At 39.4% G+C, this 135,445-nt stretch overlaps 4 protein-coding genes across 12 annotated transcripts; 3 read left to right on the top strand and 1 right to left on the bottom strand.

Annotated features, from left to right (window-relative positions):
* Positions 1–41,579: 41,579 nt before the first annotated feature.
* On the bottom strand, positions 41,580–52,952 carry ids (iduronate 2-sulfatase). The gene is made up of 9 exons (XM_017692142.2): positions 52,756–52,952; positions 52,505–52,641; positions 51,333–51,510; positions 51,045–51,133; positions 49,888–50,082; positions 49,405–49,575; positions 48,617–48,743; positions 47,010–47,183; positions 41,580–43,759 (listed from the first exon to the last, which is right to left on the bottom strand). The coding sequence occupies exons 1-9, from the start codon at positions 52,826–52,828 to the stop codon at positions 43,239–43,241; spliced, it is 1,665 nt and encodes a 554-aa protein (XP_017547631.1). The 5' UTR covers positions 52,829–52,952; the 3' UTR covers positions 41,580–43,238.
* Positions 52,953–54,134: 1,182 nt separating this feature from the next.
* LOC108424161 (lysozyme g-like) lies at positions 54,135–56,159 on the top strand. Its single transcript, XM_017691979.2, has 5 exons — positions 54,135–54,240; positions 54,419–54,535; positions 54,614–54,810; positions 55,620–55,758; positions 55,938–56,159. Exons 1-5 carry the CDS (start codon positions 54,237–54,239, stop codon positions 56,069–56,071), a joined length of 591 nt encoding a protein of 196 aa, XP_017547468.1. The 5' UTR covers positions 54,135–54,236; the 3' UTR covers positions 56,072–56,159.
* Positions 56,160–57,234: 1,075 nt separating this feature from the next.
* Positions 57,235–67,282, top strand: LOC108424160 (lysozyme g-like). The gene is made up of 6 exons (XM_017691978.2): positions 57,235–57,370; positions 61,293–61,428; positions 61,927–62,010; positions 64,198–64,394; positions 64,902–65,040; positions 66,949–67,282. Exons 2-6 carry the CDS (start codon positions 61,425–61,427, stop codon positions 67,080–67,082), a joined length of 558 nt encoding a protein of 185 aa, XP_017547467.1. The 5' UTR covers positions 57,235–57,370; positions 61,293–61,424; the 3' UTR covers positions 67,083–67,282.
* A 4,319-nt stretch (positions 67,283–71,601) lies between these two features.
* Positions 71,602–133,238, top strand: zgc:66433 (uncharacterized protein LOC321250 homolog). 9 transcript variants are annotated; one of them, XM_037540607.1, is made up of 14 exons: positions 82,149–82,483; positions 87,234–87,290; positions 96,636–96,718; positions 104,760–104,928; positions 107,711–107,843; positions 109,750–109,908; positions 115,021–115,086; positions 124,939–125,097; positions 126,911–127,022; positions 127,315–127,706; positions 128,505–129,900; positions 130,851–130,963; positions 131,572–131,659; positions 132,346–133,238. In XM_037540607.1, the coding sequence occupies exons 2-14, from the start codon at positions 87,241–87,243 to the stop codon at positions 132,510–132,512; spliced, it is 3,087 nt and encodes a 1,028-aa protein (XP_037396504.1). In that variant the 5' UTR covers positions 82,149–82,483; positions 87,234–87,240; the 3' UTR covers positions 132,513–133,238. The 9 variants fall into 9 exon arrangements, with proteins under 9 accessions (XP_017547629.1, XP_017547630.1, XP_037396504.1 ...); XM_017692140.2 differs by lacking the exons at positions 82,149–82,483; positions 87,234–87,290 and adding an exon at positions 71,602–71,714; XM_017692141.2 differs by lacking the exons at positions 82,149–82,483; positions 87,234–87,290 and adding an exon at positions 71,605–71,714 and having other exon boundaries at positions 96,639–96,718.
* The last annotated feature ends 2,207 nt before the right edge of the window (positions 133,239–135,445 follow it).

Raw genomic sequence — 135,445 nt, 5'->3', positions numbered from 1 at the left:
TGAAAAAGAGGAAAAGAAAAAAGAGAAACAAAAAGAAGCAAAAATAAAAGACAAAGACAAACAGTAAAAGGTAAATAATGGCTGTGGTGGACAGTAACTAAGTAAATGTAATTCATTACTCTACTTAAGTATTTTTTGTGCATCTGTACTGAAGTTTCTCCATTGTGGGCGACTTTTTCCTTTCACTCCACTACATTTCAGAGTCTAATATTTTACTTTTTCCTCCTACATTTTGAGAAATCTGTCGCTCCTTTTGGTTTCTGTGTGTATAAAAACATAACATGTCAAACCGAAAGAAGCGCAAAGCCAGAGCACCAATCAGGGCCCAGCGGTCACTTTGTTTAGAGCTGGTTTTGACCTGTTGGTCATACCGACCCAGTGCAGCACGCGGTTCAACGTCAGCGCAGCAGCGTAAAACTTTGGGAGAGTCTGTTCAACATAAATGATGAACTAACCTAACTTTGTGTAAATAGAGCTCAATATAGAAATATGTCCACATATGCAGTCGAGACTGATGCGGCTTTTTTCTGAATTTCTACAAACACCATTTCATTTTATAGTAAATTAGTTTGGGCTGGTTTATGTTTATGAACAGACGCCTACAGATCAACATAGTAAAGGAGCTCATCTGTGATCCTGAGTTTAAAGCCAGTTTTTATTCAACTTAAACTTGGAACTAAGTTGTGAATAAATCTGAAACTGAAACTTTGCTTGTGTGTAAAAAGTGATTTCAGAGCCACTCGGTTCTCCCTGATGGAAACTGTTTACCTTCAGTGTTTTGTGCTTCTGATCATTTTAATAGACGTCAGCGTCACTAATTAATGACGTTCTATTAAAAGACTGGTTTACCAAGAGAGACGCTGTGAGTCTTGTTATAAAAATGATAACAGGACATCAGAGTCATAATGACTACTTTCAGTACTTTCACTTTTGGCATATAAGTACATTTGAAGGCAAATACTTTTGTACTTTTACTCTACTCTACTTTTACTGCAGTAATATTTTACCTTGGGTGTCTCTACTTTGAGACCTGACCTTTTGCTGCTTTTATAATGTGGACGTTAAGTTCTACACAAAGCTTTCACATAAACATTTAAGTATTTCAAGCCAAATCAGGGCACTGATTTGTCAAAAAGGGCACTACCATTTCTGAGACAAGAGGCAGGGGCTCACGTGTAAGCACCCCCACACCACGTGGTCATGTTGTTCAGGGTCAAAGAGATTAGCGGACACTCTAATTCTAAACTGGTAGGGGTTCAAATGTGCAGAGTGATGAAGTGTGAAAAATCAATTCTGTGAACTGCTTGAAAGTCAGTCACTACAGTCACACTTTGAACACTGGATACTTTTAAATCTACCGTGTACCGTTTAGCTGCCAGATACTGACAGGAAAATACATCAAATGTCACAAAGGAGAACTGCAGGGCAAACTTAGAAAAAAGATAGAAACCTTGTTTCTCCTCTTTGTCCATTTTATCAGCTCCACTTACTATATCGGTGAACTCTGTAGTTCTACAGTTACAGACTGTAGTCCATCTGTTTCTCTGTTACTTTGTTACCCCCTTTTACCCTGTTCTTCAGTGGTCAGGACCCCCATGGACCCTCACAGAGCAGGTACTATTTGGGTGGTGGATCATTCTCAGCACTGCAATAACACTGAGGTGGTTAACCTAAGTGCCGCTGGACTTTTTAAACACTGTCTCACTGTCCACTCTATTAGACACTCCTACCTTGTCAGTCCACCTTGTAGATGTAAAGTCAGAGACGATAGCTCATCTGCTGCTGCACAGTTTGTGTTGGTCTTCCTCTAGTCCTTCATCAGTGGTCACAGGATGCTGCCCACAGGACACTGTTGGCTGGATATTTTTGGTTGGTGGACTGTTCTCAGTCCAGTAGTGACACTAAGGTGTTTAAAAACTCCACTGCTGTGTCTGATCTACTCATACAAGCAGAACATACAGTAACACACCACCACCACATCAGTGTTACTGCACCCAAATAGAACCTGCTCTGTGAGGGTCCATGGGGGTCCTGACCAATGAAGAACAGGGTAAAAGAGGGCTAACAAAGTATCAGTGAAACAGATGGACTACAGTCTGTAACTGTAGAACTACAAAGTGCACCTATATAGTAATGTATGTATGTATGTATGTATATATATATATATATATATATATATGTATATATATCACTAATGTAAACCTCGTATTTCCAGATTGTTAACTTTACCTGAGAAGGAAAAAAATACTTTACTTTTAATGTAAGTCAATGGAACCAAATTTTTTTTCAATAAATTTTCAGTTGTTTTCCAATTATGTCAAAAATTGCAGAACAAAAGTAATTTTAGATACAAGGTTTATATATCGTTCCAGACCCACAGCTCTGAGTGGTCTTCTCACAGTGGAAGGATGGACAGAAACATCTGTGGATGTTTTCAGATCTGAAGCAGCTGGATTTTTTCCTCTCTCTCAAAGATGAAAGTGCTGTTACTTTAAGTGCTGTTTATCTGATGAGAAATTTTTGGTGCCTACCAGACCTTGCAGGTGGTTGTTAGGAGTCCTTTTGTCTCTGTATCTTTGTTTATTTAATAATTAATAATTATAATTATAGAAACTTCTGTGTTTTTTTTTTAGCTTTCTCTTTCCTTATGCATATGGATTATCTTATATCTAATCTCTGTCTGACCATCCCTGCAAACGCATTCAGATATATAAAACAGGTGGTGGGAGTGTGTGTGAGTGTGTGTTTGTGGGAAGCCACAGCACATGGCCCACCGTCAGAATGTCTGTCAGAATACAAACGGCCCGCACCATAGATCAGGCCTCCGCGGCAGGCCGGCTTTAGGACGTGACTATCGCCTGGCGTTTATTACGCTGTGCACTTGACAAAGAGCAGCTTTCTCCCCTGGAATCCACTGCTGCCTCGTTCTGCACTCCGTGTTGTGCTTCCCCAAGGTTATAATAAGAATTTATTTTCTCTCCCCCTCAGCTGGCAGACTCAGGGAAGCAGATGATGTATGAGCCATCGCGTGTTATTTATTTGCCAAACTCTTCCAGATGTGGAGCCATCATTTATCTACTGACAAATCAAACCCTGTGACCAGCCTCTGCTGTGACCCTGACCAGGGCAGAGCAAGGCTGCTGGTGGGAATATACTCACACACACACACACACACACACACACACACACACACACACACACACACACACAAAACAAGCTCTCACCGACCCTATCACAACAAGGCGGAGCAGCAAAGACCTAGAGAGGATACAAACTTCTCTGCTTTGTCCTCAACAAGAACAGTCTTTAGCTATAGAGCTACATCAGACACAAATACACAATACACAGTCATATAGAGTGAGCTCTTCACTTCACTCACTCTTCACACATACTCCACTGTATGAGAAAGTTTGAACACCGGTCACACTACACGTTTTATTGAAATTTAACCCCTTTCTGCAGGTTTCCTAGTGGCCAGTCCACTGGTGCAATGGAAATTGACTGATTCTGTGTTCTTATTAATATGACCCCAAAAAATAACTTGATTCAAAATATAGTAAAATTGTAGTAAAAGGGTAACAGAAATATTTTTTAAAAATTCAAATATAAATAAAACTATTCCAATTCAACCAAGAATGAAAAAAGAAATGTTTTTGTTATCTTAACCTTATCTAGGCATATATATATATATATATATATATATATATATATATATATATATATATATATATATACTGGCAAACACACAGAAATTTTACTGTAAAATGTGTACTCTGCAGAACAACATTAACAAAACTTAATTTGGCCAGTGGTACACAAACCTTTACATAAGTATATACTCTTACTTTTTGTAAGATTGGAAAACGTCAAACTTAAAGGAGGACTCAAGTATTTTGTTGCATTTGTAGCATTTGGTCAATTACTAAAGACAACTTTCTCTATTTGTAGTAAACAGTATATAGAAACCCTGTCTACCTAAAAGTTCCTTATTATGAAAGATGATGGACAGATGCTAAAACATCTTCAGACTGGATCTTTTTTTTAAACTTAATCTTTGTTGGTTTCCACATGTTAGCTAGTGCTGTGTCTTGACTATCTTAATAGTTCCGTAACCAACATGTGAATATACATTCAGGCACTGGAGACCCAGATACAGCCATGTGTCACAGTGTTCAGTACAATTTGGCCATTAAAAGTTTCCGTTGGTTGCTGGTGGTGACCAATAGCCAGTGGCGTTGATTTCACAGCGTAACAGATTCAAGTGTTTTAACTGCTTTTCTGGTACTGATTCCAGAAACATCTGATGGTTTCCTAATGGGATCTAAGGATATCCTACAGAAAATATTGATCTATACTGAGATCCGGTTTTAATTTGTATCTATGGTCTTTTTTCAGCAGGACAGTGTTATATTAGCATCAAGCTAACAAAGGTTCACATAAATCACAGTCTACTGATGACTGAATAGACATTCAGCTGATGTTAGCTATTAGCCTGTTAGCAGGGCAGCTGATTTTACTGGCATATTTTAACGAAATGAAGGAATAATATGCAGTACTTGTGATATATAGTCTGGTATAGATTGTTTTATATGTAGTTGGTAGTTATGGACAAACATTAACATGTGCAAAAGAAAACAGACAAGTGAGGTAACATGCAGGATCCTCCTGTCATTTCAAACGTTTGCAAAGTCGTGCTGCAGATGTCACACTGTTTCCTGTCAGGGACCATAGTGACCAGTCCTCCAAGACACGTGAACTGCCAGCACCTCTCTTTATATTGCCATATATATGAACAACTCACTATTGGAGGAAACAGGTAACTGCTAATTCTGCTACCTCAGACAGCAGATGCCCATGTTGGCTACCATCACGCTGAGTACTGAGGAAAGGGTGGGCCAACTTACCCACCCAGTCAGATCAAGGCCAGTTATGCTCTCTTGGACTCCAGCCCATGGACTGTTATGGCACTGAATTCACAATGTTCCCAAATTAGTTGAAACTGCAGCCCCAAGTATTCAGATCATATATACTTACAAGGATTATGTTATGATCTGTTAAGACCCAAGGCATTAACTGAGATAGTAATAAACTAAATATGTACAAAATCATAAATCATATGGTATTTTTTATTGGGAGGAGTCTGTTGCAAAACCCTAGCTCCTAAATGTCAACTTGTGAAAACCATACTTAATATACACATTTTTTGTAATATTTAACATGTTTTAAAGTGAAGCAGAATGATTTAGATTCATCATGGGTTTATTTTAAAAATAAAACCATAGAGTTTTAGTCCATAAGCAGAGCCTTAAGCATAAGCCACGTCCCTGTATTTTAGAGCAGGAAGTGAGGCTGCATCCCTGACCCTCATGGCCACATGGTGAGCACTTAGATCCCATTATTTTAAAGTAAATGTGTCCCATTTAGACATTCTCTCAATCACACTCTAAAACACACATATTTTCTGCAAATAAAAGTTTTTTTGTTTGTTTGTTTTAATGAAAAACGTTATGGTGTTTTGTTTATACCTGTTCAATGCTGTGATTGCTGGTCATGTATTGGCCAGCGTTTTACAGAGTTCTGCTCAAAATTAGCTGAAATATTGACTATCAAAACATTTGGTAAAGTTTTGTTAGTGTTTCGATTGTTTTGTTAGTGACAAAATGGGATGTTCAATCATTTATTTTTCCATTATATCATAATTAATGTATAGTTTTGTTCAGAGCAAAAGGATTTTAGTCCAAAGTCCAAGTCAGTTCAAAGTCTGAAATGAGTTTGGTTGAATGATCCAGATACATAATCGCCACACAAAAACAATTTATTACATAAACACTTTTCAAAAGTAAGCAAGCTGAAAGAGACAACACAACAGTGTCTATATATTCATGTGGAATTCATGTGCATTACTTTATCCAGTGCAGCTAGTTTGATATCTTAAGCCCAAAGTCAGCACTATCCGAGAGGAGAAGACGTAAAGATCACGTCTGGCTCGAGTTAGGTGGCTTTTACTGCTTGGTGAACCCCTTGACGTCTCAGGTGTTGATATTCATATAATATGCCAGGCCTCACTTTTCTCTCTGTTTACATAGGGACAGAAGGGATGTCCACAGGGCTATCAGTGCAGGGAGACAGTGTATTCATCTTTCTGCCACTCCCTCCAATTTACCTCAGTCAGCATTATCACTGCAGCGTATTAGAATGCCCACTGACTGAGTCTCTGGCGGCCGTGTTTGTGCTGATGGGGCAGGTGGAAGAGAGGGCAGTGTGAGGAGCTTACAGTGACCCCTGAGGGCTGCACTCTCCAGCACAGTACAGTAGTACTTTTCCATGTTGCCTGAAAAATTAAATGTTTGGGGACTTTACAAAATGTTTTTGTTTTTAATGTAGCATACACTATATGTTTAAAAGTATTCGGACACCTGACCATCCCACCTATATGAGCTTGTTGGACGTCCCTTCCAAAACCATGGGCATTAATATGGAGTTGCCCCTGCTCCTCCCGTACTGGGAAGCGTTCTAAAAGATTTTGGAGTGTGTCTGCAGGAATTTGTGCTCATTCAGTTGAAGGGCAAAGGAGCATTTGCGAGGTCGGACACTGATGTTGGATCAGAAGGTCTGACTCACAATTGACGTTCCAGTTCATCCCAAATACGATCAGTGGGGTTAGGCTCTGGTGGCCGCTGCAGTTCATCTGCTCCAAACTCATCAAACCACATCTTTATGAAGCTCGTTTGGGGCACAGTGAAGCTGGAACAGTAAAGAGCCTTACACAAAGTTGGAAGCATATAATTGTCCAAAATGTCTTTGAATGCTGTAGCATTAACATCACCCTTCACTGGAACTAAGGGGCCAAAACTGTTAATAACAGCCTCAGACTATTATCCCTCATCCACCAAACTTACTCTTGGCACCATGCATTCCAATATGTAGCGTTCTCCTGGCATTAGATTCATCCAGAAAATGTTTCCACTATTCCAGAGTCCAGTGGGTTTATGCTTTACACCACTCCTGCTGACGCTGGGCATTGTGCTTAGTGATCTTAGGCTTATGGCTCTGTTTGTCTCATGCAAGCACTCCAAGTTCATTGAGGAGCTCATCTCTGTAACCTGTAATTATTTTATCATTTAGATCCCAAAGGAAGCTGAGATCGGTGTAAAATTTGAGGCCGTCATGAAAGGAAAAAGTTAATCTAGCCATGTATATCATAGTAAAAACAGCCTAACAAAGAAAAAAAAAACATTCGCTAGCAGAAATGGTAATAGCTTTGAGAAACTCTTGTCCCAGCTTGTTGTCATGACAAAATGAGAAACTACCAACCTTGCATGAAGTCAATCAAGAGGATCTTCTTTTAAACTATCAAATAAACCATCTTGTTTTATTTTCTTGTCCACTGATCCAGTGAAACCAATCATTTGAAATGATGTAATATGGTATGATTATGCGATACGTTATCTCCATTTTGATTAGATGTTTCATAAAACTGGCTTCATGAAGCTGAGATGCTTTCAACTGTTGTGGCTGAGTTTCAAACAAGTTGCCTTAAATTATGCAATTTAGCTTCATGCATGTTTCAAGCAACTTACATTGCATGAAACTTTCACTTGCAAAGCCAGCCTTAGGATTGAATAATCATTTAATATATGCTTTTAACAACAGTTTGCAAAAGAAATCTCTAAAATCATTATTTAGGCAAAATGTGCTCTTCATATCAAGACCAGTCTAATGAACATAAAGCGCAATGGGGCAAAGAGTGTCCAAAGCAAAGTAAATAGTGGTTTTCTGCTAGGAAGACATTTCCAGGCAGTTTTTTCATAATTAATAAGTAACACCAAGCAAACTCAAACATCAAAAGAAGGAAAGTAATGGGCAGTGCAGGAAAAACTCTACATTTTCCTCTCCTAGCTTAACAGAATTTTTTCCTCAGCATGCTATGTTTAGTTGCCTCAATGCCCTATCAGCTGTAGACCTTTCAGCAGGTGTGGCAAAGTGAAACTCTTGTGCTTGGCCTGCTGATGTTATCTCTTCTTTTCTAAAGGAGGCTGTTGAGATTTCTGCTGTTGATACTCTCTCAATTCTTAACTCCTCTTTTCTTTGATGAATGGTTCAGTTCCATCATGTTTCAAACACATCCAGGCATCCAGCTTATGCCTGTGGCTGTGTCATTCATAAACAGAACATTTCTTTTCAGTTTTACGACACCTGGTTGGACTGTTAATGAAGGAATGCAAGTTAAGTGCTCTGTGTTGTCTAGAAGCCAGCACAATATGTCCTACAGCTTGGAGGAGATATTCATTAGGGTATTCATTATTGGTGCTGAATGTGAGTAGTGGGTACCTAACAAAAAAAATGGTGCTGTGCAGTTTATTTAATTTCCAGTTAAAACAACTATTAAGCAGATATTATTTAGAGTCAGGGAATAAGCAAAAAAAAAGCATGCATCAAAAATGTACACAGAAGCCTAAAAATATAACTATAATATCATAGTGTCAGCATAGAGTAAGACACATTGGCAGCCCTGATTACATCATGAGAAGTGCTCTTTATTAAATACCAGAGCAGAAAGGTACATACAAAACACAGAACTCGCAGGAGAGATCACCAATATCCAGAGCATTCACCCTCATGGGTGACCAACCCCCAACTCATAACACCCTCAACCCCAGATACAGAGCAACACAATAAAAACGTACATATACCTTTAAATTAATAAACAGCAACATAAACAAGTCCCTTTTTAGGAGGGTGTGCATCAACCATGAGCCTCCGCACATGGCCACTCAGTGCCAGCCAGTGCCAGCCAGTGCCAGCCAGTAGCAGGTCACTACAATATCAGTTATTTGCCTTTATTATAGCTTTTATTCTTTCAGTTTTTCCAAAGAAATCTGCAGGAATATTTTTCCACACTTTCAAAGTTCAGTCTTAGAAGTGGGTTGCATTTTCTGTTTCCCATGATCCAACCCAAACAAACTTTGAGAATAAATAAATGAGGCCCAGACTCTGACTTTTGCACAGTACTGCATGTATCAAATAGCAGCACACCACAGCCCCAAGTATGTCTCTGAACACAGAAACTCAAAACCCCATGGGAAAACAGTCTTTTTAGTGATATTTCATCCTAGCTTAGAACTTGAGACATCATGTAGCATGAAAGTGACACAAACTTTCCACTGACAACTGAGGAATGTAGTCTAAACCAGGTCATTTTATCATTTAATGACCTTGAAAGAGTGATACAAGCTTTTATTTCCTCATGGTTAAATTATTATGTCTCTGCAAAATTGTACTAAAATTGTAGCATGAGGTCTTGTGTTACTCCAGTTTTAGCATGCCTTCATTGACCTGCTGTAATTTTCAGAGTTGAGCTTAAAATTTCATTATTGGCTGCATAATCTTGTACCACATAGCAGTTCTTCTAGATTTCTATTCCAGTAATGGGTCTCTGAGGCCCTTACAGAGAAGACTACTCTGACCTAATAGAAAATAAAAAACTACAGGGGACAGCTTTTACCATGAAGATCCACTCTCTCTCCCATACGTTCCTTCCTTTCTATGCATAAGAGGCTTTGTGTTTGTTTATCTGATGGTATATTGCTTTTGCTAGTGCATATTGAGTCTGAAAAGGGGGGGAGGCAACATTAAGACACTGTGGCTTACAGCAACGATTCAAATGTACAACCGAGTCAATAAAGCATGCTTACAATTATCAAAGTGATATGCTTTAAACGTCAATATTAAAAAACAAAAACTATGTTATATTGATCTTGTTGCCTATAAAATTACTTTTTTTCTTTCCTTTGCCTGTACATTTTTCTCTGATAATACTAATAGTATCTTTCTCTGACAATACTAATAGTAGTAGTGGCAGTATTGCAGTAGCACTAGTAATAATGGCAGTAGAAAAAGTACTAGTACTGGTAATAATAGTAGTAGTAATAGTGGCAATAATAGTAGTAATAGGCACAGTATTAATAATAATAATGGTAATTGTAATAGCAGTAATAGTAGTATTGGCAGTAGTTGTAGCAATAGGGACAGTAATAGTAGTAGTAGTAGTAGTAGTAGAGATTGCAGTAGTAATATTAATAGTGGTAGTGGTAGTTTTGGGAGTAGAATTAATAATGGCAGTAGTAATTGTAATAATAGTAGTAGTAGTTAATGTAATTGTAGTGGCAATAATAGTAATAATATGGACAGTAGTAGAAGTAGTAGTAGTAGCTGAAGTAGTCGTGGAAGTATGTTGTAGTAATAGTAGTAATAATAATGGCAGTAATAATAGCAATAATGGTAATTGTAGTACCATTAGTAGTAGTGGCAGTAACAGCACTAGTAGTAATAATAGCAGTAGTAATAGTAATAGTTGTAGTAATGGCAGTGATAGTAGTAATAGGGATAGTAGTAGAAGTAGAAGTGGGAGTAGTAGTTGAAGTAGCAGTATTAGTAATAATAGGGACAGTAATAGTAGTATTAGTTGTAGTGGCAATAAATGTAGTAATGGTGAAGAGTAGTAGTAGTGTTGGCAGTAATAGTAGTACTAGGGAGTGCTATTAGTAATAGTGGTAGTAGTAATGGTAGTAAAAGAAGGAATAGGGACAGTAGTAGTAGTGGCAGCAGTAGTAGTAGTAATAATTGTAGCAGTAATAGTAATAGTGGTAGTAGTTGTAGTAGTGATGGCAGTAACAGTAGTAATAGGGAAAGTGGTAGTAATAGTGATAGATGTTGGAGTAGTAGTAGTAGTTTTAGTAGTGGCAGTAACAGTAGTAGTAGTAGTAGTAGTGGTAGCAGTAATAAGAACAGCATTGAGTGAGCATACCTCAATATTGTTAACTAAGGAGTAGTTATCTGCTGCGATCAGCTGAGTAATTAGAGATAATCAAATCATATTGATATAATCCTGCATGTTTCTACCCGCAGTAGCACATTTCTGGCTCTTTCTAGCCACTGATATCTCTCATGTAGAGATGCAGAGAAAGGATTGTGAGGCTGTGTTCCTCTTAGTGATGGACAGTCCACATTTGAGAGTAAGCATAATTCAGACAGAGAGAGCTGCGAGTGATACGCCACTGCATACATGAAAGGCACAATGATAAACTGCTCTTGAACTCGTGGGGTCAAATGCCAAGAGAGGTCAGGACAGAGGAGGAGAGAGTGAGAGAGAGACAGAGGATTATTCTGAACATCTGAACATGTTTAAACCCTCTTTTCCAGCCAAAGTTCTCACTAATGCCCTTCAGGACAGCACTGAAAACCAGCTTCATCAATACATCCGTTACTGTGAGTCAAACTGAATTATTTTGATCGAAGGTAGGAGCAAGAATTGCACTTAAAGGTGATACAGTGTATTACAGAAAAAAGCAAAGGACAAGTGAAAGAAAAAGCTCTAAAATGGTGACAGATGAGGAAGGTTGAGTGTGTGTTGTCCAGAAATATGTTTGGAGGGTTGTGTGGAGCTGTAACACTGCCCCCATCTGGTCACTGCATAGTCTTGCGCCTCTCTTGGGAAATAAGGTGGCCTCACCTGCAGTCAGTGAAGCGAATGATTGAGCGTGCTGAAAAAATCAGTTGCATCACCAGATAGCTCAGTGCACAAGTTTATTTTCTATCAATTCACAAATTCAGTGGATCTCAAGCTTTTTTTTCGGAGATATACACATAACCACAGAGCACCAGAGCACACAAGGTTAGAGCTCCCTTGGTGTGCACTGAAGTCTGTAAATAATCGGACAATGACACAGTTTTTGTTGTTTTGGCTCTGTATTCCAACACACTGGATTTAAAATGAGGCTCCACCATAAGATCAAGCCATTGATAAGCCTGAAAAATAGAACAATGAATCTACAATTTGCTGAAAAACACACAAAAAGCCTGTAGATTTCTAGGACAAGATCTCATGGACAGCTCAACCTAAATATATAGCACCTTACAGCAGTACTGCAATACTTCTGATATAACTTTGGAGATTTTCAGGGCCAAAAAGTGGCAGGTTCTTGACAGTCTGAGTCAATCACCAGAACTCGAACCAACTAAAGATGAGACTGACGGCAAAAAGTTCCAGAAGCAAGCAGGAACAGACAATAGCTGCATTTCAGGCTTAGCAGAACATCAGCAGAGAAGCACTAAAGTATTAAACAATTAAAAAAAGTAGTGATATCTGAATACTGAATACTCTGTCCTAATTTTCTTTCTTCAAATGAGAAAATGCATTGTTATTTTGAGACATAAGTCCATATTTAAAGGGAATAAGTCATTATTTCAAGACTGTAAGCCAATATGTTCAAATAATAAGCGATTATTAGGAGATACATGACATACCGCTGCCAGAAACAGAGAAGGGAATGTGCTTCTATAGTAATATGTTCCAATGAATATATTCAGAATACATATTAATAAGGCAGATGGGAAAACTCTGCTGGGGTACTTCATTTAATTTATACTGTTTCTACATGTGAATAACTGGCAATATGTTTATTGTAATTATTTAAGCTTGTTGCCACATCTGATTAATACACACAATATATCACAACCGTTACTGTAATGACACTTTTCACTAGGCACTTTACACTGTAATATTGCTGCAACCCAGAGTCTACAGATGAGTCTATAGAGTTATACATGTCTATAATCTGTGCTTTTAGTTTCCCTTATACCACTCAATGCTCTATCTATCTATCTATCTATCTATCTATCTATCTATCTATCTATCTATCTATCTATCTATCTATCTAACTATTTATCTATCTATCTATCTATCTATCTATCTATCTATCTAACTATTTATCTATCTATCTATCTATCTATCTATCTATCTATCTATCTAGACTGAACTGCAGAAATAGCCACATTTTCGTGTAGGTTTTGACCTGCTTCTTCTGTAGTTCTTCTAACGTTTTTTTTTGCTTTTCCTTCTGCTTTAGTCATAATTTCACAGAAGTAACAAAAATACCTGTACTTGGGTGCAGGCTACTCTACTCATCTCTGTCCACTGTACAAAAGAGCCCACCTATAGTGAGAATTGTGTTTTCAGTTATGGGTAGTAGATCTACTAATGCTCAAATATGACTGACTACAGGGAGCTACAGGGAGTTCATTTCTGTTTAATGACTCAAAATGTGCTGCCAAAACAAGTTGACATTTTAATCATATTAGACCTCAAAGAAATGCAGGAAATTGCTGTTAGCCACATCTCGTTACACCACAGATTTTCTGGGAAATCAGGCAGCTCGTGCCCAATAGTCAAAAATTAACAAAAAAACTCTCAAAGAAAGTTACAAAAAAATGCTCGGTGCACTCAAAAGACTGACTACCAACAGGGACACAGGTTATCAAAGGATATCATGAGATGTACAAAGGCCTTCTTCAGCACCCGGTTTTGTAAAGCGCACTCATATCCAGGCCAAAACAGCATCGAGACACTTGGCCCTCTTCTCTGATGTGAGCAGGAAAAGAAAACACGCAAATAGTTTCTGACACCCCGGCAAGCGAGGCCCATAATGCACTTGGATGAAATGTTTTTTTGTACTAAAAACACAAACAAAGCAGCTGTAGCACTCACGGCCAAACTCAATATTTTTCTTCGGCAAACGGGAGTGCTGAGATCAAATGTAACCCCGGAGTAGCGGCAGCTCCCATCAGAAGAAAACAGCCATTTTTCTTTTAATTTGCTGAAAGAGCCAGGAGCTCAAGGTCTCGTTTGCGCCAGCGAGGGGAAAAAATGAATCGGAGGTCACTGACTGAGAAACTCATTGGGAAAGTGAACCTATTTCTTTCCGTTTATTTATTTATTTAGCATCTTGAAGCCGAACAAATTTTTTGGAGGGAGGAATTTCAGCCTGCAGCCTCCTGGTATTACAACCAGAAATCAATTACCAACAAACGCTCATGCTTTTGTTGTTAGCTGCAAAGTAAGGTTCCAGGAGGCTCTGAGCTCACTCCTACAGACAGCAACACAAATACAGGCAGTTTTTTCTCCTCTACATAAATGCTTTCCAGAAGATAAAGTACTTTTTCCTGGATGGAGAGGTGTTCCACTGGAGGCTGGCAACAGGCCCAGCTGCCAGAGCTATCGGAGAACGTGGAACAGTCTAAGATCATTTAAGCAGAAGGAGGAAAGCTGGACATCTTCGGATTTGCCAAAGGATTGTTGTTCTAATGTACTGTCCTACATTTGCCTTCAGTGGACTTTGATACACTTTTAATAACCTGTTGATATTTATCTGTAAACATGTAGATATTGCAGTCATTTGTTCAAGAGCTTTACAAAGAGTAAACTAACATGACCTTCAAACACATTCATCAGTGGTGGACAGTACTTTACCCTCCACTGCACAATGTTGCCTCAGAGTAACAAACCAATTTTCCTCACTTTACAGTGACATGATACATGTGGACCTTCAACAGTGAAGGTAAGAGATTAAATAAACGAATACAATGCTTCTATACAGTACCTGTATCTCTTGGTTGATCTATTTCTGGCATAGTGCAGTGGATAACAGACATTTCTGCACCAGACAAGTTCCCTCAGAAGAATTTTTTCATTTTTTATCATGCATGCAATATTCATGATTAGTAGAGTATTCTAGTCGACTTTTTCATGTAGCAGTTAGCATGCAGTATGTTTTAGAAGTGTTATTATTTTTGTTTGGATTATTGCCAGTTCTGAGGATTTGAAAATGACTTTAGTAGTTTTGCAGTTTTGCATGGTTTTAATTAATTAATTAATTAAGGAAGTAATTAGTCATGTAAGTAGTTAAATAAGTAATTTTAAGTAATTAGTCATTTTAAATACTTTTTAGTGTGTGAGTAATCAAAACATAACTTCACATTGTTGCTGTGAAGCATGATTTCTAAATGTTATTTAGTAATTTTAATAGTTTTGTTTTGCTATCTTTCCACTGTTACACAATGTTGTACAATGCAACATATCAGAATCAGAATCAGAATCAGAATCAGATTCCTTTATTGATCCCAGAGGGAAACTGCAGATTGAACTCACTCACCAAGACACAGGTTCTTCTTATACAGGCCAACAGTTCTGAGAGCCAGGGAGCCTATATATATATGTGTGTGTGTGTGTGTGTGTGTGTGTGTGTGTGTGTGTGTGTGTGTGTGTGTATGTGTGTTTGTGTGTTTGTGTGTGTGTGACTACAGGCCAAATCATTAACTATGGAGTTTGGGAGTGAATGTGTCCCAGTCATGTGGTAGCCAGTAGCACAAGAAACATTGCAGGTGTGGCTGGATGAATGGATTCCCCTAATCACCAGCAAATTCTGGGAGCAAATGTGACACAGTCAGCTAAAAAGATATTGGTTCATAGATGTTCAGTTGCGCCAAAAGTGCTGCTAACCTTCAGCAACAGCCTGTGGTCCTTTTAATTGTCCTCCTTAGGAGTTTGTAAAGTAAACTGCGAGTTGTATTGGATAGGCAGCAGTAAATCGGCGTCAGTGTTTGTCAGGGTGCGATAAACGTCCTCCAGGGGACCTGATTTGTCAGTAAGTGTCCCGTGGTGAGTAACGCGCCCCGCCTCGGTCGTGTGTCTCCACTCCAAACACTCCTGCGATGACAACAGCGTTGTTGGGAGTATTAAGCTGTCACTCAGCCAGTCCCTTGTGGAGCCACATGAAAGCGAGACTGACGGAATTATACCCCTTCAGCTCCCACGGAGACTGCCACAGACAAAATCATCATGTAGTTGGCGAAGAGTGCGCCCAAGAGTTATGATTAATTCATCGTCAACCTACATGTGCGCTGTACAGCACAACAATCTAATAGGACGTTTCGGCGCGCTATTCAGCGGAGATCCATCCGGCACCACACTGCGGGTGTTAAATCAGTCTATTGGCATTTAATCATTATACAAGAGTGGCATCTGTCTTTCTAAGCATTTAATGGAATAAATGTAGGAGTAAACTGCCTGCAGAGTTGGATCACTTGCTTGCTTCCCCCAAAGTCAGACTTGTCATCATCCTGTCTGTCTTCTTCCCACCAATTCCTCGGCAGCATATCCAGCCCTGTAGCATGAGATACATCAGCTAGCTTCAGCCTAGCTTCTCAGCACTGCCTGGAAAATTACACTGACAGATTCCACCTTAGGTCTCTGCCTCATCCTCAAATCAAATTTGAGGCCTTTACTGTTACTCAGTATATATTTCACAAGCATTACATGTTAATCAAGAAGTCTTTGCCTATAAATGTATAATAAAGCGGCCTTCATCACTGTGATTATGAGTGGATGATGCATGTGATAGGACTGTTATTTCTGCTCTGACACACCTGTTCTGTCCTTTAAGACTGAGATATGCACTGGAATGCATTGAATTCTGCAAGGACATCTATACCCAGCTCCCTTTCACTGAAGACTCCAGTGGTATGCATCTCATTGAACAGTTGAATAAGGCTTGAATAGCTGGAGTGAATCCAGAGTTATGGAATAAATAAAATGAATAATTGTTAAACATACTCTCTTGAACTGAAGCTAAAGCAAGTAGAGGGCTCCAAATGCCCAGAAAATGTTTCATCGTTTCATTAAAGGTACAATGGTGAGTATTTCCTGAACATATTAAAGTCAATCAAAATTGGCCTTTTTTACCTCGTTTGTGCATGGCCATATTAATTATAATTTATCATACCTTATCATTTAAAAGACAAACTCTTGTTTTCCTGCAACCTTTGATCAAAGAACACTGACTTTTGCCTGCCTTCAAACATAGTGACTACAGTGAGATTCACTCGAAAGAGGCCCAGAATCCTGTTCTTCAGTGGTCAGGACCCCCATGGACCCTCACAGAGCAGGTACTATTTGGGTGGTGGATCATTCTCAGCACTGCAGTAAAACTGACGTGGTGGTGGTGTGTTAGTGTGTTGCGCTGGTCTAAGTGGATCAGACACAGCAGTGCTGCTGGAGTTTTTAAACACCTCAGTGTCACTGCTGGACTGATAGTCCACCAACCAAAAGTATCCATTCAATAGCGTCCTGTGGGCAGCATCCTGTGACCACTGATGAAGGACTAGAGGATGATTAGCTCATTCTGGACATCAAGAGATGAGCTATCGTCTCTGGCTTTACATCTACAGAGTGGACCAACGTAGGAGTGTCTAATAGAGTGGCCAGTGAGTGGACATAGTGTTTAAAAACTCCAGCAGCGCTGCTGTGCTTGAACCACTCATACCAGCACAACACACACTAACACACCACCACCATATCAGTGTTACTGCAGTGCTGAGAATGATCCATCATCCAAATAGTACCTGCTCTGTGAGGGTCCATGGGGGTCCTGACCACTGAAGAACAGGGTAAAAGGGGGCTAACAAAGTATCAGAGAAACAGATGGACTACAGTCTGTAACTGTAGAACTACAAAGTGCACCTATATAGTAAGTGGAGCTGATAAAATGGACAAAGAGGAAAAACAAGGACATTGGTCATAATGTTATGCCTGACCTAAACAGAAAACAATCATTATTCTTTGTGTATGCTTGTGTACTGCTCTGCATTTAGTACTGTATGTGTAGCACCAAAATAAATAGTTTCAGTACCATTGAGTCTGATTATGTAAGCGTTCTTGGCTTTACAAGTCATGTGGGAAACTTCCAGAATTTCTTATGAACAACTCAATTTCTCCAAGACATTTGATGTTCGTTTAGTTTTTAATAAAGGCTGTAAGAAAATCTTGGACACCAGCACTGGTGTTAAGAAATGTTCACAACTTTCTTTGCATTCTCCACCAGCCTTTAAGCCCTGTTATCACTTTGACAAAGCAGACAGTAATCCACTACCAGTCCATTCATCCATCCACCGCTCCTCTCAGCAGGCAGCTCTCAGGAGGAGAAGCCCAAGAGCCGCACATGCCATTTTCACACAGTTCGACACAGTCTGGCCGTACTTCAGCCTCGAGAGACGGCGTCTGGCTACTGTTGTTTTGGGAGGTCCAATGACGAGGCAGCATAATGGAAACAAATGAAGGGCCACGCGCACTTCGACAAATCCATATTTCTCTCTGGCCCGTTCCCTGTGGAACACCGGCTCCCTTGATGTGTCTAATCAATCTTGGCCAAGCTGTAGACATCATCAGTGCCAATCGGGCCGCTGACATAATTGCCGCACCATTCATGATTGCCTGTATGCAAACATTGCTGACAATGTAGGACATCCTTTGGATTTTACATCATCATATGATCATTGTTCGCTCTAAATGTTGAGTACCCTGAGATATTATTATGTTTAATAATTGCTTATAAAATGTGTTCTACTGATATTAACATCTGATTGGCCGCTGATTGGCTGCTATCAAAGCTATTTGGTATGCATACACATCTTTGACGCTTCACAACAATTCAATTCTACATCAATATAACTAATCACTAAAAATAATTGTGCTGTAAATGTAATGATCTTTGACCGTTATACTGCCTGAATGGACCACTGCACTGATCGATGAAGAAGGAACCTGGTTTTGTTTAAACTGAGGGGCAGACAACTTATCAACAACAGGGCAAAGATAGCAGGCTACAAATGCTAAAAGACAGGCTAAAGTGCTCCTATTTAGCATTGGGCTTTGAATTAAAGTACTTACTGGTTGATTCACTGTAAAAATATAACACAAAGTGAATTATATGTTATCTGAATGTCTTACACTCTTCAAATATCAATGTTTTTGGTTAAATCTGCCTTTGGGCTGGAGGTTACTGGACCAGCCTTGCGACCAGAAGGTCATTGGTTTGATTCCCTGAGCTGACACTACATGACTGAGGTGCCTTTGAGCAAGACACCCATCCCCTAACTGCTTCCCAAATGCTGCAGATATTTAGAATTAGAATTTAGAACCATTTGTCTCTGTGTTTGCACACTGTGAAATTAGACCTCTGCATTTAACCCATCTGTGCAGTGAAACACCCACATACATGCACACTAGTGAACACACACACTAGGGGGCAGTGAGCACACTAGCCCAGAGCAGTGGGCAGCCCTATCCACGGCTGTGGGGGTTAGATGCCTTGCTGATGGGCACTTCAGTCACAGACTTGTCAGTCGAGGGGATCGATCCAGCAACCTTCTGGTCACAGGGCTGGTTCCCTAACCTCCAGCCCACGACTGCTCCAGGCAATTGTGCTCACTGCCCCCTAGTGTGTGTGTCTTCACTAGTGTGTATGTGGTGTTTCACTGCATGGATGAGTTAGATTTCAGAGGGGAAATTTCCCCATTGTGGGACTAATCACTTAATCTTACTCTTAAGTATTATCTTAAGTATTAAACCCAGTGGGGAAATGAATGTGTTAGCTTGATGCTAACACAAGACAAAAAAACAGCAATAGTGTTGCAGCAGTAACTTGTTGAGGAAAAACTATTTATAAGGTGAAAGTTACTGTATTAAATGTGGCTATACTGTAATATTTCTATTATAAATGGAGTAATAAGTGATGTTTTTGAGTAAAAAAAACAAAACTAAGTGCTGATTTGTATCAGGGTGATATCTGAAAACAGTATCAGAATCGATGCATCCCTAATAAATAGAAGTACACAACTGTGTTGTGTTGATTAGTGTACACATTTAAATCAACTAAATTCAATGCACCACTTTCTTAAGTGTGGCTAAGCTGGCCAGTCAACCAGTCATGTGCACAAAAGCTTCTCCTCTGAGCAAAGAGGTGACCACAACAACGCTGTGTGGGATCATCTAAAGAGATGTGGTACAAGGCTTTATACACATCAAAGGACATCTATTCTGGTACTGAAACCCCCAGACTGGTCATGCTGCCATGCAACAAGACAGCATCCACATTTGAAAATAGCTATATGAGTAGAACATTAAAAGTGAGAAAATACATTTTTAAAGTATTCATTTGCATCTTAAAAGTATTTTTTTTTATCTATAGATGAAAGTCACAAATAAAACAACACCTCAGGAACAGCCAAGGTTAATTAGCACTGCGTGCTAATCAACTACAAAGAAATCACACTCTTTTTCAGGTCACTGTATCTTTCAGTCTGCACCTCTTTCGTCCTTAAACAATGCAAAATAGAGAGGCTCAAAGTGCTGCAGGAAAAAAAACAGCAAAGCTTTCTAGTGGGTTGCCATGGCAACGCCGTGCACCTTCTGTCTCTAGTTTAGCAAGAGTGGAGTCGAAGTCAATATTCAGTGCCTCAAAAAAAGACCCCATCTGACCCCATCTGACCCCATCTCTCTCTCTCTCTCTCTCTCTCTCTCTCTCTCTCTCTCTCTCTCTCACACACACACACACACACACACACTCTGTGTCTCTCAGGATTCATAGTATCTACATTTATGACAGGCTCCTATCCAAATGAACAGTACATTTTACAGACTTATTATCTGTAATTTTTTAAATTAAGTTGGCTTGAAAAATGTTTCAAATTTTTCTACAGTCAAAAATTTGCAATGCTACGTCTCCTACAGATTTCAAGCTACAACCACAAAACTATGCAATAGACTATACTCAAATAGGTTTTTGTGCTTTTTTCAAATTATTCAATTTATAATGTTTGTACAATGTTCACTCAAACATGTCTTGTTTCATAAGAATGAATAGATCTTGAAATGGCCGTAAATGCCATAAATGGAGTCATTACACTTATATCATTCTTATACCGTTACCTCTTATTCCACCACAGTCAGTATACACTTTGTAGTCAAATGTTTTTTGGGCACTCCTCTAATGTCACCATCATACGAACATACGAGCATCTCCTGGAATACCATAACAAAGGCCCAAGACCTTAGCACCCACCTGGGATAGTATTGCAATGGCCTAGCAACACTTTAGCAACCTCCTAGGAAACCATAGCAATGGCCTAGCAACTAACAACTAATAATCATGATGCAAAGCCCTAACAAAAAGCTGAAATACCATAGCAACCTCATAGCAACACCATAGTAAGTACATGAAATCACTATATAAACCCAATTAATACAATTATTAGTGTTCTCCAAGTGCACCATGTGCATCAAGATATTTAAATCATGTATGCAGCTGCATCAGCGTTCTTTAAGTACTAATGATATTCACAATAAAAAAGCATATTGCAGGGACCTGAAAAGTTGCTTTAAACAGTTTGTGACAAAACATATGTTTAAAAATGTCTATCATTAAATTGCTTTAGTTATTAAGGGAGTGCCTAAAAAGTGCATAACATATTTCCCATGTATTTAAGAGAAGAGAAGAATCTCATCAAATCATTTGTAGTACAGAGAGTAGGTTTCTATAGGCTGACTACATATCCAAGTTAAGGGGAGGCACATCCTTCACGCCACAAGTGATTTGATGCAAATTTGCCTTCTCTTATCTACAAACAGAAAAAATGTAGACAGTCACTTAATGACTGACGAATCAGAGATCTGCATTTTCAAACCAATATATAAAGAAGGACATTTTTATGAAAATATAGTCACCACTTCTCAACCAGTCAGATTGTGCTGTTGAACTTAAAGGTGTGACATGATGTGTCATAATGTAACATTAGATCGTCATGTTACTCTCCCTAATGTATGACACACTGATAACTACACAAAAGCATAAATAAAATTCAGTCAAACAAGGCCTTTGTTGCTGTTTTTGCTACACACTGTGCTTTTGTCCAGTTTCATAGATAACTGTGTCAGAAACCACATAAGCAAGTCTATTTGAGATTACTAAACAACTTTGTGTGATATAATGTGGACGATGTCTGACGGACGAAGAGCAAAATTGTATAAAATTGATTTAAAGTCTCTTTTTAAAAGACGCTGGTTTTGATCCTGCTGCTTCAAACTTTGCTCAAGCTCATACTCAAGCTGTCTTCTGCCTCTTTTACACTCTCCACCCAAACTTCACCCCATCCTTTTTTCTTTCTGTGTCTGCTAGTCATCCGAGAGAGAGACGAAAGTTGTTCTTGGGGCATGGTAAATGTTTAATGCGCAGTCTGGCCGCGTCAGTGTCTCATTACGGCACTGTTGTACACCTCTGACTGGGTTTTAATTACACAGAGGAGGGGGGAAGAAGACATAGCGCTCAGGGCCACCGACGCCACTGACTGATTAGGCCCCCGGGCAGCCAGGGCCCCAGGGCCCATCATTAGAACGTTCATTTCCACTTCCCTTACTGAGAAGGGAAGAGACGAGGCAGCTGCAGTTAGGGAAACCTTGCGTGTGTGTGTGCATGTGTGTGTGTGTGTGTGTGTGTGTGTGTGTGTGTGTGTGGGTATGCAACGGTGGAAAGCGATGAATTAGCCAACTCTCATTGCCATAGGTTTGAACACATTGTTCCTTGTAAATGTGCTTTTTGACTATAATTAAATGAAAGAATTTTGCATTCACTTGTGTTTATTTCCAATATTCAACTTAGCTATTTCAGTTAACCATCATAAATTTAAACAAGTAAAATACGGATTGTCTTTTATAAGCTTTAAATGTCACTCTTTTAACTAGCACTGCCAAGAAAATGATCATCTGATTTGCCATTAGCTTTGGACTAACTGCTAGAATCCCTTAGGAATGCTAGCAGAAATTAGCATCATTGTGGCTTGGTTTTTTCCTCATTGCTGCCCACTGCTGCCAAAGCAACTTAACCACCACATTTGACAATGTTTGTGTGAGATATTTAGTGAGGCTTTTAGTCTCATGATGTCAGTTCAGTTTGCAGCAGTGTTACATTTGATGTAAAGCTGTTTCTTATGTTTTATTGTGGGTGCTTCTATTTCAGTTAATGTAAGCCAATTTTCAAAGAATGCTAATGGGTTAGATTAGGTAGCTATTAAAGTTTGGAGCTTGGAAGCATTGGACCTTCTATCTCTAAGGTGAAAAAACAAAGCCGGTGTTTGCTTCAATAGCAACTTTGGATATTATTTTACTCTAACCTGAGTAATTTTCTATTGTTCTTTTATTAACACATTAATTAATTATGCCTACAGTTGCAGCACTTTTACTTAAGTAGTGAATTTCTGTAGCCTACTCATTTCACATCTGTGTGTCTGTGTTTGACATAGTGCAGGTAATCTGTTAGGAAACATTACATTCCCTGTAACCACAGAAAGAAATATGTACTACACACTGGATAAAAGTGTTCATCCAACTCAGTTTGAATAAAAACCAGCATAATGTCGCCATGACCTTCTATTGCATTCGCTACATATATGACATTGGCTTCCTTAAAAAGCCTTAATGATTTTCATGTAGATAGGTCTCATATAAAACCTGTTTAAATGCTGGTCAATGGATGATAGATTGCAGAGGACAGTATTGATATATGTCCTACAATCAATAGATAAACATAAAGCAGTAACCAGTGACAGAGTAAAATGAGGCCAAGGGCAATTACATTATGTCATTGGGGACGACAAAGACGTATGCTGCACAAATGAGGCCACATATTGCTGAGGTAGACCATAAAGATAGTGACAAACCAATATGTCAATGTGGGAATGAATTTTGAAAGCCCCCAAATGCAAGAAGGTATCATTGGGATGCCCCTAGCACAACACTCTGACTGATGAAGCCTTAGGGAAGAATTAACACACTGCTAGGCCGCTCCATCAAAAGCCTCTCGTTTGTTGTGGGTAGCCAGGGAAGTCCGTAAATCATACCTTCTCCTTTTTTCACTTTGAAGGAAAGTTTGTGGAAGTGGCTGTCTTGAATCCCAGCAGATGACCTGCTATTGTTCTGTGCTTGGCGGCTAAGTGCTAAGTAGCCTCTCGGGTTCAGCTTGAAAATAGCGCAGCGTGTGCTGCATGCTAATGCTGTCAAGTCATTACCTATGACCATGTAGCAAAACACTGAGTGTGTATCCTTTTTTGCCATGGAACAGACCAACTGAAGGTTGACCAGATAACTGACCATAAATGCGACTCTGTCTGCAATAACAACTGACAGTCTGTTAATGTCTTAATTCCTTTTTTTCATTGCTTAAAGCAGTTGTTTGGCCAATTATACATTGTCCCCCTTATCTCAAATACAGATTATCAACCAAGACCTGTCTAAAGTTCACCACTTAAGTTTTGCACTGGAGTTTTTGCTACAAGAGTAACGTAGCTAGCAGGTAGTGGAAGTTAATACCATTTAGCGTCATGCAAACGGCATACCTAAATTATTACACACCTGTCTCAAACCCAAGTTGTTAACTAAGCTCAAACAGATGTACTTATATGGTATCTGACACTGTATGGCATCCTGCTATCTATAGCTAGAACCAGTAGCAGCAACAGTGGTATAACTATTGGGGGTACAGGGGGGCAATCGCAATGGGGCCTATAGCACAGGGGGAGGCCTTGCTGCAGTTAGGGCCCCTAAACTCTTTGCTGGGCCCCTCACACACTGCCACAGACATACTTTTATTTCTCTCTTACTCATAATATTTCTCAACTATGATAACAACAGATCCAAACAGATCCATCACAACCTCCAAAATTACATATTAGCATCCTCCGTTTTGGGGACCTGTGAACTATAAACAATCAAAACACAAAATGTACATAATTATATCAGATAATTTTATATGTGCAGGAGAGTAGTGTACACTTATCTGTAGCAGGAGAGAAAAAAGGAGAGAACCAAGTGGTTGGGGGCCATTGTGTACAGTTGTGCTCAATGAAAGTGCTAACATAGCCACTACTAAACTGGCTAACACCTAGCATAAACACACACACAGACTTTCTAAGCCGCTTCTCCCTCAGGGTCGTGGGGGATGCTGGAGCCTATCCCAGCGGTCATCGGGCAGAAGGCAGGATACGCCCTGGACAGGTCACCAGTCCATCGCAGGGCAGACAGACAGATATACACAGTCACTCACACCTAGGGCCAATTCAGCATGTCCAATTGGCCTGACTGCATGTCTTTGGACTGTGGGAGGAAACCAGAGGAAACCAACACAGACACAGGGAGAACATGCAAACTCCACACAGAGAGAACCCCGGTCACCCGGCCCGGGAATCGAACCCAGGCCCTCCTTGTTGTGAGGCGACAGCGCTACCCACCGTGCCACCCCTAACAGTAAATACAAAAAAATTATTTAATTAATTCTGATAATTTTATACTTTCCACAGCACAGTGCTGTGTATTAATCTGTACCAAAAAAGTGGAGATAATAGCTGTGTTTCAAAGTTTCAAAGTGTCGCTATGTCACAGCAGCCTGTTCCAAATTTAATGGCCCTTCATATGCAGCCTAGAAATGCAGTCTATAATCTGAATGATTTCAAGGACGCATCAGATGTATCTTTCTAGGCCTTCCGTTACCCACAGTCCTCTGCGTATGAATAAAAAAAACAGCACCAAGAAAATAACAGAAAACGAAGCCGTTGTAGCAGAGCTTGTTTTCAATGTATTTGAATTTGTCTTCATTACTTTATAAAGTATAAAGTATTTGATACATTAAAATATCCGTTCATATGTCGTATTTTATTTAGAAGTATTTTTATATATGTAGCTTATCGTTACTACATAAGAACATTTCCTCCATTTCCATGAAGAAATTAAAAAGCAACAAACTCAATGCAACAAGCTGTATTTTCTCACCAGTTCCCTCATGAGTTTTGTGCGGTTCTGGTGCTGTCACCACGCAGCCTCGTTAGTGCCGTTCCATCTGTGTGACCAATAAGCTACTGAGTGTTAGTCTTCATAGGACAGTCCTAATGAGGACCCGCCCTACCTCGAATGCCGCCTGGTCTTTGGAACACAGCAAAAGTGTGGTTTCCAGCAGTGGACTAACTTTGCAGCTGGAGTTAGCCATGGAGCTAACACTGCAGTAGGAAAGCTGCTTTCTGTGTGTTCATTTATAACCAGTGGGGAACGAACGTTTAAAAATTCATGCCTAGACACTGGATGAATCAGTGTTCAGTTTTCTTTCTCCAGTGCTGCTGCAAGAAGGGCTGCTCCTCCAGAGGTCAACTCAGCCACAGCAGTAGCATTGCTAGTCAAAGACACAAATTTGCGTCAAAATACACCAAAGTTGAACTCGACAAGTTTTGAACACAAAATGTATTCAAACAAATGTGATGCAAAATCACACACTGAGGCAAATCTTGTTTAAATGAATACACTGTCCCTCACATAAATTCTCAGATAAATGTGGACCTTAAAGAAGCAAAGTTCATACACCAAGCAGACCAAAAGGGGAAAACTGTGTGCATTTTGCTTAAAAAAGGAGAGGGTGCTTTTTCGAAGAATAGTTATGTAGGCCACCCTTGTCCAAAAAGACAGCATACTTAATGAAGGCCTGTTCAGTTGACATGTTGAGGAAAAGTGTATTCAGTTTTGTTTGGCACCCCAGCTGTTAGTATTAAATGACGGTGACTGCATAGATCAACAGTGCAAAGCTTGTAGTGTTTGCAATAACTATGGTTCACCCTTACAAAGCTCTTCTCTTCCAAACCACAGGGATCCAGTTAGAGGAAACACATTTTCCAGTGAAGCAATCCAGCAATCACAAAACATTCGATTCCAGTACAGACAATATCAAGCTGGGCCAAGAGCTCGGTAACCCGCAACCTCAAAACGTCAAAGCAATTACTCCTTTGTAATAATATGAGAAATAGTACTTGCATGATGCAATCATATAGGGAATGGAAATTGAAAGGGTTGCAGGGAGGTTAGCCTATGTATCACTGTAATGGATTACCACAAACATCCACAGTGTCTTTTTTTCACTTATTCAATATATCCTATTTCCATTTCAATTTTCCACTTCTCGTAGTCCAAACCCCAGTTGAAACCTGCTCACCCGGCGAATATGACTCCACAGAGAATATTGCAGACTAATTTATTGGCTAATGACAAGTCCTGCTAAAAGCCTCCACAAAGAATTAAGGTTACAGTTACTATTTTCTTTGATGCTGCTGAGAACATGAGAGGCCAAATTGCAGCATTTTTTCTTATATAGCCAGAATCAGTCATTTCAATTAAAAATTGAAAATGTAAAATATGGTGTGCCCGTTTCAAATTGTTGACTTGGTAACTAGGATTTGACAGAAACTCCTTTCATGTTAACTTGGTGCATGGCCACCAGAACCACAGGGGTGAGCAGGGATTCGGCCCCTTGCTTTTAAAAGTACTTGGGCGATACCCCACCAAATTCTTTGATTAAGCGAAGGACACTTCCATGAACAAAAAACTACACTCTCCTTAAACTGCATGGGCTGGTGACCTATATGCAATAACACAGTGAGGGTCAAACTCAGCTGCAGAATCAGTCAAAATCTCCATTTCAGTTAGGGGGCAGGGCATTTCCTAAACAATAAAACCTTCATAATTTCATGTTTAGTGAGAGGACTGATGTAACTAAGCCAGTAAATTCTGAAAGACACAACTGCTGAACTTGGTCACAGCTTAGGCTTGTGGCTTTACCAGTGCAGTAATTGGCTCTATTTACTGAAGTGCGAGACTTTCCCCTATAATCAAACACCAACTTGAGTGTTACAAGCTTTTCCATTCATTGTTTAAGCAACAGACTCTTTTATAAAGTAAAGACTATGGCTGAACCCAGTGAACTGACAGGCTCAAATATACATTAACACTTCTTACAAACAAGTTTACTGGGACTTGCCATTATAGCTACGACATGTTAAATGTAGCACTGAAATTTCTTTCTACTTAGTCAATCAGTGGCCTCTTGTTGGAGAAATTGGTCATTTGTCAGTCAGACACTGCAATGTAGCCTAACATGTTATTTGGATAGCTTTCAAACCAGGACTGCTAAAATTCACAGAGCAATGAACAATGCGACGGAGCCAGCAGGGGCTGCATCGCCTTCCGCTAAATATGTGAGTTATTTGTCTCCCAAAAGCTCCAATCTTCAGCAAAAAAAACATTTGCAGCATGCTTTTAGCACTTTGCTGTCAATGTCCATGCTGTACCCTCAAGCAGAACTCAGCAGAAAGGCCCAGTACAGCCTTTGAAGTAAACATGTGCACATTTGCTCTTGGTCATTGGCTTTCTCATTGCCCTCAGCTCTAATGATCACACATGACACAGCAAGAGAAAACATTAGTGACTGTAATCAGATTCAGAACCTAATCACATTCAGAAGCCTTTACACAGTTAATGCTACCATCCCTACAATTGAGTGCACTTTCAGAGGTGGATACATGGCTTAGCTGGCTAATAGACTGCTCCTTTTTGAAGGTGGTGATTTATTTACAAATACAAAAAATGAATACAAATGTGTAAATATTCACAGTCCAGTCACTACAATGGCATCAGTATGCACTGTTGAACAAAGGTTACAAAATGGCAATTTATTTACAAATGAATTTAGAGAGGTTTGATGAGTCAGAATTGTTCACAGTTGTGTTGATAGGAATCAAATGCTGGAAGAATTTAATAGCACCAACAGCAACATTATTAAAGATATAAAATGGCAATGATGCCTGAGACATTGTTTTACAATAGATTTGAGAGAAGGGTTTGGCTTTAAATAGTTATTTGTAGGTATGAAGTGCCTCATAGACATGGCTGGTAACAGACTCACTCACATACTCACTCATGTTTAACAAGATTGTCCACAAGGGGGAGCTGTAGGCACTCTGGTAGCTAGAGTGAGAACAACCTTGTGTTAGTTAAGATGGCTGAGTGTTGTAGACACTCCAAGGTCCTTGGAGGATGTAAAAAAATATCTGACAGTTCCCTTTGATTTTACTTCATAGAAGTAAAACGTGGGTGGTGTAGTGTAGTGGTTAACAACTCTGCCTTCTACGCTGTAGACTGGGGTTCAATCCCCCACCTGGGTAAACACCCTACACTATACCAATAAGAGTCCTTGGGCAAGACTCCTAACACCACCTTCGCCTACTTGTGTAAAATGATCAAATTATAAGTCGCTCTGGATAAGAGCGTCAGCCAAATGCCGTAAATGTAAATGTAGACACATAAGAAATGCGTGCTTTCTAAGACTTGTGGGGGGCTACGTGTTGGTACTTATTTTTTCAGATTTGCCACTATTTCACCATTATCAACATCAAAATCACCGAAGACATGTAAATTCTACAGTGAAACATTTCACACTAAACCACTCTAAATGACTTTGTTTACACCTCAACGACTGAGTTATGCAATTTAGAGAGATCAGTGGAATCTCTTTTAAGGGCCCAAATCAAGAAAAACCAAATGATCCTTGATGTTTTAAAATAAAAGGGTTAAACAAAAGCTAATGAGGTAATGTAAACACGGTTCAAATATAACATATACCCTCCCCTTTTTACTGTCCTTATATGGAAATTAAGCTTAGGAATTAAGCCAATCAGACAGAGAGTTCATGTACATATATTAGTCTTAAAGGCATAGTAACAAAAACATTTTGTTCTATAGGATAACGAGGTTGGAAAATAGAATTATTGAGGACTTAATTAAATTATGAATTCTGACTTTGTTATGTTACATAAAAACATCAAAATCATAATTGAAGCTCAGGGGAAAAGAAAAACTGCAAGATATGCAGCTCATTAAGTAAAAGAGATTTGTAAGTGTTGAAGTGCTATTACATACGCCCCCTAATTCAATACACAGCTAACTAAATAAGTGGACATTTGTCTACTAACAGTTAGCAGCAGTCACAGTATATAGTTATGCTGCTGTCACTTCCCTTAACAAGATGGGCCACGGTCATGAAATATTTAAGGGGAGAGGGAGAAGCCGTAACGCATGTGAGACAGGGACACTGTCCCGTTTCACCAGCAGCAATTACCCTCGCCGGCAAAAAGCACAGTGGATCAAACACCATCCACAGAGAGGAAGAGCTAATTAGCCAACAATTAAAGCCCCTTAAAGACCCAGTCACCCCAAATCTCCATCCCTATTCAACCCCCCAGTTCAATAATAGATGACTTGCTTTCTGTTAGGAGATGTGGGGCCTAAGGGTAGATTTGCTTTGTCTTGCAGTCGCTATTATTACGAACACCTTTTGTATCTAATGAAGACGATAACAGCTTCATCTAATTTGTCGTTAAGACTTCAGGGTAAAGAATGAGACCAAAGGCCCTGCATTAACTAATAGAAGGTTTGATTCATTTTGCTATACAACATAAGGACACAATTAAGTTGTGCAATGACATATTTAAATTCAATTCATATTCTGTATGTATATGTATGAGTTGAAATTATTACACAATTGACTCAACTTGTCACAATTATTTAAGCTGTCAGATGTTCACACCACAGCAAACAGGATGTGAATTGGCTGGGTTTTATTATTTTGTTTGACGCAAACGCAGGTAAATAAAACAAAGAAGAAATTGCATTAAAATGTGCCATAAACCTAATTAAAATTACAGAAATTCCAACTTCTGAATGGTGCTATAACACCTAACACCGTAGAGGGCAGCAGTGAGTAATATTTGTGGGCGTTATGTATAAGCATGCACTTCTGCACTGATTTTTTTCCCTTTGTTTCAATGCTGCCTCAATTTCATTTGGTTCAGTTCTTTCTTGTTCATGGGGTGTTTAACCCTCATTTTTGCCTGCATGAATGCATGCTTGATTGGACTGAGCTCAAGCAACTGACCTGGCAATCGCACAATATTCAGTTTCTTTGCCTTAAAAATGTCTTAGGTGGCTTAGGTGTAATATGCTTATGGGTTTTTGTCCATCTGCATTGTGAAGCACCAATGGGCTGAATTTGAGCAGATAATATAGTCCTATACATGGCAGAATTCATCCTGCTGCTTTTGTTGGCAGTTTCATCATCAACAAATACAAAAGAACCAGTTCCAATGTCAGCCATACATTCCCATGCCATAAAACTACCTCCACCATGCTTCACAGATGAGGTGGTATACTTTGAATCTTTAGCAAGTCCTTGTCTGGGAGGCTGTACATGAAAATGGCTGTTTTATCCTGAACTGTTCATCCATGGATGTAAACACCATGAAGTTGAAGCTGAAGGTCACCACTTTGAGCTCATTTTTATTATTTATTTTTCTCAAATATTTATGGACCTAACGGTAAAATGAAAACTTGTTTTCTTCTTTCACTTTACAATAGACCTGAAAACCAATGATGCCCTCTTATGACAACATACAGCACTTTTACAGAATGATGGATTGACCACATTAATTTGTATTCACAGGCCATTTGCAGCTATCCCTTCAGAGACAACATTCAGGTTCATCTTGAATGGATATTTACATGTTGTCTGGGTCTCAGAGGACAATGTGTTGTTCAAATGGCCTTATAAAGCTTTATTCACAAGTCAATAACCCAGATATTTATCACACTCAACATCTTCCGTTCCTCTGCAAAAATAAATGAGCTATTTCGACCAATTTCATCACGGCTGGCTGCAATGCTGTGTTGTAATTTTCACAATCTTCATTTAAAGGAGAAGCTCAGTCAGGGTGCTATAAAGTGATGCACGACAGTTTTATCACTTCAGCGCTTTGACGAATCTAACAACCCCCTAGGGAAAGATTCTCACTAATTCCACAAGCTCTTATTATGATTGTTATCACCAGTGTTGCCAGATTCTTCTTCCCCAGCTCCCCCCCTTCTCCTTTTTGTCAGTAAGTGCTAAGAGATAGTGAGTGCTCCTTGTGGCAACCCTCAGCTCCCAGCGGTCATTATCATCCCTGTTTTACCGTCACTCTTTCTCCCAAGGATGTGGCCTGACTTAGTGGAGTCGAAACAGATGGCCCTGCACCATCTGAGATGACAGCTCATCAGAGCAGATGGCCATCTAAAGGGCACCAACCCCAAGATCGGCACCAAGGAGGGAGAAGAGAGGAGAGAGAGGAGTCAGCACAGAACCGTCTACAGACAGACAGCACTGTAAAGGACTGCGGTAAAAGGTCCAATCAGCAAGCGATGGGAATGGCATGATAGTTGGTGCTATCTTGACAACAGGCTTTGAAACAATACCAAGAAGACTACAGCAATAAAAATGTACATTAACAGCCTCATGTCCTACATTTTTCCTGCATTTTATTTCTTTCCCCCGTGGTCCACTTACAATGTTGTTTTATAGGCCAAAACTAGTCATCCTTCATTTGTACATGACCATTTTTAACCTCTTCTTATCCCTTCTAATTAAACAAGCTGCTTTTGTTGCTGTGCCTTTGTGACTGACACATTTAAGTGAGCTCTTTTTTGGATTGGTTGCCCTACATTGTGCCCCTTAGAAAAGGCAGCTCAGGCTGAAACACCTCTTGTAAGCTAAGCGGTAATAGACGGGTCTAAACTGCTTCAGGCTGAATAGGTGATTATATGTACATGTTTTTGTGACATCACAAAAGCAATGAACTCTAAACATTCTGCTTTTCCATACATGGACTGTATAAACCTGGGAGTGAAGGGTATAGTGTTTGTATACTAAATCCTTTATTTCCAAAAAGTTAGGAAAATGTATTTTTCCATAACGTGGGCCCTTTAAATGTATACACTATCCCCAAGCTCTCTGTTAATGGGCTCAGAAATGCTTTGAGAATATCTCAGTTGTTGCTACACTGTTAGAAATAAAGGTTCAGTGCAGATACATTTTTCGTTCATCAAGGTACAAATGATGTAAATGTTCCCTCAAAGGTACAACAGTGGTCCAATCATGAACCTGGAATAAGTTTTTCCAGGTGAAAAGTACATTTGTGTGTCGTTTCATAATCAAATGTTTTAAACAGAACAATAAAATGAAAAAGCCAAGACAAGACGGGGTGTGTGGAGTCAGTACAACTGAACAACGGACCCTTGAGGGTACCACCCCAGTCAAAAGAGGGGTACTGCCCCAGAATGTATAACAGAGGCACAGATGTAGCAATTGCTCACCCTTCTTTACCCTTCTTTGAGATCTGCTATCCATTTCTATGTTGGTCCAGCCATTTAATCTACGTTAAAATGTCTGGTTGAGTCTCACTCGATTTGTTGAGTTGGGTAAAGTGTAGTTCCAGCTCTGCCTTTGTGCTCATCTCAGCCTTCTGTCGAAAGCCTGCACTGATCTGCGTTCAGAGATCTGTGTGTGTAAACAGCAATGAAGAAAAGGAAGCCTGATACGTCTTTTAGAGTGTTAAAGAAAAAATAGTTTCATGTGAATTGCCTGCATCATAATTTCCATGCAGCTTAAAAACAGGTGAACACACTACATTTAGTTACTCCACTTAATAATTTACATATTTGCTGCATTATTATCATCTTTATATCATTTTTCCATCTGGCATTGCTGTTCTTTTTTCTATATATCCATTATTTATTTACCTATCTAGGGTTTTTTTTCACTATGTATTTCAGTTCTTTTTCTGTTGTGTGTATTTAAAGCCTTTGCATAGTAATTGTTGTGCTTGATGTCTCGCTTGTTTCATGAAGTTCAGACATTTGCAACTGTTGCAACTGGGTTTCAAGTGAGTTGCAGGATGCTTTACATTATGCAACTCAAGTGCAATTTAGTTTGATGCAAGTTTCAAGCAAAAGTTGCTTGTAGGTTCATCATGTAAAGCCAAACCTATGGCTCTGTGCTACGGTATTGCTAGAAGCTTTCCATGCCTCACAGGAAGTACCAAGTGACATGCCCAGTATCACTTTATGGTGTGTGAGCGGATTAAGAAGTAGTACTTACACATCCCTGAGCCAGTTAACACTGATTCCAACAAATCTGGAATTCAATATGCAAATCACCATGTGCTTGGATTCTCCATGCAAACAGTTGCTCGCACATGACAAGCTAGTCTTAGATGCTAATAACGAGATAATAATTATATTCCGCTCTCTTTGGACAAATTTGTGTGGTAAATGAACTTATTCGAATTGGAAAGGTTTTTTACATGCTGGCCAAGTGTGTAATTTTGCTTTGCCTCGCGATATGTCTTCACGGAAATAATTGCAACAGAAATTCGGCATATGCCAGCTGTCACTTGAAAAAGGAGGTCAAAACAGATAAATATGCATCTTTGAAGTTAGTACTCATTAGTCCAACATGAGCTGGGACTGGGAGACAGAGAGGGGAGGGGGGGAGGGGGGGGACTTGTGCAAACTAATTTCAAAGAAAGTGACCGATAAAGCTGTGATTAGAAATCTGTAAGCAATAGCCTACCACTAATCATGGTATGTGATTATTTGCCAATAGTGAGGTCCAGGAAAGATGACATGAATATGAGAATATGACCATGTAAAACTCAAAGCGGGTAACATCTATCAAAATACAGTACTGTGAAAAATTCAGAGAGCGCCGTTCATTCATTTTGGTTCCAAGACAGCCATTAAATACAAGTTATTCTTTTTTAGAGTCAGGGAAAAAAGTGCAAAACATAGTTTTGAGCATGTCCACCAAAACATTGCCTTTCCTACAGCATTGGTGCGGTCTTTCTTCATAGGTTTTTCAAAGAAATCTGTATTTTTCCACAGTTCTGAAAGTTCAGTCTTAGTTGGTTGCATTTTCTGCTTCTCACCATTCTAGTAATCCTAAACATGCGCAATGAGGTTGAGGTCTGGAATCCGGGGTAACTACCTGGCAGCAACATATCCTTCCAGACCCATAGTGCTGAGTTGTCTTCTCCCAGTGGAAGGATGGACAGAAACAACTGTGGATTTCAGATCGGAAGGAGCTTGATTTTCTCTTCTCTCAAAGAGGATTGCGTCCTACAATTTGCTTGTATTTTATTTTTCCCTTGAGGGCCACTCATAACATTTGTGTGAGTTTATGTACCAAAAACAGTCATAATTCATTTTACATGACTGTTTTCCAACATCTCTTTACCCATTAGAATTAAACAGGCTGTTTCTGTTACTGCGCCTTCAAGACCAATATAATATGAAAGAGCTTTGCTCTGATTGGTTGTCCTGTATTGAGCCTCATTTAAAAAAAGCACTTCGAAACTCCTGTTAATTTTAGTGTGAATAAAATAGGTTGAATGGGTGGATGTATGTACATGTGTTGGTGATCATACTATGACAGAATCAATGAATTCAAAGCAGGTTGCATTAAGTGGGAAGTGAACTTTAACAATGAGTGTGTTTGCATGCACACCAACAATACAATCATTACTGGATTTTGGTCATGTGAACAGCATACTCTGATTTCTTAGATGGAATTACGGCTGTTATTGGATTTCTAGAAATCCCAATAATAGAACTGGATTTTAGCTCAGGATTTCGGTGTTTCAGCATGTGTACCCTTACTCTGATTTCTTTCCTTTTTCTTAGTCTGCACATGCACACAATCAGAGGGTTGGGCTGTCCCATTTGACACAGCACCAGCAAAATGGCAACAAAACCCTTTTGGAGCCATGCTGAAACCATCTATGTGCTTGACAAAATGAAGAATTTAAATATTCTTCATCTCCTAGATAAAGATTATTCATATTTCCTGGTAAAGTGACTCCACATAAAAAAGCCAAAGCACACTTATCTAATCTTCAAAAAAAAAGATTTAAATAAATACTGGTCTCTGGCTTTTTCACAGTACTGTATATTTCACTTCCTGCCAAATTGTGAACACGAGTTGGACCAATTCAACAGCACTACGAGCCTATGTCAAATGTCAGCCATCACCGCTGTCATGTTGGCCGAACCCTTTCACAGCTATTAAGAGTGACACCCTCCCATTGTCCTCCACACAATGCAGCTCCACAAATGGCTTGTATTAGGAAGATAATGAACATCCTATTCCCCAAGCATGCATTTTGCCGAAGCAGGCCAAGCCGGCCGCTTTCTCTCTGCGGGTTTGCCCGGCCCGTTCTGGCCCCGGTGCCGTGACTGGTGGAGTGACATTACTAAATGCCACAGCAGAGCCAGGGGAGCAGCGCACGGCAATAATGATGGAGTGGCCGTGCCCATAGGTCGGGCATGGGCCCGCCACGGGAGCTGCTCCCTAGCTGCGCCAGATGGAGGGCATCAGATCCTGGGCTATTATGTGTGCCACACTGGGTCTTTCTCTTCCTTTCTCTCTCTCTATTTTTCCCTCTTCTCTCTCTTTCTCATCTGCTCACTCCCCACCGGACCTACACAGTCATTAGCAGGCACTCCACTGCCAAACGCCATTGAGCATGTGCAGGCACCACCAACATTTGTGGGGAACACAGGAAATGAGGAGAGACGTCCAACTGTACTGGTGGGAGGTGGTGTTAAGTTGGTCTATTCTGTAATGATATGCAAGAGATGTCGCATACTTATGATGTTGATAGCCAGTTATTTGTACCAATATTACAAACATTTGCATCATTTTGAATATATAGTGTTATATCAAAGGGCCCATATCCTACATTTTTCTGCATGCACACTTTATTTTTACTTCTACTATTTTCCAACCTCTCTTAGAATTACACCGGCTGTTTTTTTTATACCATCATTAAAACTGATATATGTAAATGATGTTCTATTCTGATGGACTGCCCTGTATTATGTCTTGTTCAAAAAACTCAAAAGGTCTTTATAAATAACACTCCTTACAACTATAGCATGAATGGGCGGGGCTAAACTGCTGTAGGATAATAAATGTAAATGCATTTTACATGAAATGAACTGTTTTGCAGCTTAGGTTCTCCAGTGGGGGAGTGGATGGTAGTGTTTCCATGCACACATATTACCTAAGCTGCTTAACCTCCTGGGTCACAGGGAGTGCTGGACCCTATACTAGCAGTCACTGGGTGGAAGGCAGGAAACACTCTGGACAGGTCACCAGTCCCTTGCGTGGCAGACACACATACATAATTCAGCTACACACAGAAAGGACCCTGGTTGGGGAATCGAACCCAGGCCCTTCTTGAAAAAGGAAAACAAAGTTTGCCTTCATATGGGGCCTTTAAACATCCAGGAAAGTTTGAATGAAAAAATACAAGACAGAAATATCACAAAACATGGCTTTAAAATATTATGTGGTGCTAATATTCTAATCAGAATGCATGATTGGCATTCCTTTATCCAACACTCCCAGTTAGGGTTGGGCAATATAACAATATCTTTATTCTGAGAAATGACATCAGAGTTTGCTTTTCTGGGTATATTGTTTATAATGTCAGTTTTCAAAGACCATTGACCAACTGCATGTTTTGTTACAGAGAGAACATAATTAGTCCTGTTTAATTGGACATGTTGAACGAAAAGTGACAATCACTGAACTAAATTATACATACGAACCAAGTGGGCGCTTCCACAGCCTGGCAAAGGGGTAGGGATTCAAGCCCCACCTCCTGGGGGTTTATCTGGTCACTATTTTTATTGTGAAAATTGAATTTAATCTAATTTTAGTTTCAGGTTAATGATGCCTCAGCACCTGGACTACCTTGCTGCTCACTTTCCTCACTCTCTTTGGATTCACCCTAGCATGTTCAGATCAAAAGATGTAACAGATGTTCTAAGATGTTCCATCGCAGATCCAGAACGAGGCTAGACCTGGTTTGTTTTTAGTCTAGGTTGTTTTTAAGCTAGTTCTTTGGCTTTTTCCAGTGTGTGGTTTTGGGCTACTCTGCCTGTCTCTGGTGTATATAAATGTGTACGTTTGTGGTAGTGCTCAGTTATCTGTGCACAATTGCAAGCGCCTGCTCATGTCTTGGTCTTCGGACGTGGGCACTGTTCCTGGGATTTGACCGCTGTTGCTGAAAGGCTGAACTTCTGAGATTCTGCAGATTTGCACAAGCTCTCACATCTGTTTAGAGTTGTCAGAGTACAGCACACCACTGTGATCCGGCTGGGGTGCATAATAGGGGCAGTGCAGCCTGCAGCAGAAAGAAGACAGGCTCTGGGGAACGGGCCAGCCAGAAGCAGCATCCCAGCATCCCTACCAAGACATACAGCCCTCTGGCCCAAGAAACCTGGGGCTTATTTGAGCAGTATCTGCAGATCTCCCTTTAAACCCAACTGCACGATCTGTAATAACATACATGACGAGAAAGGACAGCATGCATGAGGAAAGTGGACATATTGTGAATAGAGACAGGCTGACTGTAGCCCGGCAGCCTGAGAACTTGACTATGAACCAAAAAAAGCTGGCAGTTACTTTCACCTTGACTTTCAGCCAAACCCTGACCACTGTGCTATGTCACTGTGATGCTAGAAACTACTGACTGCAGTCACATTCTGACATTATTTAAGAAATGTATATTTAAAAATGATCATTTCAGTTTGTATTGCAGGTATTTTGGCTGCTGTTAATTGTTGTAGAGACACCGGCTGCAATATTCAACAGCAACTCAATGCAATCACACCATTTTTTTTTACTGTGTACTGTAAGCATCCTGACCAAAAAGGTTCTGTGACAAAACATGTATTTCACAGTAAATTACACACAAGGCTCAGTAACTAAATATAACTTCAATCCTTCTCAGTATTCAATGTGTCGACTGTTTGCTTTCATTGCAGCTTTGATTCCTTTATGGAGACTCAGTTTTTCAAATTAATTTGCAGGGATATTTTTCCATGCGTTCAAAATTCAGTCTTAGCATTTGGTTACAGTTTCTACTTTGCGGTCTGGGCTAATTTAGCAGCTATGAGCCTATGTCACATGTCAACTATCATCACTGTCATGCTGGCCGAACCCCTGCACAGCTATTAGAAGCCCCCTAGCTTCCTAGCTTATGTTAGGAAGATAAAGAGCTCAGGAATATCTCCTAAAAATAAACTTTGTCATTTGATGGGAAATTAAGTAAATGAAGGGCTTTTACTTTCATTGTATGACATGAATGGTCTATAATTGTGTACAGTACTGTAGATTATGGTCAAAATAATGCATAAATATATGACACTACAGATACCCCAGCACATTTTAATATATGACAAGGTGCAGAAATGACACAGGACCAATGGCAGATATCGGTATTGAGCCAATATCAGCGTAAAACGCTGGATCAGTTATCAGAAGGAAGTAATAGAAATGAATCTGATCCAATTCTATAACAATCACATTGCGTGATGTGATGTCAGCTTTGTAGTAGGGTAGAAGGGTGTTTGAAGTAGATGTAGTTAAGCAGTATTAACTACATTTAGATGTGTTTCAATTAAAAAAAATCTCATTTTATAGTTTAGCAGAAGTTGAAAATATTGAGTATTAATATCAGTGTCATGGTACTGTGCCACTGTAGCAAGGTGAATCAATCACAGTTGTAGGCAAAAGTCAAATTACATGTTTTGTCTAGGTGAAATTAAGTAGGTAATAAGTTCTCTACCACAAACAAACAAATATGCCAATATTTGGCTACGTTTTGGCACCTTTTTTTGCCAAATTTAACATAGTGGAAAAAAATAAAGCATAATAAATCTGCCCAATATGTTAAATGAATAGAAAAAACAGTAATTGTGCATTAAAGTATGCAAAAGTGAGATGTGCAAAATGCAGGAAATCATTTTAACTTGGAAAATCAACAAAACATCATTTGACCAGAGGTGCCCAAACTTTTGCATACAACTGTATACTGAGGCAACATCATCCCAGTACTACTACTTTGTCCATATTATGCAAACATAGTAGATATGGCACAAGAGTAAATGAAATCTAGTGATTATATCAGTACTGACATTCTAAAGACTTCACTAAATACTGCTGTTGTCCCACTTAACTGCAAATTGATGAGACTTACCCTGCAATTTTAGCTCCCCTTTGATCCAGGGTATCAAATTCCTGATAAGCAGAAACGCTCAGTACCAATGAGCTATTAAAACCCCGCGTTCTGGCCGCCTGCGCACCAGTTTGTTTTGCTGGATGTTTGTGAGCCGTGTCAGGCCGTATGCGCTCTGGAGACACTACACCAAAGAATCTCCAACTTAATCACAAAAGCTCTTGTGATCAAAACCTCTTTGATTGCAAAAGTAATAGGTCACAGACTATTTCATAATACAGTCCAGCTGTCTTTTATGGGTCCCATGTTAGGGCTAGAGTAAACACGGTCTCATTGCTTTTTATCCCAGAGCCAGGGGACCGAATTGGGCTTCAGCATTGCGGTATCTGCTTCTTGGCAGAGGTCACGGCGGAAAGCCTTAGCGTAATAAAAACAGTCCGCTCCTCCTTAAAATTCATGACAAGTAGCTGTAATTCTCAAAAAGTACAACGTGAAACGACAACCGAACTGCAAAATGAGCTCCTAGATCACCGAGTAGGTAATAAATAAACTAATCTGAACAGATAGTGAGGAAGATTCACTAAAGCACGCTGATCTCAAAAAGTCATGCTTGTACAAGACAGATTGTACTAATGTGTTACCGCTGCTCTTTTCCAAGAAGATGAAAAAGTAGGTGATGCTGTCAAAAGCTGGAATTAGCCAAATTTTCCGAGTATCACCTTCTGACCTGTAAATGACGCTGAAAAAAGCTGACACCCTACAAACTTTACACCTCAGCCACTCAGCCACTGGTAGGTACATTTAGTAGCTCAGATGCCCAATGAGATGTCTTTTACTTTACCTTTTATGTTTCTGCTAACCACAATGGCCTTAAAGGTGCCGATTTAGTGCCATCTTGCGGTGAAGATTGAAGAGTGCAACCAGCTGAATACCCCTCCTTCACCCCTCCCTTTCCAGGCATGTAGAAGAACCTACGGTGGCGATCAGGTTTTATGCCATTGCCTGTCCCGATTTCTTTTTGATTCTTCATGTAGCTTCTTTGACAACATGGAATTCATCTTACCTTGCTTTTTCTTACACTAAACAATAAATTTGTTTCTCCATTTGTCAAAATTTGGGTTCTCAAACTTCTCACAACACAAAACAGTCAGCACCAGCAGCAACCACTAATTCTTCTTCTTTCTGTTTTCCAACCGGTGCTACAGCACCATCAAATTTAAGTTGTAGCTTTAACGTAAAACACGAATAGTGCGCTCAAGAGCCAGAGTTGGATTTGCCCATTCTGGGCTTGAGTAAAAACATGCTGACGCAACCTGGTGGTGAGGGGTGGCTACCTGTGTAGATATGAAGTGCTCGTTCTAAATGAATGAAAACACAATAATTCATAGCTACAGTTGATTATACATTCATAAAAACATGGTTTTGTATACTGCATTTCATCTCTGCCCATAGATCTTACAAAATGCACCTTTAACGTGCCACAGACATGGAAACACCCTGGACGGGTCGCCAGTCCATTGCAGGGCCCTGTTGTACAGACGACTAACAAAATGAAGTTACAGCAATGCTCAGACTGAAATGGTTATCAGTTGTAGCCATTGAGAACATAAACAGGACCTAAAAAGTTAATGAAGTGATCTTGTGTTGTTCCATAGCAGCTGCTCATTTTTTTTCTCCACGGGATAATGTCTTCATCTCTAGCCACAGCATGTTTAGCCATAACACTACACAGGCAAGACCGAACTTTTTCAAAGCTTAACCTGCTTAACGAAAACAGCTGACATTGTCAAAAGCTGATGCGAGAATTTCAGAGCGTCAACTTGTCCCATTTAAAACTGTAAATGTTTCATGCAAATGATGTGTGTGTGTGTGTGTGTGTGTCACTACACAGGCGATCATCAACTTTCTTTGCAAGGTTAGTCGTATGTACACTGTGCACACGTGGGAAGGGAAAAAAAAAAAAAAAAAAAAATATTTGATTCTAAAGATAAGATCACATCCAACGCACCACCATGGAAGACTGAAGCACATCATTAGTTAGGACTGCCTATAGTCTACCCATGCTTATGGAAATCAATGTTTATTATCTGGAGTAGTGATCCCTAACCGTGTCTGCATTGATTCCCTGTTAGGAATCACACTGAAACTAATGTGGTTAATACAAATCATTTATCATCACCAAGTCAAATTCTCTCTCCCTCTGAATGTTTGTCTTCCTCAGCATAATCCTATTTAAAAGAACATGGTAACAGACAATACCACATTAGATAGATAGATAGATAGATAGATAGATAGATAGATAGATAGATAGATAGATAGATAGATAGATAGATAGATAGATAGATAGATAGATGAAATATTTATGCCATAAAACAGGTCTTTTTGTATTTGTGACCGAGTTCAAATGATGCTATTGAGCCTGAAACATAGTACAAAATTCAAACCACATTCCAAAAAGAACTACAGCCTTGTAATGGTAGTTTCCAGGACACGAATGCAAAGCTAATTTTGTGCGTGCGGTTAAAATATCAGCTTCAATCAGCACTGGGATCCATCTCCGACTGCCCTAACCTTGCTTTTAGATGACAAGAAAGGGAAAAAAAAGGAGAGAGAGAGAGACAGCAGTGGAATTTTCCGGACCAGCTGGCAATGAAGCCTGTCTGCTGGAGCCGAATGCATTGGCGCTCCCTGAGGATCACCCCCACTAGAACGCTCGTGCTGCACATTTATAAGAATATATTTGGGAGGGGGAAAAAAAGAGACTAAAAAAAAAAGGACAGACGCATACAGACACAGCCTATGCACTCGCTTTGTGTTTTTCCAGATTGGAGGAAAAATATATATATTTATTTGACTCCACATAAATATTGAATAGTTTCCCTCAAAAATAATTTATATTTTGTGGGAGTAAACAGTGTGGCATCCAACATGAGAGTGTGAGAAGGAGGAAAACAAAACCTGAAAAGAGGGTATAAGGTAGGGGAGGGAAGGTCTTTTAAAAAACAGAGTCCAGGGAGTGAGGCCCAGGATGACTGAGTGTGAAGCGGTAAGCAGTGCTAATTTAACAGTAGGATGCTACAGCCACACCTGAATAATCATTTCCCTTCTTTTTTTTGATGTCGGCCAAAACATTCATCATTGTTAAACTATTCTCCCGAGGTGTATCCGAGCAATGTAATTTGCAAGTTTTCACATTTAAACATCTAATTGCCTTGGCAACTCCGCTGCGCCTCGGAATTCTATATTTAAGTTGATTTTCATCACAGTGCCTCGAAAAACAAGAGTTTAGCTCCGAGAAAATCTCCATCGGCCTCCGAGAGAAAATACAATTACGACTTAGTGACCTGATAAATTGCTAAATCAAAGTGTTGTCTGAGCAAGGCTTTCCATCCCTCTGCCGCTTAATCGAAACGCATTTTGCCTTTTCTTTCGTTCGTTGCTCGACTTCACTCTGCGTTTGGCAACATTACAAAATGGACAAGGAAGCTATCTCACACTTTACAGCTCTCAACAATGTAAGGCACACTTTCCATTCTGTGACCTTAAAGAGGTATTTCTGAGGTATTTTCAAGGTATTTTTCCCTGCAGTTCCCTTTTTCTAAGCAGTAACTAAGTTTTCATTGTAACACTAAAATAAAAGTGCTAGAGGTCATTTTCAAAAATGAGAGAAATCTACCACGGCGTAACACACAACGTGACAGCAAAGTGGTACAAAATGTGTCACTGCTTCAGATCGTTGTAACAAAGCAGAAAAAAAAGAAGTAATGCACTCAAATTCTCCCTTTTTGCTACAGTACAATGAAAAAAGATCACAGAGTCCATTTTGTTTTTGAGGATGCGGTGAAATACATCAAGTGCTGCTTCAGGCTCTCAGTCCATTGGGGCTGAGCACCGAGCTTTAACAGGGCCCGAGTAAACTCATCGAAGATGTTGTTGTCCTGGCCTGGATCTTCAGAGAGGATGTAAAGCTCGCCCGCGTGAATGTCCGTCAGGTTGGCCAGAAAGTGGACGGGGTCGAAGCTCACCCACAGAGTGTAGCGGTAGTCGTTGGAGCGCAGCGAGTAGCCCATGACCCGGATGTCAGCCAGGTTTGGCAGGTCCGAGTTTTGTTGGATGGTGTCGGAGGGCCGCGGGTACTGGCTGTAGGCGTAGGACTGGTGTTTGATGGTCCACTCTTGGCGGCCAAGTATGCGGGCCAGGCTGAAGCCCTCTGTGCACAGCTGGACTTTGAAAGAGGGGACAGGGCAGTGGTGAAGCAATGGCAGCCCAGCCATGGAGGCCAGAGTGGGGAAGACATCCACCAGCTCCACCATGCTGTGCACCTTATAGCCTGGGAAAAGCACAGGGGAAGATGGGTAAAACCAAACAGTACTGAGGAGCTTAATAGCAAACAAAAGCTATAAAAGGAACAGTATTAAATAGCCTTAAAAGGGAAACTGTGGCTATAAGTAAAAACATAACCATTTCTAAATCTGTAGTAAACATGCCTATTGGTCTCCTAGCGCGGTACTACAGTGGTCTCTGGAGTGGGATTTTCCAAAACCCCCTTCAGATGATGTGTCCTGAAGAATAAAAACTACAAGTTCTTCAATTTGTAAACTTGAGGCTGTAATGATTTGCTTTTTTTTTTTCGCTAGCTAACTAAAGCAGAAGGATCACATCAGTGTTTAGATCAGCCTTTATGTGTTGGGGAGTTGGGATTCCCAGTGATTGGATGACATATTTGCAGAATTCATACTGGGTATTATAGTGACAGAAAATTGCTGGATGAAAACAAAAAGACAATACAAAAGTGTGAATTCTATGAAACAGATAAGGGCAAGAAATGCAATGATGCACTAAAGAATATTTCATAACATAACAAATAACATATCAAGTGATAGGTTTAGGCTAGAATGCTGCTTTAAGAGTTTCTTTCAGAGATTTTTTAAACATCCATGTGAAAGCTCAACACCTTTTCTCAAAAAACAATACAAAGAGGACCTGGAACAATGATGGAATGATTAAAATCTAAAAATTTAAATTAAAAGCTAAAATAACAATTATTAAGAAATTATAATAATTACAAAATATACATATATAGTTGCAAAGCTGTAAATGCAAGTGAATGAAAACATATCAGAATAATAAACAAATACATTAGAGCAGTGAAAGGTATATACACTCACTGGCCATTTTATTAGGTACAGGTAGGTGCTAGAAACAGGTTGGACCCCCTTTTGCCTTCAGAACTGCCTTAATTCTTCATGGCACACTTTCAACAAGGTGTTGGAAACGTTCCTCAGAGATTTTGTTTATTTATTTGAGTTCCTGTTGCCTTTCTATCATCTCAAACCAGTCTGCCTCTGACCTGCCTTCTCCTCTGACCTCTCACATCAACAAGGCATTTTTGTCCACACAACTGCCGCTCACTGGATATTTCCTCTTTTTCGGACCGTTCTCTGTAAACCCTAGAGATGGTTGTGTGTGAAAATCCCAGTAGATCAGCAGTTTCTGAAATACTCAGACCAGCCCGTCTGGCACCAACAACCACGCCATGCTCAAAGTCACTTAAATCCCCTTTCTACCCCGTTCTGATGCTCGGTCTGCACTTCAGCAAGTTGTCTTGACCACCTCTACAGGCCTAAATGCATTGAGTTGCGGCCATGTGATTGGCTGATTAGCTGTTTGTCTTAACAAGCAATTTAGCAACCTCATAAACCTAATAAAGTGGCCAGTGAGTGTATATTATGGGATCAAAACCAGTACTTTGTATCAAAGTAGAGTTTAACAATAGTATTTATAATTTATATGGCTGAATATGTTGTCTTGAATAATCAGTGGATACATACTGAACATGTTTCCAATTAACGCTACAGGGCCTTGTTTACATACTGCATATTATCATTCACTTTGACAAACAGAAGAATATCAGAGTACTTGGCTGCATTACGTATTACAAAGTACCTGTTTATCAGTGGTCTACTAATAATAACAAAAACAAGGTAACATAGATACCATGTGAAATTTATCAAGAAACCTAATTATACTGTGCATCCACATCAGGGCCCAAAAGACTAAGAAATATGCATACTGCTTTATTAATATCATGCAAAACCTCCTGAGAAAAATGGTTAGCATATCTTCACATTTTACTATGTCTATATGTAGAATGGGGTATGTGTGCGAGTTGCTGTAGGCAGTTTGTTCTGACTAGAGTTACACAATTCCTTACAACAAATTTAGGCAATGTTCCCTCAGGAAATGGCCTGGACATTTGTACATAAGCATAACTGCAGAATTTAGATCATCCATACAAGCTTCTTGCCACAGATTGCAGTAATGAGAGCAAGAATGCTGAGAGGGCTCTTTATATTACGGTATTTTCTGTCATTAGTCATTATAACACGTACACTGATGCAATACATTCTGAAAGCTAGTGAAATCCAGAGTTATACATGTACCATCTCAATGGTAATGAAGCTCCGCTCAGAATTCAGGAGAGGTCCAGTTATTTGGTAACACTAAAGGACAGCATTGTCAAGTTTACATGACACCTGATAAACCCTAACTGACAAATTTATATTACAATATATTAAAAAAAACGTATTCCAACAAGGGTCAGCGGTCATAAAGGCTGCTTTTGTTTATTTGGATGCTATTTTAACTCAGCAACTGTTATGATGACTCATGTTTTTTGGATTAAGGCTTAATAGACCGTTCTAGCAAATTAGTTAAAAAAACATTTAAAAATCAATTCAGTATTCAGACTTTAAATATTTACCTGCATTATGTTATGATCAACTTAACCCCAGGGTATTAAGTGATATAGCTAAATAGCTAAATATGTACAAAATTGTAATTTATAGGGTTTTTTCTTTTTTATTGGGTGATGGATATTCCAAAACCTAACCCTAAATTTACACTCGTCACAATACTACTTTTTTTAGTTTCTTTGTTTTTCTAACACCTTTTTTCAGTGTTCAAAAGTTTTTAAGAGCTTTATAATTAGGACTACCTTTAAAGTGAAGCTGAGATTCAGATTTATTGTGAGTTTAATTTATAAATAAAATTAAATAAAAGTTTTTAAAAAAAAACATTCAAAAATTGCTGTCACTACTGAAACACAAAGTTTTAGCCCATGGGTGGAGCCGTATTTTAGCCACACCCATGTACTTTAGAGCATAAAATGAGACTGCATCCCTGTCTCTCATGGACAGCTAAAATCGTCAAAAAACGTGTTATGATCGTTGTGGTATTATTATAAAATGAAATGTTTAATCATTTGTTTCAAAACAATAAACATAATTAAGGTATAAGGTCACTCAAAGCTAAAATATTTTGGTCTCAGGTCCAAGTCAGTTGATACAGTGATCCATACAGGATTATAATATTTGTGAACTCTTCAGTAAAGAGTTAGCAGTTTTTCCATACTGGCAAATTATGTCTTCATCTCCGAAACGTTTCCAGTCAATTAAAATGCAAAAGGCAGTAAACGTTCCCTGCAAATTGAAATCAGATAGAGGAGGATTAACTTCATCTAACTGCACTCTCCGAGGAGGCTCGTCCGTGAACATGACGGATGTTCCGAGAGCGTTTACCTTTGCCAAACTGCTCCTGTGTGTTTTCAAACACGTCCACGTAGGAGAAAGTCTTCTCTCCAGGCCGAGGTAGAGGCGAGGTCACACCTGGCTTGTACACTATTAATGGCACACGGGTGGCCACATCAAAGTTGCTGTACTTGGCCCATTCCCCGTGCTCGCCGAGGGACCAGCCTGGAAAACAGACAGGAATAAGCATCTCCCCATTTCTGACACACAGAGAAAGAGCTTGGCTCATATTCTCGATGGGCTGCTTTGTTAGAGCCCGGCATCTATGATTAAGCATGTGTTGTCCCCTTACAATGCTTAAAAGGAAACAGCGCTTCCCCTCTCAGGCTATGACTATATTGTACTGTGGAGGTTAGACATCTGCAAGCTATCTCAACTAAAGTACCATATCCAAGACAACAATACATCAGTTATTCTCAATAGGAGGTTTATGCACTGGCTATTTTGCAAATCATCAAAAGCACTCATGAGAGTTTATGTTGCTCAGTGAGATTTTTTTTTACATAAGTATAAGTATAGGATCATCTGACATAGTGCTATAAACAATATGAAGACCATGAGACTCATGGCACGACAGGAGAAATCTGATGTTTCAATACTGCCATCTAGTGGAGCACCTAAGAGAAATGAGCATCCCTAGGAAACTACAAAGATTTTCAGGTTCCCAACTAATTCATGGGTGCAATGAACACTGACCGACCACTTCATTACTTATGGACACTTACTGTCCATTTTATCAGCTCCATTAACCAAATGGGTGCACTTTATAGTTCTACATTGTTGGTCCATCTTATAGGTCAGTAGCTCATCTTTTGCAGTTTGTGTCGGTCATTGTCTAGTCCTTCATTGGTGGTCACAGGACTCTACCTACAGGACGCTGTTGGCTGGATATTTTTGGTTGGTGGACTATTCTCAGTCCAGCAGTGACACTGAGGTGTTTAAAAACTCCAGCAGCCCTGCTGTGTCTGATCCACTCAGATCAGTGTCACTGCAGTGCTGAGAATGATGCACCACCCAAATAAAACCTGCTCTGTGGTGGTCCTGTTGGGGTCCTGACCATTGACAAATACTGTAAAAGTATGCAGGGAAACAGATGGACTACAGTCTGTATTTGTAGAACTACAGTAAAAAATACATAAAATACACAAAGGCCACATTTTATATTTTATTATCTTCCATTTTTTAAAATTCAGCAAATAAACAGTCGGTGTGTTTTTAAAAGTACTGTAGAGCATGTTTCAAATTATTTTCACCTTCATCAATAAAACGTGTAATTTAACCTGGGGAACCAAAACCTTTGCATTTAGCTTCATTTATTTAACTGTAACTTTATTTTCTTTAATTAATATTTATCAATAAAAATACTGAAACCATTTAAACATTCAACATGTTCTAAGGGGAAGATTGACTATGTGATGAAGACACAAAATAGCAACACAGTTCGATTATGATGTCAACATAGTTGGTCTATTTAATTAAAAACATAAATAAAGCATCAAAAGTCAAAGTTTTGCTCCATTTACCACATTACAGTATTAAAAAGCATTTACACTTATACACTTATGTACAGTATATATATAAAGAAAAGATTTACAAACCATGGTCTGAAGTGAACGCTACAATGGTCTTCTTGGACAAATCTAGATCATCAAGAGCCTGCAGGACCCTTCCAACCTGAGCATCCATATACGACACAGAGGCAAAGTAGTGCTGTCGAATACGCAGCTAAAAAACAATAAATACAAAAACAGAAAAATATAAACAAACATATAAGTACTTAAATCTTGTGTACATACTGTCAATTTCTCTATATTGTCCTAAATTATTAGTAAAGTGTTTATTTTTACATAAATGGCTGCAACTGTAACAGCTGCAATTTCCCCCTGGGATCAATAAAGGAATCTGAATGTGAATCTGAATAAATAAATTCATTTCAAAATCACAATACACTTATTATATGGGTATTACTGCCATACCATTTCTGCTTTGGGAGATTTGATGTTATTGGCTGAACACACCGACAAGGACTCAGTAACAGAGGACAGATATTAACCAACACACTATGTATTTTCTGCGATTTGATGAGTTGGAAAAGACACAATGCAAGAGAAAACAGCAGTGCCACATTTTAAGATAGGCAAACAAAATGTGTAAGTACAATATTTCATGTATTTCATGATTTCAGCATTATATCCATTTAAGCAGCACCAAATACTCTGGATTCAAACTCTCCTGAGTACTATGTAAGTGTGAGAACTTAAACTACAGTCATATGCAAAGGTTTGAAATGACATGTATTGATTGAAGTGAAAATAAGTCTCACTCTCAATAACTTCACAGTGCAAAATCAGAAAGAACATTATACACAATTTTTCTGATGCTGTACCTGAAAGTCTTTAGGGATTGGTCCATATGGAAAGCTAAGATTCAGAGCCTTGACATCCTCTCTCTCCCGAATGTCAGTCCACGGGTTGTAGGCCACGTCCGGAAGCTTCTTAGGAACATCTGGATCTGGAGCCAACGTCATGTTCTCAATGGGATAGAGCTTGAGGTACTCCTAAGAGATAAAAAAAAACATATACCACTTAAAAACATGTATATAATGCTTACATATCGCTGCTGTCAGAAGAAAACCTGTGCATTTTTGAAAATACCTGTCGCCCTTTACATTGTTTGTCAATTACATGAAGAATGGACCAAAAGAAATGACCCAAAATGACTTGGAAAAAAATTTGGTTCCATTGACTTGCATTAAAAGCACAGCAGATTTTTCCTTCTCCTGTAAAGTTTACATTTTGGAGATCAAGGTTTTCTTCCAACAACAGCATTATGTGTATCAAATGGACATTATACGCAAAGTTTTGCACACCTGTGGGATTCGGAAGGGAATGTGAGGTTTGTAGAAGCCCACTGCTAGAAAGAAGGGGCTCTCTTTCATCTGCTTTAGCAGCCTTATGGCCTCTTCAGCGTTCTCCAGATCAGGTAGGGTTCTCAAAGGCATCTCGGACACGTTCACTGGGCACAGCAGGTTACTGTGAAGTGTTCCATCTTTATTTTTACAAACCTAATAATACAAAGTCATAGTAAGCTGTGAGGAGTGATATTATTTGACTTTCTGGTTGATCATATTTCCTACAGGTCACGATTTCTAGTGTTGGAACATTTTGAAAAGTTCTCCTAGAAGTAAGTGAATAAGAGTTAAGGCAAGCGAATGAACGCATGAACTATATTTATCCACTACAGTCCTCATACACATAGAAGTGAATAATCAAAATAGAAGTAATTGACCATATCCAAAATTGACCATATCCAAAATTAGTAATCTTAGTAAGATTACCAGGTAAAGAGATGTGGAAAAGGTTTTGGAAGGGAGCTTAAAATTCAGACAAACGCTATTTTGATCATCTGGGTGGTGGAACTATCTTTATTTTATTTCTAAAGCTGATAAGGACTTGGGCTGAATGACCACACTCACAGTTCAGTAGTAAAACTAATAACAGACTCTGAGGTCAGGTAAACTTTACATGGGATATTGTATTCGATAAGACTTTTTATGATAACTATAAATTAAACGTTACAGACCACTAAGATTAGATTTCCTAACTGAACTGTCAATTGAGCTGTGTCAGCTTGCATTAGTGATTAAAAAAAGTCTGTGCAAAGAATGAAACAATAAAGCACTGGTTCACGTGTTTCCTCTTTCCAGTGTTTGCATTATTATTAGCTTATCTAAAGGGGGTGTCTCTCAAACCTACTCCTTATCAGGCATTGGGTTTACTTAACGTAAACATGGTCTCAAAAGCTCTAAATTGATCTACATTATTAGTTTGTCAGTTCTCAAATATGTATGTCTGTACTGAACATCTAGCAAAGCCTGTTTATTGTATGTATGTTCATCTATGTTAGCTTCTAACATTTCCTTTGTACTGTGGGCCCCCCCTTTGTTTATTTCTAGAAATAGGATCTTGGGCCAGGAGGGCAAGCATGAACACACATGTCCTTCCACACATGTACACACACACTGACCTTCCTCTTTTCATAGCTGAAAGAGGGTGGATGATACGGCGGTACAGACCAGCTGTATGGGTAATCATCCGTGTGATTGGAGGCGATGCCTTTAGGTCAAACATACCAAACAGAGACATCATTAGTACAACTTTAGACAACACAGTTACAACAATGTGGGGAAGATCTTTTCCTTTACAAAAACACATATACACACACACACACACACACACATACAGCAAGCAGGAAGGAATGTCTGCATTCAACATTCAGCCAAGTCACATCATCAGTTTAATAAGTCATCTTTACCTGGATGGAAAACTTTCCCCACAGACAAGGTTGTGTACCCGTTCGCTTTGAAGTACTGAGGGAGCGTAGTGTAGTTTCCTGCACTGACTCTCCAGTATGAGTTGAAGTCATACAGTTTGGTGGTGTCTGGTCTTCGGCTTGTTAGGAAAGAGGTCCTGCTTGGGCCACATACTGCTTGCTTTGAAGATGAGCGAATATATATATATATATATATGTATATATACACACACAAACACATTCCTGTTTCAAATACTGGCAAATGTGAAAGGGGAATAACACAGACTTTTAAAAAATTCTGAACAACTCAATGGTTACACATAAACAAAGTCATTCAGAGTGCTTTGGTGTAAAATGCTCCATTCTAGTGAACAAAAAAAAGTCTGAATTGTTCACGGCGGTTATGATGGGAACTTAATGAAGACTTCAATGCCACAAAAGACTCACAGACATATTTTTGACAGCCATTCATGGCAGAGAGGTACATTTTGTGGTAAGGCAGAACGTAATTCTTCAGATTTACCACTACTTTAATCATCAGAAACATTACATATAATACTCTGAAAACACTGGACGTTCATTCGTCAATATGTATGGCAAAATAATATACATTTACTAAAATAAATTTCTGCGCTGTGGACAGGAATTTAGGACATTGACATTGATCCCACCACTGAAAAAAAAATCTGAGTCTGGAAGTTTCTCTACAGGGCACGACTCCCTAGCTTAAACTATTAAGTTCACATGGTGATTATTTTTAATAAGGCACTGCAATGAATTAATGAATTGAGGAAACAGGTTTCTTATAATGTGGCCTTAATATATGAAGTAATGGCCTCAATACAGCAAATTGTGACCACAATACAGCAATTCCTAGCCTCAATATATAGGAATTTGTGACCTCGATACTGCAATTCCTAGTCTAAATATAGGATATTGTAACCTCAATACAGCAATTCCTAGCCTCAAGATAGGAATTTGTGAGCTCAACATATTCATTTGAGACCACGCCTTAGTAAAATAACCACTATGTTATCTTAGGGGCTTCGTAGGTTTTCACTATCGGGGACAAAATGACCCAGAAATTTCCACAGTTCTGTGGAATTCCCCTCTAAGCAGCTTTCAGACGTGTTTCTCGGGATGTCTAACGGTCTGTGAGGGCTGGCTGGGACTACCTGCGCATAGGCGTTGTAGAACACTGTACTTCTAGAGGCGAGCTGATCAATGTTTGGTGACTTTACAACTGGATCAGAGTAGCAGCCCAGAGTTGGTCTCAGATCGTCAGCTATGATGAACAGCACATTGAATTCCCCTACAAAAAAGAAGACAGACGGTTTAAAACGTAACATGCAAACCGACCGACACGGCTGACCGCCCGGCCGCAGCCTGGTGTCAGAAAGCCGCAGGCTGTTCGCTTCCTGGCTACCTTTGGCAAATATACACGGCTCCATGAAGTGTAACAGCAACACAGACAGCCATGCCTGCGCTTTTGAAAGCATCCTTGACCCGTTAACGATTAATCGAAACCCTCATACGGCTGTAAAAAAGAAATAAAAAACTCCCCGCGTTACATCACTGAATTTCCCTCGGCATGTTTTTTTAATGTTTTCCGGGTTTTAAAGCCCCGCCTTCCATCTTCACTCCTATTGGTCGAAATGTGTGACGGTGTGTGACAGTTACGGCTACTCCCTTAAAATACTGAACATGTGCTGTAGAGACGAGTTTCGCTACCGCCCGACCCAAACCTCGTATGTCTGTCTTTAACCTTTTTCAGTTTCTGGCGTAATTTGAAAAGGCTTGTTGTCCTTTACAGTGTGTGTAAATTGCATGAATAATGGACCAAAGGAAATGACCCAAAATGACTTGGAAAAAATTCTGGTTCCATTGACTTACATTAAAAGTAAAGTATGTTTTTTCCTTCTCCTGTAAAGTTATCCTTTTGGAGATACAAGGTTTGTTCTGAGAGTAGCGATATGTAAACAGAGATGCTTAAAAATAAAGCTTGGAATCACTGATACATCTCAATTTATGAAATGAGGAGAATGTAAATCTAACTATGTGTTAATGTATATATATATATATATATATATATATATATATATATATATACACAATACACACACACACACACACACACACTCTATATTGCCAAAAGTATTCACTCATCTGCCTTCACACGCATATGAACTTGAGTGACATCCCAATCTTAATCCATAGGGTTTAATATGATATCAGCCCACCCTTTGCAGCTAAATCAGCTTCCACAAGGCTTTCCACAAGGTTAGGACTGTGTTTATGGGAATCTTTGACCATTCTTCTAGAAGTGCATTTGTGAGGTTCTGATGTTGGATGAGAAGGCCTGGCTCACAGTCTCCGCTCTAATTCATCCCAAAGGTGTTATATCAGGTTGAGGTCAGGACTCTGTGCAGGCCAGTCAAGTTTTCCACATCAAACTCGCTCATCCGTGTCTTTATGGACGTTGCTTTGTGCACTGGTGTGCAGTCATGTTGGAACAGGAAGGGGCCATCCTCAAACTGTTCCCACAAAGTCGGGAGAATGAAATTGTCCAAAATCTCTTGGTCTGCTGAAGCATTAAGAGTTCCTTTTACTGGAACTAAGGGGCCAAGCCCAACTCCTGAAAAACAACCCCACACCATAATCCCCCCTCCACTTCTACATTTTTCAGACAGACACTTATCACTATACTGTTTACTTAGACTTTGGAAATTTTTGGGTTGTGCAATGTTACATTTTCCCACTTTCATCCTTCTTTTAGAGGAAGTGCTTATTACTTACAGCTGAGAAAGCAGTTCTGCTCACTCATGATGCCCAGATATATATACCTGCGAAAACCAGCCTGTCTACACAAGAGCTGTTCTTCTAGTAGACAGGATTCAAAACAGCATCATGGGTGAGTTATTTCTTTGGGCTACTACAGTTTACTCATAATAAAAACTGCATTCCAGGTTTAACATCACATGCAAAATATGAAGAAAAACACAGCTGAAGAAGTTATTTTAGCTGTTCTGTGTATGTGAATCATTCTGTCTGTGGCATTATATTACATCAAGTGCTTTCTGAATCTGTAGGACCTCAGGTGATCTGTTCCACGTTATTCCTAGCGTGCATTTTTGGAGATGTAAACAAGATTGACACGACTGGAGCATCTGAGGCAACAGCCCGCCAAGACAAGCTGACAGTGAAGGGTAAGTGCTTAACATTTTGTCACACTGGAGAGGCTGAACTATTGAAACCAGTATTTATTGTAACTGTGTCTGTTAAAGGGGTGCAAGCCTCATACAAGTTGGCTGAGCATGATCTGAAGAGAATGGACCAGTACAAGAGCATCATCATCAAAGTGGGCAATGCTAAACAGATGGACCCAGCGGTGATCGCAGCCATCATATCCAGAGAGTCGAGGGCTGGAGCTGCTCTCGTGGACGGCTGGGGTGACCACGGCAATGGCTTTGGACTCATGCAGGTTAGTTTAAAACACATGCGTCAATAAAAATGGAAGTATTGAGTCTGCTGATGAAAGCAGCTACTCTCTGTTCTTCTTTCTGTGGTTGTGTAACTTCCACTTCCAGGTGTGGTTTAGCCTGTGTTGGCACAGTGGAGAGGACAGCAGACAATGCAGGAATACATTAGAGTTGGGCAATAACTTCTTATAGCATATTGTGGGTATTGTCAGTACTTAAAAACTGCATATTTGACTACAAAGAGAGCGTAGTTACTCCTTTTTAGTGTAGCATAACATGAAATGTGGTCAAATTTATTACTATATATTATGCTAATGCATAAGCTAAAATATGCATTTTAATTTTTTATACTATATTTTAATAGCTTATGGCATGTTTCTAAAGTCCACCCTTAAAGATGGTTCTTCAAATGGTTCTTTAGTAAAGAAAACTTCATGCAAACTCCACACAGAAAGGACTCGGTCACCTAGCCAGGGAAACGAACCCTTCTTACTGGGAGGCGCTACCCACTGTGCTACTCTCTAAAATAGTCATAATTGCTTTTGCATTTTTATGCAACAATTTCTGGCCTCTCTTTATCCCTTATAATTGGGCTGTTTGTGTTAAAGAATGATGTCCATGAATGAGCTCTGCTCTGCTGCAGGCTTAATGGGGGATATGTAAATGAGTGAGTTCTTGTGACATTTCAAAAACGCTGATTTCAAAATATACTGTTTTTGAAGTACATAAAATAGGGTTAACTTTGATTTTGACCTTTCAACATCTACTGTTTGATGATGTTTGACGTGATCTGCAACGCGACTTTCTTCAGGTTGACAAGCGCCACCACATTCCAAGGGGTGCCTGGAACAGTGAGCAGCACGTCACTCAGGGCACTGAGATTTTGATTGATTCCATCAAAGCAATTCAACGGAAATTCCCCAACTGGCCGAAGGAGCACCAGTTTAAAGGTAGTATCTGCTGCTTTAAGAGCTTTTTTACCTTTATGTGAAAAATAAGCAGAAAGACATATGACTGTATTCTCCCTTAATTACATCTGTTTCATTATCGTTACCATAGGCAAGCGTGTGATTTGTTATCTAAGGGCTATAGATACTCAGAGTCTTTGCTGCTTTATTTTCTGCTTCAGGAGGAATATCAGCCTACAACGCTGGTGTTAGAAACGTTCGCACATATGAGAGGATGGACATCGGGACCACTGGCAATGATTACTCCAGTGATGTGGTAGCCAGAGCTCAGTGGTATAAACGCAATGGCTACTGAGGAACGTGTACATCCCACACAGCAATAAACAGCCCATATAGTGCTGGATATCTAATCTGCAGTCAAATAAATCTCTATATTGCATTAATCATCAGCGTATTTGTTTTTTAAACACCTCACCCTGATCATATCAAAACTTTATTTATTTTTTATTTACACCACAGCTCTTCTTTATATTGTGTGAGCATTCCATGAATTTCAGACCTATAGCGCTGAGTGGTCTTCTCACAGTGGAAGGATGGACAGAAACACCTGTGGATGTTTTCAGATCTGAAGCAGCTGAATTTTCTCCTCTCTGTAAGATAAAAGCTTCAAGTGCTGTTTATCTGATGGTGACCTGGGTTACCGAGCACTCTAAATGGAGATTCTCCATTGAAAGGAAAATGACTATCAACTGTTTTCTTTCATAGAACCTGACTTTATTTTAAATTCTCTGCATGATAAAACACATTAACCCAATGAAGACTACAAATCATTCAGCATTACATTAGCAGGTACAGTGTACATCAGTACAGAGTCTTGCATTTTGCACTATGCCATGTAGCAGAATTAGCAGGACAATTGTTTTAAAATCAGCAAAAAAAAGACGTTTCGTTTTTTCTTTTACCACCCATTTTCTTTTGTCCACTCAGAGGCCTGAGATGCTCAGGATTTCCAATTTGTGTAATACAGCCCCCGACCACTAGATGGCCTAGAGACTGAAAAACGAACAAAAACATGATGTAAATGACTTTATACAGCAACTGGACAGATACATCTCTTCACCCTGAAGGCTGTAGCATAAAACGTTTTTCATCATAACCGTTTCTTATTACTTAGTTGTGCGTTGAATTCACTGAAATTCCCTAGTGCCTGTAATACAGGACTATTTTGAAAAATCTACTGTAAAAAAAAAAAAACAAATGAATAAATAAATCAATAAAACTTAAAGCCAGGCTAGATTAGGACGACTCCAAGTGCCCTGATAAGAAAGGGGTCTGCAGAGATTGTACGTTTCTGTGCATGTGATTTTTAGTTTGGCTGAAAGAGTATCAGTTGAAACATTAAATCCATTTAATATCAATTAAAGACTAGTTTTAGATACTGCCCAACGAGCATCTTGCATTCTGCCACAGTCGGTAATCCCCCCTCTGTGTAAACGCTCAGTGGTTTAGTCCGCTCACGGTCTGTAAACAGAACAAGACTTTCGTTTCTAACGCAAAGATTCTGCCAGAAACATGGTTCAGACTTTCACGCCGGAAACGCTGGAAAAACGAAAAAAGAATAGCAAAAACAGTGAAAGACCCGATATTTTAAGAGGTAAATGTGGATTTTAAGGATTGGAACTGTTACTAGAATATGAGTTTATGCTGGCTACAGTAACTGCCAGCTTCTTGTTCGAATGTTCCCGTTCCACCTTAAATGGCACAGCAGTACCATTCTGCTGGATGTATGTTTGTATGTATGTGATAAAGCTGAAACACCATTTAAGGTGGAACGGGAAAATACGAACAAGAAGCTGGCGAATAAAAACCTTCAGCTTCGTCTGACTGGAAATGATGTGATGGAGCTTAACAAAACTATACATTTATACATTCGCAGCGTTTTTGATTTTTTTTCCATATATGTCAATAATACAACATACCCCGTGTTTGTGTTAAGATGTCAGGCTTTGTCGACCACTGAGAAGCAGAAGGTGAAAGTGAAAGCGAATTAGAAAGTGGTTCTGTGTCTGTTATGTACTCTAGAACACTTTCTAGCTCCCCCTTCTGTCTCTCAGTATAAATTAACACCAGGATATCTGCATTAATGCCTGATGGAACGTTATGGTCTATGGGGGAATAGATATGTTTGTTTTTGGAGATTTTAATGGGCTTTAGAATAATTTACACTGTATGTCCAAAAGTTTGTAGACAACTGCTCATTCAGTTTTTTTTCTGAAATCAAGAGTATTATTAGGGAGTTTGTCCTCCTTTGCTCCAGTAACAGCCTCTGCTTTTCTGGGAAGACTTGACATTACATTTTGGAACATTGCTGTGAGGACTTGATTGCATTCAGCCACAAGAGCGTTAGTGAGGCCAGGTAATGTTGTTCCATTACCTACCAAGGTATTGGATGGAGCTCCATCACTCCAGAATGAAGTTCCGCTTTATACCCCTCTAGCTGATTCTTGGCATTGAGCTTGGATACCTCCAGTCCATGAGTGGCTGCCACAGACCATCCCATTCTATTGGTAGTGCTTTTCTATAAAGATTATATAAGCTTTTTGTGCACAGTTGCCTGGGTCCGCAATGAGTGCACCTTAATGTAGCTAAAACAAAAACAATTCATTCTAGAGTTTAGTTTCAAAGGCCAAGATGCAGCACTTCAGTGGAATTATTCTTAAACAGTAAGCGTTTAAGTTCTCATTTAAAGCAGAAATATATAAGATGCTTAAATAAAAATATTAACCATGTTCAAATACTTCAAAAAATGATTTGCCAAAAAACAAAATATCTTTTGTTGTAACTTTGGTTGTGCGCTGCTCTCAACTCTGAGAACGTGTCAGCAAATCTTTGTCACTGTATATCCTCTAAAACCTTTCAGTAATCTGTCTGAAAGTGTTAATTAATCCGGGATTTTGGTTTTAAAATCTTACAACGCCCAAGACAAACATCAGTGGTGGAACACCTCATGAGTAATGTCACACCCTCTAACACACCTCCTTCTGTTCTCTAGTTCTCAGCCTCACTTCCTTACTGCTCACCTTTTCTGCCTCCCCGTTCACACATGATATCATCAAGGTACTTGAGCTGTGTAATATATTTGGATTTATTATTTTTAACTGTAAATTATTGCTCCAAAAGAAACTTTTATCTAAGTATCTAATTATATGTCCTTATATTTAATTTATTTAGTCTTATTTTTATTGAAGTAGAGCAATATTGTGAGCCAGACAAAGCATCCATCCATCCATCCATCCATCCATCCATTTTCTAAGCCACTTCTCCCTCAGGGTCGCGGGATGCTGGAGCCTATCCCAGCGGTCATCGGGCGGAGCCAGACAAAGCAACATTCTGAAAAAGCCTTTGCCATCACATAAGAGATGTTTTTTGTCTGAGTGGTTACTGAGCCACGTTTACATGCAGTCTAAAATTCCAGCTAATAGCTCAATCAGAAAAGAATACATCCATTTAAGCACCTCAATGGGGATAGACCAGTTCAGTTGAGACCCTTCGGAATACAATTTCTAGCTGATTGAATGAGGTGGGTAATCCTGTAAATAACCCATTGAATAGAAGAATATTAGCTGTGTAAAGCCTGTATCCGATTACCCTCCCAATCGGAATGTTTAAGTCCATTTTTCCCATGTGCGTCACATGACAGTGAGAGTTTATACTGTTCAACATGGTCTGCAGAGGAGACGAAGTTTATGCTCTGATCTTTAAAAGACGGCGGTGGGACAGACGCCTGGCTTATGTGTCTCAGAAAACGACGTCTTCCTCTCGGCCTTCTTTAATAAGGACATGTGGATGACGTTTTCCTGAGTCTGACATCATTTTAAAGTAATTCAAAACACAAGCACTGCTCACTGCTGCTCATCTCACTCTGACTGGACTCACGTGGTGCTCGTTGTCATAGGAACTTCTGTACTAAGTTGTGCTCTACATATGCACGTCATCTTGGATCTGCTTACTTGTAGTGTGAATGTAAGCGGAGATTTCCATCAGATTGTTGATTAAGGTGTTCATATAAACAGCTCAGTCTTAATCTATAATTTAAATCGGATTGACAAAAATCTTTGCATATAAACACAGAATCGAAAGTGTAAATTGAATGCACAGTGTGAAATCCATCTCCTTTCAGTTTATAGCTTGTAGGACAGCTTTTACTTACAGACAAGTGTCTGTAAGTTCACATCAGCAGGATTTTGCCTGCTCCTTTCCAGTGATGTGACAGAGCAGCCTCAGCTGTTGAGTTTCAAAGCCATGTGTTTTAGACAGTGCTACAGAGGACCCACCTTCTTCAGCTGCTGCCTAGCTTTTGCAACACAGCTATACACTATATATGTCCAAAAGTATCCAGACAGGCCCTTCTAATTTGTGAATTCAGCTGCTTTAAGGTGAACTCATTACTACCATGGGCATTTAATTGTCAAGGGAACGGGATGCTCTGTAGCCCAATTGTACACATCATACGCATCAAAAGGGGCATAAAACCTCCCAGCGTTGGACTGTGGAGCAGTGGAACTGCGTTCTTTGGGATGGAGTTTGAGTTTCGTAATCCAGAACTGATCATCCAACATCATTACCTGACCTCACTAATGCTCTTGAGGCTGAATGCAATCAAATCCTCACAGCAACGTTCCAACGCTACAGTAAGGCCTTCTCAGAAAAAAGTAGTAGCTGTTACTGCAGCAAAGAGGGAACAAACTCCCAATTAGTACTCTTGATTTTGGAAGAAATGTTGACGAGCAGTTGTCTACGAACTTTGGGACATATCGATATTCATTACACTGAATCGGTCTTTGCAAAGCCACTAGCTTTGTTGAGTTTCTAAGCCGTGTGTTCTGGTATTTTCTGTTGGGGTTTTCGGTTCCTGATCATTGCCTGTCTCACCACCGAGTCTGAATACCCCTCTTGCTTTGCTTACCATGCCTTTGTTTGGTTTGTGTGCTTGTCAGCAAAGGCCTCATTAAAGGGAACCCTTGGTGATGTATCCAGCCTTATTGAAGCATTTGCGTCAGGCAGTGTGTTCTAGTTCTTTCATTTTTTATAGTTATGAACTGGGACTATTAGTGTTTATTCATGCCTTCAGTGTCAAAATTTGCAAATATGAGAAAAACACACCTCTTTGATCGTGCTATTTGGTAGCCCCCCTATGGGATTCAAGTAGTATGTTAGCACTCAGCTAACAGTGCTTTACATTACCATTCTTGGCCATTATAGACTAAACTTGAACATTCTAAGCTTCAAAAAGATATTGAGTGTTTTATTTGAAGCTTGCAACAGACATTACCATATATTTTACCTTGTAGCAGTTTTACAGTTTACATTAATGAGTCTTGGCATAGAGCTGTAGCTGCTGTTTTGCACATGTATTTTCTTTTTACTTCACCCAAATCATTATGTCTTGAGGCCCTAGACGGCCCTGAGAATTCCCCACTGATTTGTTCATTGCTGTTGTATGTATCTCAGTTGCTTCATAGTCATTGGTATACAGAGTCATCTTAATAATGTAATTCGATACTGCTACATTACAGGTGGAGTTCTCTGTAAAATATCAACACCTCCGTTATTTAGAGGAAGTGCTTAGGGGATACAGCAGGCAAACTTGTTCTCCTGTGATCACTCAAGACTTATTTTCTCTGCTCACAAGGATCCAAAGTGTTGTCATGGGTGAGTTTGTCTTTTGTTTGTCTTTTTGACGTCTAGTACAAGTAAATGATGGCAACAATAACATGCATGAGGTTTTATGCATTGTATATTTGTACCTCACACTGACTTGTTTTCAGGACCTTAGCTTATTCAATGCTACCATTTTTATAGGAAATTATTATTATTATTATTATTATTTATCCCTTAGTTGTGATGTGAAACCTTTTAGACCAAAACCAATGTGTGCTTTTTAGTAATAGCTTGTAAAGGCAGTGTCAAATCATAATTTACGCGAAACCAAACTCTCCATTGCTTAATGAACATGAGTAAATTACAAAATAGGTCCAAAGCACTAGTCATTTTATTTTGTTCAAACCCTTTGCAGATATTTATTATTTTTAAACTAATATTTCTTCAACTTACAGATATGTTTACCATCTAGAAACACTCAATAGAATAAATGTTCTGCAAAATGTGCTTTTCCGCTTGCTAATTTTGCTTGCTATATTTAATTTCTAGCTTCCACTTATGGAGATGTCACAAAGATTCAAACGACTGGAGCATCTGAGAAAACGGCTCGCCAAGACAAACTCACAGTAAAGGGTACATGCCTAAAATTAATCTTTTCCACCTTAGAGTCTTTAACATAAAGGTGCCGCAAAGGGTTCTTTGAACCAAAGCCATAGAATAACATCTAGTTCCCTGAAGAAGCTTTCATGGGCAGCTCTTAAAGATTGTATTTTGTCATCGAGGTGAGTGAATATGAGGAACGTGAAGTTTAAAAACCTCCAACTAATGTAAAGTTGCTATACCAGTTTTCTTACAGTCATAAATCAAAGCCAAGAACCATTTGAGAACCTTGATTTTAAGTGTAGAAGTAGTATTAATCATGCTTTCCTTCTTCTTTACTTGCTGGTAGTTTGGAGCTGAAGCTTGGGCAGGGCATGGTGCTGACTTATAAGGACCGATCAGAGTAGAGAGGAATGCAGTAATGTTGTTTATAGTTAGCTATGATGTCACAGTTTGATCAGTTGAGAAGTGCTCTACGGTTATTGTAAAAAAAAGTTGCCGTTATCACAAATTCCAGCATGTTTTTTGGCAATAACTGTATTATTCTACTGAGCAACGGTCGCTTTGCAGCTAACTGCTAGTAGTTTCCTACTTTTGCACATAAAAAACTGCTAATGGATACATCAGATCAGTGATCACTGACCCTGAGCCTGGAGATCTGCCTTCCCGTAGAGTGTAGTTCCAACAACAGTCTGCCACACCTCCTCCACCTAATTTACTTCATCAGTTAAGTTTGTCCGGTTAGTCTGGATCCTTGCAGGCTAAAATGAAACTGTACAGGAAAGTAGAACATTTTGTGGCCACTGGATTCGTTCAGTGGTTCTCAAACAACACAGAGTGATAGAGCAAAAATGGGAACCATCTGGGCATCCTTGAGGGCCGGTTTGAGAACCACTGCATTAAAAAATTCTACAAGTATTCCACCTGCAGCAAGTTTGGTCAGACTGGTGGAGTGTGACAGCAGGACTACGTCAAATTCGGAAACTTTGAGCAAACTTTTCTGTTAGAAGCTGTGACTGCAAAACAACTAAATTAGATACAGAGCCACAGTTTGGTGGTTTTACTACTCAAACACACCTGATTTATCTCATTAGCTAATTGCCAGATTTAGTAAGTGTGTTAGGAACAGGAAAATCACCATCTGAGACTGCAGTTTGCCACCCCTGAACTGAACAGCCAGAAACTAACAGAATATAATTCAGCAACACTGGGCTCTGAAATGCTTTACAGACTGACTGGAACAAAACAACATTCAGGTTTATCTTGCAAATGCTGAAAAAGCTTAGCTGAATACTGCTTCAGTGATGTGGCTGTATTTGTAAAACAATAGGCGATTACTTTTTGGTGGCAAGAATTATTTAATGCATTGTTTGGAGCCTCTTTGCTTTGCTTTTTTTTATTTTGTAATAACCCAATCCCTCTCGTGTTGCTTCAGGGTATACTTTGGATATTCCTTTTGAATTTACATGATCAAACTGTAAGGCAAATTATTCAGTAACCGCATAAAATAAATGTACTTTTTTTTTTTTGGTAACAGCTTCCCTCAAATGAACAGAAAATGTGTTTTATGATTTTATGATCGTACATATATTGCCACACTATATTGCCAAAAGTATTCACTCAGCCATCCAAATCAATGAATTCAGGTGTTACATTCACTTCCATGGCCACAGGTGTATAAAGCCGAGCCCCTAGGCCTGCAGACTGCTTCTACAGACATTAGTGAAAGAATGGGTCGCTCTCAGGAGCTCAGTGAATTCCAGCGTGGTACCGTGATCGGACGCCACCTGTGCAACAAGTCCCATTGTGAAATTTCCTCACTACTAAATATTCCACAGTCAACTGTCAGTGGGATTATAACAAAGTGAACGCGATTGGGAACGAAGTGGTCGGCCACGTAAAATGACAGAGCGGGTCAGCGGATGCTGAGGCGCATAGTGCACAGAGGTCACCATCTTTAAAAACAGAAGGTCTTTTTCATGTGTTTCTTGTATGGATATCTTGTAGAAAGAAAGAAGTCCTTGTTTTTTCATATTACTTAAAAATCTGGCTAAAATGCTGACAACTTCATATCTCACAAATGATGGTGTTGCTCATAAAACATTTTAAATGATTTTAAAATTGAAACAAAATAACAGTGCAGTATTTGTGATTTCTTACATACACTATGACTTTGAAAGTTAAAGATGTTTATACAGTAATAATGGGTACTCGTTTTAGGTGTGGAAGCCTCATACAAGTTGGCTGAGAATGATCTGAAGAGAATGGACCAGTACAAGAGCATCATCACCAAAGTTGGGAGAGCTAAGCAGATAGATCCAGCTTTGATTGCAGGAATCATATCCAGAGAGTCAAGGGCTGGAGCTGCTCTTGACAATGGCTGGGGTGACCATGGCAAAGGCTTTGGACTCATGCAGGTAGGTTCACTGTCTAGTTCCCAACCCTGGTCCTGGAGTAGCCCTGTCTTTTTTTATTACCTGATCAGCTAAATATCAAGTGCTTCATGAGTTGAAGATGGTGCGTTAAAGCAGAGAAAGCACTTAAATTAACAGGGCATGTTTGGGAACCAGGCTCAGTCTTGGGAAAAACTTGTCCAAAGAAATCCATGAAAGACCTTAATTAAAGAAACAGAAGTTGCACAACAGCATGTGCTGCATTAGTAGCACATTTCAACGCAACATAAGGGTGTGGAAAAGGCCTTTGTTTGATACCTAGTTGAGAAAGAGGAACATGACTCACGTTGCATTTGAAGACACAACTGATGCAATTGTAAAATTTAAACTGCTGCATCAATCATTTCAATAGTTCCGCTGTGTGGAAATATACTCGGTGTTCATGATCAATCAGAAAGCAAATTTATTGTCCTTTTAAATCTGAATGTATTTTGTGAACTGTTTAATATCAAGCAATGCTACTTTCCTCAGGTTGACAAGGGCAGCCATGCTCCAAAAGGTGCCTGGAACAGCGAGGAACATCTTTCTCAGGGAACTGACATTTTGGTTGAATTAATCAAAGCAATTCAACGAAAATTCCCCACTTGGCCCAAGGAACACCAGCTGAAAGGTACGCTTGGTATTTTTATTATGAAAATGACCGTATGCCACTATTTTGCAGTAGGAATGTACATTCACCTTTTTCCTGCATTTTTTTCTTGCTAACACTTTACTGTAGGGCAGTGCTCATAAGGCTACGTGAAACTTATGAATATAAGCCTTCATGAAAACTACCATACATAAACATTTAGGAACGTTTATTCCAAGGCATCATTTGTCATATAGGTTGCATCTGCCAACTTTGATGTTAAGTTGACATAATATCTATGTCAGATGATGTTGCCTTTTTTTCTGACATTAGTGTCTTGACATAGACTTTGTAGCTCAGTGTATGTCAGTGTGGTAATATGCCATACTCTATATTTCAAAAAGTTTTCACTCACCCATGCTGTCAGTGGTATTGTAGCAAAGAGGAAGCGATGGAACGAAAGCAACTCAGCCACGAAGTGGTCGGCCATGTAAAATGACAGAGTGGGGTCAGCGGATGCGCAGAGGTCACCAACTTTCTGCAAAGTCGATCACTACAGACCTCCAAACTTCATGTGGCCTTCAGATTAGCTGAAGAACAGCGTAGAGAGCTTCATTGAATGGGCTTCCATGTCCGAGCAGCTGCATCCAAGCCTTACATCACCAAGCACAAAGCAAAGCGTTGAAGTGTTGAGTGTTCTCTAGAGTGATCAATCACGCTTCTCCATCTGGCTATGCAATGGACGAGTCTGGGTTTGGCGGTTGCCAGGAGAACGGTACTTGCCTGACTGTATTGTGCCAAATGTAAAGTTTGGTGGAGGGGGGATTATGGTGTGGGGTTGTTTTTCTGGAGTTGGGCTCCGCCCCTTAGTTCCACTGAAAGGAACTCTTAATGCTTCAGCAGATCAAGAGAACAGTTAGGAACAGCCCCTTGCTGTTCCAACATGACTGTCCACCAGTGCACAAAGCAAAGTCCATAAAGACATGGATGAGTAAGTTTGGTGTGGAAGAACTTGACTGGCCTACAAAGAGTCCTGACCTCAACCCGATAGAACACCTTTAGGGTGAATTAGAGCGGAGACTGCGAGCCAGGCCTTCTAGTCCAGCATCAGAAAGTGAGAGAGGGAGAGACAGAGAGAGCTTTAAAACTGTAAATCATGGATTAGCGCTTTCTAGTGGTCACATTAAAAATCTCTCAAACCTTTTTTGTTGAAGCTGTGCTGATTGGCTCCTTGAATCCTGCAATTCTGATTGGCTAGCTGTATCCAGCTCTCCAATTAAATAGTAGCCAAATAGTTCTCTCTTTCTGTCTCCCATGAACACACTTCTTAACCTTGTGGAAAGCCTTCCCAGAAGAGTTGAAGCTGTTATAGCTGCAAAGGGTGGGCCGACATCATATTAAACCCTATGGATTAAGAATGGGAAGTTGCTCAAGTTCATTTGTGTGTGAAGGCAGACGAGCAAATACTTTTGGCAATATAGTGTAGCTCGCCACGTCAGGCTGGTTGTGAGCATTTTCTGTGGCCTTTAGGTAAAGCAAGCATCATTGACCATTTAAAAGATTTAAGCTGTCACATCAGCATTAATTGTGTCACTGTAATATAACCTACATAGTCTGCTATAATAATGTCCTATGTCATTTTGCTCAAAAGAGTGTCATGGCAAGCGAATGTCCAAAAAACTCGATGTCACCTGCCATAGGTATTGTGTCAACTTGACATCACAGTTGACTAAAGCACCCTTTATGACAGATTAAGCCTGTTAGAATAAACTTTTATGAATGTTTATGTGGGTTTATATAGGGGTCATTTAGCCTTATGAATACTGCCCTACAGCAGTGTTGGCTTTTTTCTCAATGTCTATTCTATATGTATTATCACAAGCCTCCTAACTTTTATTTATTATTTATTATAACATTTTTAAATTAATTTTATTTGTGTATGTTCATCAGGAGGAATAGCAGCCTACAACTTTGGCCCAGGGAATGTTCGCACATATGAGCGGATGGACATCGGGACCCCAGGGGATGATTACAGCAGTGATGTGGTAGCCAGGGCCCAGTGGTACAAACGCCATGGCTACTGAGAAAATCTATATATGCAAATATTGCTTATGACTCATGGTCAGTTAGACCTGTGTCATGTTAGCTGTTGATTTGCTTGAACATGTTAGTAACAGGACGTATTTGGGTTAGATGGCCTTAAAAAGTGTGTTTCTCCATGTTCTAATGTTCTCCATGCACATTAAAACCGCATGACCTTCCATGGTCAGTACTAGCCAAGAGATTGTATTCTCAGGTTTTTATTTTTTGACGAATCTTTACAAATCAATAGTTTGACCAACAGCATTATAGGAAGAAACACAGGCAGTTGTACAAAGTCCCATTTGTAGTTTACCGATCAAGTCATTATGGATACAGTGAACAAATAAAACTAGAACCAGGTTATCATTTGTTGAATAATACTGTATATCACTGCTGTCAGACGAAAACCTTGTATCTCCAGAAAGGTTTTTACAGGAGAAGGAAAAAACATACTTTATTTTTAGTGTAACTCAATGGAACCAAACATTTTTCCAAGTCATTTTGGGCTGTTCCTTTAGATCCATTCATCGTGAAATTCACACAGGGACAGCAGTATTTTCATAATATGTCAAAAACTGAAAGAAAAACAAATATGGAAATACAAGGTTTTCTTCCAGCAGCAACGATATTCTCCTTACATTCACCAATAACTTCACCTTCATGCCCTCTTTGGCACCATTTTTATTAGAGTGCTTGAAACAGCGCTCTGTTGTTTTCTCTCATACTTCTTCTTATTCTCCTTCCACACTTTTCTGTGATTAATACAGCCCGAAACACTTAATGTACAGACTCAGTTCAAACTGCGTTTTGAAGGTCTCAGCGCTGTGACTTGTGCTATGTATTTTTGGAGTTGATCGGATTGGTAGTTTTTCATAAAATGAATTTTCAAAATTAAAAACCTCCCATAAGAACGAACGGCAGAATGTTCAGAACTTCAGATTCTGATATCGATGATGTCACAGCAGGCCACTCAGTCTCACAGACACAGCTGATCACGCAGCGAATCTGCTTTAAAATCCTTAAACTTTCACCTAGAAACTCCATTGCAGTTTTAAATGGTAGAGAAACTTGTCCTTCCTGAAACCTCAAAATATCTCAGCATTTTATCAATTGGCTTTAGAGCATTTGTTTGGCACTAAGCACAGAAAACTGCCTCATTCACTCCCATGTAAATTTCTCAAAATCAGAATCTGCTTATTTCAAGATTTTCTCTGTGTTTAACTCGTAATATCTCAACACATACAGCTCTTCCTCTCACACACACACACCACACAGACACACACAGACACCACACACAGACATTTATCCAACAGACATGTTGTGCACCAACATCTGTTGGCTAAATATAACAGAAGCTTACATTTGATGCTTTTTAATCTAAAGGATTCTGAACAAACTCCATTAAAAGATTAATAGAGAATGTTATTTACAATGCAGTCAGGCAATCAGTCTTTGCATTTATAGTTTAAGGGAAGTAAAGATAATTACATATCTCACTTTGCCATTTTGAATTCCTCTCTATTACGGTATAAGGAAGCTCTTCAGGGATGAAGCAAAGAAGCCAGCTGTGTAATAATCACCTCCCCCTTCTGCCAAAGTGCCTTGTTGAGTGAAAGAGTGAAAGAGAAATCTAGAAGGATTATAAGGGATAAATGTAACAGCAGTTTAATAAGAACATTCCGAGTAATGTGCTGTAATGTGTTTGCATGGTCTGGCGAGAAAAGAAATGCAAGTTATTGAAAATCCACACAAGATAACGGTATTGACCAGTAGCCCTATCTACAACATTCAGACAGCTTCTTGGACACTCCTGCAAAATCGACAGTGGTCTGTTATCGTTGACCACCACACCCTATATCAGCTTTAAAACCAGACTGAGTTGCTCCAGCTCCCCCACAGAGTGTACTGACGCCCGATCTATCAGTGATTTTAGTAAAGGTTTGTACATATTGTTTGATTTTAAAATATCCTTACATTATTTTTAACAAAATAAAAAAGAGATGTTAAAGACACAACACTTATTTTATGTTCTGGCTCATTTTTATTGAGGTCATTTGGACTTTTAAAAAAAAAAGGCTTAAAACCTAATATTACCGCAAAGTACCATTAATAGCAGTGGTTGTACATCACAACTGCTATTATTTTAAGTTAACCATATATATATATATACACTCACCTGCTACTTTATTAGGTACACCTTGCTAGTAGAAGGTCGGACCCCTTTTTGCCTTCAGAACTGCCTTAATTCTTCGTGGCAGACTTTCAACAAGGTGTTGGAAACGTTCCTCAGAGATTTTGGTTGGTTATTTGAGTTCCTGTTGCCTTTCTATCATCTGGAACCAGTCTGCCCATTCTCCTCTGACGTCTCACATCAACAAGGCATTTTCGTCCACACAACTGACCGCTCACTGGATATTTCCTCTTTTTCGGACCGTTCTCTGTAAACCCTAGAGATGGTAGTGTGTGAAAATCCCAGTAGATCAGCAGTTTCTGAAATACTAGACCAGCCCGTCTGTCACCAACAACCACACCACGTTCAAAGTCACTTAAATCCCCTTTCTTCCCCGTTCTGATGCTCGATCTGCACTTCAGCAAGTTGTCTTGACCACCTCTACAGGCCTAAATGCATTGAGTTGAAGCCATGTGATTGGCTGATTAGCTAATAAAGTGGTTGAGTATATATATATATATATATATATATATATATATATATATATATATATATATATATATATATATGTGTGTGTGTGTGTGTGTGTGTGTGTGTGTGTGTGTGTGTGTGTGTGTGTGTGTGTGTATACAATATTAACAATTGCAGGATGGTAATGCAATATTGTATGTACTTTGACCAGGGGTGCCCAAATTTATGCATACAGTTGTAGCGACAGGCAGGATAATGGTAAATAATGGTCTATGGATCTGGTCTGGCTCAATTATTCATCTGCTAATATATACAGATTTTTGTTCTGCTGTGACCGGTACTTTGCCCAGCTCAACATTAGTGCATCAACCCCTTTGTACCAAGTTTGAGCCCCATCAGAGAAGTTCAGTGCTCAGAAGAGAAAATTACACCGGCCTGAATTCCACAATCAAACTTGCCATATAGAGTGCAGGAATAAACTAGCCAATCAAAGGGCAGGATTCAAGTAGCCATTCAGAGTGCAGGATTCAAATCTAGCCGATCTAGGTAGCCAATCAAAACGCAGGATTTGAATAGTCAGTCAGAGAGCAGGATTCAGGCAGCTAATTATGTTGTGATTATCTAGCCTATCAGAGAGCAAGGTTCAATTAGCCAATCAGAGAGCTGTATTTGGCTAGCCAATTAAATAGCTAGATTCAAGTAGCCAGTTAGTGAGGGATTCAGGAAGACAATCAAATGGCAGCATACAGGTAGCCAATCAGAGCGCGGGCGTTCAAGAAGCCAGTTAAATAATATCCAATCAAAATGCCGGATTTAAATAGCAAGCTGGATGAATGAAAGTGGCTTCAAGTGACTAGCAAGTCATTTGAACTCATAATGCTGCATTCACCTACAGTTTAAGTCACTGGATAATACCAAATGTTAAACATCTAAAAATATTTAAGAGCCTTCATGTCAGTATTTGGAAAGAGCTACGAACAGAAACGTCTGTTACAGTGGAATGTTGTTCAGGGGGGCTATTATTTGATTGGAGAGCTGGATTCAGCTAGCCAATCAGATTGCAGGATTCAAGTAGCCAATCAGCGCAGCTTCAACAAAGAAGGTTTCTGAGAGATTATTAATGGGACCACTAGAGAGCGCTAAACCGTGATTTATAGATTTAAACCGTGATTTATAGATTTACAGTTTTAAGGCTCTCTCTCTCTCTCTCTCTCTCTCTCTCTCTCTATATATATATATATATATATATATATATATATATATATATATATATATATATATAAACCTTTCAGTTCATATGTGTATACAAAACGTTGCTTAAAGGGCAACTCCACCTATTTTTCAAAGTTTCTGCATCATGTAATCGTTGCCATACAATGAATCCTTTGATGTGAAATGGTTCTTTGTAGAGAAACTTGCTGACTCTGATTTTCTTTACAGTAGTCGTGATAGGAATCAGGGGTTTATTTACAATCCAAAACCACTAGTTAACCCACACATGTCTTCTGAGGTTTCATGTGTAATATTGATCGTGGTCAAATTTTGCCCTGCATGTACCTCTCCGTTTAAAAAATGGTTTGAGGACAAAACCGTCTCAACACTACTGTAAAACAACGTCCCAGGCCCCGGGGAACATATTTATAACCAATTCATGTCAACGTTTTCTGGTTCCCATCACGTCCGTTGTGAACGTGTCTGACTGGGTGCGTTTCCCTAGAATGGAGCGTTTCATATCAACCTGCTGCTTTGGTCACACCATAACCATTTATTACGCAGATATTGTGACAAAAATCCCTGTGGAGTGGGATTCCCCTTTAATGAGAGCGAAGGCGAGCTGAAACAGGCTTTCTCCGGCAGAGGGCGCAGTTCAGTCTCGCCCCTCAGGCTGGGCAGCTCAGTGGAAGTGAGTGTAGCGCTCGCTTAATGAGGGAGAAATCACTGATGTTCCGCACTTTGATGGGTGACCACGGAGCTCTGCCGGCCCAGTGATTCTGTAAGTATGTTTGGTGTTTTTCACGTATTTAGTCCACCTTTCATTTCACCGCGTCCCACTTGTTTCCCTGGAAGTGTTATTAGCGTCGAGTCCAGGACAAAGCAGATGGGAGTTTAGGGACTGGCGAGGAGGAACATCTCCCTCGCTTCTCGTTAAGTTTCGTTGTAATGGCTTCATGTCGTGTGTGTGTGTGTGTGTGTGTGTGTGTGTGTGTGTGTGTGTGTGTGTGTGTGTGTGTGTTTGGTTGTCTCGCCATTACAGCGCTGTGCTCAGCAGCTGTGGAGAAACAGAAACAGGAGGCTGATGTCAAACCTGTCAGTTTCAGCTCAGATGAGCTGAGGACGAGGCCCCTTTCTTCACTAGAACGGTTTCCTTTCAGCAGTTAGACTGTCCACTTACAGAGCGGTCACTTCTGTCTCACTGCGTCCAGCAGCGTCAACAAACCGGCTGGACATAAACAGTTTTATTAGCTGTAGGAAGTTTAAGACTTAAGCTGCTTCCACCTCTTCACTGAGGGCTGCACTCTTAAAAAGATGGTTCTTTAAGGGTTCTTTAGTAAAGGCATCATGATTAAATGGTTCTTTGTGAAATGGTTCTTAAGATTGCTGGATCAAAAGGGTTCTTTTATTGTTCTAAGCTTGACTTCTCCAACAATAGTCTTTAAAAAGATGGTTCTTTAAGGGTTCTTTAGTAAAGGCATCACGATTAAATGGTTCTTAAAATCCATGGAGAATGCAATGTATATGGTTCTATGTAGCATCAAAAGGGTTATTTTATTGTTCTAAGCTTGACATCTCAAGCTATACAGTCTTTAAAAAGATGGTTCTTTAACGGTTCTTTAGTGAAGGAATTGGTTTGTTTAGAACTACGAGTGCCATATAGAAGCATTACGGTTCTTTGCATGGTGAACTGGTTCTTCAGATTGATGGAGAATGTGTTGTACATGATTCTGTATAGAAGCTTTTCTGCAAATGGTTCTCTATAGCACCAAAAAGGGTTCTTTTATTGTTACAAGCTTGACATCGTAACAATATACTTTTTTAAAAAGACGGTGCTTTAGTAAAGGCATTGGTTCTGTTTAGAACCACGAGTTCCATAAAGAACAATTTCATGCTTAAATAGTGAGATAGTGTTGTATATGGTTTTAAATAGAACCTTTTTAATATGGTTCTCTCTAGCACCAAAAGGGTTCTTTTGTTGTTACAAGCTTGACATCGTAACAATACAGTCTTTTTAAAAAGATGGTTCTTTAGGGGTTCTTTAGTACAGGCATTGGTTATATTCAGAACCATGAGTTCCATATAGAACCATTTCATGCTTCAATGGTTCTTGGTGAAATGGTTCTTCAGTTTGAAGAGATGGTGTTGTATATGGTTCTAAATAGAACCTTTTTGAAAATGGTTCTCTATAGCACCAATTAAGGTTAATTAAGGCACCGTAACAGTTCAGTCCTAAAAAAGAAGGTTCTTCATTTCGTGCTTAAATGGTTCTTTGCATGGTGAAATGGTTCTTCGGATTAATGGAGAATGTTTTGTGTATGGTTCTATACAGCACCAAAAGGGTTCTTCCATTGTTGCAAACCTGACATCATAAGAATACAGTCTTAGAGAAGATGGTTCTCCAAGGGTTCTTTAGTAAAGACGATGATTCTATTTAGAGCCATGAGTTCTCAAAACATTTCATGCTTAAATGGTTCTTTGCATGGTGAAATGGTTCTTTGGATTGATGGAGAATGTGTCGTGCATTTTTGGTGCTATGTGGAACCATTTTCAAAAAAGTTCTATATAGAATCATATACAACACATGCTCCATCAGTCGGAAGAACAATTTTACCATGCAAAGAGCCATTTAAGCATGAAATGGTTCTACAGAGAACTCAATGGTTCTAAAAAGAACTGTTCGCTCTGCTAAAGAACCCTTGAAGTACCATCTTCATTAAGACTGTATTCTTATGTCAAGCCTGTAACAGTAAAAGAACCTTTTTGGTGCCCAAAATTTTTTTCCAAAAAGTTGCTATATAGAGCCATATACATCATATTCTCCATCAATCTGAAGAACCGTTTCACCAAGAACCATTTAAGTATGAAATAGTTCTATTTGGAATGCATGGTTCTGAATGAAACCAATGCCTTTACTAAAGATCCATTGAAGAACCATCTTTTTAAAGACTATATTGTTACGATGTCAAGCTTGTAACAATAAAAGAACCCTTTTTGTTGCCATAGAGAACCATTTTTTAAAAGGTTCTATTTATTTTGTTTGTGTTTTCAGCGCCAACAAATCTTTACGAAGTTGAAGACTATATTTAACAGCTCCAGCGCCCACCTCTTTACTGTGGGCTACACGTTTTTGAAAAGGTGGTCCTTTAAGGGTTCTTTAGTAAAGGCAATAGTTCTGAATGGAACCAGGAGTTCTATATAGAACCATTTCGTCCTGAAGTGGTTCCTTGCATGGTGACATGTTTGTTCAGACTGATGGAGAGTGTGTTGCATATGGTTAGCTATAGCGTCAAAAAGTGTTCTCCATCTGAAGAACCATTTTGGTGCTATATAGAATCATATACAGCACATTCTCCATCTGAAGAACCATTTTTGGTGCTATATACAATCATATACAACACACTGTCCATCTGAAGGGGGAAGTCGTGGGCTGGAGGTTAGGGAACTGGCCCTGTGACCAGAAGGTCGCCGGTTCGATCCCCAGTGCTGACAGTCCATGACTGAAGTGTCCTTGAGCAAGACACCTAACCCCGAACTGCTCCCCGGGTGCCGTGGATAGGGCTTCCCACCGCTCCAGGGAAGTGTGCTCATTGCCCTTAGTGTGTGTGTTCACTAGTGTGTATGTGGTGTTTCACTTCACGGATGGGTTAAACGTGGAGGTGGAATTTCCCCATTTGTGGGATTAAAAGTATCACTTAACTTAAGAACCATTTTTGTTGCTATATACAATCATATACAACACGTTCTCCATCTGAAGAACCATTTTTGGTGCTGTATAGAATCATATACAACACGTTCTCCATCTAAAGAACCATTTCACCCTATGAAAAATGATTTAAGCATAAAATATTTCTACAGAGAACTATTCTAACTAGAACTGTTCCCTTTCCTGAAGACCCCCTTGAAGTACCACACTTTTTTACATGTGTACAGCATCAATGAACTGGAAATATCTTTCTGAAAATGAAGACTATATTTAACAGCTAGTGTCCACCTCTTTACTGTGGGCTACTTTGTAGCTCAGCTTTTACAGGCTGCTTAAAAAAGAAAGAAGTGTTGGTGACATAAAACATGGGCCTGTGGCTTTCTAATGTATGTCTGTAGTTTTTGAATCTAAACCAGAATTATTCTGTCAGGCCTTCTGGGACTGAAGTAAGTGCCTGTTAAAAGAGGTTTACCCTTTACTGAAGCTGTGAATGTGAGAGGAATACAGCCAGTGCTTGAAGTCAGTTGTCTGAACTGAACATGTGCATGTTTACTTTCTTACAGAGCTTACGGTGACATCCCGTATAGATTACATAATGCATGGCACACCTTACTAAGTCATGGGAACAAGATAATTAAGTATTGGCCACGACTTAGCAAGGCATGGGAGCAACATCCTAATGCCTGGCTACAATTTAGTAAGGCATGTGAACGAGATCCTAAAGTATGGCCACAACTTAGTAAGGCACGATCCCGTTCCCACGTCTTGCTAAATCGTGGCCATGACTAAATTACCTCATTCCAATGCCTTTAAAATACAGTTATTCAGTACAGAGCCCTGCTGGTGGCATCCCAAGTTAATAAGCCATTTTTATTTATGTGAGGGAACAAGATCCTAATGTGTGGCCACGCATTATTATTATTATGTTTATAGAACTATATGACCCAAAAGGAATTATGTATAGTGGTTGGTATAGTGTAATGGGTAACATCTCTGCCTTCCACACTGTAGGCTGGGGCTAATCCCCGCCTTGGCAAACACCCTACACTACTATAAGAGTCCTTGGGCAAGACTCCCAACACCACCTTCTCCTACCTGTGTAAAAAAATAATCAAATTGTAAGTCACTCTGGATTAGAGTGTCTGCCAAATGCCCTAAAATGTACAAAATGTAAAATGTAATGTAGCAGCAATGTCCTACAGATCCAGTGGCCTCTAAAGAGAGATATTCTGGTTTAAAGAGATTCTGGTTTAAAGAAAACCCCCTTCTGATGATGCATCTTGAAAGCGGTAGGTACTTTTGAAACTCCAGCTGCTGTGCCGTGGATTTTTGGGGACTTTTTAAAGTTTTTCTTGTTGTTATCCACTGGCGAAAGCAGAAGGAAGACAGATACCTTTACGGCTACGAACGCCTTATTGCAGTTTTATATCTGTAGTAGGCTTCGAATTATCACTACAATGGAAAGAACGGATTCCTCAAAAGCCAGAAGGGACTTATCAGTTGAGGAGCACAGCAAGCTGAAAGCTAAACTTAGTGAGGTATTTGGCTATTTAGGTACTCAGTTTGGCTCGAAGGATAAAAACTTGCTGATAAAATTGCTTTTTTCTTTGCGATTTTGTTTGACGATGGAGGTTACGCTAATCCTGGCTTACGTTGTATGCATTATCCTATAGCTCAGGCTAGCAGCTATTAGCTGACACCACAGGGATTCTTAGTGGTTATATGATGCATTTGCATGATGCCTGCTGGGTATTCTAGCAAGAAAACACTAATGAGCGAAAATGTAAGTGATATAAAATTGTAAAAAATCCTTTCTAGGGGGTCAAACTAAATTTTGAGCTGTACAGTGCAGCGCTACGCTACGGGAAACATATTGAACTGTAGTTTTAGGCCAGAAAGCCCATTTATTATGTCTTCAAATGGAATGAGTTCAGTTCGTATATTATATTTCATACAGCCAGCGGTTATAAAGCCTTGGTCAAGAAAAGTTTCGTGTTAATAGCAGTTGTTTTGAAGAGCACTCCCACATAATATCCATACCATTCGCTGCTCTCCGTCCTGTAGTTTATTCAAAGCTAATTAAAACCACATAGACTTGTGTTTGGTTCGGGAAGCCCATTATCCTGTAAATGGACTTTATTTGACCATTTGTTGCTAACAGGCCCAAAGGGTCTCGCAAAGAGAGCAAAACACTGTAAAAGGCAGGGCACAATTATTTAATTATTGTCGTCCCATTAAAGTGAGAGAGGGCTTTGGGAAACACCCATCCAGCCGCCACACACGGAGCTTTAAAGGGTTCGGAGAATCGGGGGAGGTAAAGTTAAACGGCCCCAGACAGAGGAAAAGGGGGTTGGGCCGATCAATCAAGCTGTGCGAGCCCAGCAGGGCCCTTTTTTATGCAGAAGAAGGGCTTAACACAGATACACAGACAGCTTTGGATCTGTTCTGGGGTCAGTGTTCATCCTGGTGAGAAGAACTGGCACAAGGGGCTGAAGCCTTTTCTTCTCCTCCATATCTTTCACCCCATGCTTTATGAAACATTATTGCTTATTTAATTAACTTCGTAGACAGTCCATCACAGCTATGGCCCCTCCGTGCGCACAGGGGTACCTTTTTTTTTTTGGGTTATTTACAGTTCGACGTACATGGCCTTAATTAGAACGTGGGCTAGAGGAGCTGCCTCCAAAAGATGTGTTCCAGATGTGAGCTGGAATTCCAAACGGCTTTGTGAAGAAAAGAAAAACGGTGCTCTGCAGGGGATGACCGGAGAAACTGGAGTCTGTGAAAACTGTCGAAAAAGCATGGGATTTGACAGAGCTGAATGGAGGGGGCCTCTCGCATGGTCCAGTGGGAGATGATCACACCCTGTCTTTCAGATGGAAACGTCATTTCAGGCTGTTTCCATCTGATAAAACACAGCACAGAACCTGAGACAGAATCTTGTGTTCATAGTTTGTTTTAAATGTGAAAACTGTTTGGGACTGTGTGAATAGGGTTAAGCATCATTTTAGAGAAGTAAGGAGTCGGAATGTTTTACAAACGGGGACAAGAACTTTCAGCACTTCTCAAAAATATTAGTGCCGAAGAAGGGTTCTTGGGCCTGATGGCCTCAAAGCGCAAAACGATCATTTTAGTAAAGTTGTGCAACTGTGAAGAATCTTTTTAAAGAAACCGCTTGTAATGTAAGAGTTGTATAGCATTTACAGGTTTTACCTAGAACCGTATATCCAAGAAAGGAATCATATACACACTTAAAATAATGGGGTTGGGATAGTGTAGTGGTTAACACCTCTGCCTTCTACACTATAGACTGGGGTTCAATCCCACCTGGGCAAACAAGGACACTACACCAATAAGAGTCCTTGGGCAAGACTCCTAACACCGCCTTGGCCTACCTATGTAAAATGATCCAATTGTAAGTTGCTCTGGATAAGAGCGTCAGCCAAATGCCATAAATGTAAATGTAAATTAAGGATGATAAAAACTTCTTTGGAGCCGTAGAAGAACCTCTTTTGGTTCTCTAAAGAACCTTCCTATAGGATTCTTTAAAGAATTGTTTTAGTTGTGCAGCTGTGAATAATCTTGTTAAAGTTTAAAGAACCTGTTTGTAACGTAATGTTCTGCAGCATTTACAGATTTTACCTAGAACCATACATCCAAACCAGGAATCATATACAGGCTTAAAATGCTGATGCTGAGAAATTCTCTGGAGCCATAGAAGAACTCTGTTTGGTTCCACATAGAACCCTCCAGGAGGCTTCTTTAAAGCATCATTGTAGTGAATGAGCTGTGCAAACTTAGAGCAAAACCTAACCATTTTAAAGCTTAGGTTTTTCCTAGAACCATACATCCAAGCCAAGAAAAATATATAAAATAGCAGTGTCAAATGTACTCTTTGGAGCAGTGCCATCGGTGGAACTACTTTTGGTTCCCTAAAGAACCTGCTGTGCTTTATTTAAGTAAGTGAGCTGTGTGAATATGAAGAACATTTCTTAAAGTTTAAAGAACTTCCACGTGATGTGGAGGTTATGAGCAACTTTTTTGCTAGATCCACACAACCATACCATGTACCATATACTCTCTTAAAAATAAGGGTGCCATAAAGGGTTCTTTGAAGTGGGGCTGCTTTTGGTTCCCTAAATAACCTTCCAATGCAGAGTTTGAAGAACCTCTTCATAGTGTAAAGCTTTGCATTATGTACATGTGCATTTGTAATGTAAATGTATATATTACAGGTAAATACAATCTAAAATAAATGTACAGTTTACAGGATTTTCCTAGAACCACACATCCAAGCCAAGAATCATATACACGTTTCACATAAAGATGCTGAAAAAACTATTTTTTGGTTCCCTAAAAGAACCTTCCTGGGAGCTTCTTTAAGAGTCATTTTAGGAAAGTTCTGCAGCTGTGAAGAATCTTTTCAGAGTTTAAAAAATAGATTTGTAACATAAAAGTATAGCCTTTACACATTTTACCTAGAACCACACATCCAAGCCAAGACTCTCATACAGGCTTAAAATAACAGTTCTAAAAAATTCTTTGGAGCCATAAAAGAACCTCTTTTGGTTCCCTAAAGAACCTTCCTGGAAGGTTCTTTGAAGCATCATTTTAGTTAATGAGCTGTGCAAATGTGGAGAACCATTTTAAAGTTTAGGTTTTTCTTAGAACCATACATCCAAGCCAAGAACAGTAAAATAACAATGTCAAAAGTACTCTTTGGAGCAGTGCCATCAAGGAACCATTTTTAGTTTCCTTAAGACCCTGCCAATGGAAGGTTCTTTAAAGAACCATTTCAGTAAGTGAGCTGTGTAAAAGAAGAACCTTTCTTAAAGTTTACACATGATGTAGAGTTTATAGCAATTTAGGGTTTTTCATAGAACCATACATCTAAGCCGTGAACCATATACACTTCTAAAAATAAGGGTTTCACAAAGGGTTCTTGGTTCCCTAAAGAACCTTCCAATGGAGGGTTCTTTAAAGAACCATTTTTGTAAATGAGCTGTGAGAGTATGAAAAACATCTGTAAAGTTCAAAGAACCTCCACATGATGCAAAGTTTCAAATTAAGTTATTTATCACACGCATAATCTAGAACCATCTAGGAACCTTTCTAAAGACTGCACATAAACGGCATGACTGGATCTTTATAGTCTGCTTGGCCAGTGTTTGCTTACATTTCTTGGTTCCTCTTTTAAAGAAACATATATGAATCAGAGCTTATGGGTTACTGGGGTCCGAGTGAAAATGTTTCAGGAAATACCAATCTTTTTTTTTTCCCCAAAAGGAAAAGCTGACTGACATTCCACAGAGTGTTCTTAAAAGAACGCTGGTAGGATATGTAGTTAGCCTGCTTTGAAATTCAGGTACTCCGTCCATGGCTGAGATTCTGCTGGCCAGATGTGTGAGGGAGGAAAGAAAGAAAAGGGGAAGTGTTAGCCGTCTCGGGTTGCTTGTCTGTTGTTCGTTCTCTTGGCTGAGGGAATGAGGAGAGAACCTGAAAACAAGAAGAACTTGAATTCCCATTTTCTGGCTTGTCCGACGCGAGTAGTTTACTGCGTTTGTCTGAATGTAAGTCTGTCCATAAACTTCTGTGCAGAAAAAATGGCTCAGTTTGGCACTAAGATCCAGTGTTTGTAAGCAGGAGAGACTTAAGACTGTGGTTGTGTGAACTCCCCATTATATTTTTCCAAGAAAATAGGGCACTTGGACAGCTGCCTAGAAGGCCTAGTCCTTTCCATCACAGTTGAGTCCAGATTTGCCAAATCCCGCTCTGTCTGGAAAATGGAGTAGGCTCCTTATTCACAATCAAAACAAAGATGTGTGGTTTTTATATTGTAGCCCCTGACTTAACATCAAAAGAAAAGGACAAACAATCTAGGTTTTATATATATATATATATATATAATTTTTTTTTCTACTTAATAGAATCTCATTAAGGATGATCTCACTTGCATTTAGAGCTAGAATTCTTGTGATACATTACGTTGCAGTATACCTTAAATACCTTTTAAAGAGGAATTTTTCTTAATTTTTTCAAAATTTCTGCATAATTCAATTGTAGAGATGTAAGCAAAGTCATTCAGAGAGGTTTAATCTGAAATGGTTCATTGTAGAGAAACATACTGAACCAGGGAACCAGGGGTCAATGCAAAGGTAGCCATATTACCTTCTGTCTAAAGGGACAGTTTAACCTACATGTGTCTTCTGAGTTTTGTATAATGTTCATGCTGAAAATAGTGCTAAATCTAAAAATTCTAAAGTTCTTTGGGTGTCATTTGGTCTTTCAACACCTTGCTTGTAGCTCTCTGTCATGCAAGGATTTAAAAAAAACATGTTTTAGGCCAAAATCCTATCTCAAAACTGTCTTAAGGTGTCTCAAGTAACATATTCTTAACCATTTTGTGTAACAGCTGTCCATCTGGTTCCTATCAAAACCACTGTGAACCATTCTGAGTGAAGTTTCTCTAGAATGGTGCATTTCATCACTCTGCATGAAGCCAATCTGAAAGGCTTTGTTTTCATCTTAATGACTGTGTAATGCGGATATTGGGGTGGAATTCCCCTTTAAGTGGATTTTAAGTAGCACAGTATATGGAGAGTTGAACAAACTTCATTTTAGGCAGAACTTTTGAAATGCCATGTGTTGTGAAAATGTCTTCAGGTGTCATAATATATATTTTTGCCATACCTCACACCTCTACTGGCATTACGTCACACATTTGTAGTCATGTGGAGTTGTTTAAGCTTCTTGTGAACTTCTGTAGCTTCTCAAATTGTGTGAGTGTGATTTGCACAGCTCCTTTTTTGACTCCGTGACTCTTCTTCGGGATCGTAAATAAGTCATAAGCAAAGGTTTGACTCCAGTCGATTTTCTAAGTAACATATTCTGTACAGGGAACAAATTTTAATTAAACAATTTAAACCTTTTTTTAAGCACAGTTTCTGTTTATTTGCTGAGTTTGAATAGAACATAAAATATAAACCACCCACAGCTATTGCATAGTTAAACACTTTACAGTGTGCACAACTGTGTCCTCCATAGAAGCCAAGTTAACTTATTTTCACTTAGAAAATCAACAAAACATGAAATTTGACTGAGGTGGCCAAACTTTCATGCATCTGTTTCTACCTATGTACCTTTATAATAAACTTTTTGACTGTTGCTAACAGTCTGCATTGTTTTTATTTATGAGATCTAAATGGCTGATGATTGATTCTGGCTCTGAGGCGCTGATGATCAATGTGCTGGCTGACCCCCCTTTTGGCAGGACCGAATGTGTCTTCCTCCAGAGCGCTGGTGTCTCCTCAGGCTCTCCCCCACCTAATTATCACACAGCCGCCTGCCCGAATAGGCTGTAAGCCTCTGGGTTAAAACAATAGCAGCGGGCTGTAGGGATTAGGTGACTGAGGGAGGGGGTGGGGAGAGAGAGAGAGAGAGAGAGAGAGTGAGAGAGAGAGAGAGAGAGAGAGAGGGAGAGAGAGAGAGGGAGAGAGAGAGAGAGAGAGAGGGAGCATGCTCACTGTCTGGGAGGCAGCCCACTGAAGCAGACTTCTCACTTGTACCTTTCCCTACAAGGATATTACATTCTTTGTGCAGGAAGACTCCTCTCAAAGTGGACTCTCATCCCCCGTTTTGCTGACATCTGTCCTAGATTATGCATGCATTTGTGTATGTAAGCGGGATTATTAATCCAGCTTGAGGATTTAGGGATTCTTTTTGGGACCTCCAAGGGATTTTTTTTACTACAAGGGATGCAATAAGGATAAAGAACTCTTGTGTCTTCTGTTGTCAGCAAATATCAACACCATGGCTGCATTTTACAGCTGCTTGCGAGGAAAGAAGTAAGTTGGTGCCTCTTGTTCAGATGAAAGTAGGCTGTTTATCTTTTTCTTTAAAAGATCGTGTTGTCTTGAGGTTATTTTGAGGTCGATTTCTTCTCTTTAAAGTCTTAGTTTGGACCTTGAGTAATAACTGTAGATGAAATATAATGATCTTCAATCCTCCACTGCATGTGGGGCATTGAAGTAGTGAGTCTTTCAGCTGGAATAAAGAACACTGTAAGATGATGAGGCATTAAGCCAGTCTTTGTTTATGAAGAGCACCACTGTGGGCTATAATAGCCCCTTAGATTAATTAGTTCAATAAGGGACCCTTTCAGGAATAAGCCTCTGTCTAATGGTATCATGGTGTGGCAAACAAAACCCTTTCTTTGTGAGTATGCAAACAGCTCTGAGAGAAAGTCTTGTTTATCAAGTTGAAGGCATGTCATGCTTATCAATTCCTTCTGCAGAACTGACCATTTAACCACTTGTTGGTATTGCAGTCAGTTGTTGAAATCCCTGGAGGAGTTCAATGTACTGAACATTGTTAATTTTTGGTGATAATTCCTTGTTTCTTGTTTTCCTTAGTTATGAACTCTGTTCTGCAGTCATGCTTTAGATTAATTAGTTCAATAAGGGCTCTTTCAGGAATGAGCTTCTGTCCAGTGCTGTCACTAAAACCTTTCTTCTTCAACACCTAAACAACTCTGAGAGAAAGTCTTGTTTATCAAGTTGAATCAGTGTTTTGTCCACAGCAGACAACAGTTAACCACTTGTTGGTTGTCTGGAATCCCTGGAGAAGAACAATGGGCACCACTGCGGTGAAAGTTTTCAGCTTTGGTTGCTAATGTCCCTTAGGTGCGAACTGACCGGCTCGTCTTCTCACCAGGTCCATCCTTTTATGGTCCTGTGTTCTCCTTTCAAGCCTTAGCTCACTGCCTTGACTGTCCTGTACCATGCCCAGTTTGGCAAAGGGTCTGGAGAAAACATCTCCTGGAATAAAATTCCAAACCCTGACCCCTCTCAGCTTTGACACCTGCGCTGTCTCATGGTCGGATTTGTTGATGTTGGTGCGCAGCGTGGACTTGGCAGCGAGAGTTGCTCCTCACCTTTTCCAGATGGAACTGTTGTCTTTAGCAGATTAATGCTGTCTGTTAAGATACACTCTCTTAAAGAGGCAGTTTTAGGTAAGAGTTAAGTGTGTGTGTCCTTTAGAGTCTTCACATGAGGTCTTTTGTACTCATTTTTTGTCCTGATCTGGGATACTTCAGGCTTAGCTTTTCATCTACCAATCATTTTGGTTTCGACTGTACTCAGATATATATTAAAGCCTCAGCAGTCTTCCAGCTCGATCTGTGATGGAAATAGTTGAGGTCTCCTTTTGTCTAAATCCAACATCAGTGGCCCACTTTTCATTGGCAACCGCATTCGCCGCAACTCTTGTAGTCCTGCAGTTCCGTACCCTGACACGTAAACACTACCACTCAATAACATGGTCTAATTTCGTTGCGAGTGATTCATTCCTTGCACGTCATGTGGGATATGCAGTTTGAAATGCCAGAGCCTTGTGTAAAGCAGCCTAAATTACAGGCTTTCGGGAACTACAATAAAGCCCTAGAGGTGGCTCTAAAACAAAAATAACATGGCTGGATCCATTTTGGATGTCAGAAATGTCACAAAATCACTGCTGATGTTTAAGGAGTGACTTGGCCAACAGCACAGATGCAGCTAGCACTGAATGGAAGTTAGTTATGCTAGTTAGCTTTATGTTCAAGGGTTTATATTTTTTTAAAGCAGTGCTTTGATAAATGTTTACCCCTGTTCTCTGCTTAGCCCACATCGAGTCCATCAGCCCAAACATGTTTAGTGTGTGAAGTTTGCTTTTTTTTGTTTTGCACTGAAACTAGGCTAGTGTGGCTAGAAGGTTATGGAAGTGTATTAAGTTAAGTGATACTTTTTTAATCCCACAAATGGTGAAATTCCACCTCTGCATTTAACCCATCCGTGAAGTGAAACACCACATACACACACACTCGGGGGCAGTGAGCACACTTGTCCGGAGCAGAGGGCAGCCCCATGCATGGCGCCCGGGGAGCAATTGGGGGTTAGGTGTCTTGCTCAAGGACACCTCAGTCACAGACTATCACTGGGGATCGAACCAGCAACCTTCCAGTCACAGGGCCAGTTCCCTAACCTCCAGCCCACAACTGCCCTCTATGTACACCAATTAGCTTTGGCTGACTGTATATCTGAATAATCACACTTGCCTCGAAGTCGAGTAGTTGAGTAATCTCAAAACCGACTTGCTTTAGTGGTTTCTGACTATATGACATACTGTTATATATAAAAATGGGCAAAATTACAGACAAATCCAGGCATTAAGATGCTAGTGCTATGTCATACAGTGTAAGAAACTAAGTCTATTTGCTTTGGAGCGATAAGGCTAATGAAGCTGGAGTAGCAGTCAGATATTCTGTATTGTACAGGTAATCTAATTACACTGCATATGGCTATGAAGGCCGTATTATTCACTAGGGACATGCAGTCCTAGCAGGATGATTTCAGAGCACTCTTAGCCCTGGAACGCAGGCTTAGCTGCTGTAGAAAGAATTTGATGGGCATGGCTACCACTTTAGATAATGTTATTAGCTGAGGGGTGAATGTTGAGCTTGTACTCATGCCATAAATTGGTACAATTTGCCAGATTTTACTGCCAACTAGAAAAATAGTGCTTTGGTATAGCCAGCCATAAAAGGCATCTGATCTGGTCTTTCTGAATGGTATTCTGAGGGTTTCCCTGCTTTGTAGTCCAGGACTAGTCTTAATTCCTGGCTGGGATTAGGGTTGGCGGATGACTGACTTTAGACCAGATGGATCAGTTTCAAGCTCTGTTGTTCAGTGTCCGGTTAGAACTTTTGCCTGGGTGTTCAAATGTCCAGTCAAGAGTACCAATCAGCCAACGGAGATTGAAACTAGTCTCTCTGGTCTAAAACTGAAGACCTGGAAACTGTTCATCCGTCCATCTATCTATCTAAACCACTTATCCTTCTGGGTTGCGGAGGGCACTGGAGCCTATTCCACTGTTCATTAGGCAAAAGGCAGGATGAGTTGTCATTCCATCACAGGGCACAACTGGCAGCCCTAATGCACAGCACTGTTTACCAGACAATTATCGACCAGTTTTAAACATGCATGAAAAATATCTGACATTAAACGACATAGAGCTGTCCAGTTCTAACAAGGCTGAAATCTGGCAACCATATCCAGCGTACCAGATCTAGAAGAAGCAGTTATATTAGGCTAGTGTTCAGTGTGAGGAACTGGTTCATTTATTTATGCTGTTGATTTGACAGTATGAGCGCTGGGATGTCTGGAATGCTGTGGTGAATCCGTATGATGCGCGTCACCGCTTAATCAAGTTATCAAAGTGTGGTCTCCCACTGAGAGAGGAAAAGCTGCGGTCTAATCTCCTGTTGTGTAATGAAGGTGACTCTGCAGCTGGGCGCTTTAGAAAGGCGCTGCCAGTATGCATCTGTGACTGTGCCGTCACTTTTTTTGAGACAGAACTGGATCAGCATGTGGAAGTAATGTCCAAGTGTGGAGGGAGAATCCTGGAAAACACTGTAATTGAAAGAGACTTGCATTTAAAGATAATTTCTCATTTCCAAACGTTGTATTATGCTTTGGAGGATGGTTCGATGATCGTGAAAGAGCCTTAAATTGCACTTTATTATTATGAAACATCTAAGGAAATTGTATTATATCTAGGGGAGAGTGGGGCACAACCTAACACTGTTTTTTGGTGTTTGTATTTTGTAAGTATTTTTAAAAAAATAACCATTTTTAGACAGGCAAACTGCACATCTCCGCTACAAATGAAATTCTAAAATTACCAATTGTGAGCAATTCGGCTTAAAAAGAAGAGTGCAAATGTTACAACTTGCATTTATTGCTAATTGTATCAGAATTGTTAGTTGTATCAGTCATAACAATCCTTAAAAAGTCTGGTAAGTTGATGCAAACACAATCAGTTCATATTAATTTATGCCTTTCTATGTTGTCTGAACAAGACGAGCTTTCCAGCATAAATACATCTAAATATGAAGAAGATTAGTGAAACAAGGTGATAGCAAATTCGTTTTTTGACTACAGTGTAGAGGTGGAAGTATCAGCATGATAAAATTTCATTTTTAATGAAATTTCATTTTTTTTAATGCACATTTTCCATATAATTTGAATTTATATGTAGAGTTATGAACTCCTGTCGCTGAAGCCTGCTCACCAGTAACTTAACGAGGCAGAGCTTTCATTTTTGAAAAACAGATACAATTTAAAAAAAAAGTTATTTTTATGGGACAAAAAATTCTTCAGCAAAAATCTTGAGGAATATCAGTCCAAATGCTCTAAAAATGAGCGGATAAACAAAAGCACGTTGAAGATGACCGAACACACGTTCTACTTGAACCCGTGTAAATACATAAAATATCCATGATATATTTTACCCCACGTTAGGTTGCACCCCGCTCCCCACTACAACACAACAGAAATGAGCCAAATGCACTAGAACTGGTTATAAATGAGCGTGTGAATTTATTGCTGTTTAATCTTTGAACATTTTAGAAAAAACTCTGCCTGTTCAAACACTAACACTTTTAACAAGCATCTGATTCTCTTCTTTCTCCTTTCCTCAACACCTCACCCATATCACTTCATTCTGTCTGTCTTTCTTTCCTTCCTTCTTGCTTTCCCTTCATTCCACATGCTCCAAAAGATAAGGCATGAAACTGTGGACGTCCCCGGCCGTCTCTAGCGCTGGAGATACTCCAAGGTCAGTGCGTGAGCTGTGCAGAGCAGCAGGCCGTGCCGTCCGCCCGAGTGGTGGGATGCTCTGTGGGAGAGCATCTCTCTTCCTGTCACAGGCACACAAACTCTTACACTTGGGAGATGCTTCAAGGTCAAAGAAGTGACTCATCAGAGAGAGTTACAGTTTAAATCATATTTAATCTCTGGAACTATTCCAAGAGCCTTTTAAAATAGCAGCCTTTTAAAATGGTTTTAAGCTACAAAACAAATGATACAAATATGTTTACTGTATTCTTCAAATATGGTGATGTTAAAAATGTTCAGTGGAGTCATGTTGCGCCGGGCATTCCCCTTCTCGTTAATGTTTAGACAACTGTTTTGGTTGTGACCCCAAACTGTCACTGTAGGAGGTGTGGAAACAAGGCCAGCTGTGTGAACAGTCCCAGATGGACAGTCATGGCCAGTAGACTAGTGGTCTTCAGGCTTATCCACAAGCAACTGCTGGGGTCTCAAGCCCAAATCCATCAGTAACGTGCATAAATAAAGGTTATAGTTACTGTTTGATGGGTTCCACTTTATTTGGAGAGTCTTTTACTGCTTATCTGCAGATGCTCAAATGATGAAAAGCAGTTAAATTGGGTTAGAGTTATGATTAGAACTCAAATCAAGTTTAGGGTTAGGATTATACTTAGGTGATGGGTTATTACTAGTTTTAAGGATAGCATTAATGTGAGTGTGATATTGATAAAATTCAGTATTATGATGTTTTCTGAATATATCACAAAATTGCAGTAGCAGATGAGTTTGTGTTATTAAAGTTGATGAACTACTTTAAGCTAACAGAAAGTCTTATAAATGTGACATTGCTTGTTTTGGTCTGGTTTGACACGTACACTGTATGGCAATGACCAGACAGAACATGCATCTCTCGAAAAGAAATTTTATGTCGTTTCTTTATTTTTAGTTTTTATATTTCTAACTATTTCTAACTAGGACATTCCAGCTAACGGTCAAGGCTGGATACCAAGTGTAAAGTGCACAAAACAATATGAAAAACAAACTACTCTGCATGGATACTGCTATTCTATAGGCAGGGGTGTAGCCGAGGGGTGGCAAAAGGCGGCCTAGAGTGACCCTTCTAGTGACCCCAGTTATGCAGAGTGAGACAGTCAGTTATTATCAATAAAACGGTCACCAGACTAATGTTCTCCTGCCCACTCTGTATGAACATGTACACAAATCTGCCATCAGATGCTGCTACAGTCAATCGTCAGCCTGCCGTTTCTCTGATAGGCTGCTATGCTGAGAAGATTAGTGATCGTAGCGTTTGCCTTGTCCATTTTGCTTAAAGCAGCAGCTGACATTGGAATACAGGAACACAAAGACACTTAAATGGTGAGGTTTTGCTATATTGTGCTGCCTTGATGTTAACCATAGGTACAGCATTCAGCAGTAGAAATAATACTGACCAACATTTTTCACTGAACTTTATTAAAACCAGGAACAAAATCAGTTTCAGTTTTGAAATCAGTTTGTCAGTTTTTAAAAATGTGAATAAGCAATTATGCTATTTAAGCTATCCATCTTCAGTGGATGTGTGATACTATGGTTCATCTGTGCAATACTCAATACCAAATTGTACTGCTCATATGAGGAATAATAATAATAATAATTATATGTGTAATAACTCAGAGGTACAATTATTTGAACTGCTTATGTCATCTTATGTAACTTAGGAAATCAACAACTTGTAATTTGACCAAGGAAACGTTTACATACAATTGTTTGAATAGATCACTGTTGTCGGAAGAAAACCTCATATGTCCATTTTTATTGTTTTTTAGTTTTTGACATAATTTGAAAATACCTGTTGTGCTTTATATTGTATGTACATTTCATAAATAATGGACCAAAGGAAATGACCCAAAATTACTTGGGGAAAATTCTGGTTCCATTGACTTACATTAAAAGTAAAGTATGTTTTTTCCTTCTGTAAAGTTACCGTGTCAGAGATACGAGGTTTTGTTCCAGCAACAGCGATATATTAGCTTGGTGGTCGGATCCGATTCCATGCATGATGCACAAAATGACCATGTCCTTATTCTAAGCAATTGCTACCCAGAGAACAGCAGGGAAATGATAAGTGTACTGATTCTCATCTCTTTGTTTTTTCTCCCCTTTTACAGTTTTTGAATAAGCTCTTCATCAGCGGTATGTTTTATGTTTGGTGTTGTGCTGTAGACATGTGTTGACTCCGATAGTTCATTTCCATCTCGTCCTTTCATGTGACAACGTTAACCATCTGTGAGTCACCCCTCTGTGAATCTGTGAAGCAGACATTGTGACCATTTCCTCTGGGACGGACACAGGAAATGAACAACCCCCCCATCTGATAGTGGGGGTAAAAGTTGCCCTTGTGTTCTGGTCTCGGCGCACTTTCCTTTTCTCCCAAACCCTAATTATAAAATGTAAAGCTGCAGAAGTGCTGTCTGATCAGCGAGAAAGGGCGATTTCTATCCTCTCCTTATCAGGCTGGCGAGTCGATTGTGAAGACAGCGGTAGTCTAGAGAGGTTCCTATCTGCTCCCATGTGATGAGTCAATGTGTAGTTGTGTTCTGACAAACACAGTGGAATGTTCCCACTCGCTCGAAAGGCCTCCTTATGTAAACTGCATCGACTTACTTCATTAAAAGTGGAGTATCATGGGAGAAAAGAGCTGAAGGAAAACATTGCAGAATATGATTTGGCTTGTGTCTTTTTGTTCGGTAATGTTTGTCAGGCTGGTTGAGGTGCTAGCCAGATGGATTCTGTTTAAAACTTGGAGGCCTTCAGGATGTTCGGCTTATTCAGTTTTTGTTTCAGCTGGACTTAAATCAAACAGAAAGTAGTAGCATAATGTTTCCCAGCCCTGTTTTCTGGAGTCCCACTGCTGTAACTTTAGGGCTGCACAATACTGACAAAATACCAGTATTGTGATTATTTTGTTAAATATTCTGATAGTGATATGCTTTGCAATACATTTAAAAGGCACTGATGACCTGTTAATATGGCAGGAGTTTTCTGACCTGCATGTGTCATCTGAATTATACTTTCATTTGAATAATGAATCATTTTATTTGTTGGATTAAATCAGGCTGTCCAATCTTATCTGGGCCGGTGGAGCTGCAGGTTTTACTCCAACGCAGCAGGAGGTCACCTGATAATTTGTTTAGGGAGTTAGACCCAGGTGACCCCCAGCTAGTTTGAAGTGAAAACCTGCAGCCACATTGGATAAGATTAGTATAGTGTAGTGAATAACACCTCTGCCTTCTATGCTGTAGACTGGGGTTCAATGGGGTAAGCACCCTACACTATACCAATAAGAGTCCTTGGGCAAGACTCCTAACACCACCTAAGAGGATAAGAGCGTCAGCCAAATGCCATAAATGTAAATAAAACTGGACACGCTGGAGATGTGAATTTTGGAAATCAAGAGGACAACTCATCAAAATATAATCGTTGGAAATTTAGGATAGGCTTTCTCAACCTCTTCCACCTCAAGGCCCGCCTGTTTATCATTAGATGGCATGAGGCGCCACAAGAAAACAAAATGAAACATTTCTGCTTAAAAATTTGTGCATAAAAATTCAATTTTTGGGAAATGTTCAACACAGAGATGTCTGGGTGCCTATCCTTGCAATATACATCAGTGAGCATAAAATATAAGGGGAATATTGGTGTGAGTGGACAACTGAAAGGTCAGGTATTTCTAGAGGCAAAGGGCCTTTGTGCATTGTTATTTTTCACTGATTTTTATGACAGAGTGCAATCACAGGCCCAGTACAGACCACTGGCCCCCCTCAGTATATGTCCAAGGACCACAGTGGCTGAAAAACCATGAATTAGGAAAAACGGCAACATCCAGATCTATAAGCTGATTGGCTGAGCCATGTTCAAAGCAGTGGTAAAATATGTGATATATGCTCACTTGCAATTGCACCTATTAGCTAAATTCTGTATTAATGCAGGGAGATCACTGAAATGATTGGAACGTACCATGGACAACGGAAAGTTTAATATTCAAAACTTGTAAAGGGCTCATATCATGGAAAACCATTTTTCCTTGCTTTTTTGAATGAAAGTGTTTGGTGTAGTAGGTCTCACAATGTACGGTTCACTCTTCAGTGCATACATTCTATATATCGCTGCTATCGGAACAAAACCTCGTATCTCCAGTTTTGTCATTTTTCACAGTATTTTGGAAATACCCGTTAGCCTTTATATTGTGTGTAAATTTCATGATGAATGGAGCCAAAGAAATGGGATAAAATGACTCAGAAAAACATCTGGTTCCTTTGACTTCTATTAAAAGTAAAGTAGGTTTTTTGCTTCTTCTATAAAGTTACTATTTTGGAGATATGAGGTTTTTTCCACATTTATTTTTTTGCAAACAAAATTTTGCACATCTGCCTATTCAGCAGTTTAGTCCCACCCATTCGTGCTGAAGTTCTAAAGAGTGTTTCAGCTCTGATTCTTTTTTTGAATGAAGCACCATACAGTTCAGCCAGTAAGAGCGGAAGTCCTTTACATAAATCAGTCTTAAATATGCAGTAATAAAAACAGCCTCTTTAATTCGAAGGGATAAAGAAGGGCTGTAAAATGGTTATGAAAAATATCATAATTTGTGTTTTGGTACATGAACTAGTCACATGTCACGGTTGTTGCACCCTCATGCATACAGTTTATATACATTGCTCTACTTAAACAATAAACCCTCCTATTTAAAAACATAAACTGTTTATTGAAAATAAAATGGGTAAATAAAGTTTTTATGATAAAATAGCATTGGTCTACAAATTGTTTAATTGTTGGTAAACAGTTATACAGTTAATCATTTACATCCATGATTGATCAAAACCCTCACAGAAACACTCCACTGGAACTGTGATTGGTTAAGATGCGCACAACTTACAGCTAAATCGTTGTGATTGGTTAAAGGCCCTATTTGCATATCATTTGCAAGGTTCTGCGATATTAGCTTTGCAAAGGCCATTATCATGATATTGGATAATAGCTGATACTATTGCTGTCCAAAGAATAACACATATTTCCAAACTGACTTTAACTTTTAATGTGAGTTCATAGAAACAGGTTTTATTTAATTGGAGTGCTTCTATTGGTCCATTCATCATGAAATTGCCACACAGTGTAAACCACCATGTTCAAATGATGCAGGAAACTTTTATCATCAAATATGGAGAATCTTTTTTTTTTTTTCTCTTTCAAATATTATGCATGTGTTGTGCCGCCCTTGTGAAGCGATTGGGGTGAGCTGATGAGTAGAATCAGTTGTTTTCGTGCAGGAAAAAGACGAAAATGTTCAGATCAGGAAGACAGAGAAACAGTGCTCTGTTGTAAAAGGTCTTTTTATCTGCATAAAATCCATGTGAATCCGCTGCTTTAACACTTGCTCCTTTCTAAAGACAGTATGTCTGATAACTCTATTTGCTTAAGGGGAGTGGAACAGAGTGAAACTTGCTGCTGCTGCTGACTCAGACTCACTTATTGGCCAGCATACATTTGGCAGATAAACACATGGAGGGAACTTGAGGCGTGCCAGCGTGATAGCAGATGTATCATAACCCAACAGCCTCAGAGGGCGTCCGTTTGTTTTTAAAGCCAACCCTGTTCAGTTTTACAATAGCTCATTTTCATTGTTTTGGAGACATCTGTCTCTGAATATGGATTATCAGTCAACTGGTTTAAATAGTTGATAAATATGGTGTGCAACGTTCTTTGGCATCAGTAAAATGCTTACATAATTCACAGTACTTTTGAGGCTTTACTTGTGGACTTTGGACCATGATGTATTATACACCGATTAGGCATAATATGATGACCACCTCCCTGTTTCTACACTCATTTTATCACCTCCACTTACTATATAGGTGCAATTTGTAGTTCTACAGTTACAGACTGTAGTCCATCTGTTTCTCTGATACTTTGTTACCCCCTTTTACCCTGTTTTTCAGTGGTCAGGACCCCCATGGACCCTCACAGAGCAGGTGCTATTTGGGTGTTGGCTCATTCTCAGCACTGCAGTAACACTGATGAAGTGGTGGTGTGTTAGTGTGTGTTGTGCTGGTCTGAGTGGATCAGACACAACAGTGCTGTGTGAGAAGGAAACGACCTACTTTACTTTTAATATAAATCAATGAAACCAGACTTTTTTCCAAGTAATTTTGGGCCGTTTCTTTTGGTCCATTCTTCATGACATTTACACACAATGTAAAGAGCTACAGGTATTTCCAAATTGGGTCAAAAACTGAAAAATGTCGATACAAGGTTTTCTTATGACAGCAGCGATATGCATATTGCATATTGTCTCATATCTCCTGTATTGAAGTAGGCAGGGGCAGTCATGGGCTGGATGTTAATGAACCGGCCTTGTGATCGGAAGGTCGCCAGTTCGATTCCCAGAGCTGTCAGTACGTGACTGAGGTGTCCTTGAGCAAGACACCTAACCCCCAACTGCTCCCCGGGCACTATGGATAGGGCTACCCACTGCTCCAGGCAAACGTGCTCACTGCCCCCTATTGTATGCTCAGTAGTGTGTATGTGGTGTTTCATTTGACGGATGGGTTAAATGTGTAGGTGAAATTTCACAGTTGTGGGACTAATAAGGGTCTCTTAATATAAAAGTAGCAACCGGTGCTTTAAATGTGAGCAGAGCTTGTTGAACCAGCAGTGATAATAACTGAAACAATAGGCCCTCTTGAGTTTAAATGTTGGATTACTGTGATGGTGGCATGTCATTCCACACAGGACGTGGGTGCCTGGAGTGGATTTCCTGTTAGGAGAGGATGGGGGGTTGGAGAAGAGTGAGGAAGAGGCTTGGTGAGGTAAATGACACAAGCGAAGAAGATGGATGGGTAGTGTGTGTCAGTATGTTGGTCACAATAGCTGGAAATGTGTTCGCTCAGCGGTGGTGCTAGAGACACATTTCAGCAATTTGGTTGTCATTGTCTTTTTAACAACTCATGACTTTTTTCATTTCTTGGACCGTTTGAAGATGCTGTCTGAACATTTACATGGTGAATAGACAAATAGAAGTGCTTGAATTTTCTACCTTTACCTATTCAAATAATCCCAAACACATCCAGTGACACTGAGTTCTGGACTCTGATGTGGTCACTCCATTGTTATTTGCGTTCTGAGAACACAAGCAGTTTTTTTTTTAATTTCTTTTTGATCTGTTCCTTTTTCAGTGGCAGGATGGTCAGAAGTGCATGTGGATTTTCCAACTCAAGATCGGATTTTTACTTTCTCAAAGATAAAAGTAAAAAGCATTTTAAGTACCGTTTGTTTGATAGTAACAGTTTTGGTGATCCACCAGATCTTGCATGCTTGTAAGGAGTCACAGTTTTAGAATCTCCTGCTTTCGGCTTTCTGTGTGCAAGTGGTTTGGGTTATATCTTATGCAGAAATGTCCTTAAAAATTGTTATTGTATTAGCAATGTTATTGTTATTTTGGCCCGAAATGAAATAAATAAAGGGTGGTGTCTGACCTTTGCACAGTACTGTAGATACATGGCATAATTCTTGAAATAAAGCCATTTCTCCCATTACTTCCCATCCATTCTGAGGCAAACTGGTCAGGATGTCTTATATCCAGGCCTAATTGCGCTGGAATCATCCTTACTAAGGGGCTTAACTGTCAGGCGGTGCTGCAAATTGCCTCCACATCCTGTTTAGCTTCTCCTCAGGTCGGGAGCTATAGCGGCCCGTCACGGGCACCGCTGACAGCTTCCTCATGGTGGGCTGGCACAACTCGACAGGGAGCTGATCTAGCATAAGCCCCTCCACACCCACTCCCAGTTTACCTCATTAAGGTCAGGATATACATGAGGGGCTCAGCTGGTCTGAGATCTGTTTAAGGTCAGCAGTGCTGGGGTGCTGATAATATGGATGAGTCGGAGAGGCCGAGTTTCAGCAGTGTAATCTGTAAGAGGCAGCATCTGCTTATCAGCGCTGTGTGCTGTGCCAAAACTGGGGTGTTGTTAAGCCTCTGCCATGGGTGTAGTCAAACCCTTGTAATGGGCAGTCAAAACATGACATAAGGACAGGCTTAAACTGTCTCCCTCGTCATGAGAGAGGCTGTTTTCTAATGCCAGTGCCATTTAGCTGTGAATATAATCTGTTTGTATTAGCATGCAGATTATAAAGGAAAGGAATCTAAAATACAAGAAGTATGTATTTTAGCATTACATTTATTATTATTTATATTATTTGTTGGGATTTGACCAGTTGTCTGTTGGAGGATGAACTATCTGTGTAATTTCCTCAAATCCTGGATTGAAATGTCTCTGCCTGAATTTACACATCAGCGTTGTGTGTAGCAGATAGTGCACTCGGTTTTGTCTGTTTACTTATTTATTTATTTAATGGGGCAGATACATGAGCAAAGAGTACAACGAATAGCCTGATGCCATATAGGGCGATGTTTAGAGCTACAGTAGGGTGTAAAAGTCCGAGAGCACCCTTTGTGCATTTAATGTCCAATCGACACAGCCGTTAAGTACTTTCATTTTTAAGATTTAAGTTTTTCATTTTTGATGTGATATTTTTTGAGGAAATTCAGTGTAAGAGAATCCACTTGCATACGGAAACTGGGAAATTGGACTCAACTGCGCAAGACCTGGGAGACCACCAAAATAGTCACCATCAGATAAGCATTACTTACAGCTTTCATCTTTAGAAAACAGGAGAAAAACAAGCTCCACTCTTCAGAAGAAAAACTTTTAAGAACACAGCTTAACGCTATGAGTGTAAAAGGATTGGTAGCTGTCCAAATACTATTACTGAGAAAAGAAAATGGACAAAAAGAGGTCAACCTCACTGAGTTCAGGAATACTTGGATTGCCAGAGGCAAAAGATGTAACAACTTTTTAGATGTGGACAAATATATATTCTTGCATGTTTCCCAAAGCAACAGAGCACACGTTCTGTAATAAAGCTCTATTAAAGGCAAAGGGTTCAGTCTTTAGTTATTGAGGTGTCTGTGTAGTTTTAAATCAGATGTTAAAAATGTTTTCTGCTTTTTTTCCTGACACAGAAAAATTCTGAACATTTTGACTGTGTTGTGTGGTATAGTGACTAATGTATTAGCATACGGCTATCAATAGCATTATCATCCTGTTGCATGGTCTTGTCCATTAGCGGGTTATGTCAGTACATTTAGGCAAAACTAATCCAGTGTGAATAGAACTTGAGTCCTTGTGTGTCCACCATCCCGTGCTCCTGTAGTAGTCCACTCTAAAAAGGCTTGACCTCTTTGCACTGTGTCTGTCCCACAATGATTAATGACGTTTCATCTTTCTTTGCTTCCCAGCAGTGATTGCGGCATCATGGCGTCAGGATCTGCAGATGCCACAGCAGCCCATGAGCCATCGGATGCGGCAGAGGAGTGTCCAGGTAATTCAGTCCGTAATGTGCCTCTAAAAGGCTTCCTTCACCCAGAAACACCAGAGATGATAGGAATGGATGAAAGCTAATGAGGGCCACTCAGGCAAATGAGATCATGCTAACCATTTTCCCTGAGCATCATTCAATGTTGGCTACATTTGCATTTAACTGAAGTAATCTCTCATTTCATGTTTGCCTACAATAAAGCATGGGAAGCCTTTGGAATTGCTTATATATGAAGACGTCTTAATGTGGTCTGGTCTTCATCTAAATTGCAATAAAGAACAAATACAATTAGTTTGAACTAATAACACAAAAAATAACATATTATTCTTGTCCAAATTGAATGCATCATGGAAACCTTCACAGTGTAGGTTGGAAGAAATGTGTGATGCCCTAGGCTAATGACTTTAGCAAAAGCTAATTGCAGTCAGGGGTTAGCAAACCTGGAGTCACATCAATGAATTGAAATTGGAGTTGCGGGTTAGAGCTACTTAGAGCTACTTATAAAAACCACTCGATCATTTTGAGCTTGCTATTTACAAGAAACATCTGCTGATCTGAAACATGCCTTGCAACAAAAGACCTGCTATCAGTTATTGTTGATTTGCATAAAGTTGGAAAGGGTTAGAATGGAATCTCAAGGGTTTAGGTATTTATTAGTCAGACCCAGACATCCAAAGAATAGCTGAGCTGAAACAGCTCTATAAGGATGAATGGTCCATTTCTCTTCAATAAACTTATGCTTGAGGTTATCGCTGCCAAAAGAGGTTCGACCAGTTATTAAATCTAAGGGTTCACATACTTTTTCCACCAGCACAGTGAAATGTTCAATTGATGTGCACAATAAAGGCAAAGATTATAATTGTCTGTGTCTCATTAGTTTTAGCACATTGTGTTCATATATTTTGAACGGTTAGTGCAGAAAACTGGGTCGTTCCAAAAGGTTCACATAAAGAATCAACACTATTCAGTCCTAGTCCCAGACTCTGCGTGGTACAGTTTAGTTACCGATCCTCAGCCAAATACCAAGTCAAACCACGATGTCTAAAAGCAGCGAAAGCTCAAAAATATGCAGTGCATAGCACCAAAATAGGGAGTGAATGGATGTTTCAGATGACTCATATCATTAGTTTTCATCTTGCTCCCCTTGACTTCATTTACTTACACCAAATCCACTTAGCTAAAGCATGAACGCATCAATTATAAATGGAGGATTAGATTGAGTCAGCCTCTGGGAGCATGCACATGATGCTTGTTCTCACTGGCAACAAGTCAAGTTGCAAAGAGACAAAGCCAACATTTTTTTTTTTCCTCTCCCATACGAACGGGCTTTCTGCTGGCCCACACTTGACCTCCCCCCACCACAGTGTGGGAAGGAGGAAGCCTCATCACATCCAGAGGAGTTTGTGTGGAGATGTGGATTAGCCATTTCCTCGCGGAATAGGTTGCTCAGACAAGGAGGATAATCCCTTCTATCGGATTGGAGGTCTAAAGCAGAGCAACAAGTCCGTTAAGATCAAGAATTTATCAATAGCAGAGGTGTGCTTGGCAACAGGCCAGCAGCGTAATCCTGTGTGACCACCTCAAGGAGCAGCCTTCCACACACCGGACACTTTTGCAAATGAATCGTTAAGAGGGGCTTAATAGATTTTTTTTATGTTGTGATTACATCACTTAAAAAAACAAAAGACAATTTGTAGCTACAGTAACTATGGCCTTTAAGTATGTCATCATGTAATTAAGCTTTAGCCAATTTTGTTATTTTATCAAGAAACGAATTATAGCCTGTAAACACGCAGTTAAATAAACATACAGCAAAGACTACCAAAGGATCCCAGAAACTGTAAAACTATACCAGTAACTACTGAATCATACAAAGGACTGTCAAACCATTAACAATCTAACCATATCAAGACCTATCAAATCATACCGTAGCCAAACCACACCAAGAACTATCAAACCATACCACAGCCAAATCATACCAAGAACTACCTAACCATACCATAACCAAACCATACCAAGACCATCAAATCATACCACAACCAAATTATACTAAGAACTACCAAAATATACCAAGAACTATCAAATCATACTACGACCAAACCATACCACAATCAAACATACCAAGAACAGTCAAACCATACCACAACTAAACCATACCAAGAACCACCAAATCACACACAATATACAAACCATGCCAAGAACTACTAAGCCATACCACAAGGTACGAAACCATACTAAAAACTATATGACCAGACCTCAAACTACCAAATTATACCAAGAACTATCAAACCATACGACAAGCTACCAAATTATACCAAGAACCATCAAACCATACGACAAACTACCAAACTATGCCAAGAACTATCAAACCATATGACAATCTACCAAACTATACCAAGAACTATCAAACTATACAACAAACTACCAAACTATACCAAGAACTATCAAACCATACAACAAACTCCCAAACTATACCAAGTACTATCAAACTATACAACAAACTACCAAACTATACCAAGAACTATCAAACCATATGACAAACTACCAAACTATACCAAGAACTATCAAACCATAGAACAAACTCCCAAAATATACCAAGAACTGTCAAGCCATACCTCAAACTCCCAAACTATACCAAGAACTATCAAACCCTACGACAAACCACCAAATTATACCAAGAACTATCAAACCATATGACAAACTACCAAACTATACCAAGAACTATCAAACCATACAACAAACTATCAAACTATACCAAGAACAAGATGCTTAGAGCAAGCATACTAAGAACTACCAGATCATACCACAGAACATGTAGACCATGCCAAGAGCTACTAAACCATACCAAGAACTATCGGATCATACCACAACCAAATCATAGCAAGAACTACCAAACCACACCAAGAACTATCAAACCAAACGACAAACTACCATACTATACCAAGAACTATTAAACCATACCAAGAACTGCCATACCTCAACCAAACTGTACCAAGAACTATCAAACCATACCACACCACCCATACCAAAAACTACCAAATTACACCAAAGACTACCAAACCATATCCAAAATGAACAGATCATAAAAACAACAAAGTTACTTCGCAAGTTTCTGACAAGAAAGCACGTAAATTTTTCTAGTTTATGCAGTCACTGCTGGAAATCTAGTGTTACCACATAACCCATGTTAAAATGGACTATTCTTTGTAAGTGTCTAAGCGTAACAGTCTAATTTTTCCATGCACGCTTTTAGACAATGCACTTGTGTTGATGAAAGTGGGGGAAGCGACCTGCCTGCAGTTAACACTCCTGATTTCTCTCTAATGGTCTTGACTACATCACTATTAGTAACCTTTGAACATTTGTGGTGCCCTGCCATCAGTGACTTCGTGCTGACCCACTGAAGCATTTTCATAGCAAGACACAACTATCGTGCACTCCTGAGCCAACACTCCAGTGCATAGGAGCATGTCCAGCTCCTCATCCCTCTTAGACTGAATGGATATCTGTGTTCACTCTGGCTGTTCTCAGAAGGCCATATATAGTATTCATTGTAGACTAATCAGATGATTGAGCATGGAGGGCGGGAGAGCAATACATAGAGTGCTCTGTGTGTTTGTTTACTCCCGTTAGACAGACCGCAGCTGGAGTCTGCGCACTCTGCCAACACGACTGCGACATGTGATTCTCCCTAAGACAAGAGAAAGAGGCAGAGACAAAGAGAGAGAAAGAGGGACAGGATAGCAAAACAAGAAGAGCCCCATTAGATAAATACTGACGTCTCAACCAAAGATGGAAATTCTCACACTGCTTTATGTTACAAGCAAGTATTTGATATTTCAGATTAGATTAGTTACAGAATCAGAGTAGATGAATTCTTTCTTTCCTCGGTTTGGCTTAATACTGACACTGTGTATCGGAATGGTGCAATCTCTAAGATTAGAATCCCAGGGAAAATTTTGGTAACACTTTCTACGAGTGTCACGTTTGTAAGCAGGTATAAACATTCATAACATATTATGCATTCATAAGGCATCATAACCATGGTTATAAATATTTATTAAATTACATTAAACATTATAGCCATGCTTATTATGCATTATGAATTATTAACATAATGCCTTACAAATACTGTTCATAACAAATTATAAGAGCTCATAAGTTGTATTTGTCTGCTCTAAGTAAAGTGAAGTGTACTGTACTAAAGCCAAGTTGAAGTATTTACTGAAACACTAACACAACTCTTGGTCTCCTCCATGTCTCTTATTGATCATCTATCATGGAACTGACTGACAACAATTAGTACTAGGCATCTAGAAGCATCCTATCAGAGTAAAGTGTGCAGAGAGGAGGAGGGGTTTATGTTACACATGCACCCCTTCTCACATAACTGGACATGTTAAAAAGCAGTCGTGAAATCTAGTGGTTGTGATTTTTGGGGTTTATTTTATTAGGGAATGGCATAGCAGTTGTTAGAAAAGTTTTGGTTTTGTTTTGTTTTTTTGGAGCCACACCAGTATGTGTAGTCGCTCTGTAAAAGAATTTTCAACATTTTAACAACCTGTAACTGAAAATATGTGCACAGTAAAAAACATTCAGATATGAACACAAGGCACTCCTTATTTTCACTAAATCAAAAAAAGTATCATATTGAAATGCCGCTGCATCATATAAAATTAAATTTAGAATTTTTACGTACTGTTTCACTGCATTTATAGTGTCCAAATTTAATGTTCCAGCCACAAGCTAATATGTGAGCCCCAAGCTAACATGCCACTCGTGGTACAATGCAATACGATACAATAATATGCTGAGATATGATTTTTTTTTTTACATCCATAGTAAATAGGGGACTTGATTACTAAGATAATCAACAGTGGGATTAATTGCCTTTTATAGATTCCGTCATACTCATAACCTAATGACAACTCGAGATCAGGTTGTCTTCAGGTTTTTGGCCCTGCAATTCTATTAATTCTTAAAGAGCCACTCTGAAGGGCTCTGAAACATAAGTGGCTGTTCTGAATTGTAAACTGCAATTAAGTTGTAGTCCAGGTGTGTAATTGGATGTGCTCTGTAGTTTAGAGTCACAGTGAGATGTCTAGCATCTAAGTATTGCCCTGACCGCCACACGGCAAACCCTAGGCTGCGTGCCCAAGTGTTCAGTAAATGAAAGGCTTGCCCAGCTGGTAAAGGTCTTCATCCCATGATTGTGCACTGGGCAGTGCTTTCTCAGCTGCTTCTGGCTCTATTTCAGTAGAATGGGACTGACCTTTTGCATTAGATTTGCCCTTTCAGAACCTTTTATTATTAGTAGCACATTGTTTTCGGATAATGATGCAAATGACCGGCTAAATAACGGACATGCTATATCATGTAGAAATGAGGAAGCAGTTGAAGCAAGAATCACTTCCAGATAGATGGACAGATAGAAGGACTGCACAGTCTAGATGTTATTATTGTTGTTAGTGCAGTATTAGAGATATTATATTTGACTACCAGTGTGAATTTCACAGTAATTATATAATATGCAATACAATGTACAACAAATACTGTGTACACTGCAAAAATAGTGTCTTGTCAAGTATCTGCCAATATAGTGAGATTTTTACTTACTAAATTTACTTAAGACAAAGAAAAATGTCTGGAAATACGTTAAATAATCTTAAAATAAGCTTCACAGAAGAAATGCTGGGTATATCCACTATATTTAAGATGATTTAACTTGACAAAATACTGTTTTTTGCAATGTAATGGACCCAAGAACACAATTTAAAACTATTTATCTTGGTGTTTTCCTTAAAAAAAACACGGTATAACATTAGAATAAATGCAAATAAACAATTAGGTTTAAGACATAGAATGACTGATGAAAGAAACCTGGTATTAGATGACAAACACAAACAATTCTGGGCTTAGAGGTTTGGAAATGGTTAGAAACACTGACACATGTGAAATCACTATTTGTTACTTGAATGCTTTTTGTATTTATTCCAGTGTTAGTGTTTGTCTGACTAATTGTTTTATGAACATTATACTGTATTTCATATAAGTCTAATAGTGTGAGCTTGTTTTAAAATGCGGAAATGTAAAAAATAGCTATTTACTGTCATAATTGGCTGTTATTAGTTGTAATTATGTGATAAATGTATGCTCAATGCTTTTTTAATGACACTGAAAATTTATTATGTTTTACTTAAAGCTGCACTTTGTAGGTTTTGGGGATTTGGTGACCTCTTTGGTGGAAATGTGTAATTGCAAGCAATGTGCAGAAGAATGTTGTGTAACATGGCTTCAGACCCCTTCCCCAAGTGGATGAATCTGACAGTTGTGAGTGCTTTGAAAGCGTTTTCATAGAGAACTCAGTCAAAACTAGATAAAATGCATGTTTTCTGAAGTGAGTGGATTTCTTTTGTCATCATATCTGCATCAGTGTAATGTTATTTTGCATTTGAGACACAAACATCGAGCCGGACCTTCTTTTTGAGTCTGTAGATGTGACATTAAAACATAAAGACATATATAACATGGACCACAATAACTCAAAATCCAACCTGACACTTCTGACTTATAAACTTTTATATCAAGCTGTACAGGTCACACCATATTTTGACATGTTTAATTCTCTCCTGACTCAGTATGGCTGCTTCTTTCAATTAAAATACATAGGGCAGCTTTAATGGCCATTTTAGCTGGAAATGAAAGAACTGAAAGGGTGGTCTCTGACTTTTTCATTGAACCTAATGAGAAAATTAAACTTTGATCTGTTAGAAACAAAGTTAGAAGAAAGTTCTAGCTCTCATGCCGTTTTAATGCTCCCACCAGAAGGACTTTGGTTAGGAATAGAACAACCTGAAAGAAAACCATCGCAAACCAAATAACTATAACATGGAATCAAGAACTGCCAGTGCTAAGAGACTTACAACACAACCGGTCAGCCAGCTCACTTTATCACAAGAAGTATAGCACTGGCCAGTTCTCAGGAGTCTATTGCAGCACTTACATTTTAAACCTCCACAGGGTTCTTTTAATGAAGGTAAAAGGCTGTAAAACCATGGAACTTTGAATTTCCACAGGGGTGCTAATGTTAGCTGAAGCACTGGGATGGTTTTACAGCTGCTGAAGCAAACAAAACAACTCTGGCTTTATTAGCAACTGAAGTTAGATTAGCATTCTCTGTTCCCAGGAGGGAACAAATCAAGGTTTGTGAGTGATAGGGGTTCTTAAACCTGCTGTATGGGAGTGTTATTATAATGAGAATGTAAAACATTGAGTACAAATTCAGTTTAAAGGGAAATTCTGCAATAATTAAATGGTTAAGATGTAAACAGAGTCATTCAGAGTGGTTTGAGGTGAAATGGTCCATTGTAGAGAAACTTTCCAAGTCTGAATTGATTGCAGTGGTGGTGATAGGAACCAGATGCCTGAAGAGTTTAATGCCTCTGAAAGTTACTATAATAGTGTGCAAAAACATTGTGCTCCACAGACTTTACACTGCTGTAGTGTTACTACATCTAAAATGGTTTTGGATAGTAAATAAAATATATGTAAGTAATGTGCGTTGTAGACATAGCAACAACTGGTTCCCATCACTGATGCTGCAAAGAGATTTGAAATCTGATAAGTTTCTCTACATTACAGTATTTTACATCACCATACTCAATCACTTTGTTTATGTCTTAATGTGAATTATGCAGGGGTTATGGGAAATCAGTGGAATTCCCCTTTAAAAAGGCCTGCTTTTGTCCTTTACTTTGGTATAAGACCTTCTATACTATTGCTAATGTCATGTGTCAGAAGAACTGATTTTATTTATTTGAATACTTTGAGTCTCAGACCACCACATGGAGCTGAGTCCAGTATGATGTTTCATTGTTTATTTGAACAATTGACACAATGTTGACACTTTTGTCAGGTGATATGTGCTTTTCAGCATTGGATACAAATATGCCGATCAATCCTGCATCCTGAGTTCTCATTTAAATTCCTGCAGAGTTGTGGTCTACATGCCTTAAATAAAACTGCATGCATTTTTACCCACCAGGGAAAAAGAAGTCCAAATTCCAGACATTCAAGAACTTTTTTGCGAAGAAGAAGAGGAAGGAGACTGCAGCTCCTGTGGGGGAGAGTGGGTTGAAGTCCAGTCAGTCCAGTGATGATATTAATACTCCTGAGCCGACCCCTGTCCACACTGAGAAAGACAGTGACTCTGGGTAGGAGGATGATTATTAAAATCAGTTGTTCCCACATTGTTGTATTCTACTGCTCCATGTGGTGCCTAGCAATGTGTTAGCATTAGCTCACTGGGCCAGTGACGAGGTAAAACTCTACATCTTGGACTTTTATATGTGCTCATTTAGACTGTGGTTTTATGCCTTATTTCTCTTTATTTGATCCACACACGCACACTGATCAGGCATAACATGACCACCTCCCTGTTTCTACACTCATTGTCCATTTTATCAGCTCCACTTACTGTATCAGTGCACTTTGTAGTTCTACAGTTACAGACTGTAGTCCATCTGATACTTTGTTAGCCCCCTTTTACCCTGTTCTTCAGTGGTCAGGACCCCCATGGACCCTCACAGAGCAGGTGCTATTTGGGCGGTGGATTCTCAGCACTGCAGTAACACTGATGAGGTGGTAGTGTGTTAGTGTGTGTTGCACTGGTCTGAGTGGATCAGACAAAGCAGTGCTGCTGGAGTTTTTAAACACCTCAGTGTCACTGCTGGACTGAGAATAGTCCACCAACCAAAAATATCCAGCCAACAGCGTCCTGTGGGCAGTGTCCTGTGACCACTGATGAAGGACTAGAGGATGACCAACACAAACTGTGCAGTAGCAGATGAGCTATTGTGTCTGACTACAAGGTGGACTGACAAGGTAGGATTGTCTAATAGAGTGGACAGTGAGTGGACATGGTGTTTAGAAACTCCAGCACCACTGCTGTGTCTGATCCACTCGTACCAGCATAACACACGCTAACACCACCATCACCACATCAGAGTTACTGCAGTGCTGAAGGGAAAAAAAAATATATATATATATATATATATATATATATATATATATATATATATATATATATATATATATATATATGTGTGTGTGTGTGTGTGTGTGTGTGTGTGTGTGTGTGTGTGTGTGTGTGTGTATCCATCTGGAAACAGCCAGTTTAGTTCTAAGGATATAGAGTGGTTTGGTCATGCTCATGTAAAAGTGAATTAGATTTTGGTGTGTAAATACACAAGAATGTCATAAATAGGCTTCAAGAAAAGGTAAAATACAAGTCAGTGTTGGATAAAGCCTCTAAGATATATTTTCTCAGATATAACTGCTGACCCACCACATAAAGACAGTTAACAGTGCAAAGATCAGTGGTTGTCTATAGCTGAAACTGAGGAATCCTGCAGTGAGCTGTGTTCTGTTATTTGAGGAATGCAGTATTTACTCAAGTTATTGTATGCAGACATTTAAGCCACCTTTCTGCTGCATCACCAGTAACCGCTAAACATGCAAAAACAGCATCTCCATAGGTTATCAGTGCATGCATTAGTCAAGAGCTTGAAGCTTTTGCGCCACAGCACAGCAGAGTAAAGTAGACTCAACTGCACTGCCGCTGTCGAGAGGCCTCCAGCTCCATGTAAGGCACATTTTTGTGCTGAGTTCAGATGTACAGCAGGGAATTAGCCAACGCTCTCCCGCCGGCATGATCAGCTGTATAATACACACACTGTTTTTCTATGTGAGAGAGCCAGAGTGGAGTGCTTTGCAATCCGAGGAAACCACTCTGGGCTGGGGGGATGGGGAGGACACCAGGCCAAATATGTATTAGGACACCAGGCCAATATGTAAGCCATTGACTATGCAAACAAAAAAATAGTACATTTATGAAGCAAACTTACACTTTTTCATAGACTTTTTTTACATTTCTGAAAGAATGCCGTTATAGAGAATAGTTAAATTTGGTTATATTTTGAAATACAAATATATATTTGTCCAAAAGCAAACTATACTTGGCTATTTAGGCTGCACTCCAACCCATACACTTTCATTTTACAAATTTTAAGGGCCAATATAATGGAAAACCACATGTATACATTGTCAGAGTTATAACATATTGTTCACTTCCCTGTCCAAACAGTTCATATATGAAAACTAAGCTGCTAAAACAGCTTTAAAACAGTTTTAATTTCTGTTTTTATGATGTCACAAACCTACACATTTACATATATCTGCCTATTTGACCTACAGCATCTTGCCCGTTTGCATTAAAGTTATAAGTAATGTTTTTGCCTGGAATGCTTTTAAAAAGTGGTAAAATGCAGGACAGCCATTCAGAAAAGAGCTCATTTACATATATCAATGTTAAAGGCACAGTAACAAAACATTTGCCTGCTTAATTGCAACAGTCAAAAAAAGTCTGAAAAAGGTCATGAAAAAATGAATTATGACCATTTGTGGATTATAAACCCACATTGACACCATAAGTGGATTTCACAGAATAGATAAAATATATAAAAAAAACATGGGATGCAGGTCCTTTAATGTTTTATATACCTTAGTGTCTACCCCAGACATCTAAATACTTTAAAGAGCCTATAAAAAGCATATCACTGTTGTCAGACCAAAACCTTGTATCTCCAATACTGCAACTTTACAGGAGAAGAAAAAAACCTATTTTACTTTGAATGTAAGTAAATGGAACCAGACATTTCCTTTGGTCCATTCATCATGATATTTACACACAATATAAAGAGCAAGAGACATTTTCAAATTATGTCAAAAACTCGAAAATGACAAAAATGTGAGATACGAGGTTTTGTTCCGACAACAGCGATATATATACATAAATGCTGGAATTAAAATGAGTTGTTTTTCCTGCTTAGTTTATTTAGACTGTATAGATGTTTATAGTATCAAACTCTTTTATTTCAAAGACAGTGAGGGAATTTTGATTTCCCTTGACCCTTTAAACAGTCTTTCATTTCATAGGTCCAAGATCAACATGGGGAACAAAGCTTTGTCGCATGACAGCGTCTTCGCCTCCGATTCGCCCTCTTCTGAGACTAATGAAGCTCTCGGAGCCTCCCAGGACAGCATCCACGGGAAAGTAAAATCTCTACAGGTATTGCAGAACTTTCTAAATGCATATACTTACTTTTTCTGCATTATAATTTATAGAATTTTCCACCTGAGATTTATGTTTGTTTACCTATAAACAGTTATATCAATGACCTAACCAAGTCCTGTGAGTGGTCATTCTCATGTAGCTGACAGAACGGGCTCAGATGTGTCCAGGGTGTGTATCTCGTCTGCAATCCTCTTCACTTTAATCAGTATTAGACTTGGCACTCCATCGGGCCTTGGTACAAAATTAGCAAGCCTGTACATAAGCCTCTAGACACAAGCTTGATGTGTGCGGTTTTGACATCTTGCATGTAGCCCAATTCAGACAGAGCAGAGTGTATTCAAGGTGACCAATCACAAAGAGACCAAAACAGACTAAAGAATGATCTGAAGACATTTGTCAGAGTGATTTATCATCTGTATAATTAAATATGTCACTTTTTGGATAAAGGATTTTAGTTTTTCTGATTGATTTTTTTATTTCTTTTGTATAGACTACATCATGATTTATAAGCCTGCTGAAACTAATGTCTCCGTCTCCAGAGTGTCTGCTGGCATGAGCAAAATGTGACTGTGGAGTTTTTATGGTGGAATTTGGTCTGAAATTTATATCACAGTGATAGCGACTGTACCGCTAAGAATATTTATTGCATAGCATGTGTAATCTAGAATTTACAATCACTTCAAAGGGTCAAATGGGAAGGTGGTGCCTGGTATAGTTGAGAATTGGGTTTGTTTGTTAATGTTGATCCTTAAGCTTTTTAACTCTAAGCTTCCACCACTGTAGTGAAACCTTGTCTTTCATTCATTCATTTATTCATTCATTTATTTCTGATTAGTCAATTGTTATTAATAAAAAAGTTATATATTCGGAGGATCTGCAAGCTTACATTTACAATGAATAGAAAAACACATAGGTATATGGGTTGACAAATTGAATAAAAATGTAGGGTTAAAAATACGCTTCAGACTTTTAACAAACTTGGACTTTAAAGTAAAATCGTTTAGCTCTGAATGACCCTGTAGTTTAGTTATATTTATTTTATTAAAACAAATGATTGAACATTCCATTTTGTCGCTACCAAAACAATGACACTACTAAAAATGTTTACCAAATGTTTCAGAAGTGACTGTTCTGTAGTAGGTATTTTAGCTAATTTTGAGCATAATTTAGAAACACTACCCAGTACATGATGAACAAACACAGTTTTATTTATATATATATATATATATATATATATATATATATATATATATATATATATATATATATACACACACACACACACACACACACACACACACACACACACACACACACACACACTATATTTTTCTTAAAAAAAAGAAAAAAGAATAGTTCAATTTAAAAAATGTGTTTCTGTAGTGATAATTCTTAATGTTGCACGCTGACTTTCAGACTTTGGGACACACTTACTTCAAAATAATGAGGATCTAACTGCTCACCATGTGACCATGAGGGACAGGGATGAAGTCTCCCTTCCTGCTTTAAAATGCAGGGGTGTGGCTAAAAATCATTCTCCATCTATAAACAGATACTCTGGGTTTCGGTAGTACCATGAAAACACCGCACAGCATATTTTGAGTTTTATATATATATATATATATATATATATATATAATATAGTGTGTGTAAATATGTATGCATGTATTGGAATTTAGGAGTTATGGTACTTGGGACTGACACCTCCTAATAGAAAGTACCCTATAAGTGATGATGGTGTCATCTATACACATTGTCAGTTACTGCCTTGGGTTCAAACAGATAATAATATCATTCTTGTAAAAACAGGTCTGAATATTTCATTGTAGGGCCGTGGTTTGAACTAATGTAGTAGTCCGAGGAATGATTGTCTTCATAGAGTTAATGTTTTGCTCCACAGCTGCAGCTGAAGCAGGCTATCCGGCTGGGCTCTCCGCCGGCAGCAGTCTCCACAAGGAAGGGTGAGGATGCCGGCACTCTGTCGGAGGATGATGGTCTGCCCTGCAGCCCCCCAGAGTACACCACCCTCCACACCGTTCTGGCCACTTCCTCTCAGAGGGTAAGGCTTCCTGCTGCCACAGCTGCTCTCTGTGAAAGTATTTAAACAAATGTTTTGTTGAGGTTGATTTTTCCTCTTAACACAAACATAAGGCATGTTTCCTGTCAGAAGTAGGGATGGGCATTTTTGTAAAGCATTATTTGGAAAAAAAAATTCTAATACCAACATCGCAACAAAAAAAAAGGAGTATAGGACTCTTTAGTCTACAGGCTACCGCAAACTGGGTGCATCGAGCGGACGTCACTCAGCACCTGAATATTGCTGTACTGTATTAAACCCAGACCCAGATGCAAGTAAATAAAAACCCAGTGCATGATGTGCCTTGAATTACACAAAGAAAAGTATCTGAAGTCTTTGGTAAACAGACAAATGCCAGTCATCTGTTTTAACCTCATCTAACGTTAGGAGTCTAGTCACTTCAGACGTTTGTATGATTGTACCTTTTCACTGAAAAGCAGCAGGTTAATGAAGAGTTTGTTAGCTGATACTAAACTTGATGAATTCACTAAATGATTTTGAAATTATTACATGAAATTCATAAGTAGAGTGTAAAATAAAGCTTCATGTTCATCGATGCATGTCTATGAAGCTTTCTATGTGCTGTAGCTGTGCTTTGTACCTTCAATTCTGGCGTCACCGCACATTTCATGTAGCCAGCTGCAGTAGTCTTCAAAAATTCCTAGCTGTGCACAACTCCCAGTTCTCTCTACTCCTGCCAGATTGACTCTATCTCCTACTCTAGACTCCTAGACTCACTTCATTTATTAAGGCAGCACCAGAGCCACAGATACAAAGTTATTATGAAGATTAAAGCATCAGAACTTTTTTGACCAAAGTTTACGTTTACAGCAGCTGATGATTACTGCTGGAATTCAATAGACAGAAGAACTTGATTAGGCTAGCAGGATAGTGCTCTGGCATGTTCGCCTGAAAATGAAGTCGACAACCTTGAAGAGTTGACTCCAGGCATTTCGACTCATGTTATTGGTCAAGAGTCATGCCCACATCAGTCGAAGAAAGTCTTTTAGAGTCAGCTTCCCATCTCTAGTGCTTTCTTTGGACTAAATTGAGACCAAACCATAAAACTCTACACTGTCCTCTGGTGGAGAATGGAGTTCAAAAATCACATTTTTCATAATCCCTTAAACGGTCAGGGCCTGTCGGCAGGCCCAAAGATTTATTACAAACTTCTTTGACCTAAGAATAGCTCAGTCAGTTTGCTCAGTCCCTGTACTTGCTGAATAATAAGCCTTGGTATGTAGTAAGCCTGGGATTTAAAGGGTTAAATATGAGAATGTACAAAGAGAAAAAAAAAAAGTAAATGTAAAGATTTTTAAATCTTTCACGATCATTCGAAAATTCCCCAGTGGAGCCGCAAAGCTAATGTTGCTAATGACGAATATACCCTAAAAATTAGCATCCTGCAATCCGCATGCCTAAACCACAGACACTATGAAATGTAACCAGTTGTTGAATCGTCTGAAGTACTTTTCATGTGGTTTGAGGCACTTTATGACATGCTGTAATTAAAAAAAATGATGAAAGTTTTATCATATCATATGTTAATATGGCTGGATATTTGCATGCATGTAATTTAATTCCTTTCACTTTTACCTGCTGTGTCTCCAGTGCAAACTGAACTAGTATTCTGACCTCATTGGCCTTATTAGTGGAAAATGCACTTTATGTATTTTGTAATTCACCTTCATCACAAAAGCTGCAGATTTGTAGTTCTGACCAGTACCTCACAGCAGTTTCTAGGATTTGATTGGCTGAGACAAAGTATATATTCTGTCATATCATTATCTTTATCTTTAGCAGCACACACTGAAAGTACCCCATGATCAGCGCGTTCGGCGGCAGTGGTCAGGCATGTGAGTGTGTCAGGCTCCCGGCAGCGTGTGATAGTATCTGACATCATGGGGCCTGAGTGCAGAGACAGGAAGCTCCCTGCTGAGTTGTCTAACTGGATTAAGCCTGGTGCTTGTCCTCACTCAGCTTTGGGCCCTGCTCCTTGTACCTGTCTGCTCTCTCCATTCATGTCCTTGCTGTCATGGACACCATGTCCCTGCCTGCCCTGTGTAGCTCACACGCAAGCCAAACTAGAAAAGCTCACCATTAATTCACATCAAAGAGCACAGTACTGGTGCTACATTTAGGCTAGTGTTGCTGACCAGGGAACAACTATCCAACAGCCGGATCCCAGTCCAGTAATAATTTATACCTTAAAACATCACAGACTCCTTTTTTCCGCCTCTAGCAGTAAAGAATCAGGCGTATAGTACCAGGCATGCTGTACAGTCCGGAGGCCTGCAGGGGCCTGCCATTATTGAGGGCCACACTTCAGGTCCCTGGTCTCGAACTACACAACTTACGTGATAGTTTCGCAGTAGTTATTAAATAATATGTCTGCAAGTGAAGGTGTTAAAGTAGTGCTTAAAATTTGTTAGTCAGAATAAAGATGCTCTCATTCACATTAAAAAATATTTGACACTCCCCAAAGATCATGTTCCAAAAATGTGGAAATAATCCAAAACAGCATGTTTTTAGAAATACACTATTTAGTAAGATTTAAGGCAGATTTAGTAAATAAGACGCTGATTACTGACACTCTGCTGACATTTTGTGTAGGGGTGGCCAATTTGGCGCGATATTTACTAAAAACTCTCATGCAAATTAATACGGGTGCAACTTTGTAATTAGCTTATGACCGATCGAGGATAACCCACTGTTTGGCTCACATGCTTTTTGAAAAGAAAGCCTGTTCATAACAGGGAGAACAAGAAGGTTTTTGCTTCTCTGTTTCTGTTTCAAGTTGTGACTTATTAGCATGAAATAATGACTTTTACTGTTCATTTAAAGTAATAATTAGAGGCAAATTGAACATATTTTGCACTGTCGCGAAGTCCATTTTGGTGTTTAAAAAAGAAAAAAAAAAAGGTGGCTGTTTTACTAAATAAGCACGAAAGGTCTTCAGCGCCCATGAAAAGATCAGGGCGGTCAGGGTTTACGTGTGCCTTTGCTTCATTGCATATGTATTTTTGGGACTTTCCTTTTCAAAGTGCTAAACACACACAGGAGTCTTTTACAATGAAGCACCTACACCCATTTACCAAGGCTGATAGTAAGTACTGACTGTGCATCTAACGCTTGTGAAAATCTTGTCTTATTTTTGGTGGTAACTTTTGTTTTTGCTCAGAGTTTTTCAAACACTCACAGTATTTGCAAACTCACAGTATTCTTAGTGTGAAATAGCTTTAGATAAGTAGTTTTAGGAAAATGGTGTTTTAAACTGCTTTTTGACTAAACGATTGTTAAAAGCCTATATTGAGACTCTTTGACTCTGTAATCCCAGCTTTACTAAAACTACTCCTCACTTTGTTGCTGTGGCTTGTGTGGTCATCACATCAGCTCATCACATCATCCAAAAAAAGAAAACTTCAGAACAGAAAGGTAGACAGTAAAATGATGTTTCTCGTTTCTCAACAAGTGATAACTTTTTTCCACTTGGTAAGTCAAAAGGTCTTGAAAGAAATAAGACAGTATTTCGAACTAATGAGCCACAGATTAAAGCTGAAATAGATGGATCTTTTTTTCCTTCCTACCTGGCTTTCATATAAAAAGTATGTGAGCCAAACACATGGTTATATTTCCCTAACGATATGTGGTCTAAGCGTCTATGTCTTAGTAGATCCCTGCTGAATTGGCTGTCCCCACCAGACTGTCGCTAATTAGTACCTCCCTTAGTAAATCTGCCAATTAGTTGAAAAAGTAAATTTATGCTCTTCATGAAAAGTATAATTTCAACAAAAGCAGTAATTTTGTGAGGCGTTATATAGACATCATTTCTTATTTTGACTTTCTTTTGAAACATGTTTGTTTTCAGTGTGATAAGCAGAACTGTGCGATACTGTAAAATCCCTGTTTAATTTAACTGATCAAATTTGAGGTTAAAATCCACAGTAATCCACAGGTCACAGTAATTTGGAAAAAGAAGATGGTTAAAACCTTTTTTCAGGCAACATCTGCTTTTAAGACACACTGATGAGTGTCGTAACATATATAGAAAATGTTTTTCTATATCTGAACAGTCTGGATTTATGTTTTTATATCAGAACAATGTGACATGGCAAGTGTTTATTTTTAAATGTGTCCAAAAAGCTCTCTCTTTCCTCTAGCACAAACAATGGTGGCCATGTTAGCACCATAAATAAAACAGGCTTTACATTGGTGTTAAATAATGTATTTGTAATCATATATAAGTCTTCATATGTCAGTGAAGTTCATCATTATAATAATCTCCTCCCAGTATTTTGTGCACTGAATGAGGCAGAAGAACAAAATAGCAGCGATTGCACCTTTGGCCTTCTAACTTAAGGGCCATTGCGCCTATTTACGGGACGTGGCCAAGCGTCACAGGCAGGACAGAGAGCTGGCCGGGCTGAATCAGTGGGCTAAGTAGCTGATGATACTCACCTATGTCTTATAGCCATCTCTTTCCTCAGCCGGTGGCCAGAGAGAAGGAGACCAGTGAAGATGTGAAAGCAGAGCTGAGCTGAGCTAAGAAAGCAAAGAAAAGAAAACCTGAAAAAACCCAGTGAGCATGTTGTCTTATGTTGTCTGTGGGCTGTTGTGTATAAATAAACGCAGCCCTCCGTCTCCACACCTGCTCCCAGTGTCCTCACACCTCCCACCCTTCAAAGTTGTTACAGCAACAATCTTTTAAACTTCAAAATAGGGTTTATTGCAGTGAAAAAAGACCCTTTGTGTTCAAAAGGTTATAGAACCTGCTCATCCAGTGTTTCTTCTGAAACCAAGGGTATCAATAAAAAATTGCCACATGCTTGCTGCAGTAACAGCCTCTGCTCTTATGGGAATAGTCTACCTGGCACTTTGCATTGGACATGGTGACCCTAGGCTCATGTGTGGCTGTTCTGCTGTATTGGCAGTGCTTTTCTATGGACAGTATACAAGCTGTGTGTGCTGTGCATCAATGAGCCCATCTTGAAGTAGTGAAACTCACCTTAAAAATAGTGTCTGGATGCTTTTTGACATGTAGTGTAGGTGGCATGGGCAGCTGGAATAACCTCTCTTACTGTTCTCTCTCTGCAGTCGTCTGGTGTGGTCCAAAGAACCAGCTCCCTTAGCCTGGAGGGAACCGACAGCGATGATGATCAGGTAACGTACTCCTCAAAGTCTCAACTAAAAGACCCATTTGCCATAACGCTCAACTTAAAGGCTCCAAAATAGGTTTTGGCTTGTTTGTAGGAAAACCCATCATTGGTATGGATCATTGATGTTATGTGAATATTCTTTAAAATGTATCTAGAAATTGGGCAGCGTTCTGAGGAAGGTCCTAGAGCCCATATGACTTTGAAGCAAAGATTTGCCCATGCATGTTGGTGGTCAAGGCCATGCACAAATATTTTGTGGGGAAGGGGTTTAAAAAGGTAACTCATAAATAAATGAGACTTTATTTAATATGCAGCATATGGCAATCTAATCTTTTTCAGTGGTAGGTAATTGTAGTGTTAGTAAGTCTTCCATAAAGCAGCCCGAATCTTTGCATTTCTGCCAGCGCTGGGAACCGAACCCCAGACACCAGAGTACAGGGCTTCTACTCTGCGTAGACGATTAGACATGAGCCATCATGAATTATTACTGTCTTTAAAAAGCCCATGTTTCTTCGAAAAACTTTGTTCAAGATCCATTTAGGTTTAACATGTTATTGGTGTCCCTTGCCACCAAAATTACGCTTGGTTAACCACAGTTAAAGAGACCTTATCTGGACATTCAGTGGAATTTCCAGTGCTGTGGTGGTGCTTGCACAAGTAATCTAAAGGAGGTACATGAGCGATGAAGCTTGTTGGACCCAAGCCAACACACTAGCTCTAGCAAGTCTGGCTCAAAGGTGAAATACACCATATTTTTCAAAATTTCTGCACAATTCAATAATTAAGATGTAAGTCATTCAGAGAAATTTGATGTGACATGTTGCCAATCTAGAGAATCAGAATTGTTCCCACGAGTGGTGTTAGGAACCCATATGTCTGAAATATTTAATGCCTGTCAAAGCCACCTTGCAAAAAGTTGTTATATGAAATGCTTATAAATGCATCGTCTACTGCCAGAAACATTGTTGTACGAATGTTTTGAGAGAAACTTATAACATACCACATATTTTTTAAGTATGTGCATGGTGCACAGGCACATAGGCAAAATAGGACCCCAAATTGTGTATTTTTTTATGCATAATTTTCATCAGAATTACATAGATAAACTAAGAAGGCACATCTCCACTGCTGGTGTCAAATAGGAAATAAAATCATTATGTTTGCACTGTAGACATCGCAACACCTGGTTCCTATTACCACCACTGTAAAGAAATCAGAGTTGGTACATTTCTCTGCAGTGAACCACTTCACATCAAACTCTTTTGAATGACCTTGCCTTACATATCAGTAACCGAATTAAGCAGGAATTTGAAAAAAATGGTGGGATTGCCCTTTAAGTGTGCATCACAGTAATGGATCCTGAATAGCAGCAGATACTGTCTTTAAGATATAGATGGTTTACCAAGAGGACACTTTTAGAGTGTGAGGGCACGGGCTCAAGCCCAAACCTACGCCCCCAGGGGTGTGTCTGTGCAGGTGTTTGATATTACTGACCTTTATATTTTCTAAGTTTCTGATTTTTTTGGATCCTCTTTATCATTTTTTACAGCTGAAAGTGTGTTCTACGGCATCGCTCCAAAAACCCCTTTAGCACCTCTGTGTTAAAGTACATCCTCTCACAAACAAAGCCCTTTATTACTGACAGTTTACACTTTATAACACTTCATAAATGGGATTATTTTCGTGAGGTCTACCATTAGACTGACAAAAGCATGTGTAATGTGATGAAACTGAGTAATCAAATGCTCGACTTCATACGTAAGGTGGTGTAATTTTCTCCGCATGACATGCTTGTAAATCCATCCTGTAATATAATGTAGCATCTTATGTGGCACAGGGCTCCACATAACCCCCCAACATTCTCCTCCCCAAACACACTCACCGCCTACAGGGCACTGAACATTTCCAGACTCTCAACGATGGGACTAAACACTTTCACAGAGTGAGCTGTGTGTGAGGTCAGCTTAGGTACACAAATCACACTGACAAACAACGTATTGACTCTGAGAAGAGGAATCCGAGCGTTTGGAGGCTGTTATTATGTGGTTAATGGCTGCAGCTAGATGTGGGCAATTACAAGGCAGGGAAGAATGCTGGTGGGAGAGGAACCAGGGGAGAAAGGCAAGCGTCGTAAATGCAGTGGAGCTTTTTAAAGAAGCAGTGTGTGTGTCTGTGTCGTGTTTGTGTGTACAGTGCTGCAGAAGTCAAAGACAGACCTTCATTTAATTCTTTCCCAGTCAAAACAGCCATGAAGTAGAGGCTCATTTTCAATATATCGCTGCTGTCGGAACAAAACCTTATATCTCTATTTTTGTATTTTTTTCACTTTTTGACCTAATATAAAAACACCTGTTGTCCTTTACACTATGTGTAAATTTTGGGATGAATGGACCAAGAGAAACAGCTCCAAATGTCTTGGAAAAATTCTGGTTCCATTGACTTACATTAAAAGTAAAGTAAGTTTTTTGCTTCTCCTGAAAAGTTACCATTTAGGACATACAAAGTTTTGCTCAACAGCGATAGATTTCACATACTTCACAGAAGCCTTAACTACTAAATGTAATATCACATGGTTTGTTATTTAATGTCCACTTTTTTCCTTATTAGAGCCTCCATTATTTTCAAGAAATCTGCAGGGATCTTCAAAGTTCAGTTTTGAAGTTGGTTGTATTCTCTGCTTCTCACAATCCAAGGACTAATTACAAATTTAGGCTCCTCAGACCATAAAACCTTACCACACATCTCAGATCTTTAGTTTTGGTGTTCTTTCTTTGTTTCATCTATTTCCTAAGAAGTAACAACTTCTTAACAGCTGCATGTCCTTTCAGACCCATGGTGTTGTTGTCTTCTTACAGTGAAAGATCTGAAAAAAGAGTGCAGCTTGATTTTCTCCTGTCTCTCAAAGATCAAAGCACTGTTTATATGACATTTTTGGCAACCTACCAGGTCTTGTATGGTTGCGGGACTCGTTTTCTCTATATCATCTAACTCCAGTTTTGGAAGCTTATTTTACTTTCCCCCAATCGATATGCAAGTTTTTTTCTCAAATTGACCACAAACAGTTACTACAGCAAGGTCCTGTGCAGGGATCATGCATTCTCTGCAGACGTATGATTACATGATATCTAACTGACCACACATCTTCAGCGAAAATAAAACAAAATAAATGTATAAAAATAAATTTCCTCAGAGGCAAACTTGTAGTAGCTAATACTGCACCTTAACCCTTGTGAGGTGTTGGGGTTTTTCATTTTTTCTTTTTCTCCTAAAAAAGAATAGTGTGTACTTAATGGCTGTTTTGACTGGAATCTAAATAAATGAGGGTTGAAAGGTTGACGTTTGCAGTACTGCATGTATCTGTTGCTATGTAGTAGTTTAAGTACTATAATGTTGAGTGCTGTTGGAGCATTCGGTGAACATAACTCCTGAGTGTATTTGTATTGAGTGTAAAGTTGTAGTGGGTCTGGGGTGATACTGTATCAGTGCTGTGTTATCAGTGGTATTCCAGCCAGCTCAGAATAGGCAGGTCAGCATTTATAAATCTGCTTTAAGTTTGTCTGTCTGACATTTTTTTTCTAAGCTAATTTTGCACAGTTGCTAAATTCCGACACTTGGGTTGCTGATTTTCAAATAGTTGGGACAAAAGTCCGCCCCCTGGTAATCAAAGAATGAATAAACATCTATAAATTATCATTCTGGTCTCTGAAAGGCATGCATTGTGGTGTAAATGTTATTGAGTGTTACTGAAGTGTCTGTGGTGCAATAAGAACATGAAGTAAATTAAATTATGCAGAGCTTTTTGATTTTCACTCTTCTGTTTGTGCTCTGTTTTGTCAGACAGTCGAGCGGGGAATTCCTACAGCACTAGATTAGATTTTCTCTTCCAGCATGTGACTTTGCCGTGCTGCTGACCACAGAGACACACACGTTCTGAAAGAGACTCCAAAGCAAACTCCGATCCACACACACACACACACACAAACACACACACACACACACACACGCTCTATCATAATGAGACCTTAAAATAGGTGTCATGTGTTTTTGTTTTATGTTTTTGAGCCATCAGATGCAACCGAAGATTTAACGGCTAACACGTGTGGTCAGTTTGAAAATGCATGTCAGGGGTTCTTTTTCACAGTGCACCTTTTGGGGTGAAAAATTGAAAAATATCTGTGCCAACATGCCCATCCTCTGCCCCCCCACCCTGCAACACACACACACACACACACACACACACACACAGCAGCGCACACATTAAAGAAAATACAGAACAGAAATCAAATAGAGGTCAGTTAACTTACTGGCCCTACATTCCTTAGCACTTCACCAAAAACCCAAAAATCTCTAACTGGACACTGATGAATGCTGCAAGTTGAATGGTCAGTCAAGACCCTCTCTCGGTAGCAAGCTCGCCAAAAAGAAATTCCATAGTCAACACTGGCCTGTCTTGCTTGGTCTGTATTTGGGGCCGAAGCTTGTATCCACTCATCAAAATGAGTTTCCCTGTGTTTGATATGGTGGTTGGTTAGTGTAGTGGTTAACACCTCTGCCTTCTATGCTGTAGACTAGGGTTCAATCCCCCACCTGGGTAAGCACCCTACACTATACCAATAAGAGTTCTTGGGCAAGACTCCTAACACTACCTTCGCCTACTTGTGTAAAAATGATCAAACAGTCGCTCTCGATAAGAGCGTCAGCCAAATGCCGTAAATGTAAATATGGTATATAGCCTTTAGTGCCACTCTCATGACCCCCCCCTGGAACTGTGTCCTGACCCCCAGGACAAGAACCCCCTATTTAAAGTATACTGTAAATGATGTGATGTGTATTTGCTTCATTTCAGTGCTGACACAGGCTAACCTAATACCAGTCATACTGTAGAGTCCAGAATCATTAGAGATAAATGGGCATCCAATAGCTGTAGAATGATGGGCAACTACACAACAACAACCAAGCATTTCTTTTCATCCCATTTATCTTTATTGTTTAGTTATTTCGTATGAGCTTCACTACAGTTTGTTTTTGTAAAAACAAATGTATATGACTTATATGAGCCATACATTATATAGCTTTTTTTGTCGTTCTCCAGTCCGTGATGAGTTTTTGCGCCGTTCTGTCACACTGTTCTGTCTCTACTGCTACAACGCCCATATGAATAACTGAAAAATAGCATAGCTCACTGTTGTTATGCGTGCCCAGTCGCACTTTGACTGAACAAACCCTACCCTGCAGTCCTTAGAAAAGTATAATGTAGTGTCTTAGTCTCCAGGGTATATTTTGGCTTGTCCATCTGATGTACGTGACCAAATCATAAGCCAAATTATTCAGTAACTGCATGAAATAAATGAAAATTTTTATTTTACTTTATTTTTTTTGTAAAAGCTCCCCTCACATTACTTACAATTTACTGCTGAAAGCCAAAAATCTTAGATGCTCTTTGTATTATTTTCTAATAGAGAGCAGTTCACTGAAGAGACGCCGTCTGTTTATAGTTTAGAGCCCAGATTTGGGGAAAAACGGGTCGACTTTCAGTAGAAAAACAAACTGAGTTCAGCTTCTTTTATTATAAGGGTTTAAAATGACATCACCGTCTATTAGACTGGAGAGAAGAGCTACAGCCTCATACGACGCCCAGCTTCTGAATGGAGCTGATGAAATATGAAAGTTATAAAGAATATGACGAAGTGCGTTTTGGAACCACCGGTGGTTCCAAGGAGCTTAAGAGGTTAATAAATAACTGTAAAATATATGATGTATATCTTGTAGGTGGATTCTGTTGTGGAGTTTGTGAAATTTGCAGAAATAAGTGATATACTGTGGTCTCTTTGGCTCTGTTTACATTTTGGAGGGTCAGTTCCCTGGCAGGAACGTCACTTGTTATTATAATAAGAATCCTTCAGGCTATGAATACCGTTGTAAGCCTCTCTGGATGTTTTTTTTTCTTAATACCATAAAATATTTATGTAAATGTAATGTGTGTTTTCAGTAATTGTCATGTCTGACTTAGTTATAGCTATGAAATATTAATCAATTACTCCTGTTTGGAGGTTTAAGCTGTTTTATACACACTGCACTCATTATATTGCTGCTGTCAGAACAAAACCTTGTTATCTCCATTTTTTATTGTTTTTCAGTATTTGACACATACTGTATTTGACACAATTTGAAAATACCTGTTGTTCTTTATATTGTGTGTAAATTTCATGAAGAACGGACCAACAGAAACGGCTCAAAATCACTTGGGGGGAAAAGTCTGATTCCATTGACTTACATTAAAATAAAGTTTGTTTCGGAGACACGAGGTTTTGTTCCGACACCAGCAATATGGGTCGCTTTAATTTGCATTAAAATGCAAACAAAAATAAATAAATACAGCAAATTGGTATTTCTATTCATATTAGTCACAAGAAGGTTTTAATTATTAGTCATTCATTAATTACATATTGATGAAGTAATACTGAATGAGAAGTCTGCAATTCCTCACTGTTATAACTACATACAACTTAATAATAACTGAATAAGATGACATGTAATAAGAAGTCTTTACTGAATACTCCTGCTACCCACTTCAGACAAGCTGCCCACACCCCAGCTACCGCCACTTGCCTTCGACTAGCTGCCCACCCTATAATGAATTTTTCATGGACTCCCAGCTATTACTACTACTAATACTACTGCTATTAATATTAGTAGTATAATAACTCTGTAGGTAGTCTGACCAGAGGAGAATGGGTCCCCCCCCTTGTGAGCCTTGGTTCCTCCCGAGGTTTCTTCCTTGGCTCTGAGGGAGTTTCTCCTTGCCACTGGCACCCCTGGCTTGCTCACCTGGGGGTTTTACATTCATGTTAAAACTTTGTCTTTTCTGGAATTCTGTGAAGTTGCTTTGTAACTACATCAGTTGTAAAAAGCGCTACAAATACATTTGATTTGATTTGAATTGAATAATACCACATTTTCCATTATTTCTGAGGGAAACTCAGGATTATGAAGGATTCCTGCACCAGCTGAGTGTTTCTCTTAATGATAGAGGTGGTGGGAGGGGACGATATAACCTGATATATTAATGATTAATATTAATTTTCCTCTGCCATTGGTGGGCAGCGATGTAATCGAAAATCAGACATGCAAAAATCACTCCATTGTGATGAAAGGCTATGAGAAAACTAAGAAAATGGTCTTAATATGACCTGTGAGATGAGCTTGAGGTGAAAAAGGTCGCTTTTGACGTCTCCCACACATACTGTAACTAGGCTATGAACTTTTGCTCCGAGAGCTCTGCTGTGCCCTTCTGATCATCGGTGCATTTCAGTAGGATTTATCATGTGTTGTTTCACTGCAAGGGTTGCCATCAAAGTTGTGGTTGAGGTCTAAGCTGCATTCCGGCGGCTCGCCGTGGCAGTCTTACTGTCTGCTGCTCTGCTAGAAACGGGTTATTCCAGCATTCTGAGGTGCAGTGGCTGCCAAACTGAAGCTAGCCACAGCCCCGACTCGCAGCACAGCCTTTTCACTGCCCATAGCCATCACACAGTCATGTGACCCCACAAGAATAGACAGCGTGCTGCTTTTTCCCTTCAGTTATAATTGTGGATTGCAGTGTAGCAATTATTGGTTGCTGCATATGAATGACTGCACAGATGTGCACCGTGCATACTTCGAAGCTGACTTTAACCTTATGGATGGTTGTTTGACCCTCCTCTACCTACTACTACTGCTTTAATTCACTCTCAGCGTTCTCACAGAGACTATTCTGCTTATGGTCTGTTAGACCGACAGTTATTTTCCTGTTTTCCAGTGCTGGATGTGACCTCACAAGTGCCGCTCATTTGAATACAATAAAAGAGACGGTGCCATCTAAACAAGCCATTTCAAAATGTGTGAAAGAGCAGGGGTGGTCAGTATCAGTATTAAAAAGGGAATTCCACCAATTTCTGTGTAATTAAATGCTTACAATTTGAACAAAGTCATTCAGGGTGATTTGACGTGAAACACGATATTCTAGAGAAGGGGGGGGCGCTTTGGGTGCTATTTTACATCACAACACACTGCACGTGGCCAGCGTAGGGTTCTCCTTTAGCAGCTGTAGCCAGTCAGCAGCCTGTCCATGTTGTCTACCCTCTCTCTCTCTCACACACACACACACACACACACATACACACACACACACACACACACACTAACAGCAGGCCATGTAGAAGGTGAAGAGTGAAGGACACAGCACTTCCACACTTTTACTCCCTGTGGGTTCAGCCCAACACCACATGTGTAATCTAAATGTGTAGGGGGTGAACAGAGTGAAGACACTGAAAATTAGTCCCACAGACCCCAACACCACACAAGGGTTAAGGTGCAGTATTAGCTACTACAAGTCGGCCTCTGAGGAAATGTATTTATTATATATTTATTTTGTTTTATTTTTGCTGAAGATGTGTGGTCAGTTAGATATCATGCAATCATAAGTCTGCAGAGAATGCATGATCCCTGTTCAGGACCTTGCTGTAGTAACTGTTGTGGTCATTTTGAGAAAGCCTCTCTCTATAGGTGATGGATATTAAGCTGTTGTCTGTAAAATCAGGTTGAAAAAACTGTACACAATTGAGTACTTCATGTTTAATGAAAGGCTTTCTCACACCTCCAGCCATTGGTGATGATGTCTGACCACAGCATGCCGACTTTACTGTTTACACAGCTTGACAGACCTTTTTGTTTTTCCTTTTGTTTCTCAAGAGGAAATAACTCAAGACACCAGTCAGAGTTGAGTAAGCTGAGAGGAAAGAGTCTGCTTTTTGTCCGCTGAGGAATTTGAGTTTGGAGTTTCGCATAAACTGTTGGATGTTTAGAGCTTTCACATGAGGAGAAAGAGCACTTTAAAAAGCTATTCTTAGCCAAGTGTGACCTTAAAGCAAAAACATGTTACTGTATGTCTTGGGTGGTTCACCGTGGGAAGGAAATGAATGAACTTACCCACCTATTCCTCACAGTATGGCAAAAGAAAGGCTATATGCCAAAGGATGTGGCTTATCTACTAATTTAAATAGTTTAGAAGCGTGTAGTCTCTAATAATCTCATGAGCTCCTCTGACTCACTTGTGTGTATATATAAAGTGTTTGTTTTTGTGAGTTTGATGCACCACAAAAGCAAAATTACCACTTTTCTGGATAATTAAGTGCTCAAACATACAGTACCAGTCAAAAATGTGGAAACATGTAACTGAATGTTTTTTTTTCTTTGACTTCTTGACATTTTGATCTAAAAAGTATGATTTACCCTTTAATGTTCATATTTAATATATATATCAACCTGTACTGCAGTCTGGTTGGAGTCCTTCGAAAAGCTTTCTCTGCACCAGTAGTCTACCATCCGATTGATGCTGTGCTAAAAGTGTTTATGGAAACAAGTATCATGTTGTTAAACACGTTATGAGGTAACCAATGGTTCAAGTGTTCCAAAAAAATAAATAAATCTGTCAAATGCCTCCCAAACAAGTTTTCAGCAGTCAACAAGGTCTCAGAATGAGTGGGTTCTTCTTTAAGCCTGTTGAGAAAGCTTCTCTTGTAGCTTTGCTTGAGAGACTGCCAAGAGTGTGCAAAGCTTCATTAAGGCAAAAACTTTTATGTAACTGAGTATGTTTGTCCAAACCTTTGGCTGGTTCTGGAGATAATTCTCTGCCCAATTCATTTTTTTTAACTGCAATTTCAAGTGTGTGTTGTCATATGACGGGTTGATACTTTATCAAAGACTTTAATACAGTATTTCATTAAAACGACGTGTTTTATGCTGAAGTTGATTATGCAGAGAGTGTGACTGTTTTCCTCTGGTTGTCTCTTCCTCTCTGCTTCTGTTCATCTGTATGTAGCTGTCTTACGGAGCCTCATCTAGGCCGGGAACCCCGCAGGCCTCAGTCCCTGTGGACTTCAGTCAGCCGGCCAGCTCGCTCTCCTGCCTGGATAGCTCTGCGGCTCACCATCGCATCGCCGTCAAAGCCAAGGCCTGCGCTAAGAGGAAGCCTGCCAGCGTGAGAAATCCCTTCCGATCCCCTCATTCACTCACTTTGTTGGGAGCTGAAGCTCATGTTTAAATCATTTCGTGCACTTTTTGTAGCTGAAAGTGTGGAAGTTAGCTGAAGGTATTTATTAGTTTTGCACACACAAAATTAAAATCAGCCAAGCAGTTTACATGATGGCCAAAAAATGTGCAGAAAATAGACACCCACTGTTTTAAAAACGTTTAAATAACGTTTGTTTTCCGCTGTTGCTTTTCCGTTAAAGTGCCCATATCATGGAATATTGAATTTCCCTCACTGTGAGCACTGTTTAAGTTTCAGCATGTGCTGAAGCTGCTAAAACAGCCTGTTTCGAATTCGCTGTTCTTGTGATGTCACAGAAAACGATCTATTTGCATATATTCACCTACTTGACCTTCAGCAGTTTAGCCCCACCCCTGTTAATAAGGAGTGTTTCAGCTTGGATTGCTATTTGAATGAGGCTCTATACAGACCAGCCAGTCAGAACAGTGTTTGAATTTGCACAATAAATAGAGGTTAGAAAATGGTTTATGTAAAAATCTGTTATAGCTGAGAATGGAAAGAACACTGTAGACATTATAAGAGGACCTTAGGGGGAAAATAATAAATAATAATAATAATGATAATCATTTTAATTTGTATATCACTTTATGCTGGTGGCAGCTCAGAGTGCTTTACGGAGAGGTGATAAAGTTAAACAGTAATGCAAAAATGATGTGTTCATTTAGAATCAGTTAAGAAAATAACAGATCAAATTAAAAGATAAGCAGCATGAGGTAGTTTTCATTAAAAGATATGTTTTAAGGTGCTTCTTAAAAGTGAGCACTGAGCTTGACTGTCTAATGAAAGGTGGAATTAAGCTCCACAGTTTAGAAGCAGATTAATTTAGAGTCCATGTTTTCTGTATTTTACTGAAGGTGTTTGCAGAAGGCCACTATCTGCAGATCTAAGTGGTGCTTTAAGGCCATTTAGAGCCTTAGAAACTAGTAGCAGAACTGTAAAATGTATCCTGAACGATACAGGTAGTCTGTGCGGTTCTTCAAAACGAGAGTGATCTCTCTGTTTAGTTTGTGTTGTTTGTGTGGATACTGATGCATTTTGTAGGAGTTGTGTATGTAAATCTAGTATATCGCTGTTGGTGGAACAAAACCTTGTATCTCCATAATGGTAACTTTACAGGAGAAGGAGAGAACCTACTTTACTTTTAATGTAAGTCAATGGAAACAGAATTTTTTACAAGTAATTTTGGGCCGTTTCTTTTGGTCCATTCATCATTAAAATCGCACACAATGCAAAGAGCTACAGATATTTTCAAATTCTGATAAAAACTGAAAAATGGAGATTTATTCCAACAACAGCGATATGGGCCTTTTTAAGAAATCACGCCTTCAAATAATTTGACATAAAATGATGTTTATGCTAATAATTTGTATACACTGACTTTGTTTGACAATGTTTAAAGTTCATACACAAAGCCCTCAAAGTCTCAAAGTAATAGAAACACTGGAAAGGCTTGAGTGCTCATCAGTGACTCCCAACAAAAACATGAAATGTGTTGACTTTGGCATTATGAACAAACAAGTACGGTCACAAATGTCGCAAATGTTTATATGATTTACACAAATTAAACTTGGTTAGTCTTTGTCAAGCTATTGCAGACTGAAAAAGAAAGCTTTGCTCATTTGAATTAAAATATTCTAAAAGGCTTAGTATCCCCAGATTTTTGACAGGCAATGTGTTTGAAATGACTGTCTTTACTGGAGCTGTTTAACCTGCAATCTTAACCTGAAATGCTTCTGTTTAGAGGGAGATGTTACAAAGCAAGAAAAGAGACCTGAGAGAAAGAGTGCTGCTCAAAGACACAGAGGACAAACTGAGAGCCATCAGAACATGCACTGAAGAGGAAGAGAATGAAGGTATCTGATTGATTGCTCTTCTGGAAGACTCATTGAAACCTTGATAACAGAGAAAGATCCTTTCATCAAATGTCTTTGGCTAGCACAGTGGTTCTGGAGTGTTTTACTTGCTCTTATGCACCTAATTCACCTTAGGAGGGGCTTGTTAGGTAGTTAATTAGTTCAGTAGTTTAGTATTAGATGTGTTGGGAGCAGGGGAAGCTCTAAAATGTATCAGACAGTGGTACTCCAGGACCAGAATTGAGAACGACCGGTGTAGTAAACTCGAACTAACAGTCAAATTTTCCATCAGCTGATGTTTCAGAGGTTGTAGAGGAGGTCGATGAAGCGCAGGAAGAGTCTCAGCCAAGCCCAGCCATGCATAATGAGGACCTTGAAGCCTCTTCTCAAAGCCAAAGAGCATCCACAACATCCGCCGCCTCTGCTGAGACTTCTGAGGACGAGGAGGAGGAGGAGGAACGTTTTCCTGACAAAGATCACGTCCCTGACTCCAAGATCCCAGAATCCTCCTGGGAGAAGCCAGTGACTCTGGAGCTCCAGGCTGATGACTTCCTGCTGGATGCTGGGTGTGAGGTTGTTTCAGAGGAGCAGGGGTCACTGCTGGAGGAAGTACTGAGCTCCCTGAAGGGTCCCCTTACGTCAGGCTTGGTACTGGAACCCGAGGCCAAGGCTGAACAGATGGAGGTAATGCTCGCTGACCCACCTCCAGGTTCAGACTTCCATCCTTCATTACAATAACTTAGCAATAATAACTCAGTCATTTTGCATTGGGGTTCATGTAGTTACTGAATAACAAGCCCTTTCATGTTGACATATTTTACATGTTTTCATTTTAAAGAGAATTTGGTCTCTGTAATAGTTACTGAGTGGTAAGTCAGAATAAACCAAATGCATACTTTTTGTCACTAGTGACCTCATTTCCCCTCCCCTGGTGTAGTAATTCTCTAAATTCATTGTTAAGTTTGGGTTGGAAACAGTTAAATGGAACGGTTTGTTAGTAGGATTCAAAATTGAAAATTTAAACACCAAATAAAAAATTGTCCAATTAGCATTTTATTTTCTTTGTAGTATCTAGACAGATACAGCCAGGCAAGCGTTTTGATTAGTTAGGACTTCAGGAGCTGCAGTGAAGGCCTAATGTCTACAAATTTACCACTAACCTAAATATAAACTGACTGTGAAATTAAACAGTCATGTTTGATTTCCAAACTTTAAGAAGTGAATGAGTCTCTGTCACTTGCTTGAATGGAAAACAGCAGCTGCAGCTCTCTGTTCTCTGTTCATATCAGCCCTATATTTTTGAATGACTTTTTACATTTGTGGCCCAAACTGAAGGCTTTTAATGTTCATAGTTATTAAGTTAGACGCCCATCTCCTTAGCATCCACCAAATATCTTTTTTTAAAATCATTTACCAATTGGAAAATGGCAGAATTGTAAAAAGAAAAGAGATTATGTTAAGTCTTGTCATGTTTTACTTTAGGTGGAACATGTGCTGGATAACCAGGCCAAGAATGACACCCCAGACATCCTTGACTCCACAGATCAAGCCTTAACTCTGAATGAACATGTAACACCAGCTCCAAACAGTCTCTCTGAATCAGATGAACAACTGCAAGAGGTAGAAGAAGCTCCAGAGCAATACAAGGAGCCAGAGGAACAGGAATTTAATGAGGAAGCATCATTTGATGAAGATCAGCAAGTGTCTGAAGTTGAGGTTGAGAAAGAGGAGTATAAGAATGAGGATGAGGAAGACCTGGACGACACAAAATACTTGCAGGAGGATGTGGATGAAGAGATTGAGGCAAAGAGAGAAGCTGTGTCGGAAATGGGTGTGGAACTAGAGGATGAAGAAAATGTGGAAGACAACAGAAATGAGGAACAGGAGAGGGAGACTGAGGAAGATGTAGAGGAGGTAAAGGATGTAGAAGCCGAGCAAGAGGAAGAGGTGGTGGTTGAGCAACACAAACAGGAGGATGCTGATGAACCGGAAGCAGAAGAAGAAAATGAGACCGAAGATGAGGCACGTCCATTTGAGACTGAAGAGCAACATGAGTTTAGAAAAGACATGAGCACTGAAGTTGAAAGCATCCGTGAATTTGAGCAATCAGTTGAAGATGACCTGGTCTCAATGGAGACTGTGGGCCAGCCGGAAGATGTTCCTGCACAGGGGTCAATCGAGCAGCCTTCTTTTGTAGTAACCACCTCTCTTGATCTCAGTCTTCGTAGTAGAGCCTCAGATATCCCCAAGCAGGCTGAGGAGGAGGATGAGCCTGAAAATCTACAAGAGGAGGCCAATGAGCAACAAGACAATCTGGAAGGACTTCAAGAAGAGTCTTCAGAAAGCCCTCAGTTGGCTGATGACCATCAGGAGATACAGGAGCCATCAACCGATAAGCACCACCCAAGCACCGCTGAAAGTCGACCCCGTTTTACAGTCGCTCCTGCCTGGCAGAGGTCACTGTCCAGTGGGTCTGCCAAGGAGCTGTCTTTGGATGTCACAGTCTCTACAGCAGAGGAGGAGCCTATATTCAAAGAATCCCTAAGCACAGATCAGCCTTTTGAAGATGTGAAAGCTGAGGGTCCCAGCAGTCCAGTCCTCACTCAGAGTGTGCCATCCCTCCCCATCCAGAGAGAGATTTGCCAGGTTCATGAAGACATGACCCCAGAGAACCCTTTTGGAGTTCGTCTGCGAAAGACTGCAATTCTGCACCGCTATGCTTCAGAAGGAGAAAGTCCCACTACCGGTTCCACCACAGAACCAGAGCCAGCAGAGACATATAAGGCCCCGATATTGGACCAGCTAGCCAGAAAGCCTGCCTTGCCCAAGAAGCCTGATCAGCTGGTTGATGGTGTGGTGAAGCCCAAGAGAACCTCAGGTAGGATGCCTGCAACATGTTCCAAAAAAGTTGATAGGGGCTAGGAATGCTGTTAAATGTTCATAAAGTATTTTAAATATGTGATATAATCATGTGTGGGTATAAAAGAAGCACCCAGGAAAAGACTAGCACATTATAGGCAAGGGTGTTTTGATTCTCGCCTCTTCGCCAGAAAATGCATCAGCAAATAGTCCAATTTTTGAGAATAATGTTTGCAAGGAGCAAGGATTTGCAAGGATTTTAGGTATTTAACCCTTTAGGGTGCACAATATCATCAGAGGATTCAGGGAAGCAGGAAAAATCATGCACTCAAAGCAAGCCCAAAAACCAGAACAGAATGCCTGTGACGTTCGACCCCTCAGTCAGCACTGCATTTAAAAGCAGCATGTCTCTGTATTGAATATATCCTTGTGGGCTCAGGAGAACTTTAACAAGTGTTGTCAGTAAGCAGTGTTTGTCACAGCATCCATAAATGCAAGTTAAGACTAATATGCACAGCAGAAGCCATTTGTCAACAACAGCCAGAAACACTGCTGACTTCTCTGGGCTCAAACTCATCTAAAATGGACTGAAATACAGTGGAAACGTGCTGACGTCTGACAAGTCCACCTTCCAGACTGTTTAATGGAAATAATAGATAATGGGTTCAAGTTCAAAAGCCAGGATCTGTCATGTTATGGGACTGAGAGGTAGTGCCAATAGCATGGGTAAATTGCACATCTGTTAAGGTACCATTAACACTGACTAATAATTGTGACAGGCCTCCATTTATATCGGTCAATATAAGTAAAGAAATAAATGCATGGAATAATATGGTTGACAGAATCTTGATGACTGTCTAGTGTGGACAGCCCTAGTTGTTTGTGAATATTCATTATCAAATATAGCTTCCGTGTACAAGGATGGAGTTGATGTAATGCTTTTTTGCCATGTTTTGGTTCTTCATACAGATGTGGCAATGGGTAAAGCATCGGTCGAGAACTCTGAGCCTCCAAGCTGGATCTCTGTGGCCAGACAGAAGCAGAAAATCTTCAGCTCTCTGGAGGAATCCCCTGAAATAAAGGTGTGTGCTTCTATCCCAACCTGCAGAATTGCTAAATATGACCTTGTGCACATTGAGGGTGGAAATAATTTTGGGTCTGATCATGTAAGAATCATGGTTTAGTCAGGCTGTATGAAAACCTAACAAATCGTGCTCGTGGCTGAATGAGTTTTTTTTTTCTTTCATCACTGCTTCACTGCATTTAGGCCTTATTATCTATTAACCAACACCTTAATGATGTATTGTCAGGTTTAGACACTTATGCATGTATGTACGGCATGGCTGTAGTCATGCTGTCCATCCAAGCAACACAAACCCAGCTGCATTTGCTGTTTGTTATTCTTCTTAAGACAACAATCAATCATAATCCCACCATTTATATTACACTCATTCTTTCCATGTCGTAACTTGGGAAATATGCTTTGTAGTTAGATCCCTGGGGAATTCCATGAATTCACTTATCTTTTAAATATCTAAACCACAACAGACAATCGACAGTTAATTGTGTGTTCATGTCAGTGTGTTTGACTATGCAAGGCCAGAAAATATCTTTCGTGAACCGTTTCACTTACTCTTCCCTCAAGAATTGTTTTTTTGTAAAATTCTTTTTTTTCTTTTTTTTTTTTTAGGAGGAATTCAACAAAAAGGGTTCGTTGCCTGATTTGTCAAGTCCAGTCACCAAAGATCAACAAAAACCTGTTGCTTCACCTGTCAAAGGTAAAAATGTTGCTCTGTCACCTGTTTTAGAAAACTTAGCAATGCAGGCTTTTAGTTATTGAAGGTTATTCTGTTCAGACCTGTAAGTACACCAGCAAATAACAACAACAACAGAAAGCTTTTATCTGGTTATAGGACAGCTTTGAGGACAGCTTACAGGGTGCCCAATGTGTTAAGACCTGAACTAGAAATAAAGTTGATATTCTGCTGCCCTCTAGTGGACACATGTAGAAAGAGTCCAGCGCTGCTGTTTCCGCTTGCACTGTTGTCTGTGTTGCCATGCAGCAGTTTATGGTAATAGATAATAACATTTTGAATCAATATTATTTATAATATATTATTTGCTGTTAGTGGGCAAATACAACATTTAACAGGAGGAAGGAGGAAAAATATTCAACTATTGCTTGATTGGTACATAATCCAGTACTTATTCATGTGTTATCAAGTCCTTATGCAGATAGCCTTCAAATACTGTGTTACCCTTTAGTTTAAGGCTTCTTACATCAATACAATGTCATTGACTTCATTAAACATCCTGAATGATCTTGCATTTCCAGGCATAAGCTGTTGATAAGTATATTCAATACTAAGGCATGTCTTATTAAGTCACTGTGTAAACAGACTTCAGGTAAAGTATTACTCAAATAACTGTCACTCTATGTAACCTTTTTTTTTTCTTTGACCAGTGTCCTGCTCCTTGGAGATATCCAAACCAGCCTTGGTGGAGAAGGAGAACAAACGGACCATCAGCCACCCGACTCCAGCTCCTCTATCCCAGGATGAGCCTCCATGGCTAGCTCTGGCCAAGAAGAAAGCCAAAGCCTGGAGCGAAATGCCCCAGATTGTGCAGTAGAACCAGACTGGGCAGGCTGAGCCCAGGCATGCCACGCTTCTATACAGAATGTCTGCACACAGATTTTAACTCGTCCCAGTACTCCAAATGTTTCTTTTCACCCTTTTTTGCACAAAAGAACGCAGATAAACACAGACTTGCGGTGGGTGTACGCAATATAATCTGAAACTGATTCACCGTTTTGGCGCCTGAGACTTGGGAATCGGACCCTTCAGAAGAAAGCAATTCGAAAAAAGGTTAAGATATGTACTCCTTTGTCTTTGAGTTACATGTTCAGACCTGACTGTCTACAACGAGGAAAAGATGTAGCAGAGGTTTTAATAGTTCATTCAGAAAAGTTGGTCTTAAAACAGAAATTAAATGTTTTGAATTGAATGTTTTGAATTTTTTTTTTAGCCAACAGTACATTTTCTACCAATCTCGTCTAACATGTTTAAAAAAAAAAGTCTTTCATGAACGTTGTTGCTTTTTTTCACCCAAAAAGAGCAGTTTAGTTGAAAAAGAAAAGAACGACTCTGACTGCTCTTATTATGGAATAAATATGATCATTAATAATCCCAATAGCCTTTGTAATTGTGGTAACACTAATCATATTTGGAAGAAACTGAAGGTGTCTTTGTATTTATTTATCTCTTTCATATATGTTTTATGTAATTTTGTTCTATTTTTGTATTACCTTTACGTGCACAGTTTTGTGACTTGTACATAAAAAATCTTAAGAAAGAGTTTCTCGTCTCCTTAATTTCATCTGCCAGCTTGAAGGAACTATAAATCTACCGAAAAATCTAATTTACCCAGTTTCTTCTGTTATCACAACCCAATCAGCCAGTCAGTCAAGACATGTTTCCTGTCCAGGGTATGGTTTTGCACTGGAACTATGAAGCTAAGGATGTTACTAACATCATTTTGGGTGATACAGACTGTCCTATTATCCTTGTAGCTCTACAGTGAAACTAAAGAAGCAACCTTTGGGCACTTAGTTTGCCTTATCTGGTTCATTTGTTATTACATTCTTAATTACATTTAGTTATTTTGTGGGAAATGGGAGACGTGAATATTGTTCAATAACACATTCATTGAGGGGTCCTTCTGCGTCCCAGTACATCTGTGGCAGCGGGGAACTCTCAGGGCTTATAATTTTGGTGAACTAAAAAAATACGTCTGTGATTTTTAGTTCATCTTTATTTAATATAATGATCATGCTTGCTGTGTTTAAACTCTATGTATTGTGGTACTGCTCTCATTTCATCGTCAAGTTAAATTCTTGAAACAAAATTGTTCAAGCAGGATTTTTTCCCTCTATGGTATCTCCATACAGCCAGGCAAGCTCTCCCATTGGTAAGGTCTTCAGGAGCTGGACGGAAGGCCTAATGTGTCAGATTACCCCCAAATACAATTAGGAACTGACAGTGGAATCAACTAATGGCATTTTGATTGAGTGGACGGAGCCAGTTTTGTGTCACTCTAGACCTAGAAGGCCTAGATAAATCTCTGTGAATACAAGTGGTAGGGGTTTAATTCAGGGGTTCATCCAGTCGATAGAAGAAAACGTTTTCAGGGTTCTTTAATATTGCCACTATAAAACTGCTACAAAGAAAAATATATTGTTGCTGTTAAGAAAAATACGTAGTATCTCCATTTTTTTATGTTATTTGAGCACAGAGGCCTGGAATAAAATCTCTTTACATGTCTCTTCAAATGTCTAAGTTTAGGGTTAGGGTTATAAAAAGTATTGGTGATAACATAATACTACAATCCCATAGGGGAGCTGAACTGAACTGGAGAAGTGAACACTTAACATTAACAGAGGTGTTTTTTACTTTTGTCGTCTGAACTAGAGGCCTAGCTCTAACAGTCACTGCTCTATGGTAATTGCTATAACAATCTTGTTTATTATTATTATTATTATTATTATATGCTGCCCTCTCATGTTTAAAGCCTTCTGATGTCTGGATAATGTATCGCTGAGCTTTGGCAATTATTTATTATGTTTTTTAGCTTATTTTTAAGTGGAGTTAATAGTAATTCCGGTCCTCATATATGTATCAAATTCAAGTCCTTGAAATTTGACACTGAAAAAAGAAACCAGTGGCTAGAATCGGCTCAGTGACCTTCTGCCTAGGCCATAATTCATGACTTGGTAATGTGTAGCTGGCTTTTTTCTTTTTTATTTATTGCTGTGAGACTCAAATGCATTGCCCACTTATGTGTTTTCACCAATTCTTTCTCCTTCAGCACACCTGTGTAGGCATGATCACCTGGATTCTCAACATCCATCGCTGTGTGACCAAGGAGGTCACAGCAAATAAGCAATCCACGCTCAAGTGGAGGACTAGCAGACAGGTCGTCTTGACAATCACCTCTTTTTGTTTGTTGCTTGTTTATTTTCTTCATCCTGAGGTTTCAGTGTGGACTATAATTAGGTGCTACTTAACTGCCATGTATATTATTAGACAATAACAGTGCAGGAGCAACAGACATGTATTACAGGGTGTAACACGTCAACCATTTCTCTTTCATTATCTGCATGCAGACCTTTACATAGCGCTGTATGGAAGCAAACAGATTCTCCTCTCAGCAGGAGGGTGGCGTGCTTCTTTTATTCATGGTGTAGATGAACAGCAAGAGTGAAAAACATGTCTATAAAAATACGAAGCGGTGAGAATTGGGTCATAAAAACAGCTCCAGCACCATCCAAGAGGGGAAGCTCAGTTCAGTCTTTTAAGTTATGCTCTGAGTGAAGCTGGAGCTGTTAATGCTGAGCACTGCTTAGAGTGCAACTTCAGGCACACATCTTTATTATTGTGAACTTCGAACACAAGTTCATCATAACTGTGACCCATATATGATTTCTGTCTTTTTAGGTGCAGCACACTACATTTAAGTGATACAAGTGACAACTTTCCCCTAAATGTAGTTGATAAGCCAAGATA

The sequence above is a fragment of the Pygocentrus nattereri genome, chromosome 8 (genome assembly GCF_015220715.1).
Source record: "Pygocentrus nattereri isolate fPygNat1 chromosome 8, fPygNat1.pri, whole genome shotgun sequence".
Taxonomy (NCBI): Eukaryota; Metazoa; Chordata; class Actinopteri; order Characiformes; family Serrasalmidae; genus Pygocentrus; species Pygocentrus nattereri.
The sequence above is the reverse complement of the archived record's forward strand: the minus strand, read 5'-3'. Positions and strand labels throughout refer to the sequence as shown.

Coding starts and splice junctions, on each gene's coding strand:
- ids (XM_017692142.2), bottom strand. CDS start 52,828: ATGCTTTCAAAAGCGCAGGCATGGCTGTCTGTGTTGCTGTTACACTTC. Junction 49,576..49,887: donor TTCCCTTCCGAATCCCACAG/GTGTGCAAAACT, acceptor TTTATCTCTTAG/GAGTACCTCAAGCTCTATCC. Junction 48,744..49,404: donor CAATCCCTAAAGACTTTCAG/GTACAGCATCAG, acceptor ATTGTTTTTTAG/CTGCGTATTCGACAGCACTA.
- LOC108424161 (XM_017691979.2), top strand. Junction 54,536..54,613: donor AGACAAGCTGACAGTGAAGG/GTAAGTGCTTAA, acceptor TGTCTGTTAAAG/GGGTGCAAGCCTCATACAAG. Junction 54,811..55,619: donor ATGGCTTTGGACTCATGCAG/GTTAGTTTAAAA, acceptor GACTTTCTTCAG/GTTGACAAGCGCCACCACAT.
- LOC108424160 (XM_017691978.2), top strand. Junction 62,011..64,197: donor AGACAAACTCACAGTAAAGG/GTACATGCCTAA, acceptor TACTCGTTTTAG/GTGTGGAAGCCTCATACAAG. Junction 65,041..66,948: donor CAAGGAACACCAGCTGAAAG/GTACGCTTGGTA, acceptor TATGTTCATCAG/GAGGAATAGCAGCCTACAAC.
- zgc:66433 (XM_037540607.1), top strand. CDS start 87,241: ATGAAACTGTGGACGTCCCCGGCCGTCTCTAGCGCTGGAGATACTCCA. Junction 125,098..126,910: donor CTAAGAGGAAGCCTGCCAGC/GTGAGAAATCCC, acceptor GCTTCTGTTTAG/AGGGAGATGTTACAAAGCAA. Junction 129,901..130,850: donor GAAGCCCAAGAGAACCTCAG/GTAGGATGCCTG, acceptor TTCTTCATACAG/ATGTGGCAATGGGTAAAGCA.